Source organism: Nelumbo lutea, chromosome 4, assembly GCF_056320005.1.
Source record: "Nelumbo lutea isolate HS-2025 chromosome 4, American lotus-T2T, whole genome shotgun sequence".
Classification (NCBI taxonomy): Eukaryota; Viridiplantae; Streptophyta; class Magnoliopsida; order Proteales; family Nelumbonaceae; genus Nelumbo; species Nelumbo lutea.
Window position 1 is genome coordinate 62,855,291 of NC_142687.1, and position 144,179 is coordinate 62,999,469.

At 38.5% G+C, this 144,179-nt stretch overlaps 1 protein-coding gene and 1 pseudogene across 2 annotated transcripts; one reads left to right on the top strand and one right to left on the bottom strand.

The window, feature by feature from the left end:
• Positions 1–14,432: 14,432 nt before the first annotated feature.
• On the bottom strand, positions 14,433–54,864 carry LOC148860850 (uncharacterized; annotated as a pseudogene).
• Positions 54,865–56,397: 1,533 nt separating this feature from the next.
• Positions 56,398–86,850, top strand: PGSIP6 (plant glycogenin-like starch initiation protein 6). 2 transcript variants are annotated; one of them, XM_088985734.1, is made up of 10 exons: positions 56,398–57,244; positions 57,519–57,639; positions 57,765–57,950; positions 81,049–81,212; positions 82,910–83,017; positions 83,261–83,398; positions 83,500–83,634; positions 84,591–84,876; positions 84,998–85,118; positions 86,503–86,850. In XM_088985734.1, exons 1-10 carry the CDS (start codon positions 57,005–57,007, stop codon positions 86,642–86,644), a joined length of 1,641 nt encoding a protein of 546 aa, XP_088841860.1. In that variant the 5' UTR covers positions 56,398–57,004; the 3' UTR covers positions 86,645–86,850. The 2 variants fall into 2 exon arrangements, with proteins under 2 accessions (XP_088841860.1, XP_088841861.1); XM_088985735.1 differs by having other exon boundaries at positions 56,651–57,244; positions 85,049–85,118.
• Positions 86,851–144,179: the final 57,329 nt, after the last annotated feature.

Consider the following 144,179-nt stretch of genomic DNA (forward strand, 5'->3'; position numbering starts at 1 on the left):
TATACGAAATGAAATGTACCATCAATTTCTTTTCAATCGGGGATACATATAAATCTTCTAATCGATAATTGGGCCAAAGAAAGAACTTTAAGTTAATATTAATGAAATTATTTGTATCTATATCAAGATGTTTGTCCTCAGTCAAAATTTGACCACAGTTCCTTACGTTGTTTCCATTAAAAAATACTGGATTTTTATCTACAACATTCCCATTCTCCAATTTGAAACAAATTCGAATTCTCAATTTTCTACGACGTCTAGGCGATAAAATATTTTTAGGAGCAAGAAAATCATACTGATTTTTTCTTCCATTCCCAACCATCTGTCATGTTTTGAAATGGATTCATCAAAATCATTCTTATCTACATACCTTTTTTCTCAATATCTTTGATTAGTTTGGTGCTTATTCTTATGGACCAAAGAAATACCTATGGTTTGATACATAATAAATTGCCCATCCCATTTTATAGATAGACGAATAGGGTCGATAATAAAAATCCCCTTTTTTATCAATTCTGTAAGAGTTATATCTTTCTGAATCACCATTACATCTAGACTCATTTCTCTTCTTTGAATAGAAGATATAGCAATTTCCTTTAGATTTTTTGGTCTAAGCAGGAAACAATATACTTTGATATTATTGATCATTTTTTATTCAAAGGATAATTCGGTCTCAATTGAAAAAGCAAAAGTTTTTTCAAGAAGAAATCGAGTTCCAATTCTATGTTGTTCTTGAATTGTTTTTTCTTTCTATGGTTTTTAATGTCTGATTCTGCATAATATTCTTTAAGATCGTTTTGTTGGTTTATAGAATTGATCCAAGATTCTCTTAGTTTTGCGCATCTGGTCTAAGATCCCCTTGGCCTAGTGGTCATTTTTCTTCTTGATTTCGATTTTCTAATTCAAGATTTTTTTTCATTAGATGATATACGTGATATACGAAAATCCTTTTTTTTTTGTTTTTCGTTGATGTTTTTATTTTCACTAACGTTTTCATTTCTATTCCAATTTAAAAGAAGTAATTTGATTGGTATGCCCCATGGTTTAATCTTATATGTATCATAAAGTAATAGTAATTCTGGGAAGAACCAAAGTTCCAGATTTGATATGGAACGATTTAGTATTTCTTCATTCATTCCCATCCAATCAAAAAGGTTTTTCTTTTTATTGGATGGGTTGATTTCTTGATGAATCGTGAGATAAAAAAGGTCTTTTTTATAAAATTTTTCAATTTTTTGATAATCATTAGTTCCAGTCTTAGTTTTTTTATTAATGTTGGCGCCGATATCCACATTGGCCCAGACCTCAATATCTTTTTTTTTTCTATTTTTAAGACAAAAATAGAGAATTTTCCAATCCAAATATTTTCTATCCAAATTTTTTTTCATATCAATAATATAATCTTCTCCTAGATAATCATTAATAGGTAGATCCCTTAGCACATCAAATGGTTCGGGTTTATGTGTATTTTAATTATAGGGAAGCCCTGGGCCCTCATTTACTTGTAACGGCAATTCATAAATATATGAGTCCTTCTTATCTTCATAATTAATATATTTATGTGATAGAAGATCATATCTGTAGTGTTTTTTAAATTTGTCTTTTTGATTCGATAATGAATTTAGTGTATAATAATTTTGTTTTTTGTAAAAAATGAATTGGTCTTTTTCGTATGAACCCAATTTTTGTGAGTCTTTATTTTGAATCGTACGACGTTGATTGACTCTATTTCGCCATTTTTGTGGTACTAATCTAAACCATCTAGTTTGAGATAAATCATATTGATAATGACCCTTTAACCAATTTTTCCATTCATATTCATTCATTCCCGAATTCCAAAGTTTTTTATGCTTTGATTCGGAATGAAATATTCCTTGTGTTCAAAAATAATCCTTTAGTCTATCCTTAATAAAAAGATGTGTTCCATTATATTGAAGTATAAATCTCAAGTAATATTTATTAATATTAATAACTTGGTTTTGTGATAATTTGTAAAATACATATGCTTGTGATAAGGAGGATAGGTCACACGAAATCTGTGAATTCTTACTACTACTACTAATATTAAAAGGCGGCTTCTTTATAGTCGAAATAAAATGAATTGTATTTTCATTTTCATTTGTTTCATCAATTCCTTCTTGATTTGTTTCATCATTGTAAATGTATTTATCAATTTTTTTTTTGTTGATTCAAGGAAAAGTTATGCATTGACTCTGGGAATATTAATAATACATAAAAGGGTATCTATGTATAGCCTTTCAATAAAAAAATTTATAAAAAAAGTGCCATTTACGTATTAATCGGGCACTTCTTCTTTTGAATATTTGCCAAATATTTTTTTGTGATTCTGATCTTTTATTATCACAACTAGTTTCCTTAGCATTAATATTTTTTTCTGGGGCTAGAAATGTAATTTTTTTTTTCTTTTGTGATTCTTTCTATTTGATTTCTGATTGTACTTGTGGACTTAATTTGAATGGATAAGTCAGGAATAATCTGATTCCTGATTGTAGTTATAGAATTTTTTCCATTTTTTTCATTTAATTCATATACTTTAAAAAATCCAAATAATGGAATTATAGTTACTTTTGTAAATTCTTTCATTATTCTTTTTATAAATAGAACTTTTTTTATAATCCATTCTTTTTGTTCTTTTGAGACCTTGAGAAACCGTTTTTTTCTTTCTTTTAAAAATCTTAGAGCTAAAAAACTTTTCTTTTTCACGTTTCAAATTTTTTTTGTCGAGTTCTATCCAAATGGGTTCAAAAAAAGACTCGTTTGCGAGGAGAACCAAAAGGGAGTTCCGCTTCCATTCCAAAAACTGTAAGAAAACAAAAAATTTCTTTTTTTCCTTTATTTTTTATTGTTATTGTATTTTTATGATGGGATCGTAGTTTAGATCTATGCCAAGGTTTCAGACGAAAAGGAAATAGGATCTTTTCTGAATACCGTCTGTTAACCAGTTTTTTGAAAATTCTTTTTCTGATAATTGAATACCATTATAGGTGCATTTAATATGCATTTCTCTATTCAATTCCTTCAAATCCTCGTTCCACTTGAGGAATTGAAATAGTAACATATAGCATAGATTTTTAGCTATTATCAATGAAGGCAATACAATATATTTTCTAAGAGTTAATTGGGTTATTAACATAAAACCTCTTATTGCTTGCTTAAATATAAAAATATCCCAGGCTTCTACTATTCTTATCCGTTCATTCTCCTCTTTTTTCTCTTTCCTTTTTTTTTTTTCTTTTGCCTTGACGAGGTGAGGGGCCTCGCCTACATCAGGATCGCAGCATACCAGCAAAGGGTAGCTCGGTACTATAATGCCAGAATCAAGAAGCGAAACTTCTGCGTCGGTGACCTGGTTCTCCACAAGGTCATGGTACCTAAGCCCGACGTTGGCAAGCTTGGACCAAACTGGGTAGGACCCTACCGAGTAAAGAGAGTACTCGGAGGAGCGTACAAGCTCGAAACCCTGGAGGGTAGACAAATACCCCAGGCATGAAACATCATCAACTTAAGGTGATATTACCTGTAAATTACCAAACTAAGTGGACTATGAGCCACCCCCAGAGCCTAAGGGCCAGAATGCCAAGCTAACAAGGACCTCGGCACCATAAGACCCAGTCGCCTCTTCAGCATGGGCAAAGCCTAGGAAAGTATCCTAGCCAAAGGGTTAAAGCATCGAGCTGATAATGACCTTGGCACCTCTTCAACGAAGAACCAAGTGATTGCGCCTAAAGAGTAAGCAACACGGGTATGAAACCCGAGGTGCATAGCCCGCTCCAAGCCAGGCCTATTGAAGACAAACCAATAAACCCACCCAGGCGAAGAACAGATCGGGCGTATAGCCTTACTATGTTAACTCGCCTCGAGAAACCCCCTCACCTTGGGGACCTAATTCTAATAGTTCGACAATATAGTCACTTCAGCAAAAGGAAAGAATGCACAACACTTGAACAAAAAAGGTATTTCATTACCAATGTTTCATTTATAATCTATTCAAAAAAAAAAGAGGTCGCAGGCTCGACACATATCACTTCAGAAGCATACCTCCCTTGCCCAAAATATTAGTAGGAACCTCGGCGGCACTCAGGGAGTCTGCTTCATCTTCAGAGTTCGGGTCATTGTTAGCTGCGAGAGTCATCTCCGGAGTGATAGGCGAAGTGGTTATGGCACAGGTGTCGAGTTTGGGGTACGCATGCCTTATCATCCACTGGCTCAGTTTGAAACCCTTCCGATACGAGCCCACCATCAGGTCGTCGAAGCACTCCAACATGATGTAATCATCGACGACCTTCACTATTTGGATTAATATCAGCCACGGTTTTTTTTCATGGCATCATTCTAGCAAGCTATCGATAGCTTTGGTTGGATTTTTAAATAAAGTGGATTATTTCTTCTTATGCTTCTGTTATATCGGATATGGAATGATAGTTTCAGCCGACATTGCATGGTTGTGGTGGTTCCAATTTGGGTTGGCCATGTTGGCTTTGGCTAGTGCTCTGTTATAACAAACTCTATTGGGTGGATTGTTTTACGATGCTGAGAGTGATCGCAGATTATAATTTAGCACTAGTAGTTTATTGTTTTATTTGTTAGTGTTTTCGAAGACTTTTTATATTATGAAATTGTTAGTGCTATGAATATCTGGGTATGAAATATGAAAACTTCTTTTTTGATCCTTAAAATTATAGGTTAGTTGGTTTGGCACAAGGGCGTTTACATGGCCAAAGTGGATTGGCTTGAATCGGTTCCTATAGGTTCTGTTTGTCACTTGAGTTTGAGTGAAAGGATTTAGCTTATCAAAAGATTTATAAAGGGTTCGTCTATGTAAAAATATTGACTTTAGGGGGGTAATACACTCGGTACTTGTTGGTTGATGTGATTTTTGTCAAGTTTTCTCTGTGTTTTCTTACATTGTTTAAATGGGTTTGCTTGGATTGGTCAATGTTTATTTGCTTTGTTTTGATTTTAGTAGGATTTTCACTTTTTGATGGAGTTGAGTTGATTTTCCCATTTCTCTAAATATGTTGGTTTTGTTTAACTTAGAATTGCGAGACTATCCGACCTATGGTATATGTTATAGTGGGTTTTTTTAATTGAGAATAGTGATTAGAGTTGTAATAATCTCTATTCTTTTGGGTTAAATTGATTAAGTCAAGTTTCTCCTTTGTATTGTTTTGTATTGCTATGAGTTGGTTTGGTTTTATTTTATGAAGGAGTTGAGTTTATTTTCTACTTTATTTAGGAAAGTCGGGTTTGGTTCTGTTACTAAGGAGATTTTGTTGTGCTAATAAACTTTGTTAGTCGGTATAGATTTGATTGATGTTTGATTGGTTTTCCATGGATTGGTTTGTTTTGCATAATGTGTAGTTGCATCTACCTAGGTTAGGCTTGAGTTAGTTTCATAGGATTTGGAAGAATTGGTTTGATTAAGCTTAGCTATATTTGATCTCTACTAGATGGTTTTCTCTATGTTGAGTTGGATTCATTTGCATCAGGGTTGGTTGGTTAGAAAGTGAATAATCTAAAATTATTCGCATCTTGTTTCGGGTGGTTAACTTTAGTTTAGCTTTGACTTGATAGATTAGCTCAGTTTGGATAGTCTTGGATTGTTTGGATTTATTTTAGATACAATTTTCTTTGATGGCATCTTTCTAGCAAGCTATCGACAAACATTGGTTGAACTTCTTAAATAAAGTGGATTATTTCTTCCTATGTTCTATTATATCGATTATGGAATGATAGTTTTGGTCGACATCGCATGGTTGCGTTGGTTCCAATTTGGGTTGGCCATGTAGGCTTTGTCACATAATCTATTGGGTGGATTGTTTTATGATGCTAAGAATGATGGTACTTTATAGTTTGGCACTAATAGTTTAATGTGTTATTCGTTAGGGTTTTCGAAGACTTTTTTTATTATGAAATTTTTAATACTATGAATATTTGGCTATGAAATACGAAAACTATTTTTTGATCCTTAAAAGTATAAGTTAGTTGGTTTGGCACAAGGACGTTTACATGGCCATAGTGGATTAGCTTGAATCAGTTCTATAGGTTCTATTAGGCACTCAAAAGTCTGAGTGAGTGGATTTAGCTTTTCTAGATAGATATAAAGGGTTTGCCTAAGTGAAAATAGTGACTTTAGGGGGGTAATACTTTCTATACTTGTTGGTTGATGTGATTTATCTCAAGTTTTCTCTCTATGTTTTTTTACGTTGTTTAAATGGGTTTAGTGGGATTGGCCATTGTTTATCTGCTTTGTTTTGATTTATGTTGGTCAGGTTTCACTTTTTGATGGAGTTGAGTTGATTTCCCCGTTTCTCTAAATATGTTGGTTTTGTTTAACATAGAATTGTGAAATTATCTGACATGTGGTATAAGCTATAATGGGTTTGTTTATTTGAGAATAGTGTGATTAGAGTTGTAATAAGCTCTATTCTTGTCAGTTAAATTGATTATGTCAAGTTTCTTATTTGTATTGTTTTAGATTGTTTAAACATGACCGTTTGGATTGATTTACGTTAAATGGTTTTACTTTACTATGAGTAGTTCTGGTTTTATTTTACCAAGGAGTTGTGTTGATTTCCTAGCTTATTTAAGTATGCCGCATTTGTTTCTGTTAGTAAGGGGATTTTATTGTGCCAATAAGCTTTGTTAGTGGGTATAGATTTGATTGATGATTGTTGGTTCACCATGGCTTGGTTAGTTTTGTATAATGTGTTGTTGTTTCTACCTAGGTTTGGCTAGAGTTAGTTTCACAGGATTTGAAAGAATTGGTTTGATTAAGCTTAGCTATATTCAATCTCTACCAGATGGTTTTCTCTATGTTGAGTTGGATTAATTTGCATAAGGGTTGGTTGGTTAGAAAGTGAGGAGGATCCCATGACTTATACGGAAGCGATGTTGGACATAGATTCCTTGAAGTGGGTAGATGCCATGAGAGCTGAGATGGACTCAATGGAGACTAATGTAGTATGGACTCTGGTAAATCCGCCCCTGGAGTAAAAACAATTGGTTCCAAATGGATCTATAAGAGGAAGAAGAGCCTGATGGTAAGATTGAGACCTACGAGGTTCGTCTTGTAACGAAAGGGTACAATCAAAAAGAGGGAATCAATTATGAGGATTTTCGCCGATGGCCATACTTAAATCCATTTAGATCTTGCCACCTGTAGCAGCATACCAAGATTACGAGATTTGGCAAATGGATGTCAAAACTGCATTCCTAAATGCAGATCTTAGTAAAGATATATATATGCAGCAACCGCAAGGTTTTATAGTTGCAGATCAGGAACACATGGTATGTAAATTAAACCGATCCATATATGGATTTAAGCAAGTTTCTAGGAGTTGGAACATTCGGATTGACTCCACCATTAAAAAGTTTGACTTTGAAGAAAATCTGGATGAGCCCTGTGTTTACAAGAAATCCAATGGGGGTATGCTTACGTTCCAAGTTCTGTATGTAGATGACATTCTACTCATTAGGAATGATGTAGGAATGTTGACTATGGTGAAAGTATGGCTTTCACAACAATTTTCCACGAAAGATCTTGGAGAAGCCTTCTACATTCTGGGTCTTCGGCTCTATAAAGATAAATGGAAGAGGATAATAAGATTATCCCAATCTGCTTATATTGACAAGATAGTCAAAAGTTACAGTATGAAGAACTCTGAGAAAGGAAATGTTCATTTCAAGCATAGAGTCACTCTCTCCAAGAGCATGTCTCCCAAGACTCCCGAAGAGATTGAGGACATGAAAGGACATTCCCTATGCCTCATCCATAGGGAGCATCATGTATGCCATGTTGTGCATTCGTCTTGACATCGCTCAGGCAGTGAGTGTGGTAAGCAGATTCTAGTCAAACCCAGGGCAAGAGCATTGGACTGCTGTGAAAAACATACTTAATTACCTTCAAAGGACAAAAGAAATTTGTCTGGTATATGATGGTAGTTCACTACAGATCCAGGGGTATACTAATGTCGACTTCCAGTCAGATCCAGATGATAGAAAGTTACATATATATATATATATATATATATATATATGTTTTCACGATAGGATCGTGTGTTGTTTGCCGAAAAAGCAACAAACAAGTGTCCATGGCCAATTCCACAATTGAAGCCGAATACATTGCTGCAATTGAAGCTGCCAAAGAAGCCATATTGATGAAGAAGGTAGTACCATGTACTGCGGCAGATAGTACATGATAGTTGGAAGAGGAAGTACCATGTACTGCGGAAGATAGTTGGAAGAGGTGGCATCCTAATTCAGAAGGTAGCATCAGCGAAAAATATAGTAGACCCATTGACTAAGCCACTGACACAAAAAGTGTTTGAGAAACACGTGGAAAGCATGGGACTCCGGCTTATACCAGATTGGGTCTAAGTGCAAGTGGGAGCTGTTAGCAGTGTATGCCCTTAGCTCCAATCACAATGATGTACATTATGACATTTAATGTAAATAAAAAAAGTACATATTTGATTCATGTTATTATGGTGTGTTTCTGTGTAATACCCTTAAACTGGACACATATCAAACTCGTGTTAGTTTAGAATATTAACAGTCATTGGATAGATCTAGGGAGATTTATCCTACCTTGGCTGACACTGATGTCCAACCTAGTTGGTTGGGGTGGCTTGTCTCAGCTGAATGGGTGAGACCTGAGGTACATGCAATGTGGGTCTTCTTGAAACCCTGAACCAGACCAGAATTCCAGTATTGCCTTGGACCTTGGAGATAAATGGGCAAAACTGGAATGTTACACCTAACCCCTAGACTCGATTATGAAACCGCACTAAGTGTTGGATTGGGCTGTCATTGATATGTCAATCACTGAGATCCTTAGAGGGGGTCAAAACCTGGGTATGTTGGGACAGTCCGAGAATTCATCTTAGTGACAGGATCAACCCCTTTGTCGGACAAAGTGAATGATCGGGGATGCACTCTCTCTAATGGAAACCAAAAATGCCGGTAGTCGATTTCAACCGTTGAAATTGTTTTGCAAAATATATTTATATAGAGATATACATATATTGTATTATGGTTTTAAAATGTTTGCAAAATGTTTTAATTCTTGGGTCCATGTGATAGAGAGTGCAGCACTGCACCTTGGAGCCGAGGGAGAAGTCCTCTCTTGTTGGGTAGTGTTTGATCATTATGGGCTAAGAGGTTAAGTGTAAGACCATTGAGGGTAATGCCTGATGGGTTAATCTTGCATCTGCTCACAGTTCTTGGGTTTTTATAAGGTGGCTTGACCTAGGGACCATTTAGTGTAAATGTTGGGCCCATTAAAAGACCATGGTGATGAACTCAAGGGTTCACTGTCTTCTACAATGAATTCGGCCAGGCCTTGTAACAGAGGTTGGGATGAACCCATGCGGCTAATGTGTAGATCAATGTTTGGGTTCCACATAATCCAAGGATATCCAACTGGGCAGCAGTTTGGAGGATAAATGAGCACATAGACTTAATGGGCCTAAAGCCCAATTCAAATTGGCTTAATGAGATTAATTAAAGAGGGGTGGCTCTGGTTTTAAATCAGCTGATAGGACCCTATCCACTCAGAGAGTACAGATCCAAATAAAGATTTGGATCAGGAAACTCCTAATTAGATTAGGAGGGCTGATCTTTATCTATATATAAGATAAGGGATTATCATTATCTCTTAAAGAGAGTCCATATCCAAATACAAGATTTGTCTTAGGCATCTCCTAATGGGATTAGGAGATGCTCTCTTCTTCTATTGCCGACTATAAGAGAGAAGATAGCATACAGTTGGACTGCCTCTATCTTTTGCTCTTGCCCTCTCCTGCTATTGCCGCCATAACTAGTTTGATCTCCACTATGGAAGCGATCAAGAAAGGGTTCTTGATATCACCTTTCGGTAGAAAAGGTGATCTAAAGTCGTGTTCAATCGCCTTCCATTAGATTCTTGGTAAAGAATCAGGTTCTTGTTGAAGAACCATCCTGGTGATTCTGTTTCATCCTGCACCGTGTCATCTTCGGTGGAAGCAATCTTTGGATTCATCTTTGGGCGTAAGCAACTTCATTGGAGGTTACTATTACTTTGTATTAGGTATAACCCTCCACTTCCTTTTTGGTTTCTGATTTGGTTCAGTCTAGGTTCAAGATTGATCCTTGAAAATGCAGTTTTCTAAAATAGGGAATGTGATTCCCACATGGGAGATAAATTTTTGCAATTTCGCCCAACCTACCTGCAGGTTTGGCCATCCATATGATGGATCTCTCATCCCTTCAGTGGTATTAGAGCCTAGGTTCAAATCTTGAACTGAAATCAACCAGATCTGGAACTGCACAAATGGGCAGAAGGCGTTCTGCCCGATTTGCGCAGATTAGTGATTTTCTGGGAAATCGGTTCCCAGATTTTTGGGCGATTGATCTAAAATTAAATTTTTATATATCTGAATTATATTTAGAATAGTTCTGTATATTTTTCTTGATTTATGGGTTGTTCGTACGGTGGAGATTGAAATCTTTTTTTGGCGTAAGAAACCTACATTTTGTTGTTCTTTTACATTCTTTGTCTATAAATATTTTTTTTTTTTATTTTTAGACTGAATGTATAGGAATTTGATTTTATGTAATATTAATAGAAATTAGGTTTTCTATGTTTGTTTCATTCAAAATTGAAGCAGAAGGCGCAAGGAGGAGATTTTCAAAGATTAGGGTTCACCTATCTGCGATTTGCAGTTTTGGAAACTACAAGCTGCGTACTAACCTCTGTTTTGTAGGGTAGCAGATCTATGAATAGTCCCTCTTTTCTGATTCTTGAATGTCTTGCATCAGTAATTTGATTTCATATCAAAATCTTGAATTAAAGATCAAACGCTAGACCCATTTGAACCAGATTGGACCAAACAGGTTGGATCAAATCTGTGGTTCGATGGAGGCTGTTCTCAACCCTATTTTTTCCATTCTTGGGTCCAGAAGTTGATGGTTAATTGCAAGATGTAAATCAGCACACACCTTTAAAACCCAGTTTTAATGTGTTAAAACTGCTTTAGCCCATTTACTGCATGAAAGCTATATGGGTCGAACTGCTCTTTGCTATTCAACCCATATACCTAGATAATATTAACAAGTAATATTATGGATTATTATGGGCTTTAATTATGGGTTTTACAGTTATTAATTGATTGGATCAATTTTTGTTCCTACATGTGATGTATGGATGTGTGATGTGCAACGTTCATGGGCTATAAGTACTTATCCCATGCAGAAATGATAGTGGTTCTTGAGCACACCATGGTTGAATGCACATCATTGCCATGGTATCCCTAAAGATCATTGGATGATCTCATTTCATGGTGGGCCCCACACCTCCCCAAGAGGAACCATGCGAAAACCTAGTCTTTTAGGGCCCACCTAAATTTGGCTTTATGAAAGTCAGTGGGAGCCACTTTGGTTTGACATAAATTAACAAGGCCGTATTATTTCATTCTCTCCTGAAATATGAGTGCAGTTTATAGGGAGATTCATATGATGAACTCTCTAAAGGCCTTTCATCATTAGCATGAACATGGGTCCTTTAGTAAAGAGGAAACGCACCATAAAATTGGGCTATCCATTTGCTGCTGGATCTGTTGGAATGTTCCATAAGATGATAGGGGCGTCATAGACCGATGTGGGAGGGGCCTATCCTAAAATGGAAGACTCTCTCACGGTACCTTGGCATTTACAAATATAATGGGTGAGCACTCACTGAACAGAAAGGTTTAACCTAAAATGGCAATGAACTTTGTCTGACAGAGGCCAAAGAGAAAGCTCATAAGATGAGTGGATATGATCTTTCACAGAAAGGTGGGGGGCTTATGCAGCTGAAACAGTTGGCTCCATGCACCCTATGTGATTTTCCACATTTCCAGAGACATAATTCGTAGTCTCCGTCATTGAGATAGGAGGGACATCTCAGAGATGAATAAATGGAAATGGAACTTAGATTAAAAGCATATCTATGTAGATAACATGAATCAAATAAGGTTGTGGACTAAAATTTTCTTTTTATGAAAAATGGCAAACAGACAATTCGCTAAATTATTAGACAACAACAAACTTAAAATTTGCTTTTTATGCTAGTCCTTACATCAGAAAATTTGGACAATGTAGCTAAAGACCCTGCCCTAGAACGTTTGGGTGATAGGGCTTCTGAGGCCCGTAGGAGGGACTACCAGGAATGGGAAGAGAAAAATTTCCTTGCCCGCTACTACATTATTTCATCCTTAGACAATTCAATATAGCGACAATTCGATCAGATCAAATTGTCCAAGGATATAGGACAATTTGAGGATGATGTATGACGAGTAGAATCGTTCTGCTCAATAGAAGGTCTTAAAACAGTTAATGACCGTGCAGATGCCCAAAAACCAGCAAGTTCATGACCATTGTCTTAAGATGATGGGATGCATCAATGAACTTGAGGCTCTTGGATCCGGGCTTGACCATGTCACTAAGGTGGATGTCATCCTAAATTCTTTGCCTCCTTTCTTCAATCAGATCATCATGAACTACAACATGTACAAACCAAATGTTAGCATCTACGAACTCAACAATATGTTGTAGAGGGCCGAGGAACTGATCAAGAATGATGAGCCCATTGCCATACTTGTTGAAGCTGGTAAATTGACCAAGAAGAAGACGAAAGCTAAGAAAAAGCCTCAAAAGAAAGCTACTAAGTTCAACAGGCAAAGGAAGGACAAAGCATCAGATGCTTGTCACTTCTGCAAACAAATGACCACTGGAAGAGGAACTGTCTTTAATACCATGAGTATTGACTTTAGGGCTTCCTAGTGTATTGACTTCGGGGCTTCGATTCATGCATGTAACTCACTGTAGGGATTCAGGATAAGTAGAAAGACTGAGTGACGGAGAACTGACTTTTTACTTAGAGACTTCTATAAGTATTGCAGTTACATCCATAGGAACTGTAGAGTTAATTTTCAGAGAATGAATCATTGTACTAAAAGATTGTCTTTATGTACAGAATTTGAGAAGAAATTTGGTTTCTATTTCAAAACTGTGTGTGCATGGATATTCTATTCTCTTTAGTAATATGATTACTATCAAAAGAAATAACAAATTTCTCGCATGCAGAGAACTTGAGAATGGTCTCTATGTTCTCCATCCTTCTCTCGAAACTAACATAACTAAAACTATGTTAGGTGATATCCCCAAGAAAAGAACCCGTGATATAGTTAATCCCACGTGCCTGTGGCATTACCAACTTAGTCACATCAACATAAATCGTATCACAAGGTTAGTAAAGGATGGTCCTTTGGATTCTCTAACTGTAGAAGATCTTCTAACCTGTGAACCTTGCCTTCAGGGTAAGATGATGAAATGACCATTTAACGGTAAATCTGAAAGATGTATAGGTATGCTTGACCTTATACATATTGATGTATGTGGTCTCATGAGTGCTAGGACACATAACCAGCACATTTATTTCATACGTTTACCGATGATTACTCACGGTATGGTTACGTGTACCTAATGAGACAAATCTGAATCCTTTGAAAAGTTCAAAGAGTTCAGACAAGAAGTTGAGAAGCAGTTAAGGAGAGAAATTAAAACCCTTCGATCAGATCGAGATGGCGAGTATCTCTCTAACAAATTCAATGACTACTTAAAGGACAATGGGATAGTATCACAACTAGCTCTTCCTACTACACCACAGCTAAACGGTGTGTCAAAGAGGAGGAACCAGACTTTATTGGAAGCCATGACCACTGAGGAGGATTCCGTGACTTATATGGAAGCTATGTTGGACATAAATTCCTTAAAGTGGGTAGATGCCATGAGAGCTGAGATTGACTCAATGGAGACCAATGTTGATAAGAACACACTAGACGACCTGCTCTAAGAAATCTTGAATCAAGTTGTTATGCACACCCAAAATCTAGAGAACAAACTATTTTTTATCAGATTAGAGCCTTAAGGAAACTAAGTCCTTAAAGAATCCAATCTTGAAGATGCCACAAAAGTTGATCACTCCCTTGATAAGTCAAGATATTGTATTCTACCAAAAACACAAGAAGGCAAAGCTAAGTTTGCTGAAAATACCTCTATATTATTGATTGCTTTTCATGTTACATAGTTCTGGCATTTATATAGGCATGTAAACATCATTATCTTATAAAGAAACTCTTAATCTTATAAGGAAACTCCTAACTAATGATGATCCCTTTAATTTAGGAAAGAAAATCTGCTTTGAAATAGAAATCCTTCTAAAATACTACAACTAGTGACAACTAAGCATACAAAAGTCAAAGTAAACCAAAACAAGACAAAACAAGCCCAACAAGCCCAACAAGCCCATCAAGCCCATCAATACATCTTCGTATGCAAATTGGACTTTTTCTTATCATGTCTATGCGCCAATCCCATCAATACATCTTATGTCATGGATTCCAAGCTTGTTCTTCAAGATCCAAGCTTTGCTCATTGTCTTGCACATAAAGATAGGTAATTATCTTTGGTGAAGCTTTGGACACTTCTAGAACAATCTTAAAATCTTCTAGAGCAACCTCTTTGCCATGCACTTTCATGATTAAGCCTTGTAAAGCCTCTTTCATCATCTTTGTTCTCGCGCTAGTCATTGGTCCACCGATTTCTTGCAAAGGATCTTGAGAATATTTGGGAACATTAGCTTGAGCCATTTGGTCAGTACCTCGATCTCCATTATTTCCTCTTTTCTCGAAAAGATTCATCCTCGAATCACCTATATCAAACAAAGATAAATTAGCAACATTAAAAGTCGCACTAACATTACCATAGTTGCTTGACAAATCTAGCTTGTAGGCATTACCATTGGTTCTTTCCAATACTTGAAAATGTCCATCTCCTCTAGGCTGCAATTTTGATTTCCTTTGTGTAAGAAACCTCTCCTTACGCATATGCACCCAAACCCAATCTCTAGGTTCAAAAACAACCTTCAAACGTCCCTTATTAGCTTGCTTAGCATATTGTTCATTCTTCCTTTCAATGTTAGCCCAAACCTTGGCATGTAAATCCTTCACAAAAACTGCATTTTTTTTACCATCAAGATTAACATGGGTAAAATATCAATAGGAGTTAAAGGATTAAAGCCATAAACAACTTCAAAAGGTGAAAAAGAAATAGTAGAATGAATAGACCTGCTATATGCAAACTCAATATGTGGCAAACACTTCTCCCACTGCCTTAAGTTCTTTTGAATGATAAAATGCAACAAAGTAAAGTAGTGAGTGCCCAATTAACTACTTTAGTTTGGTCATCCATTTTAGGATGTGCAATAGTAGAAAACAAGAGTTTAGTTCCTAATTTATTCCATAAAGTGCGCCAAAAATGAGAACTTAACATCTCTATCACTAACAATTGTCTTAGGCAAACCATGCAAACGAACAACTTCTTTAAAGAACAAGTCGGCAATATGCGTTGCATCATTGATTTTAGAATAGGTAATGAAATGAGCCATTTTGCTAAACCGATCAACAACAACAAACATGTTGTCCTTACTACTTTGAGACATTGGTAACCCTAAAACAAAATCCATAGAAATATCAATCCAGGGTTGGTTAGGCACTGGTAAAGGGTATACAAACCATGCGGTTTAACTTTAGATTTTGCTTGCTTACACGTAATGCACTTATCACAAATAGATTGTACAGTATGCTTCATAGTAGGCCAATAAAAATGCTCACGCAATATATCTAAAGTCTTTTGTACACCAAAATGCCCCATCAAACCTCCACCATGAGTTTCTCTAACAAATTACTCACCAATAGAACAATTAGGCACATACAATTTATCTTTCTTAAACAGAAATCTTTCATGCCTATAGAAATCATTAAACGCACACTTATAACATGCATCCCATACTTGGCCGGAATCAGAATCATTAGCATACAAGTCCTTAAGCAATTCAAAACCAAGTAACTTAGTTTGCAAAAATGTAAGTAATGCGTACCTCCTAGATAATGCATCAATAACAACATTTTCTTTTCCATGCTTGTATATGATCACATAAGGAAACATTTCTATGAACTCTAGCCACTTAGCATGCATTTTATTAAGCTTACCTTGGGATTTCAAGAACTTTAAGCTCTCATGATCAGAATGAATGATGAATTCCCTTGGTCACAAAAATGCTGCCATGTTTGAAGAGTCCTCACTAATGCATAAAGTTCCTTGTCATAAGTAGGATAATTCAAAGCTGCCCACTTAGCTTTTCACTAAAATAAGCAATTGGTTTGGAATCTTGCATCAAAACAGCCCCTATTCCAATTCTAGATGTATCACATTCTACCTCAAAAGCTTTATCAAATTTAGGCAAACACAACAAAGGTGCATTAGTTAGCTTATCCTTCAAAGTTTCAAAAGCTCGATCATGCACTTCATCTCACTTAAAAACAACATTCTTTTTAACAAGTTCATTCAAAGGTACAGCAATAGAACTAAAATCCTTAACAAACCTTCAATAAAAACTTACTAAACCATGAAAACTTCTTACCTCGTTCGCATTCTTAGGTGTAGGCCAGTCCCTTATTGCCTTTACCTTCTCTACATCAATGCTAATACCTTGCGAACTAACAACAAATCCAAGAAACACAACCGACTTCATGCAAAATGTGCACTTTTTAAGATTAGCATACAATCGGTGCTCTCTTAACGCACTAAAAATAGCATGCAAGTGTTTCACATGTTCATCCAAATTTTTGCTATAAACTAAAATATCATCAAAGTAAACTACCACAAATTTCCCTATGAAAGCACGCAAGGCATGATTCTTTAACCTCATGAATGTACTAGGTGCATTAGTTAAACCAAAAGGCATTACTAACCACTCATACAATCCATATTTAGTTTTAAATGTTGTCTTTCATTCATCCCCCTTCATGCGAATTTGATAATAGCCATTCTTTAAATCAATTTTAGAAAACAAACAAGAGCCATGCAATTCATCAAGCATATCATCTAATCTAGGGATAGGATGTCTATACTTAACTGTTATTTTGTTAATGGCTCGGCAGTCCACACACATACGCCATGTTCCATCTTTCTTTGGTACTAAGATGACAGGAACCGAACATGGGCTAAGACTCTCCCTTACAAAACCCTTTTGCACCAACTCATCCACTTACCTTTGTATCTCCTTTGTTTCCTCGGGATTAGCTCTATAAGCAGGTCGATTTGGTATGGTGGAACCGGTATGAAGTCTATTTGATGCTCAATACCTCTTAAGGGAGGTAATTCATGGAGAATCTCCTCGGGAAATAGGTCTTCAAATTCCTGCAATAAAGATACAACAACACTAGGCAAAGAGGGGTTTGGGTCATTAGTAGAAAAATAAACATCCTTGTACATAAGTACAAGTAGTTGTTGCCTTGCAATCATGACACTGTTAACCTCATTTTTTTCGCTCATTCCCTTGCTTTCCTCTCCTTTTTGTACACTTTTCTCCCCAATTTTCCTCTCAGCCTCACTCTTTCCACTTGCCCCTTTCCTCTCGGTCTCACTTGCTCTCTTTGCTTTTGCTTATTCACTTTCTTTCTTTTTCTTTTCCTCTCGCTCACACTTTTGTTCTTCTCTCATTTTGGACACTCTTGTTATCCTAATTTGATCTTCATAATCTTGCAAAACGTTTGAGTGGGGTTAGTACAATAATCCGATTATTCATTACAAAAGAATGACGGTTTTTATACCCATCATGTGTAACATTCCTATCAAACTGCCATGGTCGGCCAAGCAATATATGACCTGCATGCATTGGTGCCACATCACATAGAACATCATCCTTATACTTGCCAATTGAAAAGGAAACCAGAACTTGCTTATTTACCTTCTCTTCTCCACATTCATTCAGCCATTGCAATTTGTACGGTTTAGGATGTTTTATGGTATGCAAATTCAGTTTATCTACCAACAACGTACTAGCAACATTGGTACAACTTCTACTATCCATAATCATAGTGCATACCTTATCCTTCACATGGCATCTTGTGTGAAAAATATGCTCACATTGCTCCTCATCACCATCATCCTTAGGTTGTATACTTCGGGCTCTCCTTGTAACCAGCAAATCACCATGAATGGGTTCTTCAACTTCAACATCAGGAACAATCCTCCAATGGTGGCATCTCATCCTCACTTGAGCTAGCACTTTCTATTTCCCCATTCTCCAACACAATCATAACTCTTTTGTTTGGGCATTGAGAAACAATATGCCTAAATCCTTGGCACCCAAAACACTTAACATCCTATGACTTAGAAAAAGTTTTAGTTTCGATTTTACCTTTATGAACAACAACCGAATCCTTTTGCTTTGCTTCCTCTTTTATTTTTGATGTAGCTTTATTGTCCTTCCAATTAGGCTTTCATGAAGAACCAGATCTAAACCTTTTTAATTTGATTTGCTTCTCCACTTTAATGGCTTTGTGCAATAGCTCCTCTATCTCCACATAGTGTTGTAAATCAACCACATCAGCAATCTCCTTGTTCAGGCCGCCAATAAATCTAGCCATTGTTGCTTCTCAGTCCTCCTCTATGTTTGCTCTAATCATGGCTATCTCCATCTCTTTGTAATAGTCATCTACACATGAAACCTTGAACCAGCCCCCGCAATTTTCTATAAAATCTCTATAGTAATGGCCAGGTATAAATCTCTTGCGCATTACCAATTTCATCTCTTCCCATGACCGAATTGGCCTCTCTCCATTTCTACGCCTATTGATCGTCAATTGATCCCACCATATGCTTGCATAATCTGTGAACTCCACGGCTACTAGTTTTACTTTCTTCTCCTCGGAGTAATCATGGCAATCAAATACGTGCTCAACCTTTCTTTCCCACTCCAAATATAGTTCGGGATCATTCTTTCCTTTAAAGGTCGGAATCTTCATCTTTATGCTGCCCAAATTGCTATCTCTTTTGGAAGCTACCTTCTTGCCTCATCTAGAACTTGATTCCTCCAAATCTGAATCATCTTTCTTTTCTTCCTCAAACACATGTCTTCTAGTGAACTTAGAAATAGATGGGGATTGCAAATCATCTAGCCTCACAATCAGCTTTCTAAATTGTTCATTAACAGCCCTTATGAATAATTTCATGTCAATCTCTTGTGGTTCTCCTTCAATAGTCATGGTTATAACCTGCAAAAACTCACTGGAAATAAAAGGATTTTGTTCCTCACCTCTCTTTGCTTCTCATTTTTGTTTTGTTCCTCAGACACTCCCTCACGTGTTTGCACTCAAATCAGATGGTTATCATGATCTCACCTCTCTTTGCATTTTTTTCCACTCAGGCTAGCACTCTTTATGTTCTTAGCAGAATTAGATCAACAAATATCAAGGAGCAATCGGTTAGATGGTGGCAAATCTCAAAATCAGAACTTTAAAAGCTTAGTTGAGGCAAATGGTAGAAATAAGGAAGGAAAAAATCAATTATAGGAGCCAAAAAAAATAAGAAAATTTCAAAAAGAAGCAAAAGACATGCAAAAAAAATCACCAAGATATGGAGCACGAAATTAAATTAATTTAGATACAAGAATCCTTATTTCATAAGGATTAGAACTAATGAATATAGTAAGATAGTTGTTTATGGAAAAGAAATCCCAACTCAAAAAAAGGATTGTTAGTCAACTAGTCAAACCCAAAAAAAAAGGAAATATGATCTTGCAATTCAAGAAATCCCATTCATGCTGGGAAAATGAAAAGAAACTCAGATCAGCAATCTAACTCCTCCTCCTCCTGTTTTTTTTTTTTTTTTGAATTGGATGTTCTTTTCCCTCTCTCTCTCTCTCTTTTCTCTATTTTTTTTTTCGAATTGGATGTTCTTTTCTGTCTCTCTCTCTTTTTCGAATTGAATGTTCTTTTCTATCTTTCATTTTTTTTTTTTTTTTGCCAAACTAAACTCACAAAACAAAATTGACTCTACTCAAAAACAAAAAGAAGTCGAATGGAAGAATTCAAATAAACTATGCAAGGACAACACAAGAAACACGCAAAGATCAAAGAAAACACAAAACAAAGATAAGCAAAGGATAAATAACATGTTTCTAGAACCAAGGCTCTAATACCAAATGATAAGAACCCACTACACGACCTGCTCTAGAAACTCTTGAATCAAGTTGTTATGCGCACCCAGAATCTAGAAAACAAATTGTTTTTTATCAGATTAGAACCTTAAGGAAAGTAAGTCTTTAAAGAATCCAATCTTGAAGATGCCACAAAGGTTGATCACTCCCTTGATAAGTCAAAATATTGTATTCTACCAAAAACACAAGAAGGCAAAGCTAAGCTTGCTGAAAATACCTCTATATTATTGATTGATTTTCGTGTTACATAGTTGTGGCCTTTATATAGGCATGTAAACATCATTATCTTATAAAGAAACTCTTAATCTTATAAGGAAACTCCTAACTAATGATGATCCCTTCAATTTAGGAAAGCAAATCTACTTTGAAATAGAGATCCTTCTAAAAGACTACAATTAATGACAACTAAGCATACAAAAGTCAAATTAAACCAAAACAAGACAAAACAAGCCCAACAAGCCCATCAAGCCCATTAATACATCTTAGCATGCGAATTGGGCTTTTTCTTAACATGTCCATGCGACAAACCCATCAATACATCTTATGTCATGGATTCCAAGCTTTTTCTTCAAGATCCAAGCCTTGTTCATCATCTTGCACATAAAGATAGGTGATTATCTTTGGTGAAGCTTTGGACACTTCTAGAACAGTCTTAGAATCTTCTAGATTGTTTTAAGATGCTGAGAGTGATCGCAGTTTATAGTTTGGCACTAATAGTTTATTGTGTTATTCGTTAGGGCTTTCAAAGACTTTTCTGATTATGAAATTGTTAATGCTATGAATATTTGACAATGAAATACGAAAACTTATTTTGTCATCCTTAAAAGTATAGGTTAGTTGGTTTGGCAGAAGGATGTTTAAATGGGCAGAGTGGATTAGCTTGAATTGCTTCCTATAGGTTCTATATGGCACTTATAATTCTAAGTGAGTGGACTTAGCTTATCTGCAGAGATATAAGGGTTTGTCTATGTGAAAATAGTGACTTTATGGGCTAATACGCTCAGCACTTGTTGGTTAATGTGATTTATGTCAAGTTTCTCTCTGAGTTTTTTTAAGTTGTTTAAATGGGTTTGTTTGGATCGGTCATTGTTTATTTGCTTTGTTTTGTTTTGAGTAAGTCAGGTTTCACTTTTTGTTGGAGTTGAATTGATTTCCTAGCTTCTTTAAATATGTTGGTTTTGTTTAACTTAGAATTGTGAGATTATCTGGCCTGTGATAGAAGTTATACTGGGTTTGTTTAATTGAGAATTGTGTGATTAGAGTTGTAATAAGCCATGTTCATGAGGGTTGAATTGATTAAGTCAAGTTTCTTCTTTGTATTGTTTTTTATTGTTTAGATGGGACTGTTTGGATAGATCTACATTTACTGGTTTTATTTTCCTGCGAGTAGCTCTGGTTTTATTTTATAAAAGAGTTGTGTTGACTTTCTACTTTATTTAGGTATGTCGGGTTAGTTTCTAATAGTAAGCGGATTTTATTGTGCTAATAAGCTTTGTTAGTGGGTATAGATTTGACTGATGTTTTGATTGGTTCACCCTGGCTTGGTTAGTTTTGGGCAAAATCTAGTTGCTTCTGGACTCAGTTTCTTAGGATTTGGAAGAATGGGTTTGATTAAGCTTAACTATGTTCGATCTCTACCAGATGGTTTTCTCTATGTTGAGTTTGATTCATTTGCATCAAGGTTGGTTCATTATAAAGTGAATAATCTAAAATTGTCCACATCTTGTATTGGGTGGGTTGACATTAGTTTAGCTTTAACATGATAGATTAGGTCGGCTTGGATAGTCTTGGATTGTTTGGATTGATTTTAGCTACAATTTTCTCGGATAGCATTCATTCTGGCAAGCTGTCGTTAGCTTTGGTTGGATTTTCTAAATAAAATTGATTAATTTCTTCCTATGCTTTTGTTATATCAGTTACGAAATGATTGTTTCGGTGACATCTCATGGTTGTGTTGGTTCCAATTTGGGTTGGCCATGTTGGCTTTGGTTGTTGTTCTATTGTAACAGACTCTATTGGGTGCATTGTTTTAAGATGCTGAGAGTGATCGCAGTTTATAGTTTGGCACTAATAGTTTAATGTGTTATTCGTTAAGTTTTCAAAGACTTTTCTAATTATGAAATTATAAGTGCTATGAATATTTGGCTATGAAATATGAAAACTTCTTTTTTGATCTTTAAAAGCATAGGTGAGTTGGTTTCGCACAAGGACATTTACACAGCCCGAATGAACTAGCTTGAATCGGTTCCTATAGGTTCTATTTGGCACTTATAAGTCTGAATGAGTGGATTTAGCTTATCTAGAGAGATATAAAGGGTTCGTCTAAGTGAAAATAGTGACTTTAGGGGGGTAATATGCCCGGTACTTGTTAGTTGATGTGATTTTTGTCAAGTTTTCTCTCTTTGTTTTTTTTCGTTTTTTAAATGGGTTTGTTTGGATTGGTCGTTGTTTATTTGCTTTGTTTTTATTTGAGTAGGTCCGGTTTCACTTTTTGATGGAGTTGGTTTAATTTCACAGCTTCTCTAAATATGTTGGTTTAGTTTAACTTAGAATTGCAAGATTATCCAGCATGTGGTATAAGTTATAGTGGGTTTGTTTAATTGAGAATAGTGTGATTAGAGTTGTAATAAACTTTGTTCTTTTGGACTAAATTGATTAAGTCAAGTTTCTTCTTTGTATTGCTTTGGATTGTTTAGACCAGACTATTTGGATTGATCTATGTCTATTGGTTTTATTTTCTTGTGAGTAGGTCTAGTTTTATTTTATAAAGGAGTTGAGATGATTTCCTACTTTATTTAGCTATGTCAGGTTCAATTATGTTTGTAAGTGGATCTTATTTTTAGTGGGTATAGATTTGATTGATGTTTGATTGGTTCACCATGGCTTTGTTAGTTTTGGATAATGTGTAGTTGCTTCTACGTAGATTTGATTAGACTCAGTTTCACAAGATTTGGAACAATGGGTTTGATTAAGCTTAACTATATTCGATCTCGATCAGATGGTTTTCTCTATGTTGAGTTTGATTCATTTGCATCAAGGTTGATTGGTTAGAAAGTGAACAATCTAAAATTGTCTGCATCTTGTTTCAGGTGGTTTACTTTAGTTTAGCTTTGACATGATAGATATGGTCGGTTTGGAAAGTCTTGGATTGTTTGGATAGATTTCAGCTACGTTTTTCTTTGATGTTATCATTCTGGCAAGCTATCGACAGTGTTGGTTGATTTTTAAATAAAGTCGATTATTTCTTCCTATGCTTCTATTATATCGGTTTCGGAATGATAGTTTCGGCTGACATCGCATGGTTATGTTGGTTCCAATTTGGGCTGGCCACGTTGGCTTTGATATTGCTCTATTGTTGAAGAGTCTATTGGGTGGATTATTTTTAGATGCTGATAGTGATCGCAGTTTATAGTTTGGCACTAAAAGTTTAATGTGTTATTCGTTAGGGTTTTCAAAGATTTTTCTGATTATGAAATTATAAGTGCTATGAATATTTGGCTATGAAATACGAAAACTTCTTTTTTTATATTAAAAAGCATAGGTGAGTTGGTTTTACACAATGACGTTTACACAGCCCGAGTGAACTAGTTTGAACCGGTTCCTATAAGTTCTGTTTGGCACTTATCTAGAGAGATATATAGGGTTCATCTAGGATAAAATAGTGACTTTAGGGGGGTAATACACTCAATACTTGTTGGTTGATGTGATTTATGACAAGTTTTCCCATTGTGCTTTTTTTTCATTGTTTAAATGGGTTTGTTTGCATTGGTCATTGTTTATTTGCTTTGTTTTGATTTAAGTAGGTCAAGTTTCAATTTTTTATGGAGTTGAGTTGATTTCTCAGCTTCTCTAAATATGTTGGTTTTGTTTAACTTAGAATTACAAGATTATTCGGCCTATGGTATAAGTTATAGTGGGTTTGTTTAATTGTGAATAGTGTAATTAGAGTTGAAATAAGCTCTGTTCTTGTGGGTTTAATTGATTAAGTCAAGTTTCTTTTGTGTTGTTTTAGATTGTTTAGACGGAACTGTTTCGATTGTTCTATGTTTATTGGTTTTATTTTCTTATGAGTGGGTCTTGTTTTATTTTATAAAGTAGTTGAGTTGATTTCCTAATTTATTTTGGCATGCCGGGTTCGTTTCTATTAGTAAGGGGATTTTATTGTACTAATAAGCTTTGTTAGTGGGTGTACATTTGAATGATGTTTGATTGGTTCGCCATGGCTAGGTTAGTTTTGGATAATGTGTAGTTGCTTCTACCTATGTTCGGCGAGACTCGGTTTCATAGGATTTGGAAGAATGGGTTTGATTAAGCTTAGCTATTCTATTTCTACCAAATGGTTTTCTCTATGTTGAGTTGGATTCATTTGCATCAGGATTGGTTGGTTAGAAAGTGAATAATATAAAATTGTTCGCATCTTGTTTTGGATAGTCTTGGATTGTTTGGATTGATTTCAGCTAGAGTTTTCTTTGATGGCATTATTTTGGCAACTTACCGATAGCTTTGGTTTTTTAAATGAAGTAGATTATTTCTTCCTATGCTTCTGCTATACTGGTTACGGAATGATAGTTTCAGCCAACATCGCATGGTTGTGTTGATTACAATTTGGGTTGGCCATGTTGGCTTTGGCTAGTGCCTTGTTGTAACAGACTCTATTGTGTGGAATGTTTTAAGATCCTGAGAGTGATCGCAGTTTATAGTTTGGCACTAATAGATTAATGTGTTATTTGTTAGGATTTTTGAAGACATTTCTAATTATAAAATTGTTAGTGCTATGAATATTTGGCAATGAAATACGAAAACTTCTTTGTTTATCCTTAAAAGTATAGATTAGTTTGTTTGGCACAAGGACATTAAATGGCTAGAGTGGATTAGCTTGAATCGGTTCCTATAGGTTCTGTTTGGCACTTATAAAATGTCGCCTATAACTTTTTTAGAAAGATACAAAATGTTCGCCAAAGTGAAAATAGTGACTTTGGTGGGGTAATACTTTTTGTACTTGTTGGTTGATGTGATTTATCTCAATTTTTCCCTCTGTGTTTTTTTACGTTGTTTAAATGGGTTTGCTGGGACTGGTCATTGTTTATTTGCTTTGTTTTGATTTGTGTTGGTCAGGTTTTGTTTAACTTAGAATTGCAAGATTATCAAGTCTATGGTATAAGTTATAGTGGGTTTGTTTATTTTAGAATTGTGTGATTAGAGTTGTAATAACCTTTATTCTTGTTGGTTAAATTGATTAAGTCAAGTTTCTTATTTGTATTGTTTTAGATTGTTTAGACAAGACTCTTTGGATTAATTCACGTTAAATTGTTTTATTTTGCTATGAGTAGTTCTAGTTTTATTTTACAAAGGAGTTGTGTTGATTTCCTAGTTTATTTAGGTATGCTACATTCATTTCAGTTAGTAAGGGGATTTTATTGTGCCAATAAGCTTTGTTAGTGGGTATAGATTTGATTGATAATTGGTTGGTTCACCACCACTTGGTTAGTTTTATATAAAGTGTTGTTGTCTCTACCTAGGTTTGGCTAGAGTCAGTTTCACTGGATTTGGAAGAATTGGTTTGATTAAGCTTAGTTGCATAAGGGTTGGTTGGTTAGAAAGTGAATAATATAAAATTGTCCACATCATGTTTTGGCTGGGTTGACTTTGGTTTAGCTTCAACTTGATAGTTTATGTTGGTTTGGATAGTCTTTGGATTGTTTGGATTGATTTCAACTACGGTTTTCTTTGATGGCATCATTCTGGCCAGCTATCGAGAGTTTTGTTTGTATTTTTTAAATATAGTGGATTATTTCTTTCTATACTTCTGTTATAGCGGATATGGAATGATAGTTTCGACCGACATCGCATGGTTGTGTTGGTTCCAATTTGGGTTGGCCATGTTGGCTTTGGTTAGTGCTCTGCTATAACAGACTCTATTGGGTGGATTGTTTTAAGATGCTGAGAGTGATGGCAAATTATAGTTTGGCACTAGTAGTTTAATGTTTTATTCATTAGGGTTTTCAAAGACTTTTTTTATTATGAAATTGTTAGTGCTATGAATATTTGGCTATGAAATACGAGAACTTCTTTTTTATCCATAAATATATAGGTCATTTGGTTTGGCACAAGGACGTTTACAAAGCCAGAGTGGATTAGCTTGAATCGGTTCCTATTGGTTCTATTTCTCACTTATGAGTCTGAATGAATGGATTTAGCTTATCTACCGACATATAAAGGGTTTGTCTACTTGAAAATAGTGACTTAAGGGGGGTAATACGCTCGGCACTTGTTGGTTAATGTGATTTTTGTCAATCTTTCTCTCTGTGTTTTTTTACGTTGTTTAAATGGCTTTGTTGGGGTAGGTCGTGCTTATTTGCTCTGTTTTGATTTTTGTATATCAGTTTCACTTTTTGATGTAGTTGAGTTGATTTCCCAGTTTCTCAAAATATGTTGGTTTCATTTAACTTAGAATTGTGAGATTATCCGGCCTATGGTATAAGTTATAGTGGGTTTGTTTATTCGAGAATAGTGTGATTAGAGTTGTAATAAGCTATATTCTTGTCATGTAAATTGATTAAGTCATGTTTCTTGTTTGTATTGTTTTAGATTGTTTAGACGGAACTTTTTGTATTGATCATTAAATAATTTTATTTTCCTGAGTAGGTCTAGTTTTTTTTATAAAGGAGTTGTGTTGATTTCCTGGTTTTTTTAGGTATGTCGGGTTCGTTTGCATAAGGGGATTTTATTGTGCTAATAAGCTTTGTTAGTGGGTATAGGTTTGATCAATGTTTGATTGGTTCACCATGGCTTGATTAGTTTTCGATAATGTGTAATTGCTTCTACCTAGGTTTGGCAAGACTCCTTTTCATAGGATTTGGAAGAATGGATTTGATTAAGCATAGCTATATTCGATCTCTTCAAGATGGTTTTCTATATGTTGAGTTGGATTCATTTGCATCTGGATTGGTTGGTTAGAAAGTGTATAGTCTAAATTTGTTTGCATCTTGTCTCTTCTGGCTCGACTTTATTCTAGCTTCAACTTGATAGATTGGGTCGGTTTGGATAGTCTTGGATTGTTTGGATTGATTTCAACTATGGTTTTCTTTCATAGCAACATTCTGGCAAGCTATCAATAGCCTTGGTTAGATTTTTTAAATAAAGTGGATTATTTCTTTATAAACTTCTATTATATCTGATATGGAATGATAGTTTCGGCCGACATTGCATTTTTGTGTTGGTTCAAATTTGGGTTGGCCATTTTGGCTTTGGTTAGTGCTCTGTTGTAACAAACTCTGTTGGGTGCATTGTTTTAAGATGCTGAGAGTGATCACATATTACAGTTTGGCACCAATAGTTTAATGTTTTATTCATTAGAGTTTTCGAAGACTTTTTCGATTATGAAATTGTTAGTGCTATGAATATTTGGCTATTAAATACAAAAACTTTGTTTTTTATCGTCAAAAGTAAAGTTCATTTGGTTTGGCACAAGGACGTTTACATGGGTAGAGTGTATTAGCTTTAACCGGTTCCTATAGGTTATGTTTGTCACTTATGAGTCTGAGTGATTGGAATTAGCTTATCAACAGAGATATTAAGGTTCGTCTACATGAAAATAGTGACTTTAGTGGGGTAATACGCTCGGTACTTGTTGGTTGATGTGATTTTTGTCAAGTTTTCTCTCTGTGTTTTTTTACGTTGTTTAAGTGGGTTTGTTTGGATTGGTCATTGTTTATTTGCTTTGTTTTGATTTTAGTAGGATTTTCACTTTTTGATGGATTTGAGTGGATTTCCCAGCTTCTCTAAATTTGTTGGTTTTGTTTAACTTAGAATTTCGGGATTGTCCAGCCTATGGTATATGTTATAGTGGGTTTGTTTAACTGAGAATAGTGTGATTAGAGTTGTAATAAGATCTGTTCTTTTGTGTTAAATTGATTAAGTCAAGTTTCTGGTTTGTATTGTTTTAGATTGCTTAGACCGGACTATTTGGATTGATCTACGTTTATTGGTTTTATTTTCCCGTAAGCTGGTCTGGATTTATTTTATAAAGTAGTTGAGTTGATTTCCTACTTTATTTAGGAATGTCGACTTTGTTTCTATTAGTAAGGAGATCTTGTTGTGCTAATAAGCTTTGTTATTGGGTATAGATTTGATTGGTGTTTGATTGGTTCACCCTGCCTTTGTTAGTTTTGGATAATGTGTAGTTGCTTCTACCTATTTTTGGGTCAAGTCAGTTTCATCAGATTTGGAAGAATGGGTTTGGTTAAGCTTAGCCATATTCGATCTCTACCAAATGGTTTTTCCCTATGTTGAGTTTGATTCATTTGCATCAGGGTTGGTTGGTTAGAAAGTGAATAATCTAAAATTGTTCGCATCTTATTTCAGGTGGGCTGACTGTAGTTTAGCTCTGACATGAAATGTTAGGTCGGTTTGGATAGTCTTGGATTGTTTGGATTGATTTCAGCTACGATTTTCTTTGATAGCATTGTTCTGGCAAGATATCAATAGCTTTGGTTGGATTTTTCAAATAAAGTGGATTATTTCTTCCAATGCTTCGGTTATATCAGTTATGGAAAGGTAGTTTCAGACAACATCGCATGGTTGTATTGGTTCCAATTTGGCATGGCCATTTTGGCTTTGGTTATTGCTCTATTGTAATAGACTCTACTTGGTGGATTGTTTTAAGATGCTGAGATAGATCGCAATTTATAGTTTGGCACTAATAGTTTAATGTTTTACTCATTAGGGTTTTTGAAGACTTTTTTTATTATGAAAATGTTAGTGCAATGAGTATTTCGCTATGAAATATGAAAACGTCTTTTTTATCCTTAAAAGTATAAGTCTGTTGGTTTGGCACAAGGACATTTACATGGCCAGAGTGGATTAGCTTGAATCGATTCCTATTGGTTTTGTTTCTCACTTATGAGTCTGAGTGAATGGATATAGCTTATCTACAGAGATATAAAGGGTTCGTCTACATGAAAATAGTGACTTTAGGGAGGTAATACACTCGGTACTTGTTGCTTGATGTGATTTTTGTCAAGTTTTTTGTCTGTGTTTTTTACGTTGTTTAAATGGCTTTATTGGCATTGATCGTGTTTATTTGCATTGTTTCAACTTTAGTATGATTTTCAATTTTTGATGGAGTTTGAGTGGATTTCTCAACTTCTCTAAATATGTTGGTTTTGTTTAACTTAGAATTGTGAGGTTATCCTGCCTGTGGTATACATTATCGGGGGTATGTTTATGTTAGAATGGTGTTATTAGAATATTTGGATTGATCTACATTTATTGGTTTTATTTTCCAGTGAGTAGGTCTGGTTTTATTTTATAAAGCAGTTCAATTGATTTCCTTCTTTAATTTTGTTTCTGTTATTAAGGGGAGTTTATTGTGCTAATAAGCTTTATTAGAGGCTATAGATTTTATAGATAGTTGATTGGTTCACCACAGCTTGGTTTGTTTTGGATAATGTGTAGTTGCTTCTACCTAGGTTTACCAAGGCATAGTTTCATGGGATTTCAAAGAATGGGTTGGATTAACCTTAGCTATCTTCGATCTCCTCCAAATGGTTTTATCTATGTTGATTTGGATTCATTTGGACCATAATTGGATGGTTAGAAAGTGAATAATCTGAAATTGTCCGCATCTTATTTCGGCTGGGTTGACTTTAGTTTAGCTTTGACTTGATAGATTAGGTCAGTTTGATTTATCTTGGATTGTTTGGATTGATTTCAGCTATGGTTTTCTTTGTTGGCATCATTCAAGCAAGGTAGCGATAGATCTGGTTGGATTTTTTAAATAAAGTGGATTATTTTCTCCTAGGTTTCTAATATATCGATTACGGAATGATAGATTCGGCCAACATTTCATGGTTGTGTTGGCTCCATTTTGGGTTGTTCACATTGGGTTTGGCTAGTGCTATGTTGTAATGGATTCTATTGGGTGGATTGAAATAGGAAGATATGAAGGGTTCGTCTAAGTGAAAATATTGGCTTTAGGGGTGTTATACGCTTGGTTCTTGTTGAAGTGATTTATGTCAAGTTTTCTCCCTGACATTTTTTATGTTGTTTAAATGGGTTTGCTTGGATTGGTTGTTGTCTATTGGCTTTGTTTTGATTTGAGTTTGTTAGGTTTCAATTTTTGATGGAGTTGAGTTGATTTCCCAGCTTCTCTAAATGTGTTGGTTTTGTTTAATTTAAAATTGTGAGATTATCCAACTTGTGGTATAAGTTATAATGGGTTTGTTTAGGTGAGAATAGTGTGATTAGATATGTAATAAGCTATGTTCTTGTGGGTTAAATTGATTAAGTCAAGTTTCTGTTAGTAAGGGGAGTTGAGTTGATTTAAAATTGTGAGATTATCCATCTTGTGGTATAATTTATAACAGCTTGCGAGTATGTCTGGTTTTATTTTATAAATGAGTTGAGTTGATTTCCCTCTTTATCTAAGTATGCCAGGCTCATTTATGTTAGTAAGGGGAGCTTATTTAGCTAATAAGCTTTGCTAGTGGGTATAGATTTGGCTAGAGTTAGTTTCATGGGATTTGGAAGAATGGGTATGATTAACCTTAGCTATATTCGATCTCTACCAGATGGTTTTATCTATGTCGAGTTAGATTCATTTGCATCTAAAGGGATGGGAGATCCATCACATGGATGGCTGAACCATGCAAGAAGGTTGGGCAAAATTTAAAAATTTTCTTTACTCCCATTTGTGAATCCTATTCCCAGTTTAGAAAACTGCATTTTCAATATTCATTCTTGTAACCAAACTAGAACAAATCTGAAACCAAGTTAGGGAGGGATATACCTGATACAGAATCCACGCAAAAAGCTCTTCCCAACGTAGGTTAATCATACCCATTTGGAAGAATGGGTATGATTAACCTTATCTATATTCAATCTCTACCAGATGGTTTTATCTATGTTGAGTTAGATTCATTTGCATCTAAAGGGATGGGAGATCCATCACATGGATGGCCGAACCATGCCAGAAGGTTGGGCAAAATTTTAAAATTTTCTTTACTCCCATCTGTGAATCATATTCCCAATTTAGAAAACTGCATTTTCAATATTCATTCTTGTAACCAAACCAGAACAAATCTGAAACCAAGATTAGGGAGGGATATACCTGATACAGAATCCATGCAAAAAGCTCTTCCCAAAGTAGGTGTTCATGGCCAAAGAGTGTACCAAATCCTCCCTCCACTAAAGATGACATAGCTTAGGGTGAGGCAAGATCAGTAGGTAGTTCTTCACCAAGAACTTGTGATTCTTCAACAAGAACCGAATGGGGTAGTGAGCACAGTTTCAAATTTGTTTTTTCTAGCAAGAAACAATATCAAGATCAAATCTTGATCAGATCCAACAACTAGAGATCGAACAACGTAAGGCAACAAGAACAAGAAGAAAAAGAACTGAAGGCAAAATCAGTCTTACTGAGTTGACTTCTCTATGGGTTGTGTTTGGTGTCTTTTTTAAATCCACCCAGCTATCTATTTATAACCTTAAAGAGACAACCTCTTAATCTGATTAGGAGTTTCCTTATCTAAATCTTTATTTTAATCTGGACTCTCAACCCTTAATGATCAAACACTGGCCGACAATAAAGGACATCTCCCTCAACTGCAAAGTACAGTGCTGCACTCTCTACTCGCATGGATCCCGGGAATTAAAACCTTTTGCAAACCATTTGAAACCATAATATATATAAGTATATGTCTATATATAAATATATTTTGCAAAACCAAATTTCAAACAAATTTGAAATCCACTACCAATAGTTCAGGTTTCCATCAGAGAGTAGAGAGTGCAGTATCATAATCAAGTCTAGGGGTCAGGTGTAACATTCCAATTTTGCCTATTTATCTCCAAGGTCCAAGGCACTACTGGAATTTTGGTCTGGTTCAGGGTTTCAAGAAAACCCACACTGCATGCACCTTAGGTCTCACCTTGGCAGTTGAGACAAGCCAACCCAACCAACTTTGCAACACATCAATGTGAGCCTTGGCAGGATAAATCTTCCTAGATCTATCCAACGGCTGTAAAGATTCTAAACTAACACGAATCTCATATGCATAAGTTTAAGAGTATTACATAAAACACACCACAATAACATGAATCAAATATGTACTTTATTGATTTACAAAAAATGTCATAATGTACATCATGCTAATTGGAGCTAAGGGCATACACTATCTAATAGCATCATCATTGGATTGTTAGAATTGTGAGATAAGAGTTGTAATAAGCTCTCTTCTTGTGGGTCAAATTGATTTAGTCAAGTTTCTCCTTTGAATTGTTTAGACGGGACTGTGAGGATTGATCTATGTTTATTGGTTTTATTTTTTTTGTGAGTAGTTCTAGTTTTATTTTATAAAGGAGTTGAGCTGATTTTCTAATTTATCTAGGTATGCCATGTTCATTTCTGTTAGCAAGGGGAGTTTATTTAGCTAATAAGCTTTGTTGGTGGGTATAGATTTGATTGATGGTTGATTGGTTCACCATGGCTTGGTTAGATTTGGATAATGTGTACTTGCTTCTACCTAGGTTTCTCTAAACTTAGTTTCATGGGATTTGGAAGAATGGGTTTGATTAACCTTAGCTATATTCGATCTCTACCAAATGGTTTTATCTATGTTGAGTTGGATTCACTTGCATCATGATTGGATTGTTAGAAAGTGATTAATCTAAAATTGTCTGCTTCTTATTTCGGCTTGGTTGACTTTAGTTTAGGTTTGACTTGATAGATTAGGTCGGTTTGGATAGTCTTAGATTGTTTTGATTGATTTCAACTATGGTTTTCTATGATGGCATCCTCCTAGCAAGGTATCGATTGCACTAGTTGGATTTCTTAAATAAAGTGAATTATTTCTTCCTAAGCTTCTTATATATCAGTTACAGAGTGATAGATTCGGCCGACGTTGCATGGTTGTGCTGGTTGCAATTTGGGTTGGCCACATTGGGTTTGGTTGGTGCTCTGTTGTAACAGATTTTATTGGGTGGATTGTCTTAAGATGCCAAGATTGATCGCAGTTTATAGTTTGGCACTAATAGTGTAATGTGCTATCTGTTAAGATTTTCGAAGACTTTCATGCATATGAAATTGTAAGTGCTATGAATATTTGTGGCTATGAAATATGAAAACTTATGTTTTGATCTTTAGAAGTGTAGGAGAGTTCATTTGGCACAAGGACGTTTGCGCAGCCAGAGTGGATTATCTTGAATATGTTCCTATAGATTTTGTTTGACACTTATAAGTCTGAGTGAGTGGATTTAGCTTATCTATGGAGATATGAATGGTTCGTCTATGTTAAAATATTGACTTCAGGGGTAATACGCTTGGTCCTTGTTGGTTGAAGTGATTTATGTCAAGTATTCTCTTTGAGTTTTTTTACGTAGTTTAAATGGGTTTGTTTGGATTGGTCGTTGTTTATTGGCTTTGTTTTGATTTGAGTAGGTCAAGTTTCACTTTTTTATTCTGTTGATTGATTTCCTAGCTTCTCTAAATATGTTGGTTTTGTTTAACTTAGAATTGTGAGATTATTTGGCCTATGCTATAAGTTATAATGGGTTTGTTTAAGTGAGAATAGTGTTATTATAGTTGTAACAAGCTCTGTTCTTGTGGGTTAAATTGAATAAGTCAAGTTTCTCCTTTGATTTGTTTTAGATTGTTTAGATTGATCTACGTTTATTGGTTTTATTTTCTTGTGAGTAGGTTTGGTTTTATTTTATAAAGGAGTTAAGTTGATTACCTACTTTAATATAGGTATGTCGGGTTCGTTTCTATTTGTAAGGGGTGTTTATTGTGCTAATAATCTTTATTAGAGGGTATAGATTTGATTGATAGTTGATTGGTTCACCATGTCTTGGTTAGTTTTGGATAATGAGTAGTTGCTTCAACCTAGGTTTGCCTAGACTTAGTTTCATGGGATTTGGAAGAATGGGTTTGACTAACCCTAGTTACATTCGATCTCCACTTGATGGTTTTTGTTGAGTGGGATTCATTTGCACAAGGATTGGATGGTTAGAAAGTGAATAATCTAAAATTGTTTGTATCTTCTTTTGGCTAGGTTGACTTTACTTTAGCTTTGACTTGAGAGATTAGGTTAGTTTGGATAGTCTTGGATTGATTTCAGCTATGGTTTTATTTGTTAGTATCCTTCTACCAAGGTATCGATGGCTTTGGTTGGATTCTTTCTATAAAGTGGATTATTTCTTCCTAGGCATCTGATATATTGGTCGTGGAATGATAGATTTGACTGACATTGCTTGATTGTGTTGTCTCCAATTTGGGTTGGCCACATTGGGTTTGGTTAGTGCTCTGTTGTAAGGATTCTATAGGGTGGATTGTTTTAAGATGCTAAGAGTGATCGCAGTTTATAGTTTGGCACTAATAGTGTAATGTGTTATTCGTTAGGGTTTTCAAAGACTTTTCTGAATATGAATTTGTAGGTACTATGAATATTTGTGGCTATGAAATATGAAAACTTCTTTTTTTATCTTTAGAAGTATAAGTGAATTCGTTTGGCACAAGGACATTTACGTAGCCAGAGTTGGTTAGCTTGAATCCATTCCTATATGTTTTGTTTGGCACTTATAAACTGAGTGAGTGGATTTAGCTTATTTAGGGAGATATGAAGTGTTCGTCTATGTTAATATATTGATTTTAGTGGTGCTATATGCTTGGTTCTTGTTGGTTGAAGTGATTTATGTCAAGTTTTCTCCCCGAGTTTTCTTACGTTGTTTAAATGGGTTTGTTTGGATTGTTTGTTGTTTATTGGCTTTGTTTTGATTTGAGTTTGTTAGCTTTCAATTTTTTATGGAGTTGAGTTGATTTCACAGGTTCTCTAAAAATGTTGGTTTTGTTTAACTTGAAACTATGAGAATATTCAACTTGTGGTATAAGTTATAATGGGTTTGTTTAAGTGAGAATAGTGTGATTAGAGTTGCCATAAGCTCTGTTCTTTTATTGGTTTTATTGTTGTCATAAGCATTGTATCAATAGCTTTGGTTGGAATTTTTAAGTAAAGTATATTATTCCTTCCTATTCATATGTCATATTGATTATGGAATGATAGATTTGGTTGGCATTGCATGGTTGTGTTGGTTCCAATATGGGTTGGCCACGTTGGGTTTGCTTAGTGCTCTATTGTAACGGTTTCTATTTGGTAGATTGTTTTTAGATGCTGAGAGTGGTCGTAGTTTATTATTTGGCACTATAGGTGAGTTCGTTTTACAAATGGACATTTATGCAGCCAGAGTTTATTAGATTCAATATGTTCCTATAGGTTTTGTTTGGCACTTATAAGTCTGAGTGAGTGGATTTAGCTTATCTTGAGAGATATGAAGAGTCTATTTCAGTTAAAATATTGACTTTAGTGGTGTACTACACTTGGTTCATCTCAGTTAAATGGGTTTATTTGGATTGGTCATTGTTTATTGGCTACATTTTGATTTGATTAGGTTAGGTTTCCCTTTCAAATGGACTTGAGGTGGTTTCCTAGCTTATCTAAATTATTTGGTTTTGTTTAATTTAGAATTGTGAGATTATCCGGCCTATGGTATAAGTTATTATGGGTTTGTTTATTTAAGAAATGTGTGGTTAGATTTGTAATATGCTCTGTTCTTGTGGGTTAAATTGGTTAAGCGATGTTTCTCCATTGAGTTGTTTTAGATTGTTTAAGACAGGACTATTTGGATTGATCTACGTTTATTGGTGTTATTTTCCTATGAGTAGGTTTGCTTTTATTTTTGAAAGGAGTTGAATTGATTTCCTACCATATCAAGGTATGTTGGGTTTGTTTCTATTAGTAAGGGGAGTTTATTGTTCTAGTAAGTTTTGTTAGTGGGTATAGATTTGATTGATGGTCAAATGGTTTGCCACTATTTGGTTAGTTTTGGATAATGTGTAGTTGCTTCTACCTAGGTTTGGCAATGCTTAGTTTCATGGGATTTGGAAGAATGGGTTTCATTAACCTTAGCTATATTCAATCTCTATCAGATGGTTTTATCTATGTTTAGTAAGATTCATTTGCATTAGGATTGGATGGTTAGAAAGTAAATAATCAAAAATTGTCCGCATCTTGTTTCGGCTGCATTGACTTTAGTTTAGATTTGACTTGATAGATTAGGTTGGTTTAGATAGTCTTGGATTATTTGAATTTATTTCAGCTACAATTTTATTGGATGGCATCCTTCTAGGAATGTATCAATTGCTTTGGATGGAATTTTTAAATAAAGTATATTATTTCTTCCTAGTCGTTTGTTATATCAATTATGGAATGATAGATTCGGCCGACATTGCATGGTTGTGTTGGTTCCAATTTGAATTGGCCACATTGGGTTTGGTTAGTGCTCTGTTGTATTGGATTCTATTTGGTGGATTGTTTTGAGATGCTGAGAGTGGTCGTAGTTTATTATTTGGCACTAATAGTGTAATGAGTTACCCATTGAGGTTTTTGAAGACTTTTCTGCATATGAAATTGTAAGTGTAATAATTATTTTTGGCTATGAAATACAAAAACTTCTTTTTTGAACTTTTGAAGTATAGGTTAGTTCGTTTTGCAAATGGACGTTTACGTAGCCAGAGTTGATTAGCTTGAATTTGTTTCTATAAATTGTGTTTGGCACTTATAAGTCTGAATGAGTGGTTTTAGCTTATCTAGGGAGATATGAAGTGTTCGTCTAAGTTAAAATATTGACCTTAGGGTGTAACACACTTGGTTTTTTTTTTTTTGGTTGAAGTAATTTATGTCAAGTTTTTTCTCCGAGATTTTTCACGTTGTCTAAATGGGTTTCTTTGGATTGGTCATTGTTTATTGGCTTTGTTTTGATTTAATTAGGTCAGGTTTCAATTTTTGAGGGAGTTGTGTTGATTTCCAAGCTTCTCTAAATATGTTGGTTTTGTTTAACTTAGAATTATGAGATTATTCGGTCCGTGGTATAAGCTATAATGGGTTTGTTTAAGTGAGAATTGTGTGGTTAGAGTTGTAATAAGCTCTGTTCTTGTGGGTTAAATTGATTAATTCAGGTTTCTATAAGGGACTGTTTGGATGGATCTACATTTATTGGTTTTATTTTCCTGTGAGTAGGTCTGGTTTTATTTTATAAAGGAGTTGAGTTGATTTCAAAATTTATCTAGGTATGTCGGGTTCATTTTTGTAAGTAAGGAGTTTATTGTGCTAAGAATCTCTATTAGTGGGTATAGATTTTATTGATGGTTGATTGGTTCGCTACCGCTTGATTAGTTTTGGATAATATGTAGTTGCTTCCACCTAGGTTTGGCTAGACTTAGTTTCACAGGATTTGGAAGAATGGGTTTCATTAATCTTACCTATATTCGATCATTACCAGATGGTTTTATCTATGTATAGTAAGATTCATTTGCATTAGGATTGAATGGTTAGAAAGTGAGTAATCGAAAATTGTTCGCATCTTGTTTTGACTGCATTGACTTTAGTTTAGCTTTGACTTGATAGATTAGGTTGGTTTGGATAGTCTTGGATTGTTTGAATTGATTTCAGCTACAGTTTTCTTTGATGGCATCATTCTAGCAATGTATCAATAGCTTTGGATAGAACTTTTAAATAAAGTATATTATTTCTTCCTAGTCGTCTGTTATATTGGCTATGGAATGATAGGTTCGGCCAACATTGCGTGATTGTGTTAGTTCCAATTTGGGTTGGCTACATTAGGTTTGGTTGGTTCTCTGTTGTAACGGATTCTATTTGATGGATTGTTTCGAGATGCTAAGAGTGGTCATAATTTATTGTTTGGCACTAATAGTGTAATGTGTTACTCGTTGGGGTTTTCAAAAACTTCTCTACATATGAAATTGTAAGTGCTACGAATATTTGTGGCTATGAAATACAAAAACTTCTTTTTTGAACTTTTGAAGTATAGGTGAGTTCGTTTTGCAAATGGACGTTTACGCAGCCAGAGTTGATTAGCTTGAGTCTGTTCCTATAGGTTTTATTTGGCACTTATATGTCTGAGTGAGTGGATTTAGCTTATCTTGAGAGATATGAAAAGTTCAAATCAGTTAAAATATTGACTTTAAGGGTGTAATACACTTGGTTTGTCTTAGTTAAATGGTTTTTTTTTGGATTGGTTAATGTTTATTGGCTACGTTTTGATTTGAGTAGGTCAGGTTTCCTTCTCAGATGGAGTTGAGTTGATTTCCTAGCTTCTCCAAATAATTTGGTTTTGTTTAACATAGCATTGTGAGATTATCTAGCCTATGGTATAAGTTATTATGGGTTTGTTTAAGTGAGAATTGTGTGGTTAGATTTGTAATAAGCTCTATTCTTGTGGGTTAAATTACTTAAGCGAAGTTTTTCCATTGAATTGTTTTAGATTGTTTAGACGGTCGTTTATTGGTGTTATTTTCCTATGAGTAGGTTTGCTTTTATTTTTGAAAGGAGTTGAGTTGATTTTCAACTATATCAAGGTATGTTGGGTTCGTTTCTATTAGTCAGGGGAGTTTATTGTTCTAATATGTTTTGTTAGTGGGCATAGATTTAATTGATGGTTAACCGGTTCGCCACTATTTGGTTAGTTTTGGATAATGTGTAGTTGCTTCTACCTAGGTTTGGCAAGGCTCAGTTTCATGAGATTTTGAAGAATGAGTTTCAGTAACTTTAGTTATATTTGATCTCTACCAGATGGTTTTATGTATGTTTAGTAAAATTCATTTGCATCAGGATTGGATGGTTAAAAAGTGAATAATCAAAAATTGTCTGTTTCTTGTTCCGGCTGCATTGACTTTAGTTTAGATTTGACTTGATAGATTAGGTTGGTTTGGATAGTATTGGATTGTTTGAATTGATTTAAGCTACAGTTTTCTTTCATGGCTTCCTTCTTGTGGGTTAAATTGAATAGTGTGGTTAGAGTTGTAATAAGCTCTGTTCTTGTGGGTTACATTGGTTAAGTCAAGTTTCTCCTTTGAATTGTTTTAGATTGTATAATCGGGACTGTTTGGATTGATCTACATTTATTGGTTTTATTTTCTTGTGAGTAGGTTTGATTTTATTTTATAACGGAGTTGAGTTGATTTCAAAATTTATCTAGGTATGCCGAGTTCATTTCTATTAATAATGGGAGTTTATTGTGGTAAGAAGCTATATTAGTACGTATAGATTTTATTGATGGTTGATTGGTTCGTTACAGCTTGGTTAGTTTTGGATAATATGTAATTGCTTCTACCTAGGTTTGGCTAGACTCAGTTTCACGGGATTTGGAAGAATAGGTTTCATTAACCTTAGCTATATTCGATCTCTACCAGATGGTATTATCTATGTTTAGTTGGACTCATTTGCATCTGGATTTGATCATTAGAAAGTGAGTAATCTAAAATTGTCTGCATCTTGTTTCAGCTGGGTTGACTTTAGTTAAGCTTTGACTTGATAGATTAGGTCAGTTTGGATAGTATTGGATTATTTGGATTGATTTTAACTACGGTTTTCTTTGTTGGCATCCTTTAGCAAATATCGATAGCTTTGGTTATATTTTTTTACAAAAAGTGGATTATTTCATCCTAAGCATCTCTTATATCGTTATACAGTGATAGATTCGGCCGACATTCCAATGTTGTTTTGGTTCCAATTTGGGTTGGCCATGTTGGGTTTGGTTAGTGCTCTGTTGTAATGGATTCTATTGGGTGAATTATTTTAAGATGTTGATAAAAACCCACTAGACGACCCGCTCAAGGAACTCTTGAATCAAGTTGTTATGTGCACCCAGAAACTAGAAAACAAATTGTAGTTGATCATATTAGAACCTTAAGGAAACTAAGACCTTAAATAATCAAATTTTGAAGATGCCACAAAGGTTGATCACTCCCTTGATAAGTCAAGATATTGTATTATGCCAAAACACAAAAATGCAAAGCTAAGCTTGCTGAAAATATCTCTATATCATTGATTGATTTTTGTTGTACATAGTTGTAGCATTTATATAGGCATGTAAACATCATTATCTTATAAGGAAACTCCTAACTAATGAGGATCCCTTTAGTTTAGGAAACAAATCTGCCTTCAAATAAGAATCCTTTAAAAGACTATAACTAATGACAATTAAGCATAGAAAAGTCAAAGTAAAACAAAACATGCCCATCAATACATCTTAGCATGCGGATTGGGCCTTTTCTTATTATGTCCATGCATCAAGTCTATCAATACATCTTAACATGCAAATTGGGCATTTTCTTATCATGTCCATGCGCCTTAGTCTTATGTCATTGATTCCAAACTTTGATTTTCAAGATCTAAGCCTTGTACATCGTTTTGCACATAAAGATAGGTGATTATCCTTAGTGGAGTTTTGGGAACTTTTAGAACAGTTTTAGAATCTTCTAAAATAGTCTCTTTGTCATGCACTTCCATGATTAAGCCTTGTAAAGCCTCTTTCATCCTCTTTGTCATTGCCCTAGTCATTGGACTACTGATTCCTTGCAAAGGATCTTGAGAATATTTGAGAATATTAGCTTGAGCCATTTGGCTAGCACCTCGATCTCCATTATTCCCTCCCTCCTCGAAAGAATTCGTCCTCGAATCACCTACATCAAACAAAAATAAACCAGCAACATTAAAAAGGCCAATTATTCCTTCCCTCATCGAAAGTCGCACTAACATTACCATAGTTGCTTGGCAAATCTAGCTTGTAGGCATTATCATTGATTCTTTCTAAGACTTGAAAAGGTCCATCTCCTTTATGTAGCAATTTTGATTTCCTTTGTGTGGGAAACCTCTCCTTACACATGTACACCCAAACCTAATCTCCAGGTTCAAAAACAACCTTCAAATGCCCCTTATTAGCTTGCTTAGCATATTGCTCACTCTTCCTTTCAATGTTAGCCCAAACCTTGGCATGTAAATCCTTCACAAAAGCTGCCTTTTTCTTACCATCAAAATTAGCATGTTCATTAGTAGAATGAACAGACCTTTTATATGCAAACTCAATATGTGGCAAACACTTCTCCCATTGGTTTAAGTTCTTTTGAATGATAGCACGCAATAAAGTAGTGTGTCCTATTAACTACATCAGTTTGACCATCCGTTTGAGGATGTGCAACAGTAAAAACAAGAGTTTAGCATACAATTGATGCTCTCTTATCACACTACAAGTGTTTCACATGTTCATCCAAATTTTTGCTATAAACTAAAATATCATCAAAATAAATTATCACAAATTTCCCTATGAAAGTATACAAGACATGATTCATTAACCTCATTAATATACTAGGTACATTAGTTAAACCAAAAGGCATTACTAACCACTCATACAATCCATATTTAGTTTTAAATATTGTCTTCCATTCATCTCCCTTTTACATGCAAATTTGATAATAGTCATTCTTTAAATCAATTTTAGAAAACAAACAAGAGCCATGCAATTCATCAAGCATATCATCTAATCTAGGGATAGGATGTCAATACTTAGCTGTTATTTTGTTAATGGCTCGGCAGTCCACACACATACGCTAGGTTCCATTTTTCTTTGGGACTAAGACGACAGGAACCAAACATGGGCTAAGACTCTCCCTTACAAAACTCTTTTGCACCAATTCATCCACTTTCCTTTGTATCTCCTTTGTTTCCTCGAGATTAGTTCTATAAGCAAGTCGATTTGGTATGGAAAAACCAGGTATGAAGTATATTTGATGCACAATACCTCTTAAGGGAGGTAATCCATGGGGAATCTCCTTGGGAAATAGGTCGTCAAACTCCTGCAATAAAGACACAACAACACTAGGCAAAGAGGGGTTTGAGTCATTAGTAGAAAAGTAAACATTCTTGTACATAAGTACATGTAGTTGTTGCCTTGCAATCATGACACTCTTAACCTAATTTTTTTCACTCATTCCCTTGCTTTTCTCTCCTTTTTGTACACTTTTCTCCCCAACTTTCATCTCGGCCTCACTCTTTCCACTTGCACTTTTCCTCTCGGTCTCACTTGCTCTCTTTGCTTTTGCTTATTCACTTTCTTTCTTTTTCTTTTCCTCTTGCTCACATTTTTGTTCTTCTCTCATTTTGCACTCTCTTGCTATCCTAATCTGATCTTCATAATCTTGCAAAAGGTTTGACAGGGGTTAGTACAATAATTTAGTTATTCATTACAAAATAATAACGGTTTTTATACCCATCATGTGTAACCTTCCTATCAAACTGCCATGGTTGGCCAAGCAAATATATGACTAACATGCATTGGTGCCACATCACATAGAACCTCATCATCATACTTTCCAATTGAAAAGGAAACCAGAACTTGCTTCGTTACCCTCACTTTTCCATATTCATTTAGCCATTGCAATTTGTATGGTTTAGGATGCTTTATGGTATGCAAATTCAGTTTATCTACCAACAATGTACTAGCAACATTAGTACAACTTCCACTATCAATAATCATAATACATACCTTATCCTTCACATGGCATCTTGTGTGAAAAATATGCTCACATTGCTCTTCATTACCATCATCCTTAGGTTGTATACTTAGGGCTCTCCTTGTATCAAGTTGTTATGCGCACCCAGAAATTAGAAAACAAGTTGTAGTTGATCAGATTAAAAATTTAAGGAAACTAAGACCTTAAATAATCCAATTTTGAAGATGCCACAAATGTTGATCACTCCCTTGATAAGTCAAGATATTGTATTATGCCAAGAACACAAAAATGCAAAGCAAAGTTTGCTGAAAATACCTCTATATCATTGATTGATTTTCATTTTACATAGTTGTGGCCTTTATATAGGATGTAAACATCATTATCTTATAAGGAAACTCCTAACTAATGAGGATCCCTTTAGTTTATGAAACAAAAATGCCTTGAAATAGGAATCCTGTAAAAGACTACAACTAATGACAACTAAGCATAGAAAAGTCAAAGTAAAACAAAAAAAGACAAAACATGCCCATCAATACATCTTAGCATGTGGATTATGCCTTTTCTTATCATGTCCATGCACCAAGTCCATCAATACATCTTAGCATGTAGATTGGGCATTTTCTTATCATGTCCATGCGCCTTGGTCTTATGTCATGGATTCCAAGCTTTGTTCTTTAAGATCTAAGCCTTGTACATCCTTTTGCACATAAAGATAGGTGATTATCATTGGTGAATCTTTGGGAACTTTTAGAACAGTTTTAGAATTTTCTAAAACAGCCTCTTTGTCATGCACTTCCATGGTTAAGCCTTGTAAAGCCTCTTTCATCCTCTTTGGCCTTGCCCTAATCATTGGACCACCGATTCCTTGCAAAGGATCTTGAGAATATTTGGGAATCTTAGCTTAAGCCATTTGGCCAGCACCTCAATCTCCATTAGATGCTGGGAGTGATTGCAATTTATAATTTGGCACTAATATTGTAATGTGTTATCGGTAAGTGTTTTCAAAGACTTTTTTGAATATGTAATTGTAAGTGCTATGAATATTTGTGGCTATGAAATATGAAAACATCTTTTTTGATCTTTAGAAGTATAGGTGAGTTCGTTTGGCACAAGGATGTTTACGTAGCCAAAGTGGATTAGCATGAATCTATTCCTATAGGTTCTGTTTGAAGGGATGAGAGATCCATCGTATGGATGGCCGAATCCTGAAGGAAGATTTGGCGAAATTTCAAAAATTTCTCTCCCATTTGGAAATCGCATTCTCTATTTTACAAAACTACATTTTTGATGACCAATCTCAAACCAAAGTAGACCTGATCTGAAACTAAAAGGGATGAATGGGATATACCTAATACAAAGTAGTAGTAACTCCCAATGTAGGTGTTCACACACAAGGAAAAAACCAAAACCCACTTCCACTAAAGATGACACAATGTGTGGTGAAGCAAGAAACATTTAGACGAGACTATTAGGATTGATTTATGTTTATTGGTTTTATTTTCCTGTGAGTAGGTCTGGTTTATTTTATAAAGGAGTTAAGTTGATTTCCTAATTTATCTAGGTATGTCGTGTTCGTTTCTATTAGTAAGGGGAGTTTATTTAGCTAATAATCTTTGTTGGCGGGTATAGATTTGATTGGTGGTTGATTGGTTCACCACAGCTTGGTTAGATTTGGATAATGTGTAGTTGCATCTACCTGGGTTTGTTTGGTCATAGTTTCATGGGATTTTGGAAGAATGAGTTTGATTAACCTTAGCTATATTCGATCTCCACCATATGGTTTTATCTATGTTGAGTTGGATTCATTTGCATCAGGATTGGATGGTTAGAAAGTGAAAAATCTACAATTGTCCGCATCTTGTTTCGTCTTGGTTGACTTTAGTTTAGCTTTGACTTGATAGATTAGGTTGGTTTGGATAGTTTTAGATTGTTTGGATTGATTTCAGCTATGGTTTTTTTTCATGGAATCCTTCTTTTCTGATCTAAGTATAGGTGAGTTCATTTGGCACAAAGACATTTTCGCAGCCAAAGGGGATTTTCTTGAATTTGTTCTTATAGGTTATGTTTATCACGTATAAGTCTGAGTGAGTGGATTTAGCTTATGTAGAGAGATATGAATGGTTCGTCTAAGTTAAAATTGTGACTTTAGGGGTGTAATATGCTTGGTTATTATTGGTTGATCTTATTTATGTCAAGTTTTCTCTCTGACTTTTGTTACGTTGTTTGGATTGGTCATTGTTTATTCGCTTTGTTTTGATTTGAGTAGGTCAGGTTTCACTTTTTGATAGAGTTGAGTTGATTTCCCATCTTCTCTAAATACGTTGGTTTTGTTGAACTTAGAATTGAGAGATTATCCAGCCTGCAGTATGTGTTATAATGGGTTTGTTTAAGTAAGACTAGTGTGATTAGAGTTATAATAAGCTCTATTTTTGTTGGTTAAAGTGATTAAGTCAATTTTCTTTTTTGAATTGTTTTAGATTGTTTAGACGATACTATTTGGATTGATCTACGTTTATTGGTTTTATTTTCCTATGAGTAGGTATGGTTTTATTTTATAAAGGGTTGAGTTGATTTCCAACTATATCTAGGTATGTCGGGTTCATTTCTAATAATAAGGGGAGTTTATTGTGCTAGAAGCTTTGTTAGTACGTATAGATTTGATTGATGGTTGATTGGTTTGCCATGGCTTCAATAGTTTTGGATAATGTGTAGTTGCTTCTACCTAGGTTTGGCTAGACTCAGTTTCACGCGATTTGGAAGAATGAGTTTGATTTGAAGGGATGGGAGATCTATCATATGGATGGACGAACCCTGCGGAAATGTTGGGCAAATTTTCAAAAATTTCTTTACTCTCATCTAGGAATCTTATTCCCAATTTAGAAAACTGCATTTTCAAGGTTCCTTCTTGTAATCAAACTGGACCAAATCTGAAATCAAGATTAAGGAGGGATATACATGATACGGAATCGATGCAAAAAGCTCCTCCCAATATAGACATTCATGCCCAAGGAGTTTACCAAATCCTCCCTCCACTGAAGATAACATAGCTTAGGATGAGACAAGATCAGCAAGTAGTTCTTCACCAAGAACTTGTGATTTTTCAACAAGAATCGAATGGGGCACAGCTTCAAAGTTGTTTCTTCTAGCAAGAAACAATATCAAGATCAAATCTTGATCAGATCCAAGAATTAGAGATCGAATAGTGTAGGGTGGCAAAAGGTAGGAGAAAAAGAATTGAAAGCAGAAACTATCAAGCTGAGTTGTCTTCTCTATGTTGTGTCTTTTTCAGGTCCGCCCTGTTCTCTATTTATATCCTTAAAGAGACAACCTCCTAATCTAATTAGGATTTTCTTGATCCAAATCTTTATTTAGATCTGAACTCTTTAATTGATAAAGATAATCCCTTATCTTATCTACAGTTCAGGATCAGTTTATTCTTAATCAAATTACGAGTCCCTTGATCCAAATCTTTATTTGGATCTGAACTCTTTAAGTGGATAGAAGTTATCCTCTTATCATTCTATGCTAATCGAAACCCAGATCCACCCTATTTAATTAATCCAATTAACCGAGTTTGTAATGGGCTTTTAGGCCCATTAAGCTTTTATGCTCACTTCCTTTTAATGGTTAGCTTGGCTCTTTTTGTATGGCATGGGACCCTAACATTGATGTACACATCAGCCACATGGGTTCTGCCTAACCTCTGTTACAAGGCCTGGCCGAATTAACTATTGAATACAGTAAACCCCTAAGTCCATCACTATGGGTTTTTAATGGGCCCAACATTTAGACTAAATGGTCTTTGGGTCCAACCATCTTATGAAGACCCAAGGACTATGGGCAGAGAAACAAGATTAGCCCATTAGGTATAACCCTCAATGGTTTTACACTTAACCCCTTGGCCCTTAATGATCAAACACTGCCCGAGAAGAGAGGACCTCTACCTCGACTGCAAGGTACAGTGTTGCACTCTCTACTCACATGGATCCCGGGAATTAAAACATTTTGCAAACAAATTGTGAAACCATAATATATAAGTATATGTCTATATAATTATATTTTGCAAAACCAAATTTCAAATACATATGAAATTCACTGCCGGCAGTTTAGGTTTCCATCAACGAGAGTGCATTTTCCCAATCATTCACTTTGTCCGACAAAGGGGCTAATCCTGTCACTATGATCACCCACTCAAATGAATTCTTGGACTGTTCCAACATACCCAGGTTTTGACCCCCTCTAAGGATCTCACTGATTAGCATATCAAAGACAGCCCAATCCAACACCTTGTGCGGTATCATAATCGAGTCTAAGGGTCAGTTGTAACATTCGAGTTTTGTTCATCTATTTCCAAGGTCCATGGCAATACCAGAATTTTGGTCCGGTTCAGGGTTTCAAGAAAAACTACACTACATGTACCTCGGGTCTCACCTTGGCAGCTGAGACAAGCCACCCCAACCAACTTGGCAGTACATCAATGTTAGCTTTGGTAAGATAAATCTCCCCAGATTTATCTAACGGTTGTGAATATTCTAAACTAACATGAGTCTCATATGTGTCCAATTTAAGGGTATTACACAGAAATACACCACAATAACATGAATAATATGTACTTTATTCATTTACAATAAATGTTATAATGTACATCATGTTGATTGAAGGTAATGGCATACACTGTCTAACAGCTCCCAGTTGCACTTAGGTCCAATTGGGTACTAGCTGAAGTCCCATACTTTCCACGTGTTTCTCAAACACTTTTTGTGTTAGTGGCTTAGTTAATGGGTCAACTACATTTTCCATTGATTCTACCTTATGAATCAGGACGTCCCCTCTTCCATTATTTGGACTACATTATCATTTTTTATCTATCCCTATAGTCTCCTCTTCTAAATCAGACCTACTCTTCTGAATCTAGATTGGATGGTTAGAAAGTGAATAATAAAAAATTGTCCACATCATGTTTCCGCTGGATTGACTTTAGTTTGAATTTCACTTGATAGATTAGGTCAATTTTGATAGTCTTAGATTATTTGGATTGATTTCAACTACAGTTTTCATTGATGGCATCTTTCTAGCTAGGTATGGATAGCTTTGGATGGACTTTTTAAACAATGTTGCTTATTTCTTCCAAGAATTTTGATATATTGGTTATGGAATGATAGATTCAACCAACATTGCATGGTTGTGTTGGTTCAATTACAGAATGATAGATTTTGATATATCATGTACAAGTTTCTTCTTTGAATTGTTTTAGATTGTTTAGACGAGGCTGTTTGGATTGATATACATTTATTTGTTTTATTTTCCTATGAGTATGCTTGGTTTTATTTTATAAAAGAGTTGAGTTAATTTCCTACTCTATCTAGGTATGACAGGTTCATTTCTGTTAATAAGGGGAGTTTATTGTGCTAGAAGTTTTGTTAGTGGGTATAGATTTGATTGATGGTTGATTGGTTTGCCATGGCTTCAATAGTTTTGGATAATATGTAGTTGCTTCTATCTAGGTTTGGCTAGATTAAGTTTCACAGAATTTGGAAGAATGGGTTTGATTAACCTTAGCTATATTTCATCTCTACCAGATGGTTTATTTTTGTTGAGTTAGATTCAATTGCATTAGGATTGGATGGTTAGAAATTGAATAATCTAAAATTGTCAGCATCATGTTTTGTTTGGGTTGACTTTAGTTTAGCTTTGACTTGATAGATTAGATCGGTTTGGATAGTCTTGGATTGTTTGGACTGATTTCAGCTATGGAATGATACCTTCTAGCAAGGTATCGATAGCTTTGGTTGTATTTTTTTAATAAAGTGGATTATTTCTTCCTAAGCTTTTGTTGTATAAGTTATCGAATGATAGATTCAACCGACATCGCAGGGTTTTGTTGGTTCCTATTTGGGTTGGCAATGTTGGGTTTGGTTAATGCTCTCTTGTAACGGATTCTATTGGGTGGATTGTTTTAAGACGCTAAGAGTTGAGTTTATAAGTCATGGTTTCCATCAAATAACTTATAAGTCACGGGATCATCCTCACTGTTTATGTCTTCCATCAAATAACTTTCTTAACCATAGTCGTAACTAACTGGAGGCTTAGAAACCCGGGTAGATCTTCTATGTTGGTTATTTTTTAGAGCTTGTGGGACATCTCCCACTACCCCTAAACTCTCCTCGTCAAAAATAATTTCCTAATGATGATTGTCCAGAATATAGTCTTCTTACAAGAAATGGGCATTCTGTTAGACAGTTTTATATGCCCTTAGTTTCAATCAAAATGATGTATTTTATGAGTTTATTGTAAATGAATAAAAGTGCATATTTGATTCATGTTCCCTTAGATGTTTCTGTGTAATACCCTTAAACTCGACACTTAATGATACTCGTGTTAGTTTAGAATGTTCACAGCCAGTGGGTCGGTCTGGGGAGACCTATCCTGACAAGGCTGACACTGTGGTGCCACCAATTCGGTTGGGGTGGCTTGTCTCAGCTGCCGGGGTGAGACCCTAGGCACTTACAGTGTAGGATTAATTGAATCTTTGAACTGAACCAGATTTCTAGTATTGCCCTAGACCTTGGAGATTGATGGGCAAAACTGGAAAATTACACCCGACCCCTAAACTCGATTATGATACTACACTAGGTGTCGGATTGGGCTGTCTTTGATGTACCAATCAGTGAAATCCTTAGCGGGGGTCAAAACCTGGGTATGTTGGGATAGTCTAAGAATTCATCTGAGTAGGTGATCATAGTGACAGGATCAACCCCTTTGTTGGACAAAGGTAATGATCGGGGATGCACTCTCACTTATGGAAACCAAGACTGTCGGCAGTCGATTTCAATCATTGAGATTTGTTTTGCAAAACATATTTTATAAGAGATATAAAAATATATAAATTATGGTTTCGAAATGAATTACAAAATATTTTAATTCCCAGGATCCATATAAGCAGAGAGTGCAACACTGTTCCTTGTAGCCGAGGGAGAGGTCCTCTCTTGTCGGGCAGTGTATGATCATTATGGGCTGAGAGGTTAAGTGTAAGATCATTGAGGATAATACCTGATGGGCTAATCTTGCATCTGCCCACAGTCCTTGGGTGTTACAAGGTGGCTTGGCCCAAGGACCACTTAGGGTAAGTGTTGGGCCCATAGAGCCCATCTAATGGGTTTCAGGGGGTGCACTGTCCATAACAGTGTATTCGGCCAGGCCTTGTAACAAAGGTTAGGCTGAACCCATGTAGCTGATGTATAGATCAATGTTTGGGTCTCACGCTATACAAGGAAGCCCAACTGGGCAGCAATTTGGAAGGCTAAATGAATACATAACCTTAAATGGGCCTTAAGCCCATTTTGAACTCGGCTAATTTGATTAGTCACTTAAGGGGTGAATTCTGAGATGGATCAGCTGATAAGATTGGGCCCACACCCTATCCACTTAGAGAGTCCAAGATCTAAATAAGATTTAGATATGGAAACTTCCTAATTAGATTATGAATTGGCTGATCTAATCTGCAGATAAGATAAGGGACTGATTTAGATTAGCAACTCCTAATGGGATTAGGAGTTGATCCCTTTAAGTCTATAAAAGGAAGAGGGGGCAACAACCTTTAGACATCATCACAAACAAGCAATAGATAATCATGTTTTTAGAGCTGAAATCACAGAAAAGAGAATTCTGTACCCTGCAAATACTCTCTTGCCGCCTCCTTCCTGCAGTCGCCGCCTACAGCAGTTCGATCTCCAGTTCTTGGGAGAAATCAAGATTGGATCTTGATTCCAATCTTTTGGAGAAAAGATTGGTGGGAGTTGTAATCACAAGCCGTCCGGGTGATTCTTGAGAATAATCAAGTTTTTTTGGAAGAACACTGTTGATTCTGCTCCACCCTACACTGCGCCATCTTCAATAGGAGCAGATTTTGGATCCTTCCTTGGGCGTGAACACCTCCATTGGGAGATACTACTTCTCTGTATCAGGTATTATCTCTCCCTACTCCTTTTGGTTCAGATCTGATTCAGTTTATGGTTCAAGAATGATCATTGAAAATATGATTTTCTAAATAGGGAATTCAATTCCCAGTTAAAGGGAGAGAAAAATTTTTTAAATTCGCCCCCTTATTCCGCAATCTTTGGGCGTCCATGTGATAGATTTCCTATCCCTTCACATTCAACTGCAAAACACATTTTGCTCCATTGGGTCATAGAATAAATAACCTGTGGAGATTTTGGGGTGGCCTATAAATAGGCAACGGTTGGTATTGGATTCCAATTTGTCAGCATTTGTTCTTTTAGCATGGGTCAGACAACCCCAAATCTTGAATTATCTTACACTTAGTTTCTTACCGGTTCATAGCTCATATGTACTCTTAGGAACGGATTTGGTTGGAACCCGGTTCAGCATGTTCGCAGTCTATGATGCATAACCTCAAAAGGATATAGGTAATTAATTATAAGCGGATGAGAAGTGAATGGACCATATCCAATAGAGTCTGATTTCTCCTCTTTGATACACCATTTAATTGTGGTGTAGTAAGAGAAGATAGTTGTGATACAATCCTGCTTTCCTTTAAGTAGTATTTGAATTCGTCGGAGAGATATTCGTCTCATCGATCTGATCCAAGGGCCTTAATCTGTCTCCCTAACTATTTCTCGACCTTTTGTCTAAACTCCTTGAAGTTTTCAAATGATTAAGACTTGTGTCTCATTAGATACACATAGTCATATCGAAAAAAATCATCGGTAAATGTTATAAAGTAAACGTGCTAGTTACGTGTCCTAACATTCATGGGACCACATACATCAGTATCTATCGAGTCTAGTGTGCATGTAGATCTTTCAAACTTACCTATAAATGGTCGTTTCGTCATCTTACCCTGAAGGCAAGGTTCACAGGTTGGAAGATCTTCTATAGTTAGAAAATTCAACGGATCATCCTTTACCAACCTTATGATACGATCTATATTAATGTGGCTAAGTCAGTAACGCCACATGCATACAGAATTAACTATATCATGAGTGCTTTTCTTGGGGATTACATCCGACGTAGTTTCAATTAAGTTTGTTTCCAGAGAAAGATGGAGAACATAGAGAACATTCTCAAGTTCTCCGTAAGTAAGGAATTTGTTATTTCGTTTAATAGTGATCACATTACTGAATAAAATAACCATCCATACACAATTTTGAAACAAAAATCAAATTTCTTCTCAAATTCGGTACATAAAGACAATATTTAAATAAAATAACTCCTTCTTTAAAATACAATTCTACAGTTCCTATGGTTGTAGCTGCAACAGTTGTAAAAGCCCCCAAGTAAAGAGTCACTTCTCCATCAATCATTCTTCTGCTTTTCTTCAAGCCCTACAATGTGTTATATGAGTAGAAGCCCTTGAGTCAATATATCAGGATCTCCAACAAATTGGTTTCTATGATAAAGGATTTGAAATTACTTTGCTTCTTGATCTCTAGATATTGAGGACAATTCCTCTTCTAGTGGCCAGTCTACTTGTAGAAGTGACAAACATTTGATGTCTTATCCTTTTGCTTTTTGGTCTTGCCAACTTTCTTCTGAGGCTTCTTCTTTGCCTTCCTCTTAATGTTGCTCGATTTACCATTTCCAACAAGCATGAAAATCATCATATCCTTCTTAATTAGTTCTTCAGCCCTCTGCAACATATTGTTGAATTTCTGAAAGCTAACTTTTAGCTTATTCATATTGTAATTCATGATAAACTAATTAAAAGAGGGTGGCAAAGAGTTAAGAACAACATCAATTTTAATGTCATTATCAAGCCCTAAATCGAGAGCCTCCAGTTCATTGATATAGCCCATCATCTTTAGACAATGGTCAAGAACCTGTTGGTTCTCAGTCATTTGAGCGGTCATAAACAATTTTATTACCTTTAATCGAGTAGAATGATTATGCTCTTCATACATTATCCTCAAATTTTCCATGATATCCTTGGACAGTTTGATCATATCAAACTGTCACTATATTGGGTTGTCTAAGGAGGCTATGAAATAATAATGAGCAAGATAATTTTTTTCCTTCCATTCTTGATACTCTTTATTCCGTGCCTTAGAAGCCCTGTCACCCGGACGTTCCGACGTAGGGTTTTTGGCTACCTTGTCCAATTTCTCGGGCGCTCCAGTGCATGGTTTTTAGTCATATTGGAGTCGCGAACTCATAGATAATACCTCCTCAAGTTGTCAATGCTCCAAGCTTGAGGTACTTGTTTCCCTTCCATAGTCTCGAGTTCATATGTGCCTTCTCCGAAGACTCGTCTCACCCAGTACAAATCCTCCTAATTTGGTTCGAGCTTACCTACACCAGGCTCAGGTACCATTACCTTACAGAGCACCAAGTCACCAACTCGAAATTGTCATCTTTTGACCTGGGCCTTATAGTACCGAGCTACCCGTTGTTGGTAGGCCGCAATCCGGATATAGGTCAGGTCGCATACTTCTTCGATCAGGTCCAAATTGGTCTGTAGCTCGTTGTCATTCACCTCTTCGTCATATGCTTTGAGCCACAACGTTGGTACTTCGATCTTTGCTAGAATCATGGCCTCCGCTCCATACATCAGGTTGAAGGGCATTTCACCGGTTGTAGTCTTGATGGTAGTCCTATAGGCCCAAAGGACACTGGGCAGCTCATCCACCCACAACCCTTTAGCTTGCACTAAGTGAGCTTTCAGTCTGCGGAGGATGGTCCTGTTCGTTACTTTGGCCTATTCGCTCACCTGCGGGTGTGCCACCGAAGTGAAGTTTTGCTGAATCCCCATCTCGCACACTAGTTATGGAACTTTATGTCTTCGAACTGGTTCTCATTGTCTGAAATCAACACCTTGGATAGTTTGAAACGACACACAATATTCTTCCATAAGAAGTTATGCATGTTTCATGCTGTAATATTCACCAATGGCTTAACTTCCACCCACTTTGTGAAGTAGTCCACCACTACGACCAAGAATTTCCTCTGCTCGATTGCCGGTGGAAATGGTCCGAGGATGTCAATCCCCCACTACACGAAAGACCACGGGCTAGTCAGGTACTTTAGATGTAGTAGGTTGATGGAGGATGTTGGCGTACCTCTAACCCTTTGTCGCATTTCTTGACGAGTTCGAGTGCGTCTACCTTCATGGTGGGCCAGTCGTAGCCCTGTCTAAGTGCTTTTTGGGCAAGTGCTCTGCCCCCCACGTGTCCTCCGCATAGTCTTTCATGGATGTCAGCTTTAAAGGTCGCAAGCAATGTAGGTAGGGGAGTGTAAAGGACCTCCTATATAGCCATCCGTCGATAAGGATGTGCCGAGCTGATTGACGCTCCACCATTTGAGTTGCATTATGTTCTATTGGTAGGGTCCCGTGGAGTAGATGATCAATGAGTAGGTCAATCCAACTCGGCTTTGCTTGCAACACGGGAGCAACCTCTTTTACCTCCTCGAGAATGCTGGGCCGTTGCTTGCCAAGATTGCTGGTAGGGTCCCATTGCATCACGTTCTGCTTGACAAACTTACTTCTTGAGCGAGGTGACTTGCTTCTTCTCAATGATTTGCTCTTCTTTCTTTTGTGCTTGCCATTGCTTGTTCCTTCTTTTTCTCTTTTCCTCTTCTTGCCCTGCTAGCTTTCTGATTTTTGGCCAAGCTCTAGGGCTGTTCACGGGTCGGGTTGGGTTGGTTCATTGCGGTTTTTCCAACTGACCCAACTTGGTCAGGTTACCTCACATGGAAACCGAAACCGACCCAATGTTAAGTAAAACCGACCTGGTCGGTTTGAGTCAGGTTGGGTCGGTTTGGATCGGTTTCGATTCTAAGTTCATCCCTGTGAAAAAATCTTGCTAATTTTAAAAATAGTCATAAATTGAACATCATTCCAACCATCTCCTATGATAAAATTTAAATGAAAAGTTAATCACAAAAGTTGTTCATTAATCACTATTCACTAATCCAAAGTTTCTTGCAACCATTCAAAAACTAGGTGCCCTAATGGGCTTTGGAACTTCATGTTTGAACTAGGAACTAAGTCGTTCGGTTTGGACCGGTTTCGGTTTTCACACAAGAAAACTAAAACTGACCTGAATCATCGGTTTAGGAATTTGCACAACCCAAAACCGACCCGTGCTGATGAAAACCTGACCGACTCAGGTTGGGTCGGTCCGAGTTGGTCAGTTTGGTCGGGTTGGACCTTCTTATGAACAACCCTACCAAGCTCTTCTTCTGTGCTCATGAACCTCTTTGGCAATGCTAAGAACTCCATGATGTTCTTCGGGCGATTTACTTTGATGTACCATCTGAACTCCTTGTGTGTAACTTCTTTTCGCATTGTGGTCAGGCACACTACTGCGTCAAGATCGGGTATCTGCAAGCACATTTCATTGAAATGCTTGATGTAGCTCTGAATTGACTCATTTTCCATTTACACCATGTTAAGAAGGCTCTCTTGTGACTTTGAGCACTTTTTACTAGTGATGAAATGGGTTGTGAACATATCCATGAATTGTACCCAACTTTTGGTCGAGCATAGTGCGATGCTCTTGTACCAAGTTCAAGCTAGTCCATTGAAAGTGGTGGAGAAAGCTACGCACATGCACGCTTCGTCTGTTCTGGCGAGATGCATTTGAGATTGGAACGCGTCTACATGGTCGTTGGGGTTGAAACTTCTGTTGTACTTTTCCAATGGGGGTACCTTAAAGTCCTTTGGCATCGGGGTTGCTAGTAGCTCGGGTGATAGGGGAGGGCCGACTCAACAAGGCAATAGCGGTTACGCAGTTACTGAGCTCACTTCCTCCCTTTCCCTACTTCGTTCTAGCAGGCGACTGCTCCTTGCTGGCAAGTTGTTCTTGGCGGAAGACCAGCGAATCTTACGATGTCCCCACTGCTGCTTCTTTGCTGGCTCCACGTTGGTGCTATTAACTTCTGTGTTATCGGGTACTTTGATTTTGGTCCGCTCTTGCTCCCGAACACTATTGTGAGGTGGACTAGGGTTCTTTCTTCCTGGTCGCGAGACTGGTGTTGGTTGTTGTTGGGTGCCAAGGGGTCTCGTCTTGAGCCCGCACCTCGGGCCCAAGCTGGCGATCATCGAGTCGTGACTCATGATTCTCAAGCCGTGAATGTTGCTGCTGACATTTCCTTTCATGCTGGCTAACCTCGGGCCTATCTTTCAAGTTCCCCCTTTGAGAAACTAGAGGGGTGTGTTGGTCATCGGTCCTACCCCGAGGTGGGGTCCGACCCCTAGGAGGGACTGGTACCTGTAAGTTTCTCTCACCTCGATGGAGAGATCGACGAATACTATGATGAGGCTGCTAGTTTTGGATATGATTCTGGTATTGACCTAGTTGCTGGTTCGACTGTAGTGGTGGATACTATTGCTGGTACTACTGATAGAAATAGTACTGTTGGAACTGATGCATATGTTGCATCTGAATTTGAATGGATTTGACACTCTAAACTAGATCATTAAACTGGTGACGCTTGGCAGCGGGACGTTTATCTACTGACCCGTTTGCTACATTGACATGGTGGGGACCCTCGAGGCAGTGAGGGGGATGGTGAATTGTCTAATAGCCATAGTAGGGGCTTGAGGGAGTGATGTTGAGTGGTCCTACCCCCTAATGAGGCTCACATCGATGGTGCCAATTGATGGTGCGTGATCTGGAAGCTCCTAGCTAGAAGATTACTTGGATACTAGTCACATAGCGAGCTGGACTAAACTGCAAGACAAAGGATCATAGAACCCAAGGTGGCCTGAGTCTTGGGGGTTGACGCCCTTATATAGCTAGGCTACTGTGGGTCTAGCGAAATGCTTCCGAAATTCTTAGCCCGTGACGTAGGAATCCCTTCCGCTTTGGAAGGAGGGTAATGTATCAGCTGGCAAGTCTTACCGTTTCTCCTCGATTCGGGCAGGGTAAGGATAAGGCCTATAATTTTGTGGTGTGATCTTGAGAAGTTTAGAGACAACTGGCAAGTTTCTAGGTTCGGTTATATGCCACTTCGACGCACGTGGGTACCGAAGTGCTCCAGCTCCGAAGTGACCGAGCACCCGAGGTCCCTTGATCTGCTGATGTGGCACCACACATTGATTTACCATGTGGCTGGCAGGCCGCATCCACATGTCCTTTACTTATTTGGTTAGGCCAAATCACCCCTTATCATCACCCATTATGATTGCCTTTGTCAAGACCCCCCCGTAGGTCATTTACCCTAAGAAAATACATAAACATTAAGGCTACAGTAAGTCAATTTCGCAAACCCTAAGACTTTTATCCTCTTTTATATCTTTAATTTCTTAACAATAACCAGCAAAAAAACAACAAAATTCTTAACAAAGAAACGCCAGAGCAAGATTTTAGTCTTTGACGAGGGAGACTGGATTGCAGGCTTGACGCGGACTAGGGTTTACGATAAAAGCTTTGAGTTCTGAGTCTCTCTTTTGTTTTTGTTTTCATGGATTGCTTGCAGCAAAAAGGTTCATTTTATTAATTTCCGATTCAAAAAGTTGATTTGCCGGGGTGGATCTTCTGTTTATTGTCCAATTTGAATTTCAATACTCCGCAAGGATGAGATCGAGATTCCATAATCCTCGTTATCTGGTGGTTCTGTTTGTGTTGTTTCTATTCGGACTCACAGATCGAGTTTTGGGGTCTCAGAAGGAGGCTTACGCTACTCTTCTTTACGGAGATGAGTTTCTCCTTGGCGTTCGGGTTCTCGGGAAATCGATTCGCGACACTAGAACTACCAAAGATATGGTTGTTCTTGTTTCCGATGGTGTGTCGGATTATGCTAAGAAGCTCCTTAAGGTATGATGAATTCCCCTTTACGAAACGGAAAAAAAGATATAGGTCAAGGAATTGCAGTTTTTGTGATAAGTTTATTTCTTCAACTGCATGTGTAAATGATCTTTTCCTTTGCACTATTTTGTGGGTTTACATATACTTGAAGCAGGTTTTGATTCTCTAGTTGTATATTTGTATTTATATAACTTTCTAAGTGGAATGAATTCCGGTAAGCTTTCATCTCAGGATTTTGTCTTTTCGACGTGTTTCTTATCATTTAATCGGGATTTTCGTTTAGGCGGATGGTTGGATTGTGGAGCCTATAAGTTTGTTAGCTAACCCCAATCAAGTGCGGCCAAAGAGGTTTTGGGGGGTGTATACGAAACTGAAGATATTTAACATGACAGACTATAAGAAAGGTAATTGATTTTGCTTGGTTAGTTTTGAACAGTTTGACGATATGCGAGTTTCTTTCAGTGAATTTTCTCTCTTTTTATGTTACTTGCTCAAGTTTTTTATATTCTGAGTAGATTGTCCTACGCAGTTGTTTATCTTGATGCTGATACCATTGTGCTCAAGAGTATTGAAGATCTCTTTAAATGTGGAAAGTTCTGCGCTAACCTGAAGCATTCTGAAAGGATGAATTCAGGAGTCATGGTGGTAGAGCCATCTGTAGAGCGTTTCAATGATATGATGAGCCAAGTGACCACTTTGCCTTCTTACACAGGAGGTTCATGTCTTTCTTAACATAGCGTTTTTCCTTGCCATTGATGTTATATTTCTCTCCATATGGTATTTTTTTCTAGTACTTTCTGCACTTGATTAAAGGATGCATTCAACTAAAGCACCAGGAGACCGTTTTTAATAGCATGCATGTTCAGTATTCATTACCAAAGGGTTCTTATTCACTTTAATTTTAGATAGCATTAATAAAGTTTATTATGTTTTGTCTTGATAATAGACAGCCTTGACAATCCTACTCACGTAAAAACACATGCTATACGAATCACTATAATGGAGTTCTAGGCATCATATATAGGGGAAGAAAAACATAACATAGCTTACTAATAACTCTAGTAGGCTTCAAGACTGTTCTCATTACATGATTCACACCCAAGTCAAAGTGTCAACAACTTACAAATAAGAAATATGTCAACAATGTTGAAAATTTCGAGTAGAATTATCGTAAGAATATTATAACATTGTAAACACCAGTTCATAAAAATATTTGTTGATATGTTTTGAAATGATAAAGGACATAATCTTTTTAAGAATTATATGATTATAAAATGATAATGCAGGTACTTGCCTTGGCTTCTTGTCCAAGCCATAAAAGTTAAATCCGAATGTCAACACTTGCAAACAGTAGTTATTCAAAACCAAGGCATTTCTTATTCAAAAAGAAAAATCAATGCATTTAAAAAAATTCAGTAAACAACTTTCATAATCAAAGGGGCTGTTTGGCAAGTCTTTTTGGGAAGATCTTTTGGTAGCTTTGACAGTCAAAAGACGCATTAAGCTTTTGCATTAAGATTTGAGCAGCCCGAAGCCTGTTTGGTTAAGGCGTGTCTTTTCACAAGAAGACCAATAGGAAAAAACACAAAAGCTCCATTTGGAGCTTCCTGAAAATTGCCCGTTTTGGGCTTCTCGCATCTTTTCAGTGTGTCGGCTTTTGGCAGCTAGATTTGTCGCAAGCCAAACGGGAAAATACCAAATCATGGTTTGCCAGCCTTGTAAATAGCCGACAGACCCAATGATTTAAAAGGTGCGCCTAAGGTAGGCGCCTTTGGGGTAGGTGTCGTGCCAGGTCCTAGGTGCAACCCTTTCAAAAGGTGCACACCTGGTGCACCTTACGCCTCAGCCTAGGCGTGCATCTTTTGAAACATTGATGCTTGCTTTTTTTTGTGTCTAATGGTAGGGTCGGGGGCTTTGCCCACAGATCCCTGTGCCACGTCCCTCGAGGCAAGCCCACGTTAGGGTAATGTTGTTCATTCATTCATCCTAATAAAATATCTTCTTGAAAAGCAATTAAAACTATAAAATCATTATTCTTTTTTGTGAAAACTAAGAATTTAAGACCCTAATGTGGACTTGTTTGGGCTTGCCTCAAGGGACGTGGTACAAAGGTGGCTCATAGAATCAGTAATGTAATATGTTTTACATCACATTAGCTACTTGAAGTAACACAATTGAGAAAAAAAAAAGAGTGTGGGTTTTATATGCTTGAAAATGTTTTATATATTTGATTTGATTTTTAAATTCTCATTTGAATATTCTTCACATGTTATATTTATGTATTTTAATATTAGATAATATGTTCTTTTAAAACATTTATTTCAAAATTAAAATTTATATTTTTATTAATATTATGTTTAATAATATGTTTTTTGTTATTTTTTTATAAAATTTTTGGCTTTTTTTTTAAATTTTTTAGCTTTTCTTATTTTATTTTTGTGCCTTGCTTAAAAAGGCGTTTGCCTCGCCTTGCGCCTTGTACCTCAGGTGCAAAATGACCCTTATTCCTTTTTTGCGCCTTGCACTTTTAAAACATTGGACAGACTGTGTGAAAAAGACGTGCCAAACGGGGCCTAAGTGTCCTTTCAAAAAAGAGTCCTTTCACAAGAGTGAAATGAAGGAACTGGATGGGGGTATTCCTCTAAGCAGCTAAATCCTTGTAAACAAAATTCCTAGAGGTTCCATTGTAGCCAAGAGAGGCTTGCACCAACGGGATCCCCTATCTTTATTTTTATTCGTTATTGTAGTAGAAGCTGTCAGTAGAACGATCAGTAGAGCTGTTTAAGGAGGTCACTTGGAAGGTTACAAAGTTTTGACCGATGGTAATGCAGTGACATTGCTTCAATTTGCCGACGATTCTCCTATTTGCTTTAGACATGCTACGCAGGACTTAGTTTTTCTTATATGCATATTAACTTGTTTCGAGGCTGCTTCAAGTCTGAAGATCCATTGGTGATCTTGCATCTGTCTTAAGGAGTAGGGTTGGATCATTGCCAGCTAAAATTTTGGGCCTTCATTTGGGAGCTAATTACAAATCTAGAGACATTTGGGATCTGGTAATTATTAATCGGGTTAGCTACAAGTTGGTAGTTTGGAAAAAGGATTGCCTTTCAAAAGGAGGAATGGCCACCCTCATTCGAAGTGTCTATCAAAGCTGCATACTTATTATGTATCTATGTTCAACGCTCTAGCATCTGTTCTTATTGGATGTAGGTCCCCGAAACAATTAAACAAGTTAACGCACTGTTATCCAAATGGTTATGGTGGTTTGGCCTTGAAAAGGCAGTTTGGAGGAAACTGATAAAGTAATAAATATGGGGAGGTTGGTTTGGGTTGGGAAACAAATCACATTCATGAGCTGTAATGGCACCAATATATGGAAAGGAGTTATGCAGAGTATGGAGTTTTTCTTCAATTTTATTACACTCAAAGTTAGAATAGTGAGAAAATCCATTTCTGGAAGGACTGGTGGTGTGGAACTAAGCAACTATGTCAGGAATTTCCAAACATCTATGCATTAGCACTGGATAAATCTGCTAAAGATCATGAGTTCTATGAATCTATCGGTGGTCAGCTAATATGGATTCCATGGCTTCAGAGGGATGTTGAATCCCTATCAGCTATGTTGCAACTACTGGGGAAGGTTAAACCTCAACCTCTAAGGGAGGATAGCCTCAGTTGGTCAAATGACCAGTCTGAATGCTTCACTGTTAAACAAAGGTTCTGAAACTTATCTCAATCATCTGAAGATAAGCTGATAAGGTTCCTTGACAATGGATCTGGAAGCAAAAGGTTCCGTTGAAAGTTTTTATTTTCCTCTCCCCTTGTGGGTGGCTATTAAGGGAAGACTGAAGAGTAAAAACCATCAACATGCTGAGATCCAAAGGAATAAAACTTGTTCATTTTTGTTGTCTTTGTGGCAAGGCAGGAGAGAATGCCCGGGATGTATTACCCCATTGCAGGTTTTCATATGTTATTTGTTGGTGCTACCTGGCTTGAACATCTGAAAGTTGAAACTTTTATTTTTGATAGGCAAGGAAATATTAATTTTATTAATAATTGAGAGGAAAACAGTTACAGGATTACAAAAAAATAGAAAACACAGGCGATCCTTCATAATGTGTTATGATACGGCCCAGAAAAGTTGCTGCCTGTAGACCCCTTGTTTTACTGAAGAGTTAGCCATCCCATTTTCCGGTCCTTCTGATCCATGTGAAAGAAGCATTGAGATCCCTTACTAGGATTTCAATCTCTCCCATCCCATTTGCCAGTCCTTCTGATCCATGTGAAAGAAGCATTCCCTTGCTAGGATTTCAATCTCTCTTAGTGAGTGTTTTGTTGATGCCTCTCCGAATCAGTTGGAAATGGTACTTGGAATTCTTAGCTGGTTTGAAGTGGTCTGGGATGAAAGTTAATCTGAGTAAAGTCAGATAATCCCAATGGGCCAAGTCTCAAATTTAGAGGAATGTGGAGAGGTGATGACTTGCCAGGTCAAATTCCTCCCGGTGAAGTATTTGGGGTTGCCTGGTCTTCTCTTCAGCTTGAGTACCAGTTATTGAAAGAATGGAGAAAAAACTGGCTTCTTGGAAGGAAAAATATCTGTCCTTTGGAAGTAGAGTGACTTTGATCAAGAGCACCCTCTCTCACCTACCCACTTTCTCTCCCTCTTCCCTATCCCAAACAAAATAGCAAAAAGATTGGAGCAATTACAGAGGTATTTTTTTGTAAAGGGGTTGGGAAGATGAAAAGAAAATTCACCTTGTCAAGTGGGATCAATTGTGTCTCCCCAAGGAAGAAGGGGGGGGGGGCTGGGAGTAAGAAATCTGAGGAAATTTAGCTCAGCCCTTCTTAGTAACTGGTTATGGAGATTTGCTTCTGAAAGGAATGAATGGCGGGGAAATCTAGTAGCTGCTAAGTATGGGGTGGAGTGGGGAAATTGGAGATCGAGGGGTCCTCCTCCAAGCAGGGGCGGCTCTCTTTAGACAGAGGCATAATGAAGAACCTTCCTACCCTCTTGGAAGGGATTAGTCTTAGGTGGGTAAAGGAGATAGAATGAAGTTCTGGAAGGACCCCCCCTGGTGCTTGGAGGGTCCTTTGGCGGATGCTTTTCCTCTTCTTTTTCAATGTTCTGTTAATCAAGACTCATCGGTGGCTGAGAATTATAATTTTTTTGGAGGAACCATTATTTGGACCCACCTTTGCAGGAGAAGTCTGTTTGATTGGGAGTTGGAAGAATCTGTGGAGTTGTTGGGGCTACTTCAAAATCAGAAGATGGATTTGAATCTGGAGGATTAATGGAGCTGGAAATGGAATTCAGATGGTTGTTTCTCTGTCAAGTCATTGGCCCTCAAGCTGCACAGTTCAGGTCATTCGGATTTTCCTGCCAATCGGACTTGGAATCCAATTAGCCCCTCCAAGGCTAACTTTCTTGTTTGGACAATGGCTCTTGATAAATGTTTGACTAGAGCTAATATGGAGAGATGTGGCTTTCAGATCCTGGACCCTCTTGTGGTCTGTGTGGTTCTCTTTTAGAAACTACTGATCACCCATGCATTCACTGCCCGACTTTCACCATGGTGTGGGGACATTTCTTGAAGGCTCTGGGTACTAGTTGGGTTATGCCAAGATCAGTCAAGGATCTGCTGTACTGTTGGAGAGTGGAAGATCTCAACAAGAAAGGAAAATTAGTATGGAAGACCATTCTTGCAGCTGTTTTGTGGTCTATTTGGGCTGAGAGAAATAATAGAATTTTTTTTGTAGAAGAGCTAAAAGTCCTGAAGAGTCAGTGAAGAGAGCTGTGGGCAAGTGATCTCTTCGGTGTCGGTTACTGAGGAGTTTGGTTGGTTGAGTCTGTAATCTGATTCACACACAGGCAGTCTTTTTGGCCTGGGTTTTGTTGTAATGTTCTCCTTTTCTGTTTGAATAAATTTACCTTACCTTTTCCAAAAAAAACTCATTCAGTGAATGTCTATATATCCAAGGAGTATTACCCCTGTTGTTAGACTAAGAGATCACCAGTTTTGAGTCCCCTTCAATCTCCAAATTTTTAAAATCTGCTTTCTGGCAAGTTTTAGTTCCTAAATATGTGCTAATAGCTCAGCCCTCCTTAAAATTCTAAAGGTGGACAAAAAGTAAACTGGCAGGTTAGCTAAAGTTGCTCTAATCAAGGTTATTCTCCCTCTATGGATAAGTAATTCCTCTTCCACATGACCAACTTCTTTGTAAATCTCTCCATCACTGGTTTCCAAAAACTTCTGATCTTGGGTTCCCTCAGAATGGTAGTCCTAAGTATTCCAAAGGCTATTGCTTGACTGCACGACCTAGAATCTTAGCTATCCCTCTCGTGTTTTCCTCTTCCAAATTTATTCCTGCTACACAACTCTTTCCCCAATTTATCTTCAATTTGGAGACCGCTTCAAAGGAATCAATGATTTCTTGCAGGTTTTTTATATGCTCAGGGTTTCTTGCAATATTATGATGCCATTTGCAAACTGAAGATGGAGGTTTCTTGGAGGAAATTCAAAGATTGATGGGTTTCGGGGAAAAGTGGAGGAGCTGGATTTATTTATTTTTGATCAATGAGGAGCTGGATTTATGCTTGTGTGTCTTTGGTTTCTTTCTCAATCTTATTGAATGGAGTTTCTTCAGATTTTTTTCAGGCATCCTGGCCTGCAGTAGGGAGATCCCCTGTCCCCTCTCTTTGTATTGGTGATGGAGGTTCTTAGCTTGTTGCTTGCTAAAGGTGTTCAGCATGGATTTATTGAGGGATTCAAAGCTTGGTCTGATGGCCCATGTATATCGCACCTGCAATATGCTGATGACATGCAGATTTTCCCGGATGCTTCTATTGACCAAGTCCTTAGCCTGAGAGTAGTTCTGGCTAACTTTGAGATGCTGACAGGTTTAAAAGTGAATCTAGCAAAGAGCACCATCATTGGGGTTGGGGAAGTGGAGAGGGAAGTGTTGTTGAACTGTGCTGCAGTGCCTGAATGTCAAGTTGGGGAGCTTCTATTTCAGTATCTGGGGATGCCGGTTGGTGCCAAATCCTTTGCTTTATTTATTTGGAGGCCAATCATTGAGAGAGTGCAGAGGATGCTGGATCAGCGTTTTAAAAGCGCAAGGTGCAAAAAGGGCGCAGGGGCCAATTTGTGCCCGAGGTGCAAGGCACAAGATGAGGCGTGTGCCTTTTTGAAGCAATGTGCAAAATAAAAAAAATAATGCTAAAAAATAAAAAGAAGTCAGAAAATTAAAAAAATTCCAAAAAATAAAAAATATTTTACATAATATTAATAAAAAATATAAACTTAAAATTTAAAATAAATGTTTTAAAAATCCTATTATCTAAAGTTAAAATACATAAACATAACATGTAAAACTTATTCAAATGAAAATTTAAAAATAAAACCAAACATATAAAACATTTTCAAGCATGTAAATCTCTTTTGTTCCTCAATTGCATTACTTCAAGCAGTTAATGTGGTGTAAAACATATTACATTCCTGATTCTATGAGCTGCCTTTGTACCATGCCCCTTGAGGCAAACCCAAACCAGTCCATGTTAGGGTCTTAACTTCTTTGTTCCCACACAAAAAATAATGATTGTATAACTTTAATTGCTTTTTAAGAGGATATTTTATTAGGATGAGTGAATCAACAACATTAGCAAATAAGGGGTTCTCAGATGGCACTAATGCTATGTGACCTGTTATTAGTTTTGTTCCGGCATAGCACCTCCTCAAATTCGAGACACCTGTTGTAAGTCTTCACATAGCACTGATGCTATATGACCTGTTATTAGATTTGTTCCGGCATTAGCACTGATGCGTCAGAAGAGGAATGAAAGAAGCAGGCTTTTAAGAAGGTCCAATGGAAAAAGTTAATATTCCTCTCCCAGTCAGCCACTATAAATAGTTTTCTCTGTTGATTATAAAGTCTGGTTGGCCCCTTTTTAAGTTGAGACAGATGTCTACTAAGTCAAACATAATAGGCAATTACTATTCTTCCCTTATATACATGTATGTTGGAGCATAACTTAATATTTGCAGAATCTCAAATAACACAAATATCCTTACCTTCTCAACAAGTTTCAATAATATTTCATCTAGGGTTAGTGGTTTACAAGTCATAGCTTATACTAAATTAAAAGAGTACCCTTCTATATACAGGGGTACAGTATCTGAAAGGATTGGGGCTAGCAAAACCTAAACCCAACCTGAACCTGATAAGGGTTAGGGTCATTTAACTTCTTTTTCTTTTGGGGGTACAAAAGTTAAAAAAGAAGGCTACAGAAGATGGGGAATAGCTGGATCCCATAGATGACAGATCATAAAAGAAGAGTCATTTAACCTGCCCTGAACCCAATCCAATGTGGTCAGACCAAGGAAGGTTTACCATTTAACCCAACTGATTGACATCTCTAAAGATAACCAAAAAATAGAAAATTTCATCATAAGACTTGTAGACTATTTCAATCCAAAAAAGTGGAGCGGGGAAAGGAGATGAGAGAGAGCAAAGAGATGAAGGTTTCTTCTTCCCCACCACAAGATTGAAAGAACTGGTGATTGAAGCAAAAAATTTGCTGTTGGAAGAAGGAAAAGCTACAACCTTCTTGATCGATGAAATGACATAATAGCTGAAGGAATTCATCAATGGAGCTTTGTTTTCTATCAATATGGAGGGTTGGAAAAGTTCCTTGGTACTTCAAAGAAGGAAATATGATGCTGAATTAAGGAAAAATCACAAGAGGAGGTTCATGGCGGTTTCAGAGTTCTTTGGCTGTAACAAGAAACAACAGGTTTGTCTTCAAGAAGGGAAAAAACATATCGGATGGAAGCTGATGTGGGAGATGTTGCAGGTGTTTCTACCAAAGAAGAGGAAGCTGTCAAGCTACATGGTCTGGACTATAAAGACCCCATGGTCAATCATAACAAACCAGCTGTTAATTCCTGTCAACTAGGGGTGGATTCGAGCCGAGCCGAGCCGAATACTATCAAGCTCGAGCTCAACTTTGAGCTTAGTTCGAGGTAGAACCTTGAGCTTGAGCTCGGCTCGAGTAAAAAATTCATGAGCTCGGCTCGGCTTGAGCTCGATTTTTGAGAAAAAAGCATTTTATAAAAATAAAAAACTATATATAAAATACTTTTTATTTGATATTTAAAAGATTAAGAGTTATAAAAAATAATAATTATAATGTTTTTATTATATATTATTTTCTATAAATTGATTATATATATATATATATATTCAAGTTGGCTCGCGAGCCTCACGAGCCAAGCTCTAGTAGGCTCAAGCTCGGCTTGTTTAATAATCGAGTCAATGAATTGGGCTCAAGCTCAAGCTCGAGCTCGAACTCAGTTTCAACCAAGTTCGAGCTCGAGCTCTAGTAGCTCGTGAAAAGCTTGGCTCGTTGCCACCCCTACTGTCAACCATAAATTAGCAAAGATTTCACAATGATAAAAGTGCAAGAAGGAAAAAGAACAGGGTGTGGTTTTACTGTTTTAGGTAGTTCTGACAAAGTACAAAAGCTGGTTTTGAAGAATAGAGAAAAGATTGTGAGAGGGTTTTGGTTTTGAAAGCAGGTAGGGAAGTGATGGATTGGGGAATCATCTTGAATGCAGTAAAGAAGAAACTTCATTCTGGTTCAGGAGTAATTGTTTTCCCCTTTTTTTTGTCGAAGACTATGGTGGAGCCCTGTAGCGTTGAAATAGAGTTGGGGGCTATACGTGTCCAAGGCTGGATGGTCTCCTGTAACAATAAGAAGATTCATAACAAGGCCTTTGACATTAGATTGATTGGACTCCCATTCAATCTTTGAAAGAAATCCTTCTTGGAGAAGATTGTGATGGCAATTGGAGGTGTCCTCATCTCTTGTAACATCTCTAGCCTCAGAGCTGCAATGATTGAAATCCCTAGAGTGAAATTGGAGGATGTTCCTTGATCTCTTGATGTCTTCTCTAATGGTGTTTGGACGAAGGTCGAGAGGTAGAAGACACTAAGTTGGCAAAAGGCATAACACGTAGTGGGAGGAGAAAACTCAACTTTAGAACTTTCTGTGAGTGGTGTGGTATTGCTACGTATGGGTGTCTCCTTAAAGGACGAAGGAAGGTTGAGGGCAAAGCTATAGGCTCTGAGTGATAGAAATGTAGAATGATAGAATGGTGCAGTTTGTGGAGGAAAACTTTTAATATGGGGATACCAAGCACTTTGTGTGTGTAACACTTGAAAAAGCATAAAAGAAACATAAGCTATAGCAAAGGAAGATAGTTATAAAGCTCTCGTTCAGAAGGAGAGAAGAGAATGGAGAATGAAGGCTTCTCACTGGCTAGAAAGTGGAGAAGAGTGTTTAAAGCAGAGAGAAAAATTCTTGATGGAAGAGATTGTCTATCAGAAGGAGTTTATGATAAAGATAAGGGAAGGAAGGAAAGGAATGATATTGTTAGTGGGTGAAGCTGTATCCTTGTTTCAGAGCTTCTTGGACGGATCAATGCATGTAAGTTGGTGTAGGGCATGGAATAACACCTTTAGGTAGTTAAGGAGGGAATAAATTGTTGAGAGAAGGAGAAACTCCAATGGATGGTTCATTTCGTTGGAAGAAATATTTGAAAAAGGAAAAAAAACAAAGGATCATAGTACTTGAAGGCAACAAGTTGCAAGGCTGGACCACGACTGCAAACGAGCTACACCAAAGAATGGTTGAGAGAAAGACTGAGGTAGTAAAGGTACGAGAAAAAATGGTAAGAGTACTGGGAGAGGAGGAAATGATAGAAGGAAAAAATTGGAAAGGTTGGGCTTAGAAGAAAATGATGAAAATCAAGACTAAGTGGCAGTGTCTCTTACAACACCGGAACCAAGGATTTCACCGGAGGGGGAGAAAGGAATTTGGCAGCGGAGATTAATCCTTTTGGCAAAGAAAAAGGTAAATGACTGGAAAGGATTACTAGAGGAGGTGACGTTCAAACTTGGGATTCATCGAATCGTTATATTAATCCCTTTTAACAACAGAAAAGTTGTAATGGATGTGGGGGGAGGGAAATGATGGACTTCACCACTGTAGACACAAAAGAGGGTACCATAACAATAGAACACTGGTGCCCATCGGCTAATACAGTAACAACTGGTGAGGGGAGTTTCAAGTTGAAGCTATTGGGTTTGCCTTTTCACTTATGGCAAAAAGCCATTCTTCAAAAAATAGCGATAGCCATGGGCGGTGCTATCTTATTGTTCAAGACAGTAGATTGAGAGCAGTGAACATGAAGATTGCCGGTGTGAAACCCGAAGCAGTACCAAGAACTCTCAACCTTTGTGCCGATGGCTACTGGTACAAGATCTGGATCGCCTCAGAAGTGGAAGTGTTGTTCTGGTGCAAAAGGTCGAAGCTTGAAGGTGATGATGATGTTGAGGGTGATGATGATGTGGCTAGGTGGGTAACACTTGACGAAGAATAGGACCAGAAATGTGGACACGTGAGCAGTCATGCGAAGGAAGACTTACCCTCTTTGAAAGTTGAACGGCCAAATCCCATCAGTTTGTGTATTTAAAGAAAAAATATTCTATTTTTTGAATTGAAAATTACAGGCGATCCATCTTTTGCTAAAGTAGTTAAAAGGGCAACCTGGTCGGGTCAAGGTTTGGGTCCACCTAGAGTGTTGAAAATTAACCACATTTCTCTCTCCAACTCAACCGGTCTTTTAGTGGATTGAACAGGCTTGAACCTAAAGGAAGGCCCATATGCTTTAGTCGACTCATGTGACACTATAAAGGGTCATGTGAATCGGGCCCCTTTGGTTGCGACAGGAGACTTTAGTGGCGATTTGTCTTCTTCACAAGACCTGCAACAACATGAAGCTCGAAATAGCCCAAGTAACATGAGCTCTCTGAAACTTAATATGCAATGGGTTCTAGTCACTAAATCCAAAGTAGGGGGTCAGGGTAAATTGGGAGAAGATCGCCCAAATCCCAGATATTCTAGAGTTTGGAGAGAGGAGCTCGAAGAGGAAGACATTGGTTGGGTTAACTGTGACTCTTCAGATGATGATTACGAACCAGGTTTGGAGACAGAGAGCGACAATTTTGGGGTAAATATGTAGGAGAAAGAGGAAATGGAGGATTTGTTTAGTGCAACAGCCGTTCTATTTTCTGGGGAACATGATGATCTCACCTCTGTTCTAAGACCTTCTGACGATGGTGGAATGCTAAGAGAAGTAGAGTACATTTTGGAGGGTAAAGGGGAAAATCGAGTGTTGAAAAGAGGATCACCGAGTCAGAAATTAAGTAGTGGGTAGGGAACATGTAATATGATAGCAACCACTCACCAAACTTTAGATAAAGGTACCACAGGAGGGGATAAACGACAGGGCGTTGGAAGTAATTGTGAGTGTGAATCAGGCTCAGGAAGCTCCTTGCAAAATCCCTGCTCTGGAAGTGAATTGTGAAGCCCAATCTTTTGTTGAACCTACCTCAAATTCAGTTCTAGGTATGCTTGTGCTTTTGGGTTTTGGTACTAATCCTAGCTCTGGCCTTTCTGTTTGTATTCCAGATTCCAGATTTGCTTCCATGTTGCCCATGATGTAGCTGAGGCACAAGAGGAAGAGAAGAGAAGGGAGAGAGTGTGGAGCCTTATAGTGGAAGAGCTCAATGAGTTGACAAAGGAAGATTTAGAGGAGAAGGAAAATGAGAGTAAGGATAGTGGGAATAAAGTAGTCGAAGATGAGATGGAGTCTAGAAAGAATGAGGGGATCGGAGAGGAGGATTGAGAGAAGATTGAAAAAGAAGAAACAAAAAATGATTTGTTGGATGAATATGTGAGAAAACTGGGTTATAAAATAAAAAAAACCCAAATGAGCTGAAAGCATACCTGAAGAATAGAAAAGAAGGGAAGGTGAGAAAAAGAAAGTTGAGTGAAGTTTAGAGCAAGGTTTAAAATATCAATGTCAATGGAAATGTCGCTTACTAAAATATAGGACAAATGTTGGAAATGTCGGAAATGTCGAGGGGAAATATTGTAAAAATTAGAGACATTGTGGAAATATGCAATGATATTTTGTAAATTGATAAAAAAAAGCATTAATACATTATTTCTAGACTATTATCTTATTCCCAACCATTATATAAAGCTAAGAAACTAAGATCAATAACAAATTATTAAATGACGATTTACTCATTTATTATGCATTTTGATGTTTTTACAAGGTTATCCGATATTTTCTTTTCTTATTTTTAATTCTGATTTATTAAAGATTCTAATATATTTATTTTACACTAGTAAATAGAAATTCATTTTTTTTCTGATTTTTTAAATATTAAAGCTATAGTACATTATGTTTTGTTATAAATTTAATAAACTGATTCTCCTTTATGTAGCATTAAGATTATGATAAATTCTGATTTCTTGTAAAACTTAATGAATTTGTTATGATTTTTAATACTAAATTTATAATAAATTATGATTTAGGATAAAATTTAATAAATTTATTCTGATCTTTTATATTAAATGTAGAATATAATTTATTATAAAATTTAATAAACATTTTCTGATTTTAATAAATATTTTAAAAATACTAACTAGTTAATATTTTATTACTTGAAAAATATTTTATGTTTTATATTATAAAGTAATTAATTTATTCTTTTGTTTTTATTTTTTGTTAATTCTTTTTTATAAATATTTTATAAAAATACTAATTAGTCAACATTTTCTGATTTTTATTTTTGTTTTCTAATGAATATTGTAATTTTATCTCAAATATTAATTTTCTTATTATTTATTCATTTTAGTGGCTTTTGTAGTGAGGGTCTATATTATTGTTGTAGACCTTCATGTACTGTAATAAGAGTGAAATAAAGATTCTATTTATAAGTTCTCATTTATGAGTCTATAATATTACAGTAGACCCTCTTGCATTGTAACATGTTTATATAAAGGTGTTTTAAAGATTCCATTTTAGGGCTTGCTATTGTGATAGTCTATAGGCTTCCATAGACCATCATGGATTATAACAAGAATTTAAAGTTTAAATAAACTTAAGGCTGAGGTTTCAATTTCATTTGAATGAACTTCAGCTTCCTCAAATGTCGAGAGACAGTGTGTGTCTACAACCAATGAGCAACAAACCAGCACTCAATGATGCCCTTCAAGAAAAATAGAAGATGACGAAGAGCATCCTCCTTCTTGACCTTGAGTTCACACCTTCCGTTGCCTTCTCTCTCTCTCTCTCTCTCCTTTTTTCCTAGGTTTTTCATGGATATTCACCATGAGAGAGAAATAGGGTTATTCCATATCTAAATCAAGATGAGAGAAATTTCTTCAAAGTTTCATAAGCTGAACGGCCTGCTTCCAAGAAAAAGATATTTCAGTGCGTGACCACTCTTGTGCTTGGTTAGATCCTGAAGTTGTACTCCACTTCCAGGTACACAAGCAAAAATGTAAAACCCTCTTCTTTTTTTTTTTTTTATAAAAAAACCCTCTTCTTTTTCCCCTTTAACATCTCCTTTTGTTTGATATGAGATGTTTGTAGTTCAAATATATGCTGAGTTGTTGACATATACTTGGAAATATTTTGATATATTATATATATTTTTTTGTTTTATGGAATGATATTGTTAGCATTTACCGAGATGTTTGAAATATCGGCTGACATTGTATTTTTTTTTTAATTCGGGTAAAATTTTGCCGCTGGGTCTTGACACCAACATATGTCGGGCGACATTTCTGACATTTCATGACATTTTAAACCAAGGTTGAGAGGATGAAGTTGGATTTGGAAGGGGATAAAAAATTCAGTGAAAGAAAGGGAAGGGGAAGGAAAGGAGGTAGATAAGAAGATAATGAAGAGATTTAATCATATGTACAGCCGAACCCTATAAGAAGGTTGGGCGAAATTTCAAAATTTTCTTTACTCCCACCTGGGAATCTTATTCCCAATTTAGAAAACTGCATTTTCAAGGTTCGTTCTTGTAACCAATCCAAACCAAATTAAGGGAGGGATATACCTGATACGGAATGCATACAAGAATGCTCCTCCCAACATAGGTGTTCACTCCCAAAGAGAGTACCAAATCCTCCCTCCGTTGAAGATGACACAACTTAGGGTGAGGCAGGATCAACGGGTAATTCTTCACCAAGAACTAGAGATTCTTCAGCAAGAATCGAATGGGACAGTGAGCACAACTTCTAGATTGTTTCTTCTCGCAAGAAACAATATCAAGATCCAATATTGATCGAATCCAAGAACTGGAGATCCAACAGGGTGGGCGGCAAGAGCAGGAAGAAAAGGAGCAGAAGGCAAGAGCAGTCTAGTTGTGTTGTCTTCTCTCTGTATTCAGCAAATGTCTCTCTTGATGTTCGCCCAGCTCTCTTGTTTATAGCCTTAAAGAGACAACTTCCTAATCCCATTAGTAGTTTTCTAATCCAAATCTTTTATTTGGATCTTGACTCTTTAAGTGATAAGGATAATCCCTTATCTGCAGATTAATATTAGCTTTCCTAATCAAATTAGGAGTTCCTTTGATCCAAATCTTTATTCGGATTTGGACTCTTTAAGTGGATAAGGATAATCCCCTATTTTATCTGTTGATCCAAATCCCAGATCCGCCCCTATTTAATTAATCTAATTAACCCAGTTCAAAATGAGCTTTTAGGCCCATTAATCTTTCAGGCTCACTTCCGCTTTAATGCTGGCCAGCTTGGCTCTCTTTGTATGGCGTTGGACCCTATCATTGATCTACACATCAGCCACATGGGTTCAACCTAGCCTCTCTTTGTATGGCGTTTATCAAATATCTCTTCATTGTTGATTGGGAAGAACATTGGGGAGACTAGTGATTTAAAGGTGCGCCTCAGGCTCGCTTAGGCACACATGCGAGGTGCATTTTGGGGTATGCGCCTTGCCTAGGTCCTAGGCGCACCTCTTTCAAAAGGTGTGCACCTGGTGCACCTAGGCGTGTGCCTAATGTGCCTTGCGCCTTAGCCAAGGCATGTGCCTTTTTAAAATTTTGCGGTTTTTGCTTTTTTTTTTTGAGTCCAACGGCTAGGCTGGGGGCTTCGCCCCCGAACCCCCGAACACACCACTCAAGGCAAGCCCGAACAAGTCTATGTTAGGGTTTGAAATTCTTATTTCTCACAAAAATTAATGATTTTACAACTTTAATTGCCTTTTAAGAAGATATTTTATTGCAATAAATGAATGAACAACATAAGCAAATAGGGGGTTATTATTTTTGATGTGAGAAATAAGAATTTCAGACCCTAACATAGATTTGTTCCGGCTTGCCTCGAGGGGCGTGCTACAAAGGCGACTAATAGAATGAAGAATGCAATATGTTTTACATCACATTAACTACTTGAAGCAATGCAATTAAGGAAAAAAGAGATTGTGGGTTTTACATGCTTGAAAATGCTTTATATGTTTGCTTTTATTTTTAAATTTTCATTTGAGTACACTTTACATGTTATGTTTACGTATTTTAATTTTAGATAATAGGTTTTTAAAATCATTTATTTTGAAGTTTTAAGTTTATATTTTTATTAACATTATGTTTAATATTTTTTAAATTTTTTGCATTTTCTAATTTTTTTTTGGAATTTTCTGCCTTTTTTTTTGTAATTTTGCGCCTTTCTTAAAATGGCACACGCCTCACCTTGCGCCTTGCGCTTTTTTTGCACCTTGCGCTTTTAAAACACTAGGGGAGACTTGGTGTCAAGGACATTGCCTAGAGTTACCTTTGATCATTGGCCAGTATTGATAAGTAAGCTTGAGCCTAGGAATAGAGGACCTACCACCTTCAGATTTGAGAATATGTGGTTGTCCCAACCAAGTTTTGAGGAAAAAGTAAAGGAGTGGTGGTTAGGAAGCAACCCAAGGGTTAATTGGGAAGGTATGGAATTTCATTGGACGCTACACAAGTGGGTAAAGGAAGGTGATAGGAACACAAAAGTTTTTCATGCTATAGCTAATGGTAGGAGAAAGAAGAACCTCATTTCTAAGCTAGTGATTAATGGTATAACCTTAACCCACTAGCAGATTACAGATTGAAGGGGATTTTGTGGACCACTTCAAGTCCATCAATAGAAGGCCTCTGTCTAGCAGATTATAGATCGAAGGTTTGGAGTGGTCTAGACTCTTGGAAGAGTCAATGGTGTGGTTGGAGAGAAGTTTTGAATTAGTAGAAATAAGGATAGCCATATTTTCTATGGATAGATCCAAGGCACTTGGTCTTGATGGCTTTACGATGGCTTTTTATCAAGACAGCTGGGAGATACTTAAGGATAATATTCAAAGAGTTTTCTGAATTTTTTGAAAGAGGGCTATCAATCCAGGTCTAAATTCTACATTCCTTGCTTTGATTTTGAAAAAGGGAGGGGCTTGTCATCCCAAAGAGTTGAAGCTCATCAGTTTGGTAAATAATCTATAAAATCATTGCCAAGGTGTTATCTCGGAGGATTAGAGAGGTGCTACCCTTAATAATTTCCCTGAATCAAGGTGCCTTTGTGAAGAACAGACAAATTGTGGATCAAATCGTGATTGCAAATGAGAGTGTGGAAGACTTCAAAAGAAGTGGGAAGAAAGGGTTGGTGTGCAAATTGGACCGTTGGTGTGCAAATTGGATCTCGAAAAGGCATACGATTTGGTGGACTGGTCGTTCTTATTGGAAGCCCTAGAGTCCTTTGGATTTGGGCAGAAGTGGTGTAGTTGGGTTAAAGGATGTATTAGGACATGCCACTATTCTATTTTGGTGAATGGTAAGGTGGTAAATCACTTCCTGACTACTAGGGGCATTAGGCAAGGAGACCCCCTTTCTCCTTTCCTTTTTACCCTATTGCTGAAGCCTTAGGGAAGCTCATTGAGAGGGCATATTCTAGAAACTTGGTGAAAGGTTGTAGGGATAGGGTCCCAATAATCCATCTACAATTTGCTGACGACACAATTCTTTTCTGTGGTGGGGATGAGGTAAGTTGGGTTGGTAATTTAAAGCTAGTGATCAATGTGTTCGAACAAGTGACTAATTTCAAAGTGAATTTAGATAAGAGCTAAGTGATTGGCATTAATTTGAGTGAAAGTGAAGCAGAGGAAAGGGCTCGAATTTTGGGTTACGAGATTGCCCATTGGCCATTGATCTATTTGCGGCTGCCACTAGGGGATAACCCAAGTAAAAAGAGCTTTTGGAATCCAGTGATTGATAGGTTCACTAAAAGGTTAGCCTCTTGGAAGAAAAATTACCTTTCCATGGGAGGCAGGATAACTTTGATTAAGTCAACAGTGGCTAACCTGCCTATTTACTTTTTGCCTATGTTTAAAATGCTTGAGGGAGTATATGGGACTTTGGAAAAGTTAATGAGAGATTTCTTATGGGAATTAGGAGAGGAGAAAAGGGATTATAGAGCCGGGTGGGATATAGTTACAAAAACCAAAAGTGATGGTGGACTTGGTTTAGGTAATTTGTAGAAAAAGAATGAAGCTCTATCGGGCAAATGGATTTGGAGATTGACGTTGGAGAGGGATAAATTGTGGGCTCAAGTTGTCTTACGTATTCATGGGCAAGCGGCGGATGGTTGGGACACGGGAGTATCATCTAGGGCTACAAGAGCTTCTCCTTGGAAATTCATTCATGCCATACTTCCTTTTTTCCTTCCTCTAATCAGTTATGACCTTTGCTCTGTTAACCTTGTGAAATTTTGGGATCATGTTTGGGTGGGAAACACACCGTTGAAAGAGCTATTCCCTTCTTTGTATTCTCTTTCACGTTTTAAAAATGAGCCAATCTCCACTTTTCTCACCACTTCTAATTCAACTATTGATTGGAACTTGGGTTTTAGAAGGGTTCTTAGAGACTTTGAACTGAACCTTATTTCTGACCTGCTCAAAATCCTACTTGAGGTGGGTATTGACCCCTATAGGAGGGATAATAGGATTTGGGTCCCTTCTTCTTCAGGTGTCTTCTTGTGCTCTTCTTTTTTCAAAGAATTGGCTCATTCCCCACCTGTTTTTGGACAACCCTTCCTAGTTTTGGAAGTTTGGGATAGACTAATCCCTCCTAGAATTAGTGCTTTTTGTTGGGAAGCCTTCTTAGAAAAGTGTAACACTTGCAACCTACTTCAAAGAAAAAGGCCTAATTGGTGTTTATCCCCGCATTGGTGCATCCTTTGTAAGAAGAATGGTGAGACTTGCCATTGCTTATTGGTATTTTGCCCATTTATTTAAGAGATATGGTGTTGGCTTTTCTCTCTTTTTGGTTGCAAGTGGACCCCCCCCCCCTCTAAATGTACAAAGCTTGTTCCATTCTACTTCAGTTAGGGGGTTGAAGAAGAGGGAAAATTCTGTGGAGATGCATAAGAGCAGCTATATGTTCGATAGTTTGGGAGGAAAGGAATCAAAGGACCTTTCATGAGAAAGAAAGAAATAAGGGTGCCATCATTGAACTAATTTCTTTAAGGGTGGCTCATTGGGCTAAGACAATGAAGCTCTTTGAAAACTACTTAGAAGGAGACATCATCAGGAAGTGGAAAGAAGTGGCTTGGTCTGCTCCAATGAAGATTTCATCTAACCCAATTTGGTCTCCTCTAGCTTTGGGGTTCACTAAACTGAACTTTGATGGTAGTAGCGAGGGAGAAGGTCGAATTATTGCCATGTATTCTGGTTCTATTGGATGGGGGGGGTTCTCTTAGTGCTGAAATATTGGCTGTTTTGGAAGGGGTAAAAAGAGCCCAAGAGTTGAATATCAGAAAACTAATGGTGGAAGGTGATTCTAAGATGGCTACCAATTGGTTGCAAAAGGACGATTTTAGTTTGTGGAAATTTCTAAATGAGAAAAAGAAAGTTAGACAGTTCATTTAAAACATGGAAGTCAAGTTTTAATGGACTAAGAGGAGTGCCAATTCCCTGGCAGATTCATTGGCCAAACAAGCGGTGGGAAGAGTCAACCTTTTCTAGGCAATATTGTAAATTGAAATGCACTTATTGGGAGGTTTAAGAGTTTTTACCCCTCCTATTGTATCTTTTTCTATTAATATCTATTAATAAAAGTTTCTGTTATTTATCAAAAAAAAGGTAGAATGATAGAATGATCTCTTCGTTATGAGTTAGACCTCTATTTATAGGGAGAGATCCCGAGGTCCTGAAAGGAAAGAGCCAAAGGTGTTTAACTCGCAATAGGAAAGGGAATCTTCGATTCGGTGTCAGTTTTCAGGGAACACTGCCAGGGTTTCGTCACGTGTCTTATGAGATATATCTGAGGTGAGGTTTCCTTTTGTCTAAGGATTCTCATAGTACACGTATGCTACTTCCTTTTGTGAGCCTCCTAGACTGACATGGCACGAATGACTTCTATACTAATCTACGTGTCTTTTAATCTCATTAGGTGCTCCGTCACACGCGACGTTAGTGGATTACGTGCTTCTTCATTTGTCTCCGACTTGCGATGGCCTTGAGCTCATTGCAGACTCGCGGTAGTGCTGAGCTCATCATAGGTGCGTGATGACTTCGTGCTCATCGTAGCCTCGCAATGGCTTTATGCTCAACGTAGGCTCACGATGGCTCTGAGTTTGTTTTTGTCATTGTTGCTTTGGATTTATTGCAGGCTTGTGGTGGTCTTGAGTTCATCGCAAGATCATTTTAGGCTTTGAGAACATTGCAAGTCTGTGCAGGCTTTGAGCTCGTCACGGATGTTTGTTGAGTTATGAGCTCGTCATGGGTGTTCCTATGGTATTGGTTTAGCACCTTCTGTGCCACCACACTCGTGGTGATCAACATATACCTACACCTTCCTTTGATGAGGATCTTCCAAGGCCTAGAAGAGAGATCAGGTGGGGATACACGATAAATTCATGAGGGTGAACAAAGGGTATTATCAGAAACGGGAAGATGTTCTCAACTTAACTCAATTGTAGAACCTTCCTTTCAGTCCTCTTCTCAAGATGTTCCCAACAAATGATAGATTATTGTGTTCAAGATTCCTTTGCATGCATGGAGTCTTCAAACCTTCAAGGCAGTGGGAGATCTGTGTGGAAATTTAGATTTGTTGACCCTAAACAATCTCACGGAGAAACTTGGTTGCTACTTATATTTTAGTCTAAATTGATGAGATCCACTGTGTCTCGATGTCCTTGCCCCTTCGATTTGTTGGCAAAAGGTTTGACTTAAGGTTGGTAGTAGAAGGTTTGTATCCAAGAAGTTGAATCGAAAATATGAAGAGATGAAAGGAGGAGGCCAAGAAGGTCTATAATGTAGGGGATGGGTGCAAGGTTGAAGACAAGGGTATTTTTGGAATTAAAAATTTTAATGGTTCAATTGGGGATTTTTTGTTGGGGTACATTGAGTTTAATGTTCGAAGAGTCCCAAAAAGAGCTGAAAGTGGTGGGGCCCATGCGATATCAAATGAAGTTATTATGGAGATAAATAGGGTTATTAAGGGTGTTTCTATAGTAGAAGGCGATAACGATATGGGGGGCTCCTCCTATGGGAAATGTGGAAGATGAAAAAAAGGAGACTTGGGGTGGTTAAACTGTTAAAGAAAACGTGGCTTCTAGAACTTTAGAAGACGAGGAGGTATTTCGATCTGGAAGAGGCGTTGATGAGTTGGATAAGGTTCGTGTCTCGAGAGCTAGGCTTCCTAATAGAGACAAAGTGATTTCTAAGAAGCATTGCTGCAGTTTAAGGGTTTGAAACAAGAGAAATTTCGAAGAGTCAAATAATCTGGCTTTCATTTCAATATGAAAATATTGGTAAGTGGCTCTCAAGTCCAATTGACGAGTTTGCTCATGTGTATTTCAAGAAAGGAGCTCAATGCGACAGGTTTGAGAATATCTCTGATTTAAAGGAACCTTGTGATTGAAGAAAGGAGGTAAAAAGGCTTGGTCTGCAAATAGGTAAAGTTATTTCTTTTGATGATTTCTTCATCAATCTACCTCCTAACTTGTCTCAGCCATGGAATTTGGTTGTGAAGGATCTATACGATGTTTGTTTAGGAGGCCAGGAGGGAAGGGAGGAGGGTTTGAAGGAAGCAATAAAGGAATCAGCAAGTTAGGAAGGAGAGCGCAAGGAAGGGTGGAAGAGGTTGGTAGGAAGGAGGTGCCGATAAGAGATCGAAATCTAGTTGCTGTGCTGAGATTTTGGAAGAGGCTTGGGACAATGATGGGGATTCTGGTTAGTCAACAGAGTATGAGGAGTTTCAAAAGCTTGAAGTTTTAGTTGGGAGGATTGGAGTTGATTTAGGTCGGTTAAGAAGCGTGAACAAGGAAGGAGACGTTAAACATTCAGAAGGATTGAAGAAAGCCAAAGAGACAAATAAGTTCCATTTTGTTCATGTGTTGAAGGTTTTTTCAAGGCTAAAATTCGGGTTGATTGGGGTGGGTCCTTCCAGTAAATATAAGAGAGTCTAAAAGAGGATAGATTAAAAGTTTTAGATCCTAAGAAGAAAGGTGATGAAGGAGGGGGGTGTGGGGAAGAGTTTCAAGCTGAAGCGGGTGAGAAAACGTTGACTTTGGCAAAGGAAGGTTTGGAGGTTAGGGTAGGGTCAAGGAATACGGAGGAGGGAGGTCGAGTCGGTGATAGTTGTCTTGCTTTGGCTCAACAAGCTGGAGAGGAGGGGGGAGGAAGCAGAGATTAAGAGACTGGTTGATAGGGAGGTTAAAATTGGCAAGAGCTTAGGTTTATTTTTCTGGGGAGGTGAGGTGTTCGCTAGAAGAGCTTTTGACATATTTGAAAAGAGCAAAAAGGAAGAGAGAATGAAGAAGTTGGTAAGTGAAGGAGGCAAGATCTGGGATGAGGACGATGATGGTTACAATGAGACGTTTGAAGCTGAAGATTAGGTGCTTTTGCACTGTTGGGGAGGGGGGGATTGTTTCCATCATGTTTGATCGTGTTTTTGTTGTACTTCTGTATCTGTTTTGGGTGTTATCTTAGCACTGTCTGGTTGTAATCAGTTTTTCTTTTTATCAACAAACTTTTTATTCTTACTCTTGAAAAAAAACTGGGCCCCTCTGGTATTAGAGGGTTGTTTAGAAATAGTAAAGGCAGAACTATTGGTCTATTTTCAGGCCTCATTGGAGTAGGTGACTCCTTAAGGGGGCTGTGATTATGGCTGTCATGGAGGGGACTGCACAGGGCAAAGGATATGAACACAAGGAAGCTGATTCAAGTCTGGTAGTGGAGTGACTGCAAAAGGAAGAGAAGGGACTCTGGGTTTTTAGTAATGAAAAGAAGAGATTCAGGTGGCTGACACAAAATATGGACATGAAATTCAGTTGGGTTAAAAGAATCGCAAATGGGTTTGCTGATGTATTAGCAAAACAAGGGGTGGGAAGGAATCAACTATTCTGGGCTCAATTGTAATAGCAAATTTCTTTCTGGAGAGTTAAGAAAGTGTACCTCTCCTAATCTTGTAATTATCTTTTCATATTTCTAATGAAATTCTGTTATTGATCCAAGAAAAAACAAAAAAGGACTTGTGGACTATATCCTAAATTAACCATGTTTTTCTGGATGCATGTCCATATTGTGGACCATTGGGATTGTTAGATAAGCAAATGATACTGAAGTCAGGCTTAAAATTATGTTTTGACACTTAAAAGTTTAAATACAAGTCACAATTAGAATGATGGACTCAAAATACTTATTCCTTTCTGTATCTGGGTTACATAGATTATTTCACAAATAACTTCTAATACTAATTCTTTTGTGCCCCTCATCTTATATCTTTAATTACATCTTTCCTATGGCATGTAAGAAAGGACATAGCGTACAAGTATATAGGGATTCATTATGTCAAGTTCTTACTTGTCTGTGAAAGTAATATGTGCTCACATTCCCTTACCATAGCAGGAGATCAGGGGTTTCTGAACGCATACTTCCCTGAATTTGCAAATGCGCATGTTTTTGAGCCAAGCTTGTCTCCTGATGTGATAAATTCTAGACCGGTACCTGAAATGGAGAGACTCTCTACTTTGTATAATGCAGATGTTGGCCTGTATATGCTGGCCAATAAGGTAATTGCCATCCTAATTTTTGAATAGATATGTTGTGTGAAATGTGAATATTTTTGCATCCCTAGAAATTATCTTTTATATCAACAATATAAATCTTCATACGGTTACTGATCAAAAAAAAAAATATAAATCTTCATACGGTTATAGCATGACTTGAGTAATAGAAAAACAATGCATTCAAAAACTGGAAATGTTGGGTTTCAATTTTTATGAATACCTAATTATTTCAATTACTTGTAGCATAGTTTGCAGGTGGTGTATTTTTCACTCTAAAGAACAAGAAAACAAGAACCAAGTTGACTACACTTTAGAAGAGTGGCAGGGTGAATTTTGAAGAAGAAACACCTTTTCCCCTAATAATCATATTTTAATTTAGAATGGATACCTAAAAGAATTATGATTGTTAATCATATATGCTCACGCAAATTTCATTTGTTTTGGGATGGAAAGCATATCCTCTGGGCAAGTTTTTAATTTTGCATAGGCTTTCTACCTAGGAGGGGTTAAGCTAGATGAATCTAAGTCATGGCACTCCTCTCTGGACCTGATCATAGAAGGAAATCATCTTGGTAACGGAGTGCTTAAGATGGGCCAAGGGAAAAGCTATTTGGCTATGGAGATTAAGATGTGAGCTCAAATTTTTAGACTGTTTGATATCTTTTACAGGAATATACTGTTGTGGGTGTCTTTAGTTCGAACAGTTTAGGATGAAGAATCAGGAATGTTGTATGCTGACAATTCCATGCCATATGTAAAGCTGTTTTTAGGATCATACCATCCTTTTTCTGTTGTAAAGAGACCTTTTTCTCAATTCTACTACCTGCTAACAGAAGTAGTAAAACTAATAATTCATAGGAAAGAATGTGGTTTTCTTTTTGGGGTTGGTTTCCCTATTCTTATGGATTGGACCTGTATATCTTGTATAAATTTTTCCAGTGTTAATGAAAACTTACGTTTCCTATCAAAAAAAGGGGAAGATGTTGTGTTGATAACTTCAGAAAACATGTACAACTATTGCTCACTGGACACGTGGCAAAACCCCAGCGGAGTTTACCAATTAAAGACTAGAGAATTGTGATCCTCTTTCCTAACGGGAAAGTCCCTATTTTTCTGCATCTCATATGAGACTTGTCTCAAGATTCCCGGGTTCCAGACTTCCCGAGTTCACTTGCCTCCTACTCCTCTTGCAGTCCCCTCTTTTACAAAACTTCTTCTTGACCTTGCCTCTTCCAATCCTGGTCATCTTTGTCTTTCTAAGAGACCATCTCTTACTGCCTCACCATCCCATTTACACAGGGCATCCATGTATGGGCAATTGATTATCATGGTTTTGGTAACTGCCATTTACTCAAGCAAGAATGTACTAATGTTCTTTGATGTTTGTAGTGTTTCTAACTTCACTATTTTTTATTGATCGTGGGCATGTTAAATTTGAACGACCCTGCTGGAGATGCCCTGATACCCTATTTTCCGAAGACAATAGATGACCATGGTGTTCAACTTTTTTTCTTCCAAACTTAAGTTATTAACAATAGATGCCCATGGTTATGGTAGTTTTGCATTAAATTCTTTCATATATGATATTGGCTTCTCTAGTATTAGCTAATAGAACTCTATTTGCTTTTGACCATTGCTTTGCATTACTTTTTCCTTGAACTATCTCGCTAATGTTCTCTCTATCCATATCATTTATGCAGTGGATGGTAGATGAGAAAGAACTCCGGGTTATTCACTACACGCTTGGTCCCCTTAAACCATGGGACTGGTGGACAGCATGGCTCCTAAAACCTGTTGACATTTGGCAGGTATAGACATGTTTGGATGAGTAGCATTCATGTGTAGACATGTTTGTGTGTTGCAGTTCCTATGCTTTTGTATGACATGTATACTTGTTTTGCATGTGAGGATGAGGTAATCATGTTTTTTATTTGTTTATGCTGGCATTTGTGTGGAGCATGTTATTGAAATTAAGCATTGAAAAGATTTTACCAGACAAATGAGACACCATTGTACCTTCAACTTTCTGATTTATCTTGGTGACCCTGCAGAATGTCCGGGAACATCTTGAAGAATCTCTTCCAGGAACAGCAGGGGGAAAAAATCCAAATGATTCTCTTCTAGTCAAAATTCTTTTCTTCCTTCCCTTAATTGCTCTGCTTCTTTGTTACCATCGTTCCCTTTTTCAGGTTAGCACATTTTGAATCGACTTAACTTTGTTGGAGTCTAATAAAATAAACTTTGGTTGCTTGTAATCACCAAAATAATTTTGGTCTTGATCCAAATGCAGAGGGATTCATGTGGCACATTTTGTAGAAACTCATTCTATGATCATGTCAGACATCTTTATTATAAATTTAAAGCTGGTGGAGTTTTTTATTCTGCTGTTGGTGTTTCTTCATCGTCCATTAATTCCAATCAACAGGTCAGTATGCAAATTTTTATTCTATCATTATGATTTTATTAGTTACTTTAATCTTTAGGAGCCTTCAATTTGACAATGGTAAAGGCCATTACCCAATGTTCATTCTACCAATGGGGTTATCTTTAAGTCATTTTGTGATAAAGGTTCTAAGATTTTAATTAGGGAAAATCTATGATGCAGGAAGGATAATGGTATGGAAAGAGTTTTGACCAATCAAAACCCACCCATGCATTTTGATAATTAACGGCTGATTCGCTACCAAGTTTATGATTCCAGTTGATTGGTCAGATGTTTTTCGGATATCATATCTTTTTCCATATCATAGTTAAACCCTTTTAATTATCAAAAAAAGTTCCAAGATTTTAAGTCAGAATGTATGATTGAGGGTCCGTTTAGTTCACAGTCAGAAGTGGAATTGGAATTGGATTCAGAATCTGAATGGTCTATTCCCAGTCTGTTTGGTTCATACAAGAATTGGCATGGGAATTGGAATCAGCTGGAATGGGTTTTCATTCCCAAGGGAGGGAATGACCATTCCCTAAAATGGGGGAATGACATTCCCCCAGAAATGGGAATGGGATTTCGATTTCACCCAACTAAACAGTTGGAATCGGGATGGCCCATTTCGATTCCGATTCTAGATCCCTATTCCTGCAAACCAAATGGAATCTGATAAGTTATTGTATTTGTCCATTTGCCATTTGCAATCATGATCTTTACTGGCATAATGGAACCGTCAATTTGTCCATGGTGATATTATAAAAGTATGGTTTAGTTGGTCACCTTGATCTTTAGGAACCATCAATTTGACAATGATAAAGGCCTTTAGTTTTCTGTGGTGGTCATTGTTTGAAAAATGAGGTGCATAGTCAATTTTTTGTTTTATCTTTTACTTTTTAGAAAGTTGGAGACATTTTTATTTCTGTGCTGTTAAGGTTTGTTTTTATGTTGAACAGTTCTCAAATGGACTGCATTCCAAGGTACCCGCTTATTTGGGTGGAATCTCTGTTTTCGTTTGTTTCCTGGCTGCTGTGGTGTCCATTGCACTTGCACTTGTAATTGTCCCTCGGCAAGTAATGCCATGGACAGGTTTACTGCTGATGTACGAGTGGATATTTACAATTTTCTTCATATTATTTGGAGGTTATATCCATTTAATATATCAGTGGGGTAGGATGACAGCAACTCAAGCAGGATCCGTTTCCAATCATCCTGAATCTTCTGACTATGATTCCAGAAAAGGTTTGTAAAATGTAGTCATGTCCAGTATATATATATATATATCATTCATTAGAGGTATAAATAGTTTCTCTTTAATCTAGTTTAGTAGTTTATTAGCTTATGATTCTTGTGTACAATGTAGGTCATCGTCTTGTGTCTAATTGTGATTTTGCCACATGGTATTACGGATTAGGGATGGCATTTCTTTCTGTAGCTGCCCCTTCATTGCCGTGCCTTTTGGGGATCACAGCAATGTTTACAAGGTAATTTTCTCAATGGATTTCAGTGATTTCCGCAAGTTTTCTCAACATATTTCATGATTTCTACATTACGTTGTAATTTGGCTGAGGATAATCTCTCCATTTGATCTCGAATGTTACCAATGATGACAATTTTGGTATTATTTCATTACTCCTACATGTTAATCATGAATTCACCATCAGTTAAAGGCAGTGAAATTTATGAATTTCATGCATCCTTGTTCATTATCTCCTTAAAATGTTCAAAATTTGGAAGTCTATGTCAGTCTTGGCCTGAAGACCTTTTGGTGTTAATTGCTGTTGCTTTTTCCGACTCCCTATGTTACTCTCCTACCCTATATTCATAGAACAGATTTTGGCCCAAAAGTCCTAGCCTTGTTTTTAAGATGATCCCTAGGTTAGATTTATATTAAAATTTATCACTTTCAAGTGATAATATTAATTTTGAAAACCAGCAATAATACAGTGTGGGGTATAGGGTTGATATAGATTGTGGAAGTTTACATGTGCCAATACTTGCCCCCTATGTGGACAATCTTGGTTGGCAACACAATCTCTCCACATGCAGAAATATGTATGGTCAAAGCTTCCTACTTGATTAGTAAATGTTTCCTTGTTATATTTGTTTATTGATTATGAAGAATTTCCAATATAGGGGTTTTTCTTCTCTATCATAATATCTTAATACTAGAAGTAATGCAATATTTCTAGGAGGAATATGACACCAGACAATATCTATTGATACTTTTGGTTAAATTCAATCGTATGATAAATTGACTGCAGACTAGCAAGTAACTCTGTGCACAGTTTATTTATCAAAAAAAAAAAATCTCTGAACAGTTAATCAGATTTTCATGCAATGTTGAAGGCTGCAGCATAATTATCTTTTCATTTGCCAAAGTGAACAATATGTTAATTGATCAATTCTATGGCCTTGACGGCCTCTACTGTTCCACCTCTGGATGAGGAAGAGAAACAGTGAGAACTGACTCCGGATCTCCTGCCCACACAAACTCTGCCCACATCTACCCAGAACACACTACCCCCGTGAATTGGGAACATCTCCCACTGCATAATACTATGTAGGACCGATTCCAGATCTCCTGCCCACACAAACTCTGCCCACGCCTACCCAGAACACACTACCCTGTGAATTGGGAGCATCTCCCACTGCATAATACTGTGTAGGAGGATGAGATGTTCTCCATGTGTGGCTGCGATGTTGTGTGGGTAGACGTGGGCAGGAGATCTGGACTCCAGCGAACTTGCTCATTATTTATTTAGTCATTGAGTGGTGATTCAAATGATAACGAGGGGAGTTGTCTGGTTTTCTGAATTCCATTTCATCTTAAGAGAATGTAGTTTGAAATGACCAGTGTCTCCACAGGTTAGGTTTGATGGTTGTGGGTGGTTTGGTTTTGGCATCTTTCATGACATATGCTTCAGAGCACCTTGCAATTAGAGCATTCTTGAAAGGCCTTGAAGATCGGGATGCCCCACAGATAAGAAGCTTGTGTTTATTATGTTGATCAGCGGCATCGGCATCTTTAAATAATTGTACACTATAAGAACAGGGATTCCTCCCAACTTTGTGATTTACTTGGCTATTTTTTCTTATCTGTGTATTTGTAAAATATTTGTCAAATTGGAATTTCTTTACACTACAAAATTTTGATGTAACAGCAATTCAACAACCGCAGTTTTATTTATCACTACTTTGTGAAGTTCTCATAAATTTCCAGTTGTACACCCTTCTATAGTAGCCGTTACTGAAGCTTGGGGGTTTTAGAATTCTAAAATATGTTCTTGTTTTGGTCATCGACTCCAATGGGTCTACTTTTTATGGATGTTGGGTATAAAAGAATTGGGGATTAGAGTTGCCTTGAGCCCTTACTAGGATGCTAATGGCATTGTGGTTTTGACCTATTTCAACCTGGCAGGTACTTGAACTGGATGGTTTCACAATTCACACGCCCAAGGATAATTTTGAAATGGATGATTTCCTCTAATACAATCTGAGCGTTGTGGCAGGAATCCAGCTATTCCCTCATGCTTAGGCCTCCCAAGATTATATCATAATAGTGATCCTGATGCTGATTAATTTGGTTGCAAGTTTCTCCGGTATCATGACGTTCTGCCATTATAATCAAACCCTTGTCCAATGATATCTCTCCTATTCACCATTGTCCACCGTTAAGGGAAAATTGTCGTTCTCTTGTTTTTTAATGCGTGTCAATCAAGGAATGGGACCGTAACATGGATCGATTATTCGATCTTTTCAACCAGTGCACTTTTGAATTGTTCTCTTCTTGTGATTGTGGGTAAAACGATTTAAAGAACAGGTTAAGGTCTGACACAAAGATGACCAAACATAAAGCTGGATGGGCAGTAGGGGTGCCAATTGGATTGGATTTGGTCCAATCCGATTTAGTCCAATTTGAGTCCATTACAAATAGACCTGGTCCAATCCAGTCCAATGAATGTTTTAGACCATTTTGAACCAGTACAATTCAATGTCTGGACCGTCCAATCTGTTCAAATGCATTTTAATTTAGGTTGGTTCCAACTCAAACTTGGTCCGTTGACACTTGTATTCTCATCTTTTAGTAATGGAGCAGATATGCTCAATCTAATCCAATTCAATTCAATAAATACTTTGGACTATTAAGTCTAGACTAGTCTAATTCAATGTCTTATTGGTCTGTCCAATCCATCCAAATTGATTATGCTTTGGATGGAGTCCAACCCAAATCCGGTCCATTAACACTCCTATCGAGTACAACCTAAAGTATATTGAAAAGTCATGAATGGTATCTAGGGTTGCAAACATTATGGTATTGGTCTGAACTCATTCAAATTCAATAGCATCATGGATGATCTGAATTTAATTAGATATAGATCCACTCCTATCTTATCCAATATGATCCGATTTGGTTCAGTTTGAATATGTATGCTTAAAACTTATATTGTATTTGATAGTAAAGTTTGCTTGTGAAGGGATGGGAGATCTATCATATGGATGGTAGAACCCTGTGTTAGATAGTGTATGCTCTTACCTCCAATCAGAATGATGTACCTTATGACATTTATTGTAAATGAATAAAGTACATATTAGATTCATGTTATTATGGTGTGTTTCTGTGTAATAACCTTAAACTGGACATATATGAAACTCGTGTTAGTTTAGAATCTTCACAGCCATTGGATAGATCTGGTGAGATATATCCTGCCAAGGCTGACACTGATGTGCCGCCAAATTGGTTGGGGTGGCTTGTCTCAGCTGCTAGGGTGAGACCTGAGGTACATGTAGTGTGAGTTTTCTTGAACACCTGAACCGGACTAGAATTCTAGTATTGCCCTGGACGTTGGAGATTGATGAGCAAAACTGAAATGTTACACCTGACCCCTAACTTGATTATGATACTGCACTAGGTGTCGGATTGGGTTGTCTTTGATATGCCAATCAGTGAGACCCTTAGAGGGGGTCAAAACCTGGGTATGTTGGGACAGTCCGAGAATTCATTTGAGCGGGTGATCATAGTGATAGGATCAGCCCCTTTGTCGGACAAAGTGAATGATTGGCGATGCACTCTCTCTGATGGAAACCAAAGCTACCGGCAACCGATTTCAACCATTGAAATTTGCTTTGCAAAATATATTTATATATATATATATTATGATTTTAAAATATTTGCGAAAGGTTTTAATTCTTGGGATCCATGTGAGTAGAGAGTGCAACACTGTTCCTTGTAGTCGATGGAGAGGTCCTCTCTTATCAGGTAGTGTTTCATCATTACGGGCTGAGAGGTTAAGTGTAATACCATTGAGGGTAATATCTGACGGGCTAATTATGCATCTGCACACAATCCTTAGGTTTTTATAAGGTGGCTTGACTCAGGAACCATTTAGTGTAAATGTTGGGCCCATTAGGAACCCATGGTGATGGACTTAGGGGTTCACTGTGTTAGATAGTGTATGCCCTTAGTTCTAATTAGAATGATGTACCCTATGACTTTTAATGTAAATGAATAAAGTATATATTTGATTCATGTTATCGTGGTGTATTATTGTGTAATATGAGACTTGTATTAGTTTAGAATCCTCACACCCAAGGTAAATGCCAAAAACTGCTCCCACTGAAGATGACACAGCATAGGGTGGAGCAGAATCAATAGGTGGTTCTTCAACAAGAACCAAACTCTTCAGAAAGAATTCAATGGAGGGTGAGTGATCATGACTTCAGATCAGTTTTTTACCAAAAACTGATATGAAGAACGCTTCTTGATCGCTCCTACAGGTGGAGAATGAACTAGCAATGGCAGCAGTAGGAGGAGAAGGCAAGAACAGAAGATGGCGTCAGTCTCACTAGAGGTGTCTTCTCTCTTGTATCTGTGGTCAGAATAGGTGAACTAGGGTTCGCCTTCCTCCTCCTTTTATAGCCTTAAAGAGAGGTTCTCCTAATCCTATTATGAGTTTCCTAATCCAAATATTTATTTGGATCTAGATTCTCTTTAAGAGATGAGGATAATCCCTTATGTTATATGCATATAAAGATCAGCCCTCCTAATCTTATTAGGAGTTTCCTGATCCAAATCTCTATTTGGATTTGGAATTTCTGAGTGGATAGGGACAATCCCTTATCCCATCTGCTGATCTAAATCCCTGATTCGCCCCCTTTTAATTAATCAAATTAAACCCCTTTAGGCCCATTAAGTCCATGTGCACCCTCTTCTTCCAAACTGCTGCCCAGTTGGGTATCCTTATATGGCATGGGACCTAAACATTGATCTACACATCAGCCACATGGGTTTAGTCCAGCCTTTGTTGCAAGGCCTGGCCGAATTCACTGTAGGAAATAGTAAACCCCTGAATCCATCACCATGAGCTCTTAATGGGACCAACACTTACACTAAGTGGTCCCTGGGCCAAGCCATCTTATAAAAACCCAAGGACTGTGGGCAGGTGCAAGATTAGCCCATCGGGTATCATCCCAAATGGCCTTACACTTAACCTCTCAGCCCATAATGATCAAGCACTGCCCGACAAGAGATGACCTCTCCCTCGGCTGCAAGGAACATTGCTGCACTCTCTACTTACATGGATCTTGGGAATTAAAACCATTTGCAAACAATTTTGAAACCATACTTAAATATATATATCATATATATAAATTTTGCAAAACAAAATTCCAACGATTGAAATCAACTGCCGGCAGTTTGGCTTCCATCAGAGAGAGTGCATCCCCGATCATTACCTTTGTCCGACAAAGGGGCTGATCCCATCACTATGATCACCCACTCAGATGAATTCTCAGACTGTCCCAACATACTCAGGTTTTGACCCCCGCTAAGAGCTCATGGTTGGAATAATCGGGTTAGGTGTAACTTTCTAGGTGTGACTTTCCAGTTTTGTAAATCAATCTCCAAGGTCTAGGGCAATGCTGGAAATCTGGTCCGGTTCAAGGATTCAATTAATCCTACATTGCATGTACCTTGGGTCTCACCCTGGTTGCTGAGACAAGCCACCCCAACAGTTGGCAACACACCAATGTCAACCTTGGCAGGATAAAACCAACACAAGTCTCATTAAGTGTCCAGTTTTAGGGTCTTACACAGAAGTATACAACACAACATGAATCAAACATGTACTTCATTTATTTATATTAACTATCAAAAGTACATCAAAATTGATTGAAGCTAAGGGCATACAAAAACTGTCCAACAACTCCCACTTGCACTTAGGTCTAATCTTGTACAAGCCGGAGTCCCATACTTTTCGCATGTTTCTCAAACATCTTCTGTGTGAGTGGCTTAGTTAATGGGTCTGCCACATTATCTGCTGATGCTACCTTCTGAATTAGGACGTCCCCTCTACCAACGATCTCCCGCAGTACATGGTACTTCCTCTCGATGTGCTTTGACTTCGAGTGGGCCCGAGGCTCCTTAGCCTGGGCGATGGCTCCATTGTTGTCACACAGCAACGGGATGGGTGATGTGCTGGACGGAACCACTCCAAATTCGTGAATGAACTTCTTATCGACACAGCTTCCTTGGCAGCTTCACTTGCTGCAATGTACTCGGCTTTGGTTGTGGAGTCTGCCGTGGACCCCTGTTTGCTACTTTTCCAACAAACAACACATGATCCTATCATGAAAACATATCCAGATGTAGACTTTCTATCTTTTGGATCCGATTGAAAATCGGTATCAGTATACCCCAGAATTTGTAGTGAACTGGACACTTAATACTTTCTATCTTTTGGATCCAACAAACAACACATGCTCTTGCCCTGGGTTGGCCTAGAACCTGCTTACAATACTCACCGCCTGAGCAATGTCAGGGCGAGTGCACAACATGGCATATATGATGCTTCCTACGACTGAGGCATAGGGAACGTCTTTCATGCCCTCAATCTCCTTAGAAGTCTTGGGAGGCATCTTCTTGGAGAGAGTGACTCTGTGCCTGAAATGAACGTTTCCTTGGAATTCTCCATGCTATAACTTATGACAAATTTGTCAATATAAGCAGCCTGGGATAATCCAATTATTTGCTTCGATCTATCTCTATAGAGTCGAAGACCCAGTATATAGGAAGCATTTCCAAGATCTTTCATGGAGAACTGCTGCGAAAGCCATACCTTGACCGAAGTCAACATTCCTACATCATTCCCAATGAGTAGGATATCGTCCACATATAAGACCAAAAAGGTGACCTTATCCCCACTGGACTTCCTATAAACACAGGGCTCATCCGGATTTTGCTCAAAGTCAAACGATTTGACGGTAGAGCCAAAACGGATGTTCCAACTCCTAGAAACCTGCTTAAGTCCATATATGGATCTATTAAGTTTACATACCATGTGTTCCTGACCAGCGGCAATGAAGCCTTGCGGCTGCTGTATGTAGATATCTTCACTAAGATCTCCATTCAGGAACGTGGTTTTGACATCCATTTGTCAAATCTTGTAGTTATGGTATGCTGCTACAGCTATCAGGATCCTAATGGATTTAAGCATGGCCATGGGCGAAAAGGTTTCCTCATAGTCGATACCTTCCTTCTGAGTATACCCTTTCACCACCAAACAAGCTTTGTGAAAGAATGGTAGGATCCATCTAATGGACGCCAAGAAAGGTGCGGAATGGGTGGGCGAATTTCAAAAATTTTCCTACCTTCTCCCAACTGGGAATCATATTCCCTAAATTTAGAATACAATATTCAAGGATTCTACTTGAACCATAATCAAACCAGATCTGAACCAAAAGGGAACAGGAAGGATTATACTTGATCCGGAGAAACAATATCCCCCAAAGTTGGTGTTCACGCCCAAAGAAGATACCAAGAACCGCTCCTGCTGAAGATGACACTGCTGTGGATGGAACGGAACCAACAGGGTGCGTCCTACACACTGGATCCTTCGAAAGAACCCACTGGAAACTCTGAACACTGAATCCTTTTTAGTCTTTTCTGCAAGACTGATGTCAAGAACTGATTTCTTGACTTCTTTCTCCTACAAAGATCGAATCTTGCAAGAGGGGTTGGCGGCGGCTGGAGGAGAACTCTTGGGACGAAGATGGCTGAACAAATTTTCTTCTCTCTAGAGTTTTTGAGATCTAATCTCTGTATGCAGAAGACTTTCTTCTCTCTTGGAAAAACTTGGTTCAAAATCTGGCATATTCGAATTCTTTTTCTCCTCCTTTCTTCTTGATTAAGAAAACCTCCTAATTAGGAGTTATCCCAATCCAAATCAATATTTAGATAGGGGATAATCTTAATCCTATCTATAGATTAAGTTAGTTTGCTCCTGATCTTATCAAGAGGTTACCAGATTCAAATCTAATTTGAATTTGGTCTCCCAGAGTGGATAAGGTCAAAAGCCCAATCCTTTTACTAACATCAATCTCAGGTTCGCCCCTTAGATGGGTGATCATATAAGCCCAGATCGTAATGGGCTTTTGGCCCATTAAGTGTTCAGTGTTTAATTAGTTTCCAATCTGCTGCCCAGTTGGGCTTCTTTGTATGGCGTGGGACCCAAGCATTGATCTACACACCAGCCACATGGGTTCGGCCCAGCCTTTATTACAAGGCCCAACCAAATTCACTGAAAAACTCAGTGACCCCTTGAGCCCATCACATGGACCCTATGGGCCCAACACCTACATTAAGTGGTCCCTGGGCCAAGCCATCTTATAAAAACCTAGGGACTGTGGGCAGGTGCAAGATTAGCCCATCAGGTATTATCCTAAATGGTCTTACACTTAACCTCTCAGCCCTTAATGATCAAGCATTGCCCGACAAGAGAAGACCTCTCCCTCGACTGCAAGGAACAGTGCCACACTCTCTACTCACATGGATCTCGGGAATTAAAACCTTTTGCAAATCTTTTGAAACCGTACATATACATTTATATATATATATTAATTTTTCAAAACAAAATTCCAACAATTGAAATCAACTGCTGGTAGTTTGGTTTCGATAAGAGAGAGTGCATTCCCGATCATTACCATTGTTCGACAAACGGGCTGATCCTGTCACTATGATCACTCACTCAGATGAATTCTCAGACTGCCCCAACATGTCCAGGTTTTGACCCCCGCTAAGGATCTCACTGATTGACATATCAAAGACAGCCCGATCCGACACCTAGTGAAGTGTCATAATCGAGTCCAGGGGTCAGGTGTAATTTTCCAGTTTTGCCCATCTGTCTCCAAGGTCTAGGGCAATACTGGAAATCTGGTCCGATTCAAGGATTCAAGCAATCCCATACTGCATGTGCCTTGGGTCTTACCTTGGTAGCCGAGACAAGCCATCCCAACACTTGGTGGCACATCAGTATCAGCCTTGGCAAGATAAACTCCCCAGACTTATCCAATGGTTGTGAACATTTAAAACTAACACGAGTCTCTATAAGTGTCCAGTTTTAGGGTCTTACACAGAAATATACCAAACAACAAGAATCAAACATGTACTTTATTTATTTACACTAAATGTCAAAAGTACATCAAATTGGATTGAAGCTAAGGGCATACAAAACTGTCTAACACTTTGTAGGTCTCAATCCTACCATCGGGGCCCTTCTTCCTCTTATAAATCCTTTTGCAACCAATTGCTTTTACCCCGGAGGGCGGATCTACTAGAGTCCAAACTCCATTGGCCTCCATTGAGTCCAACTCAGCTCTCATGGCCTCCACCCACTTCTGGGAATCTATGTCCAATATAGCTTCCGCGTAAGTCATGGGATCCTCCTCACTAGTCAAGACTTCCACCAGGTAACTATCCTGGTCATAACCATAACGGATTGGTGGCTTGGATACCCGGGTGGATCTTCTAGGTTGGTCACTACCTGGAACCTATGGGACATCTCCCACTGATCCTGAGCTCTCCTCATCAAGAACTATTTCTTGATGATGAGTGTCCAAGATATAATCCATCTCTAAGAACATGGCATTTCGACAGCAGAACACTTTCTACTCAATTGGGTCATGGAAAAGATAACCCACTAAATCCATTGGGTAGCCTACAAACAGGCAACGACTGGTCTTGGATTTCAACTTGTCTGCACTCGTTCTTTTAACGTGCGTAGGATAACCCCAAATCTTTAAGTGTCTGAAAGTTGGTTTCTTTCCGGTCTATAGATCAAATGGAGTTTTCGGAACCGATTTGGTTGGAACCCTATTCAGCACGTAAATTGCGGTCTCCAATGCATATCCCCAAAAGGATGTGTGGGCAGTTCTGAGCATGTGAGAAGTGATCGGACCATGTCAAGCAATGTCCTATTCCTCCTCTCCGAAACACCATTAAGCTGGGGTGTTGCAGGAGGAGCCAAATGTGAGATAATCTCATTGGCCTTCAAGTAGTCATTGAATTCGTTAGAGAGATACTCGCCACCTTGATCCAATCAAAGGGCCTCTCCCTAACTGTTTCTCGACCTCTTGTCTGAACTCTTTGAACTTTTCAAAGGATTCAGATTTATGTCTCATTAGGTACACGTAACTATATCATGAGAAATCATTGGTAAAGGTGATGAAATACACGTGTTGATTGTGTGTCCTAACACTCAGGGGACCACATACATCACTAAGTATAAGGTCAAGTGTGCCTGTACATCTTTTAGGCTTACTGTTAAATGGTCGTTTTGTCATCTTGCCTCTAAGGCAATGCTCACAAGTGGGAAGGTTTTCTATGGTTAGAAAACCCAAAGGACCATCCTTTACCAACCTTGTGATTCAGTCAATACCGATGTGGCCAAGTCAATAATGCCACAGGCACGTGGGACTGACTATGTATGAGTCCTTTTCTTAGGGATTTCGACCGACGTAGTTTCAGTTAGATTAGTTTCTAGAGAAGGATGTAGAACATGGAGACCGTTCTCCAGTTCCCCTTGTGCGATGAATTTGTTATTCCTTTTGATAGTAATCATATTACTAAAAGAGACAGTATATCCATCCACACACAATTTAGAAACAGAAATCAAATTTCTTCTTAGATTTTGTACATAAAGATAATTTTTCAGTACAAGAACCCCTTCTCTAAAATTCAATTCTACGGTTCTTATCACCGTAGCTGCAACACTTGCAGAAGTCCCAAGTATAGTGTCACTTCTCATTCACTCAGCCTTCTGCTTACTTTGAACCCCTGCAGTGAATTACACGCATGAGTTGAAGCCCCAGAGTCAACATACTAGGATACAAAAGTTACTAACAAATTAGTTTCCATGACACAAGTCTTGAAAGTACCTTTCTTAGATTCCAAGTAGGCAGGACAATTCCTCTTCAAGTGGCCAGCTTGTTTGCAGAAGTGACAGGCATCGGATGCCTTGTCTTTCTTTTGTTTCTTAGATTTGGTGGTTTTCTTCTGAGGCTTTCTCTTTGCCTTCCTCTTCTTGTCAGATTTGGCAGATTCAACTAGCATGGCAATTGGCTCATCCTTCCTTATTAATTCCTCAGCTCTTTGCAACATATTGCTGAGCTCTTGGACGTTGTCATTCAGCTTGTTCATATTATAATTCATAATGAACGGGTTGAAGGATAGAAGCAGAGAGTTGAGAATAGCATCGATCTGTGTGACCAGATCTAGCCCAGAACCAAGGGCCTCCAGCTCGTTTATGTAGCCCATCATCCGAAGACCATGGTCATGCACTTGCTGTCCCTTAGTCATCTGCGCGGTCATGAACTGTTTCAGGATCTTTTGTCGAGTAGAACGATTCTGCACTTCGTATATAGTCTTCAGACTATCCAATATGTCTTTGGCAAGTTCAATATGATCGAACTGCCTCTGTATCGAATTGTCCAAAGAGGCTATGATATAGCAGCGGGCTAGGGAGTTTTTATCCTCCCATTCCTGGTATTCTCTCCTTCAGGTCTCAGAAGCCCTGTCCCTCGGATGATCTAGAGCCGGATTTTTAGCCACCTTATCCAGTTTTTCTGAAGCTAGGACCAGCATAAGGTTTCTGTACTAATCGACATAATTGGGTCCCTTAAGCTTGTTGTCATCAAGAAACTTAGCAAATTGTTCGTATGCCATTTTCTAGTAAAACAACAAAACGTTAGTCCACAACCTTTAGTTTGATTCATGTTACCTACATAGATATGGCTTTTAATCTATGTTCAATTTCCATTTGTTCATCTCTGAGATTTTCCACCTATCTCAGTGACGGAGACGACGAGATGTCTCTAGAAATGTGGGAAATCACATAGGGTGCATGGAGTCAACTGTTTTAGCTGCATAACCTCACCACCTTTCTGCGATGGATCACATCCACTCATCGTATGAATTTCCCTTTGGCCTCTGTCAGACAAGGTTCAGAGCCATTTTCAAGTAAACCTTTCTATCCAGTGAGTGCTCACCCATCATATTCAGGTTATGCCAAGGTACCGTGAGAGAGTTCCCATTTTCTGGTGAAGCCCCTCCCACATCGGTCTATGACGCCCCTATCATCTTATGAAACACTTTGACAGACCCGACAACAAATGGTTAGCCCAATTTTATGGTGCGTTTCCTCATTACTGAAGGACCCATCATCGTACTAATGATGGAAGGCCTTTAGAGAGTCTATCATATGGATCTCCCTATCACATGCACTCATATTACCGAAGGGAACAAAATTACGCCCTAGTTCTAATTTACGTCAAACCAAAGTGGCTCCCATTGACTTTCATAAAGTCAGATTTCTGGTGGGCCTAAATCGGTTAGGGTTTCCGCATGCTTCCCTTTTCAGAGTTGTAGGGCCCACCAAGCAAGTAGGGATCATCCAATGACCTTAAGGGACACAATGGCAATGATGTGCATTCAACCATGTTATGTGCAAGAGCCATTAATGAGTCTTCATGGGCCAAGTGCTTATGGCCCATGGTCGTAGCACATCAAACATCCACACATCACATGAAATGGAAGAATTGATCCAATCAATCACTAGCTGTAAAGCCCATTAATCAGCCCAACAAAAACACAATATTAACATTTAATATCATCTAGGTATATGGGCTGAATAGCAGTTAGCAGTTCGGCCCATATAGCTTTTCTCACAAGATGGGATTTTGCAGTTTTAACCTTTTAAAACTGGGCTTTACAGGTTGGGCCGAATTAATCCTTGCAATTGAACATCAGATTTGGGTTTGGTAGTGTGAGAAAACAGGACTAAAAGCAGTCCCTTTTTGAACCCTAGATTCGGTCCAAACAGATTTGGTCCAATCTGGTTTGAGATGGTCCGAAACTGATTTTCAATTCAAGAATTAATTAAGGAAATATCTGAAATTAATATTTCTGATTTTTTAGACAATAATAAATCAGATATGGATTGTTCGCACCATCTGCAAAACAGAGGTTAGTCACAAGGGCTGCAGTTTCATATACTACAAAACGCAGAATGCGATCCCTCCATCTGCAAATCTCTAGCACCGCCGTCTTCTTCAATCAATAAAATAAAATAAAATAGAAATCCTATTTCTATTAATTAATTACATCCTCGATTGAATCCTATACATTCAGTCTAGAAAAATAAAGACAAAAAAATAATTATTTTACAGACCAAATTGAATAGAAATTACAAAAGGAATGCGTAAACAATCTGCACCAACTCTGCACTTCGATCTCCAGGTACGAACAGTCCATTAAATAAAGAAATAAATCAAGAACCATTCTAAATAAATTTCAGATTTAAATAAAATTAATTTTAGATCAATCGCTCTCAACAAGAAACAGTTTCTTGAAATAAAACAACAAATTGCACAATACCCGGATAGAACAACTTCTACCGAATTGCACAGGTTCAGATCTGAATTCTTGGTTCAAGATTCGAACCTGTGGCTCTGATACCACTAAAAGGGATGGTAGAATCCATCATATGGATGCCAAATCAGTTGCGGAATGGGTGGGCGAATTTGAAAAATTTTCTACCTGCCTTTCAAATAGGAATCACATTCTCTTATTTTAGAATCAATATTCAAGGATCCTACTTGAACCAGAACCGAACCAGATCTGAAACAAAAGTGAAGGGAGTAATTATACTTGATCCAGAAAAAAAAAATTTCTCCCAAAGTTGGTGTTCACGCCCAAAGAAGGAACCAATATCTGCTCCTGCTGAAGATGACACAACAACTGTGGAACAGAACCAACAGGGTGCGTCCTACACACTGAATCCTTCGCAAGAATCCTTTGGATGACAATGAGCACCAAACCGAATCAGCCTTTCAACAAAGACTGATATCAAGAACTTTTCTTGATCTTTCTCTGATAGAGAAAACGGACTGTAACAGGTGGTGGCGGCTGCAACAGGAGGGTGCTAGAGAAATAGATGGCGAATTGCTTTTCTTTTCTCTAGGGTTTCTGATATCCTATCTCACAAAACTGTAGGATGTATGTTCTGTCTCCCTAGGGTTCAAATTCATGTAATTCAATTAGGGTTTCTTCCAGTTAAATAATGATTAAGAAAAGATTTCCTGATCATATAAGGAGTTGACCCTTATCCAAATATGTATTTTGGATTAGGACTCTTCTCAATCCTATCTGCAGATTAGATAAGCTTTTGGGCTCATCCCAACCTCAGATCCACCCCTTAATAATGACTGATCAAATCAGCCCAGTTCGAAAAAGGGATTTAGGCCCAATAAGGTTATGTGCTCAAAAGTCTTCCAAATTGCTGCCCAGTTGGGCTTCTTTGTATAGCGGGGGACCCAAGCATTGATCTACACACCAACAACATGGGTTCGGCCAAACCTTTGTTACAAAGCCTGGCCAAATTCACTAAAGAGCCTAGTGAACCCCTTGAGCCCATCACATGGATCCTATGGGCCCAACACTTACACTAAGTGGTCCCTGGGCCAAACCATCTTATAAAAACCCAGGGACTGTGGGCAGGTGCAAGATTAGCCCATCTGGTATTATCCCAAATGGCTTTACACTTAACCTCTCAGCCCATAATGATCAAGCACTACCCGACAAGAGAGGACCTCTCCCTCGGCTGTAAGGAACAATGTTGCACTCTCTACTTACAATTATCTTGGGAATTAAAACCATTTGCAAACAATTTTGAAACCATACTTAAATATATATCATATATATAAATTTTGCAAAACAAAATTCCAATGATTGAAATCAACTGACGGCAATTTGGCTTCCATCAGAGAGAGTGCATCCCCGATCATTACCTTTGTCCGACAAAGGGGCATATCTTGTCACTATGATCACCCACTCAGATGAATTCTCAGACTGTCCCAACATACCCAAGTTTTGACCCCCGCTAAGGATCTCACAGATTAGCATATCAAAGATAGCCCAATCCGACATTTAGTGCAGTACCATAATTGGGTCTAGGGGTCAGGTGTAACTTTTCAGTTTTGCCCATCAATCTCCAAGGTCCAGGGCAATACTAGAAATCTGGTTCGATTCAAGGGTTCAATTAATCCAACACTGCATGTGCCTTGGGTCTCACCCTGGCAGCTGAGACAAGCCACCCCAACAGTTGGCAGCACACCAGTGTCAGCCTTGGCAGGATTTCTATTTATTATATTTTGGATCAAAGATGGCGGCGCACGGAAGGAGATTTTGCAGATGGGAGAATCGCAATCTGCGATTTGCAGTTTGTGAAACGGCAAACTATGTTCTAACCTCTATTTTGTAGGATGGATTGTGCGAATAACCCTGTTCAACTGATTATTGTTTTTCTTTTATTAGTATTTAATTTCAGATTATTTTCTTAAATTAAAGATTTAATTAAAGATCAAACCCTAGACCCATTTGAACCAAGATTGGTTCAAATTGTTTGGACCAAATCTAGGGTTCAATCAAGGCTGAAAGTCAACCCTAATTTTCCCACTAATGGGCCAGAGGATTGATATTTAATTAAATGGTTAAATCAGCGTAATTTGTAAAGGCCCAGTTTTAAATGGTTAAAATTGCTAAAAGCCCACTCTGCGGATAAAGCTATATGGGCCGAACCCATCAACCCTAATTCGGCCCATATACCTAGATTATATTAATGGTTAATATTATGGATTTAAAATGGGCTTCAAATGGGCCTTACAGATAATAAATTGATTGGATCAATTTATCCTTGCATATGATGTATGGATGTGTAATGTGCTACGCACATGGGCGATAAGTACTTGGCCCATGCTTAATTGATAGTGGCTCTTGCGCACACCATGGCTGAATGCACATCATTTCCATGGTGTCCTTTTTAGTCATTGGATGACCTCCCTTAGTGGTGGGCCCCACACCTCATGGAGAGGTTGCATGCGAAACCCTAGCCGATTTAGGCACACCGAAATCTGGCTTTATGAAAGTTAGTGGGAGATACTTGGGTTTGACCTAGATCAAACTAGGGCGTAATTTACTGTTCCCTCCAGCTAATATGAGTGAATATGATAGGGAGATTCATATGATGAACTCTCTAAAGGCCTTCCATCATTAGCATGAGGATGAGTCATTCAGTAATGAGGAAACACACCAGAAAATGGGCTATCCATTTGCTGTTGGGTTTGTCTGAGTGTTTTATAATATGATAGGGGTGTCATAGACCGATGTGGGAGGGGCTTCACTAGAAAATGGGAACTCTCTCACGGTACCTTGGCGTTCACGAATATGATGAGCAGAATCGTTTTACTCGGCATAAGGTCTTAAAACAGTTCATGACAACGCAGATGCCCAAGGGCCAACAAGTTCACGACCATTGTCTCCGGATGATGGGTTATATCAATGAACTGGAGGCTCTTGGATCTGGGCTGGATCTGGTAACACAGGTCGATGCTATTCTCAACTCTCTGCCTCCATCCTTTAATCCATTCATCATGAATTACAACATGAACAAGCTGAACGTAAGCTTGCAGGAACTCAGCAATATGTTGGAGAGGGCCGAAGAATTGATTAAAAAGAATGAGCCCCTTGCCATGCTTGTTGAAACTGGCAAATCGGGCAAGAAAAGGAAGGCAAAGAGAAAGCCCCAGAAGAAGGCTGCCAAACCCAAGAAACAGAGGAAGGACAAGGCATCGGATGCTTGTCACTTCTACAAGAAGACCAACCACTGGAAAAGAAACTGTCCTACCTACTTGGAATCCAAGAAAGGTAATCTCGAAACTTATGTTATAGAAAACCAACTTATTGGTAGCTTCTGCGTCCTGGTGTATTGACTCCGGGGCTTCAACTCATGCGTGTAACTCACTGCAGGGGTTCAAGGTAATACCCTTAAACTAGACACCTAATGAGACTAGACACCTAATGAGACTCATGTTAGTTTAGAATGTTCACAGCCAGTGGGTCGGTCTGGGGAGGCCTATCCTGATAAGGCTGACACTGTTATGCCACAAAGTCGGTTGGGGTGGCCAGTCTCAGCTACTAGGGTGAGACTCTAGGCACATACAGTGTAGGATTAATTGAATCTTTGAACTGGACCAGATTACCAGTATTGCCCTGGACCTTGGAGATTAATGGGCAAAAAACTAGAAAGTTACACCCGACCCCTAGACTCGATTATGACACTACACTAGGTGTCAGATTGGGCTGTCTTTGATATACCAATCAGTGAGATCCTTAGCGGGGCTCAAAACCTGGGTATGTTGGGACAGTCTGGGAATTCATCTGAGTGGGTGATCACAGTGATAGGATCAGCCCCTTTGTCGGACAAAGGTAATGATCAGGGATGCACTCTCACTGATGGAAACCAAGACTGTCGGTAGTCGATTTCAATCGTTGAGATTTTTTTTGCAAAATATATTTGATATATGAGATATAAAAGTATATATATTATTGTTTCTAAAATGTTTGCAAAAGGTTTCAATTCCCGGGGTCCATATATGTAAAGAGTGCAACACTGTTCCTTGCAGCCGAGGGAGAGGTCCTCTCTTGTCTGGCAGTGTTTGATCATTATGGGTAGAGTGGTTAAGTGTAAGACCATTGGGGATAATGTCTGATGGGCTAATCTTGCATCTGCCCACAGTCCCTGGGTGTTACACGGTGGTTTGGCCTAGGGACCACTTAGGGTAAGTGTTGGGCCCATAGAGCCCATTTGATGGGCTAATCTTCCAGAACAGTGTATTCGACTAGGCCTTGTAAGAAAGGCTGGGCCGAACCCATGTGGCTGATGTGTAGATCAATGCTTGGATCCCACGCCATATAAGAAAATCCAATTGGGCAGTAGTTAAGAAGGCTAAGTGAGCACATAAGCTTAATGGGCTTAAAGCGCATTTCAAACTGGACTAATTTAATAAGTTAAATATGGGCGAATTCTGAGATCTGAATGTGATTCAGATATGGAAACCTTCTAATAAAATTAGGGGAAAGCTGATCTAAGTAGCAGATAAGATAAGGGTTTATCCTTATCACCTAAAGGGATGTCTGATCCAAATACGATTTGGATCAGCAACTCCTAATTGGATTGGGAGCTGATCCTTTAGGGTTACAAAAGAAGGAGGGGGTGGCAGCCTTTACTAAATACACATACTTACATCCTCTTCAGAGCTGAAATCACTTACATCCTCTTCAGAGCTGAAATCACAGAAGGAAGAATTAAGCAACCTTGCAGAATTCTTTCTTGCCGCCTCCTTGTTCTTATCGCCCAAGTTTGCTAGTTTGATCTCCAGTTGTGGGAGAAGTCAAGATTTGATCTTGACATCAGTTTTTTTGTGAAATGATTGATAGGAAGCTGTGCTCACGTGCCATCCTGCTGTTTCTTGTGAAGGACAGAGTTCTTGAAGAAGAACACTGCTGATTCTGCTCCATCCTACACTGTGCCATATTCAGTGGGAGCAGTTTTTGGATCCTTCCTTGGGCGTGAACACCTTCATTGAGAGATACTATTTCTCTGTATCAGGTATACATCTCTCCTACTCCTTTTGGTTCAGATCTGGTTCAGTCTATGGTTCAAGATTGATCATTGAAAATATGATTTTCTAAATAGGGAATGCGATTCCCAGTTGAAGGGAGAGAAAAATTTTTGAAATTCGCCCCCTTTATTCTGCAAGATTTGGGCGTCTATACGATGGATCTCTCATCCCTTCAAATTTTCTCTTTCCATTCTTGATAGTCCCTCCTACGGGCCTCAAAAGCCCTATCACTCGGACGTTCGGAGAAGGGTTTTTAGCTACCTTATCCAATTTCTCGGTTGTCAGGACCAGTATAAGGTTACGATATCGGTCAACATAATTTGGGGCCTTAAGCTTGTTGTCATCAAACAATTTAGCGAATTGACTGTTTTCCATTTCTGATAAAGGGAAAAGCAAATATTAGTCCACAACCTTATTAGATTCATGTTATGTACATAAATATGGCTTCCAGTCTATGTTCCATTTCCATTTATTCGTTCTGTGAGATTTCCCTCCTATCTCAATGATGAAGACTGCGAATTATGTCTCTAGAAATGTGGAAAATCCCATAGGGTGCATGGATCCAACTATTTCAGCTATATAACCCCACCACTTTTCTGTGAAGGATCATATCCACTTATCTTATGAGCTTTCCATTTGGCCTCTGTCAGACAAGGTCCATTGCCATTTTAGGTTAAACCTTTCTGTCCAATGAGTGCTCACCCATCATGTTCGTGAACGCCAAGGTACCGTGGGAGAGTCTTCCATTTTAGGATAGGCTCCTCCCACATCAGTCTATGATGCCCCTATCATCTCATGAAACATTCCAAGAGATCCAGCAGCAAATGGATAGCCCAATTTTATGGTGCATTTCCTCATTACTAAAGGATCCATCTTCATGTTAATGATGGAAGGCCTTTACAGAGTTCATCACATGAATCTCCCTTTCACATGCACTCATATTTTAGTGGAGGGAACGAAATATTATGCCCTAGTTTAATTTAGGTCAAACTAAAGTGGCTCACACTGACTTTCATAAAGCCAGATTTAGGTGGGCCCTAAATGGCTATGGTTCTGCACGGAGGGTGATCATCCAATGATCTTTAGGGACACCATGGCAATGATGTGCATTCAGCCATGGTGTGCGCAAGAGTCACTATCGTATCAGCATGGGCCAAGTGCTTATGGCCCATGAACGTTGCACATCACACAGGATAATCATAATTGGTCCAATCAATTAAATAACTATAAAACCTATGATTAAAGCCCATAAAAAATTCATAATATTACTGGTTAATATTACCTAGGTATATGGGCTGAATTGCAAAGAGCAGTTCGACCCATATAGCTTTTATGCTGAAATGGGCTAAAGCAGTTTTAATATATTAAAACTGGGTTTTACAAGTTTGGGCTGAATTGCATCTTGCAATTATTCTTCAACTCCTGGACCCATGAGTGAAAAATTAGTGCTGAGAACAGCCCCCGTTGGACCATAGATTCAGTCCAACCAGTTTGGTCTAATCTAGTTTGAATGGGTCTTGGGTTTGATTTTTAATTCAAGAACATGATCTAAAATTAAATTACTAAAAAAAGGCATTCAAGAATCAGTTGGGGGGCTGTTTGTAGGACTGCTACCCTGCCAAACAAAAGTTAAATTGCAGCATGTACTTTCCAAAACTACAAATCGCAGATGGCCGAACCCTGATCTGCAAAATTCTCCTCCTTGCACTTTCTGCTTCAACTTTGAATGGAATAAAATAGAAAACCTATCTTCTATTAATATTATATCAAAATTGAATTCCTATACATTGTCTAAAAATTAAAAATATTTAATTACAGACCAAGAATGAAAAACAACCACAGGTGCGTAGATTTCTTGCGCCATTCAAGATTTCGATCTCCACCGTACGAACAACCCAAAAATCAAGAAAAAAAATATACAACAATTCTAAATATAAATCAGATGTATAAATAATTAATTTCATTTCAGTCACCCAAAATATGGGAACAAATTTCCCAAAATTCGCTAATCTGTGCAAATTGGGTAGAACGCCTTTTGCGCATTTGCATAGTATCAGATTTGGTTAATTTTGGTTCAAGATTTGAACCTGGCTCTGATACCACTGAAAGGGATGAGAGATACATCATATGGATGGCTGAACCCTATAGGAAGGTTAGGCAAAATTTCAAAAAATTCTCTCTCTCCCATGTGGGAATCACATTCCATATTTTATAAAACTACATTTTCAAGGATCAATCTTGAACCAAAACCAGACCAGATCTGAAACCAAAAGGCATTAAAGGGATATACCTGATACAAATTAACAATAACCTCCAACGAAGCTGTTCATGCCTAAGAAAAAATCCAAAGACTGCTTCCTTCGGAGATGACACGGTGTAGGATGAAACAGAAACAGCAGGATGGCTCTTCAGCAAGAACCGAATTCTTCAGCAAGAATCTGATGGAGGGCTTGTGAGAATGACATTAGATTATCTTTTCTGCCAAAGATAATATCAAGAACCCTTCTTGATTGCTGCCACAGGTGGAGATCGATCTGGTATGGCGGCAAGAGCAGGAGAGGGAGATAGTGCAGTCAAACTATGTTGTCTGTCTATGGAATTCAGCAGTCAGTTAGATGATTTCTGATGTTTTGTGTATAGAGGGTTCACCCTGCTCTCCTGTTTATAGCCTTAAAGAGAGGTTGTCCTAATCCCATTAGGAGTTTCCCAATCCAAATATTGTATTTGGATCTGGACTCTCTTTAAGAGATAAGGATAATCCCTTATCTTATCTGCAGATAAAGATCAACCCTCCTAACCTAATTAGGAGTTTCCTGATCCAAATATTTATTTGGATCTGGACTCCCTAAGTGGATAGGGATAATCCCTTATCCTATCTTCTGATCTAAATCCCAGAACCATCCCCTTTTAATTAATATCATTAAGCTAGTTTGAATTGGGCTTTAGGCCCATTAATTCTATCTGCTCACTTACCCTCCAAACTGCTACCCAATTGGATATCATTTTATGACATGCAACCCAAACATTGATCTACATATCAACCACATGGGTTCAGCCTAGCCTTTGTGACAAGGCTTGGACGAATTCATTGTAGGAGACAGTGAACCCTTGAGAACATCACCATGGACTCTTAATGGGCCCAACATTTACACTAAATGGTCCTTGGGTCAAGCCACCTTATAAAAACCCAAGGACTATGGGCAGATGCAAGATTAGCCCATCAGGTATTACCCTTAATGGTCTTACACTTAACCTCTCAGCCCATAATGATTAAACATTGCCTGACAAGAGAGGACCTCTCCCTCGGCTACAAGGTACAGTGCTGCACTCTCTACTCACATGGATCCCAGAAATTAAAACCTTTTGCAAACATTTTGAAACCATAATATATATATATATATATATTTGGCAAAACAAATTTCAACAGTTGAAAACAACTACCGACAGTTTAGGTTTCCATCGAAGAGAGTGCATCCGCAATCATTCACTTTGTCCGACAAAGGGGTTGATCCTGCCAATATGATCACCCACTCAGATGAATTCACAGACTGTCCCAACATACCCAGGTTTTGACCCCCTCTAAGGATCTCATTGATTGAAATATCAAAGATATCCCAACCCGACACCTAGTGCAGTATCATAATCAAGTCTAGGGGTCTGGTGTAACATTTCAGTTTTGCCCATCTATCTCCAAGGTCTGGGTTCAATGCTGAAATTCTGGTCCGGTTCAGGGTTTCATGAAAATCCACACTGCATGTACCTCATGTCTTACCCTAGTAGCTGAGATTACATATCAGTGTAGCCTTGGTAGGATAAATCTCCCTAGATCTATCCAACGGCTGTGAAGATTCTAAACTAACACGAGTCTCATATGTGTCTAGTTTAAGGGTATTATACAGAAACATACCATAATAACATGAATAAAAAATGTACTTTATTCATTTACATTAAATGTCATAATGTACATCATTATGATTGGAACTAAGGGCAAAAAATGTTTAACAATTAAACACTTTTGCAAATCCGAAATCTTCTCTCTATTCTTTCCAACCGACCGAGTTTGATCTCCATTGTATTAGAGTGATCAAGAGTAGTTTCTTGATTCTGATTCTTTCTAGAAGAAACAAATTTGAAGTTGTGCTCATATCCTTTGCATGATCCTTGCTTAAGGATTACATTCTTGTTGAAGAATGGCTCTGTTGATCTTGCTGCACCTTAAGCTGTGTCATCTTCAATGGAGGTGGGATTTGGTGACCTCTTTGGGCGTGAACACCTACGTTGGGAGCTACTTGCATGTTTGCAAAAGGTTTTAATTCCCGGGATCCATTTGAGTAGAGAGTGCAACACTGTGCCTTGCAGCCGAGGGAGAAGTCCTCTCTTGTTGGGCCGTGTTTGATCATTATGGGTTGAGAGGTTAAGTGTAAGACCATTGAGGGTAATATCTGATGGGTTAATCTTGCATCTGCCCATAGTCTTTGGGTTTTTATAAGGTGGCTTGAGCCAATGACCATTTAGTGTAAATGTTGTGCCTATTAAGAGCCCATGGTGATGGAGTCAAGGGTTCATTGTATTCAGCAGTAAATGCGGGCAGGCCCTTCTAACAGAGGCTAGGCTAAACCTATGTGGCTGATGTGTAGATCAATGATAGGTTTCCACACCATACAAAGAGAGGCAAGCTAGCCAACATTAAAGTGGAAGTGAGCCTGAAAGCTTAATGGGCATAAAAGCCCATTTTGAATTGCATCAGCAGATAAGATAAGGGATTACCCTTATCCACTTAAAGAGTACATATCTAGATAAAGTTTTGGATCAAAGGAAGTCATAAATTGATTAGGAAGGCTGATCTTTATTTGCAGGTAAGATAAGGGGTTATTCTTATCACTTAAAGAGTCTAGATCCAAATAAAATATTTGGATTAGGAAAATCCTAATGGGATTAGGAGATTTTCTCTTTAAGGCTATAAATAAGAGAGTAGGGTGAACCTCCAAAGACACATTCATTGAATACAGAGAGAAGACAACACAGCTAGACTCCTTTTGCCTTTCTGCTCTATTTCTTCCTACTCTTGCCGCCCCACCCTGTTCAATCTCCAGTTCTTGGATTGGATCAAGATTGGATCTTGATATTGTTTCTTGCTAGAAGAAACAATCTAGAAGCTGTGCTCACTGTCGTATTCGATTCTTGTTGATGAGGGATGAGAGATCCATCATATGGATGGCCGAACCCAGTAGGTAGGTTGGGCAAAATTTGAAAATTTCTCACTCTCTCTCTCCCATATGGGAATTACATTCCCTGTTTTAGAAAACTACATTTTCAAGGATCAATCTTGAACCCTAAGCTAGACCAGATCTGAAACCAAAAGGTAGGAGAGGGATATGCCTAATATAAAGTAGCAGTAAATCCCAACGAAGTTGTTCACGCCCAAGGAAATTTCCAAATACTGCTCCTAATGAAGATGACACAGCGTAGGGTGGAGCAGAATCAGCAGGGTGGTCCTCCACCAAGAATCTGATGGAGGGTGAGTGAGCACGACTTCAGATCAGCTTTTCTACCAATAGCTGATATCAAGAACCTTTCTTGATCACTCCTATAGGTGGAGATCAAACTGGCAATGGCGGCAATAGCAGGATAAGGCAAGAGCGACAGATGGCGTCAGTCCAACTGTGTGGTGTCTTCTCTCTTGTATCAATATGATTGAGAGATGAACAGGGGTTTGCCCTTCTCCTCTATTTATAGCCTTAAAGAGAGGTTTTCCAAATCCCATTAGTAGTTTCCTAATCCAAATCTTGTATTTGGATATGGACTTTCTTTAAGATAGAAGGATAATCCCTTATGTTATCTGTAGATAAAGATCAACCCTCCTAATCTGATTAGAAGTTTTCTGATCCAAATCTCTATTTGGATCAGGACTCTCTGTGGGGATAGGGACAATCCCTTACCCTATCTGCGGATCTAAATCCTAGAATCGCCCCTCTTGAATTAATCTTATTAAACCAGTTCGAATTGGGCTTTAGGCCCATTAAGTCCATGTGCTCACTTATCTTCCAAACTACTGCCCAGTTGGATATCCTTGTTTGGCATGGGACCCAAACATTGATCTACACATCACCCACATGGGTTCAGCCCAACCTTTGTTACAAGGCCTGACTGAATTCACTGTAGGAGACAGTGAACCCCTAAATCCATCACCTTGGGCTTCTAATGGGCCCAACATTTACACTAAAAGGTCCTTGTGTCAAGCCACCTTATAAAAACCCAAGGACTGTGGGCGGATGCAAGATTATCCCAACAAGTATTACCCTCAATGGTCTTACACTTAACCTCTTAGCCCATAAGGATCAAACATTGCCAGACAAGAGAGGACATCTTCCTCGACTGCAAGAAATATTTACGTTCTTGGTTCTGTATGTAGACGACATTCTACTCAATGGGAATGATGTAGGAATGTTGACTACGGTGAAACTATGGCTTTCACAATAATTCTCCATGAAAGATCTTGGAGAAGCCTCTTACATGTTGGGACTTTGACTCTATAGAGATAGATCTAAGAGGATAATACGGTTATCCTACTATACATATATTGACAAAAGAGTCAAGAGATGCAATATAAAGAATTCCAAGAAAGGAAATGTTCCTTTCAGGCATTGAGTCACTCTCTCTAAGAGTACGTCTCTTAAGACACCTGAGGAGATTGAGGGCATGAAGGAGGTTCCCTATGCCTCTGCCGTAGGGAGCATCATGTATGTCATGATGTGCACTAGGCCAGACATTGCTTAGGCGGTGAGTGTGGTAAGTAGATACCAATCTAACCCAGGATAGGAGCATTGGACCACTATGAAAAACATGCAGATGATAGAATGTCTACATCTGGATACATCTTTATGGTGGGGTCCTATGCATTTAGTTGACAGAAAGGTTTACCTGAAAATGGCTCTGAACCTTGTTTGACAGAGGCCAAAGGAAAAACTCATATGATGAGTGGATATGATCATTCATAGAAAGGTGGTGATGTTATACAACTGAAACAGTTGGCTCCATGCACCCTATGTGATTTCCCACATTTCCAGAGACAACTCGTAGTCTCCGTCATGAAGATAGGAGGGAAACCTCAGAGATAAATTAATAGGAATGAAATGTAGATTAAAAGCCATATCTATGTAATGAACATGAATCAAATTAGGTTGTGGACTAATGTTTGCTCTTTTATCAGAAAATGGCAAATGGGCAATTTGCAAAGCTTCTTGATGACAACAAGCTGAAGGACCCAAACTATGCCGACTGGTACAGGAGCCTTATGCTGGTCCTAACTTCAGAAAAGTTGGACAAAGTGGTTTCAAATCCTGCCCCAGAGCATTCGGGTGATAGGGCTTCTGAGGCCCAAGGAGAGACTATTAGGATTGGGAGGAGAAAAACGCCCTTGCCCGTTGCTATATCATTGCCTCCTTGGACAACTCAATATAGAGGCTATTCGATCATATCAAAATTGCTAAGGACATATTGGATAGTCTCAGGACAATGTACGAAGAACATAATTGTTCTACTCGGCAGAAGGTCTTGAAACAGTTCATGACCGCACAGATGTCCAAGGGCCAACAAGTTCACGACCATTGTCTTCGGATGATGGGTTACATTAACAAAATGGAGGCTCTTGGATCCGGGCTGGGCCTTGCGGCCCAGATAGATGTTATCCTTAATTCTTTGCCTCCTTCCTTTAATCCATTCATCATGAACTATAACATGAACAAGCTGAATCTCAGCTTACAAGAGTTCAACAATATGTTGCATCGAGCAGAAGAACTGATTAAAAAGGATGAGCCTGTAGCTATGCTTGTTGAAGCTAGAAAAATAGGCAAGAGAAAGAGGAAGGCAAGGAAGCCTTAGAAGAAAGCCACTAATGGTGAGAAGCAGAAGAAAGACAAAGCATCGGATGCCTGCCACATCTGCAAGAAGACCGGCCACTGGAAAAGTAACTGTCCTGCCTACCTGGAATCCAAGAAAGATAATTTCGAATCTTGTGTTATAGAAACCAATTTATTGGTAGCTTCAGCATCCTAGTGTATTGACTTCGGGGCTTCAACTCATGCGTGTAACTCACTGCAGGGGTTCAAGGTAAGCAGAAGGCTGAGTGAAGGAGAAGTTGCACTCTACGTGGGGACTTTTGCAAGTGATGCAGCCGCGGCCATAGGAACCATGGAGTTAATTTTTAGAGAAGGAACTATTGTACTGAAAGATTGTCTTTATGTACAAAATTTAAGAAGAAATTTGATTTCTGTCTCAAAACTGTGTGGATGGTTATTCTGTCTTTTTCAGTAATATGAATACTATTAAAAGAAACAATAGATTCATCGCATATGGGGAACTAGAGAACGGTCTCTATGTTCTACATCCTTCTCTAGAAACTAACATAACTGAAATTACGTCAGCTGAAATCCCCAAGAAAAGAGTCCGTGATAAAGTTAACCCCACATGCCTGTGACATTACCGACTTGGCCATATCGGTGTTGACTGAATCACAAGGTTGGTAAAGGATGGTCCTTTGGATTTTCTAACTGTAGAAGATCTTCCCACTTGTGAGCCTTGCCTACAAGGTAAGATGACGAAACGACCATTTAACGGTAAGCCTGAAAGATGTACAGGCACACTTGACCTTATACATAGTGATGTATGTGGTCTCCTGAGTGTTAAGGCACGGAATCAACACGTGTATTTCATCACCTTTACAGATGATTTCTCACGATATGGTTATGTGTACCTAATGAGACACAAGTCTGAATCCTTTGAAAAGTTCCAAGAGTTCAAACAAGAGATCGAGAAATAGTTAGGGAGAGAAATTAAGGCCCTTCGATCTGATCGAGGTGGATAGTATCTCTCTGATGAATTCAGGGACTACTTAAAGGACAACGGGATAGTATCACAATTGGCTCCTCCTACTACACCACAACTTAATGGTGTTTCAGAGAGGAGAAATAGGACCATATTGGATATGGTCCGGTCAATCCTCATACACTTAGAGCTGCCCACATCCTTTTGGGATTACACATTAGAGACTGTGATTTACATGCTGAATCGGGTTCCAACCATATCTGTTCCGAACACTCCATATGAACTTTGGACCGGAAAGAAACCAAGTGTTAGACACGTGAAGATTTGGGGTTGTCCAGCACACGTTAAAAGAATGAGTGCAGACAAGTTGGAATCCAAGACCAGCCATTGCCTATTTGTAGGCTACCCAAAAGGCTCTATGGGTTACCTATTCTATGACACAAGTGAGCAGAAGGTGTTCTGCAGCCGAAATGCACAATTCTTGGAAACTGATTACATCCTGGACACCCATCGTCAGGAAGTAGTTCTTGATAAAGAGAGGTCAGGAGCAGTGGGAGATGTCCCACAAGTTCTAGGTAGTGACAAACCTAGAAGATCAACTCGGGTATCTAGGCCACCAGTCCATTATGGTTATTATCAGGATAGTTACCTGGTGGAAACCTTGACTAGTGAGGAGGATCCCGTGACTTATGTGGAAGCTATATTGGACATAGATTCCTAGAAGTGGGTGGAGGCCATGAGAGATGAGATGGTCTCAATGGAGACCAATGGAGACCAATGGAGTCTGGACTCTAGTAGATCCGCCCTCCGGGGTAAAAGCAATTGGTTGCAAATGGATTTACAAGAGGAAGAAGGGCCCCGATGGTAGGGTTGAGACCTTCAAAGCTCATTTGGTGGCGAAAGGGTACACTTAGAAAAAGGGAATCGATTATGAGGAAACCTTTTCGCCTGTGGCCATGCTTAAATCCATTAGGATCCTGCTAGCTGTAGCAGCATACCATGATTATGAGATTTGGAAAATGGATGTCAAAATTGCATTCCTGAATGGAGATCCTACTGAAGATGTCTATATGCAGCAGCCGCAAGGCTTCATTGCTGCTGGTCAGGAACACCTGGTATGTAAACTTAATAAACCCATTTATGGACTGAAGCACGCTTCTAGGAGTTGGAACATCCGTTTTGACTCTGCTGTCAAATCGTTTGACTTCAAGCAGAATCCGGATGAGCCCTGTGTTTACAGGAAATCTAGTGGGGATAAGGTTACCTTCTTGGTTCTGTATGTAGATGACATTCTACTCATTGGGAATGATGTAGGAATGTTAACTACGGTGAAAGTATTGCTTTCACAACAATTCTCCATGAAAGATCTTGGAGAAGCCTCCTATATACTAGGTCTTCGACTCTATAGAGATAGATCGAAGCGGATAATAGGATTATCCCAATCTGCTTACATTGACAAAATAGTCAAAAGATACAGCACAAAGAACTCTAAGAAAGGAAATGTTCCTTTCAGGAATGGAGTCACTCTCTCTAAGAAGATGTCTCCCAAGAACTCTGAGGAGATTGAGGGCATGAAGGACATTCCCTATGCCTCTGTCATAGGGAGCATCATGTATGCCATGCCGTGCACTAGGCCCGACATTGCTCAGGCAGTGAGTGTGGTAAGTAGATTCCAAGCCAACCTCGGGCAGGAGCACTGGACTGCTGTGAAAAACATATTTAAGTACCTTCGATGGACAAAAGAGTTTTGTTTGATATTCGATGGTAGATCACTATAGATCCAGGGGTATACTGATGCCGATTTCCAGTTGGATCCAGATGATAGAAAGTCTACATCTAGATATGTGTTCATGATAGGATTGTGTGTTGTTTGCTGGAAAAGCAGCAAATAGGGGTCCACTGTAGACTCCACGACCGAAGCTGAATACATTGTCGCAAGTGAGACTGTCAAAGAAGCCTTGTGGATGAAGAAGTTCGTTCACGAGTTGGGAGCAGTTCCGTCCAGCACATCACCCATCCCGTTGTTGTGTGACAACAATGGAGCTATTGCTCAGGCTAAGGAGCCACGAGCCCACTCGAAGTCAAAGCACATCGAGAGGAAGTACCACATACTATGGGAGATTGTTGGTAGAGGGGATGTCCTGATTCAGAAGGTAGCGTCCGCGGAAAATGTAGCAGACCCATTGACGTAGCCACTATAACAGAAAGTGTTTGAGAAACACATGGAAAGCATGGGACTCCGGTTTGTACCAGATTGGACCTAATTGCAAGTGGGAGATATTAGACAATTTTTGTATGCCCTTAGCTTCAATCAGTTTGATGTACATTATGAGTTTATTGTAAATGAATAAAGTACACATTTGATCCATGTTCATTTGGTGTGTTTCTGTGTAATCCCCTTAAACTGGACACATAATGAGACTCATGTTAGTTTAGAATGTTCACAGCCAGTGGGTCAGTCTGGGGTGACCTATCCTGATAAGGCTGACATTGATGTGCCACCAAGTCGATTGGGGTGGCCTATCTCGGCCGCTAGGGTGAGACCCAAGGCTCATGTAGTGTAGGATTAATTGAATCTTTGAACCGGACCAGATTTCCAGTATTGCCCTGGACCTTGGACAAAAATGGAAAGTTACACCCAACCCCTAGAATCGATTGTGATACTACACTAGGTGTCGGATTGGGCTGTCACTATGAGTGGGTGATCATAGTGACAGGATCAGCCACTTTGTCGGACAAAGGTAATGATCGGGGATGCACTCTCACTGATGGAAACCAAGACTGTTGGCAGCCAATTTGAATCGTTGAGATTTGTTTTTTGCAAAATATATTTTATATGAGATATAAAAGTATATATATGTTATGGTTGGGAAGGCTAAGTGAGCACATAACCTTAATGGGCCTAAAGCCCATTTTGAACTGGGATAATTTAATTAGTTAAATATGGGGCGAATTCTGGGATGGATTAATAGATAGGATAGGGTCTCAATCCTATCCATTCAGAGAGTCCAGATCTGAATGTAATTCAGATATGGAAGCCTCCTAATGAGATTAGGAGAGGGTTGATCTAATCTGCAGATAAGATAAGGGTTTATCCTTATCACATAAAGGGATGCTTGATCCAAATATGATTTGAATCAGAAAATCCTAATGGGATTAGGAGATGATCCCTTTATGGTTACAAAAGAAAGAGGGGGCGGTAGCCTTTAGAAGACACATATTCACATCCTCTTTAGAGCTGAAATTACAAAAGGAAGAATTAAGCAACCCTGTGAAGTTTAGTGGGAGAAATCAAGATTTGATCTTGACATCAGTTCCTTGTGAAGGAACTGATAGGAAGCTATGCTCACATGCCATCCTGCTACTTCTTACGAAGGATTAGGTTCTTGGAGAGAACACTACTGATTCTGCTCCATCCTACACTGTGCCATCTTCAGTGGGAGTAGTCTTTGGATCCTTCCTTCTGCGTGAACACCTCCATTGAGAGATAATATTTCTCTGTATCAGGTATAATCCTCTCCTACTGCTTTTCTTCAGATATGGTTCAGTTTATGGTTCAAGATTGATCCATGAAAATATGATTTTCTAAATAGGGAATGCGATTCCCAGTTGAAGGGAGAATTTTTTTTTGAAATTCGCCCACCTTATTCCGCAAGATTTGGGTGTCCATATGATGGATCTCTCATCCCTTCATCCACAACCGAGGTCGAATACTTTGCCACAAGCAAAGCTTCCAAAGAAGCCATATGGATGAAGAAGTTCATTTAGGAGTTAGGTGTAGTTCCATCTAGCTCATCACCCATTTCATTGTTGTGTGACAACACTAGAGCCATTGCTCAGGTTAAGGAGCCATTAAATCACTTGAATTCTAAGCACATCCAGAGGAAGTACCATGTACTTTGGAAGATAGTTAGAAGAGGGGGCGTCTTGATTCAGAAGTTAGCATCAACGAAAAATGTAGCAGACCCATTGACTAAGCCACTAACATAGAAAGTGTTTGAAAAACACATGGAAAGTGTGGGACTCCGACTTATACCCGATTGGACCTAAGTACAAGTGGGATCTATTAGATAATGTATGCCCTTAGCTCCAATTAGCATGATGTACATTATGAAATTTATTGTAAATGAATAAGTACATATTTGATTCATGTTATTATGATATTTTTCTATATAATACTCTTAAACTGGACACATATGAGACTTGTGTTAGTTTAGAATCTTCATAGCCATTGGATAGATATAGGGAAACTTATCCTTCCAAGGCTAACACTTATGTAGCGCCATGTTGGTTGGGGAGGCTTGTCTCAGCGACCAGGTTGAGACCTAAGGTACATGTAGTGTTGGTTTACTTGAAACCTTGAATCGGACCAAAATTCCAGTATTGCCCTAGATGTTGGAGATAAATGGGCAAAACTGGAATGTTACACCTGACCCCTAGACTCGATTATGAAACTGCACTAGGTGTTGGATTGGGCTGTCTTTGATATGCCAATTAGTGAGATCTTTAGAGGGGGTCAAAACCTGGGTATGTTGGGACAGTCTGAGAATTCATCTGAGTGGGTGATCATAGTGACAGGATCAGCCCCTTTGTTAGACAAAGTGAATGATCGGGAATGCACTCTCTCTAAAGGAAACCTAAAATTTTGGAAGTTTATTTCAACCGTTGAAATATGTTTGAATTCCCATAGTATAAATGTTCACGACCACGGAAAATGCCAACGACTACTCCCATGGATGATGACACAGCGTAGGGTGGAGCAGAATCAGCAGGTGGCTCTTCAACAAGAACCAAACTCTTTAGCAAGAATTCGATGGAGGGTGAGTGAGCACAAATTCCGGTAAGTTTTTCACCAAAAATTGATATCAAGAACACTTCTTGATCTCTCCTACAGGTGGAGAATGAACTAGTAATGGCGGAAGCAGGAGGAGAAGGCAAGAGTAGAAAATGGCATCAGTCTCACTGGACCTGTCTTTTCTCTTGTATCTATAATCAGAATAGGTGAAATGGGGTTCGCCCTCCTCCTCTATTTATTGCCTTAAAGAGAGGTTCTCCTAATCCACTAGGAGTTTCCTAATCCAAATGTTTATTTGGATTTGGACTCTCTTCAAGAGATAAGGAAAATCCCTTATCTTATCTATAGATAAAGATCGGCCCTCCTAATCTAATTAGGAGTTTCCTGATCCAAATCTCTATTTGGATTTGGACTCTCTGAGTGGATAGGGACAATCCCTTATCCTATCTACTGATCTAAATCCAATAAAGTCCATGCGCTCTCTTATCCTCCAAGCTACTGCACAGTTGGGTATCCTTGTATGGCATGGGACCCAAACATTGATCTACACATCAGCCACATGGGTTCAACCCAATCTTTGTTACAAGGCCTGGCTGAATTCACTGTAGGAAACAATGAACCCCTAAGTCCATCACTATGGGATCTTAATGGGCCCAACATTTACACTAAATGGTCTCTAGAACAAGCCACCTTATAAAAACCCAAGGACTGTGGGCAGATACAAGATTAGCCCATCTGGTATTACCCTCAATGGTCTTATACTTAACCTCTCAACCCATAATGATCAAATACTTGCCGACTCAGACCTTTCCCTCGGCTGCAAAGAATAGTGTTACACTCTTTACTCACATGGATTCTAGGAATTAAAACCTTTTGCAAACCTTTTGAAACCAATATATATATATATGTATGCATATCCGATAGTTTTCGTTTCCATCTAAGAGAGTGCATCCCCGATCATTAACTTTCTCCAACAAAGAGGCTGATCCTATCACTATGTGATGAACATACAATTTAACTATAATTTATGAGATCTTTGTTTGGATTATTATGCCGATTTTATTTAATTTTGCCCTAATTTAACTTAATGCTAAGAAAAGATTTCAGGGGTAATTAATCCAAGAAAAAGAAGGCAAAAGATAAGAAAAGAAGGTACAAAAGACCAAATTCAGCCCAACCTGGTTATGGAAGCAAGAGAGCACACTTCGGCCCAAGAAGTACAAGTTGATTCCTTGAGAAAACCCAAGAAAAGAAAGCCTAGCAAAGAGTAAGATTCGGCCCAACAGAGAAGGCCCATTCTCAGCCCAAAAGAGCAACCTAGAGTGTAGCTATCATGTGCTAAGAGGGAGCCTAAGTAAAGATCAAATAGCAGCCCAAAGAGATAGGGGCGTCAACCCTTAGAAGGCTTTCAAGAGAGGACTCTAGAAAGTTCAAGAAGGGGGTGTAATACACCCCATTCTAGAGGCTTCAAGAAGGGGCAAGAGACCCCTTGAAAATCTATATAAGGAGGCCTCTAGAGGGGGGAGAGGTGTTCAATTGCTTGAGATAAATGTTCTCCCACTCCTAGAATTTCCAACACCTTGAAGAAAAGAGAAGAAAAGAAGGGCTAGGCACAAGGAGGAGAAGAAGAAGAAGGGCTGAAGGAGTTCAAGTCAAGCTAGCAAGAAAAGAAGGTGAGTTTGAAATTGGGGGTTTTTTATTCAGATATCTATTGTAATAATTTTATTCTAGTTTCATTTTTCTTTGATTCGAATTCAGCTTCCTTATTGTAATTTTTTTTCTTTCTCCCTCTTCCATTCTTTCTTGATGTAATTAAGTTTGTAAAATTTTAGATCAACAATCAATTTCTTTTTTATTCATTCAAATGGGTGTGTATTGTTCTTGAAGTTTCTTGAATAGGGGTTAATTGTAGATCAATTCAGCCAATTAAACTTTCTAAACTTAGATCTGAATTCTCAGATCTGAGATTGCAAGATCTAAATTGCTTGAAAGAGAATTCAGATCTGCAAATTTTCAGATTGGCCGAATTTATCTAAGCTTGGAATTCTTAGAGTACTTGAGAAAGATTCTAGTTATTCAGATCTACTATTCAAGAACTGAATTGGATGCAAGGTTAGAGATAACTTGCACAATTTAGTTGGTGAATAATTCAGATCTGAATTGATGCCTTAGATGTGTTTGAGGAAATGCATGCATGACTGATTAGATTCTTGCTAGAGATAGAAGAATCATCACTCATGCATAGGATGAACATGCACTTGAGAGAGATTGTTCATGACCTTGGGGTATACCAAACCAAGGCTCAATCACAATCTATTCGAATGATTCAATTTGATTGATTGCTGAATTTTGAGATTAACATTAACTTCTTACTCTTCTAACCTGAATTGAAGGCAATTGAGCCAATAATTTAGATAGATTTTAGTTCGGATTTTTAGCTCTTGAATAAAGTTTTAATTTGTTGTTGGTCAGATAAGAAGTGACCAATTTAGTATTAGTAATTGTTTCCTAAATCCTCGTGGGAATGATACTTTATTCACTACTTTACTACTTGAACGGCTAGTGCACTTGCTAGTGTCACAATGAGCCATGTCAAGTTTTTGGTACCATTGCCGGGGACACTTGAAGATGACACAGCGTAGGGTGGAACAGATTCAGCAGGTGGTTCTTCTCGAGAACCAAACTTTTCAGCAAGAATTCAATGGAGGGTGTGAGAGCACAACTCCAGATCAGCTTTTCACCAAAAACTGATATCAAGAATGCTTCTTGATCGCTCCTATAGGTGGAGAACGAACTGGCAATGGCGGCAGAAGGCAAGAGTAGAAGATGGCGTAAGTCCCACTGCAGCTCTCTCCTCTCTTGTCTCTGTAATATGAATTGGTGATGAAGGGTTCACCCTCCTCCTCTATTTATAGCCTTAAAGAGAGCTTCTCCTAATCCCATTAGGAGTTTTCCTAATCCAAATCTGTATTTGTATCTGGACTCTCTTTAAGAGATAAGGATAAATCATTATCATATCTGCAGATAAAGATAAGCCCTTTTAATCTTATTAGGAGTTTCCTAATCCAAATCTTTATTTGGATCTGGACTCTGTGTTAGACAGTTTTGTATGCCCTTAGCTTCAATCAAAATGATGTACTTTTTGAGTTTATTGTAAATGAATAAAAGTGCATATTTGATTCATGTTCCCTTGGTATGTTTCTGTGTAATACCCTTAAACTTGACACTTAATGAGACTCGTGTTAGTTTAGAATGTTCACAGCCAGTGGGTCGGTTTGGGGAGACCTATATAGACAAGACTGACACTGTGGTGCCACCAAGTCGGTTGGGGTGGCTTGTCTCAGCTATCGGGGTGAGACCCTAGGCACATACAGTGTAGGATTAATTGAATCTTTGAACTAGACCAGATTTCCAGTATTGCCCTGGACCTTAGAGATTGAGGGGCAAAGCTGAAAAGTTACACCTGACCCCTAGACTCGATTATGATACTGCACTAGGTATCGGATTGGGCTGTCTTTGATGTACCAATCAGTGAGATCCTTAGCGGGGGTCAAAACCTGGGTATGTTGGGACAGTCTGAAGAATTCATCTGAGTGGGTGATCATAGTGACAGGATCAGCCCCTTTGTCAAAAAAAGGTAATGATCGGGGATGCACTCTCACTGATGGAAACCAAGACTACCGGCAGCCGATTTCAATTGTTGAGATTTGTTTTGTAAAATATATTTTATATGAGATACAAAAGTATATAAATTGTCGTTTCAAAATGATTTGCAAAAGATTTTAATTTCCGGGATCCATACAAGAGAGAGTGCAACACTGTTCCTTGCAGCCAAGGGAGAGGTCCTCTCTTGTCGGGCAGTGTATGATCATTATGGACTGAGAGGTTAAGTGTAAGACCATTGAGGATAATACCTGATGGGATAATCTTGCATCTGCCCACAGTCCCTGGGTGTTGCAAGGTGGCTTGGCCCAGGGACCACTTAGGGTAAGTGTTGGGCCCATAGAGCCCATCTGATGGATTTTAGGCAGTGCACTGTCCATGACAGTGTATTCGGCCAGGCCTTGTAACAAAGGCTGGGCTGAACCCATGTGGCTGATGTGTAGATCAATGTTTGGGTCCCACGCCATACAAGGAAGCCCAACTGGGCAACAGTTTGGAAGAGTATATGAATACATATCTTAAAGGGATCAGCTCCTAATCCCATTAGGAGTTGCTAACTCAAATCATATATGGATTAGGAGTCCATTTAAGATAAGGGATAGCCCTTATCTTATCTACAGATTTTGGATCTTTCCTTGGGCGTGAACACCTCCATTGAGAGATATTATTTCTCTGTATCAGGTATTATCTCTCCCTATTCCTTTTGGTTTAGATCTGGTTCAGTTTATGGTTCAAGAATGATCATTAAAAATATGATTTTCTAAATAGGGAATTCGATTCCTAGTTGAAGGGAGAGAAAAAATTTTGAAATTTGCCCCCTTATTCCGCAATCTTTGGGCGTCCATATGATGGATTTCCTATCCTTTCACTCTCTAACTGGATGGGGATAAGTCCCTATCCTATATGTTGATCTAAATTCCAGATCTGCCCCTCTTTAATTAATCAAATTAAACCAATTCGAAGTGGGATTTAGGCCCATTAAGTCCATGTGCTCATTCAGCCTCCAAACCATTGCCCAGTTGGGTATCCTTGTATGGTGTGGGACCCAAACATTGATCTACACATCGGCCACATGGGTTCAGCCTAGCCTCTATTACAAGGCCTGGCCGAATTCATTGTAGGAGACAGTGAACCTCTAAGCCCATCACAAGGGCTCTTAAAAGGCCAAACACTTATACTAAGTGGTCCCTAGGCCAAGCCACCTTATAATAACCCAAGGACTATGGGCAGATGCAAGATTAGCCCATCAGGTATTACCCTCAATGGTCTTACACTTAACCTCTCAGCCCATAATGATCTAACACTGCCCAATAAGAGAAAACCTCTCCCTTGGCTGCAAGGAACAGTGTTGCACTCTCTACTCACCTGGATTCCAGGAATTAAAACCTTTTGCAAACCTTTTGAAACCACACACACACACACACACACACACACACACACACACACATATATATATATATATATATATATATATATATATATGTATATAAATATATTTTGCAAAACAAATTTCAATGATTGAAATCAACTGTTGACAATTTTCATTTTCATCAGAGAGAGTGCATCCCCGATTGATCACTTTGTCCATCAAAGGGGTTGATCCTATCACTATGATCATTCACTCGGATGAATTCTTGGACAATCCCAACATACCCAGGTTTTGACCCCCTCTAAGGATCTCATTGATTGGCATATCAAAGACAGCCCAATATGACACCTAGTGCAGTATCATAATCGAGTCTAGGGATCTGATGTGTGCACAATTTATGTATAAATTCTGGTGTTTATGCAAGGCTTTGATGCAGATTTGTGTGAATTCTTACCCCAATTTAGCTTGATTTCAGGAAATTGTCAAAGGGGACAAGTCTAGGGAAAAAGAGCATAAAATCATGCTAAAGGAGGCCAAATATAAGGTGATACAGCCTAGCTGGGAGCTAGGCCTAACCGAGAGGTCAAAGGAGGGCCATTCGGCCCATGTAGCCCATGCTGCACTCTTTGGGAAAACCCAAAGAGAGAGCACAACCAAAGCTCTCCAACGGAGCCTATTCGGCCCAGCAATGTGGAGGCCCATTTGCAGATCAAGAGCCGCTCAAGAGCAGCCCAAAGTGCAGCCCAAGGAGCTTAAAGGAGAGAAACTTTCTAGAAGAGAGAAAGGAGGCGTTAAGTGAAAAACAAGGTTAATTGGGTAATTCTGGACAATTTCGGCACCGAATTGTAATTTGGGCATAACTCTCTCATCCGGACTCCGATTGAGATGATTCAAGATGAGTTGGAAAGACAAAGAAAAGTTATAGAACTTTCATGTTTTGAGTTTTGATAGACACAAACTGAATCAGGGTCAAAATCAAGCCCGAATTATCTAGAACCGCGCTATAGAACTTTCTAGATGAGAGAACTTTCTTGAGGAGAGAATTTTCTAGATGGGAGAACTTTCTAGAGGAGGAAAGGGGCTGAGGAGAAGACTATAAAAGGATAAGAGAGCCAAGGGAAAAGGGGTCCAACATCTGATTTCAAACTCTCCTTGAGCTCTTGTTCTAAGGGAGAAAAAGAGAGAGAGAGATGGGCGCAAGAGAGGAGAAGAGAGGAGAAGAGAGGAGGAACAAACAACTTCAAGAGAAGAAGAAACTGACTTTGAAGGGGGAGAAAGCAATTGGAGATCAAGATTTCATCCTCACTTGATTTCTGCACCATTTGGTAATCGAATTCAGCTAAGATTTATGTAATTTCTCCATCAAATTTTCCTTTCTTGCTGTAATAAAAGCTTGTTTTATGTGAATTCAATTCTGTAATTTATTTTCTAAGTTCATTCGAGTAAAGTAGATTCAACTTTGAAGTTTATTGTTTGGAATTTCAATTGTGGATTGTTGGCCGAACTGCTAGTCTGAAATCTCAGATCTGAAATTTCAGATCATGAATTTACAAGGTCTGAATTGCTATTTTCCAATCTCAGACCTGTAAATTCAGATAATGAAATTGTGAGATCCGAACTGCTATTCTATAAAATCAAATCTGTGATTTCAGATCTTGAACTTGTAATACCTGAATTATTTGAGAAAGAATTCAGGTAGCTTTAATTCAGTTAGGCCGAATTGCTCCTCTTTCTTGGAATTCCTAGAGTACTTGAGAAAGACTCTAAGTATTCAGATCTGCCAATCAAGAGCTGAATTGAGTGCAAGGTTAGAGATAACTTGCACGATTCGGTTGGTGTTCATTCAACTGAGTTGATGATCATCTAGCTGAAATGAAGTCCTAGAATTGCTAGATCTAAATGCATGCATGGGGATTAGATTCTTGTTAGAGATAGAAGAATCGTCACTCATGCATAGATTGAACATGTGCTCGAGAGAGGCTGTTCATTGTTTTGGGATTTCACCAAACCAAGGCTGAATCCTATTCTACTTGAATTGCTTAGAAAACTAGTTGCTGAATTTATTTTTTTATGCATCTTTAGCTTATCTCCTCACTTGCATACAAGGTGTTTGGTCTAATGTGTTAGAAATAACTTTGTAGTTTTAATTTTAGTTTTTCATTAGTTTTACATTTTGACTGATCAAATAACAGTAGACTGATTTATTACTAGTAGTTGCTACACAAGTCCTCGTGGGAACGATACTCTACTCACTACTCTATTACTTGAGCGGCTAGTGCATTTGCTAGTGTCACAATGAGCCACACATCAAGTTTTTGGCGCCATTGCCGGGGACTTATTGTAGAATTATTAGAAACCATTGGGCACTGTTAATCTGATTTGTTGCTTTGTATTCATTGCTGGTTTCCAATTGTGCATCTTAAATTTCAGTTTTGAATGCAGTAGCTTCATTGATGAAGCCGGTTTCCTCTCTTAGTACTTGAATGCTCCATCTTTAATTTCAGTTTTAGTTGAGTTTATGTAGATTTAATCACTTTCTTTTTTTAGCTTCATTATCTCAAAAGAGTACAGATTTGATTGCATTATTTGTTGTTTCTTGAATTCAACAATCAGATCTGCACTCACATAAAAAGATTTTGGTTAGTTTACTTTCTTTTCTTTTAGTTTTCGTCCATCTTAAAAGAAAGAAAAGGAAAAAAAATGATGTCTGCTTACAAATCTGAGCTTCAGATTTGAGATCAGATCTGAAATTCAGATCTGAAATGGTGTATGATTTCAGATCTGTAACTCACCCCCATTCGAAGCTACACTAGGACTGATGAGGAGCAAGCTAGAACAACTATTGTACAGACCTAAGATCAGTGGTATTGCTTGATTTCAGACCTGATATACTGATCTCAGATCTGTATACACCAATACACCCTGCTGAATTCTCATATTAGCCCTGATAGCTGTGGTTCTAGCTACTGAACTTAGCATTAGTAGCTACTGAATTGCAAATTACAGATCTGAAGGTGTAAATGATTCTTGCATATACCCTCATAAACTTCAGATCCCAATGTGTAGAAACCATGTACAACATCTGTACCCTATTAGGATGGAGGTGTGAACTCAGATTGCAGATCTGAAATCATCTGAGTTGAATGAATTGAGATTAGAGTTCATCCAAACTCAGACCTGAACTCATTTAACTCGGATCTGAATTCGGTTGCTATCAGTAGCACAGGTTGCAGACCTGATTTCAGGTCTCTGCAACTAATTGATGTATACAAGTTATACAAATAATAAGAAGCTTAAAGCTCTTGATTCCAGCCTTAATTCAGATCTGGATGGGAAGCAAAATCAGTGGATATGCATGGATTTAGACCTGATACACTGATCTGATCTTAGGTTATGCATGATTTCAGACCTGATCCATTGATTTCAGATCTGAATACACTGGCACCCATTGCTGAATTTCTATATCAGTTTCAGCTTAGTTAATGTAATAAATTTTTGGTTCTTTTATCTCAAAAGAAAAAAAAAGTATAAACATAAAAAGAGTGCATATCTTATTACTTATACTTGTCAATTTTGAATTCAGCAATCAGATCTGAACTCACAAAAGGTTTTGTTATAGTTCAGTAGTATAGTTGCATTAATTCTTTGTGTTCTAGTTCTTTTTCATCTCAAAAAAAAAAAAAAAAAAATCAGATCTGAGCTCCTTGAAAAAAAAGAAAAAAAAAATTTCTTTTGATCTTCAATGCTGATTTCTTTAACTATTAGCTGATTTCAGTTCTGTACAAATCTGCATATAGTATTCTTCATTACTGATATTAGTACTCTATTTTTTTCTATTGCTGATTTGTTTAGTTTTGATTACTGTTTTAGTGATGTTAGTTTAGCTGGTTTTTGGGTCTATATAGCTCATAAAAACACAGGAGTTCAGATCTGTACACAGTAGATTTCAGTGCTGAATTCAAAATTCAGATCTGAGCACACGAAAAAAAAAGAAGAAATTATAGCAGTTCTAGTTTCAGTAGTTAACTGATTTGAGTTCTGTATATTGACTTTAGTGTAGTAGTTCAGACCTGTATACATTGTTTTATGCCTTTCTGACTTTAGGCCTGAGTTGATAGATTGCTAATTTGATAGAACTTTATAGGCTGCTTTTTTTTTTAGACTTTGATTGCTGTTTTGGCCTTGGTAGTATAGCTGATTTGTAATTCAGTGTAGTTTATAAAATTCTTATAGTTCAGATCTGTGTAAATTACTCTTCATTGCTGAAATCAGAAATCTTAGGCTGCTATTCTTGTTTCAATCTTGTATATCAGTTTGGTAGTGTGCAATATTCTTGATTTTAGTCTTGTATATCAGATTTCAGATCTGCCTATATTAGTTTTCAGCCGGCTGATTGTTTTTTTTTTCTTGAAGCTTTTCTTGTTAGGTAGCATTCAACTTTCTTTGCTTTGTTGGTTTCTACTCTCTTAGTGTTTAACAATTCCTCTTTTTTAGGATTGCTGCTTGTTTGATAGCTTACATTCCTTGAATAGTGTACAATAGTTTCTTTACTATTTTGATAGAGGGGATGGAAGCAACCAACCATCAATGGCATTCCGAAAGAGCACAAGTTAGAAGGCAGCAAGGACTTCACAATGTGGACACATACATAGCTTTATCTGCACAAATAGGTGCAATCAGCAGAAAAATAGATGAAATGCAGATGGAAGCCATGCATGTGTAGTCCATGACTTGTGATTGGTGTGAGGGAGGCCATATCAGCACTACATGCCAAGTTGGCAATCAATTTATGCAGCCTCCAGAATAGGTAAACTTTGGTGGCTACTTTCCAAGGCAGCAATACAGTCAATACCCTTGTGCCTTTAACCCCGGATGGGGAGGATATCAGTCATGGCCAAATCAGCATGTGCCGAAGCCCTTCCCCCAAAACATCCATAAGCCAGAACAGAAATCTAACCTAGAGGAGCTGATGACCAAGTTCATAGCTAGTGCTAAAACCGGATTTCAGAATAACGAAGCAGCAATAAAGAACTTGGAGAAGCAAGTCAGGCAGTTGGCATAATTGATTTCAGCAAGCATACCGGGCACTCTACCAGGGAGTACTGAAGTGAAGGAGAAGACAAAGGCTGAAAACAAGGTTAGCAGGTTGGCCAACACCCTTGAGCTTTGCATACAAGAGGAAGGAGCTGCAAGGGAAGAGAATGAAAAGATGCAAGGCATGGCAGCATACCTGAATGCCAATCCACATTTTCAAGGGAAAGAGTGTCTCAAGTTGGATGGCTTGGATACCCCACCAATACCCATAAGCAAACCTTCAACCCAAGAGCCACCCTCCCTTGAGCTGAAGCAACCCCCTCCACCTCTAGAGTATGCTTTCTTAGAGGCTCCATCAGCACTATCAGTAATCATATTAGCAGATTTGAGCCCTTTGCAAAGAGAAAAGCTGTGGTGGGTGTCTCGGGAACACATGACAGCTTTAACTCGAAAGCTGTCATTGATGATGAGGTTGGTGGATGTTTTTAGGCCAGCGGTCAGCACCTCACTAGAAGGTCGAGCTTTAGACCAAAAACAAGTGCTTGTTGGGAGGCAACCCAATTCAGATTTTTAGTCATAAACTCTCTTGTTTTTGTTTTTGCTTTTCTTGTTCATATCAGTTGAGTTTAGTTAGTGTTTATGTTGGATGTTAATTAAATAAGTTGCTGATCTCTCTCTATAGTTTTATGTGATTCTTAGTAGCTAGAGGATTCCCATCACAAGAGCTATTGCAGTATTCAGAAGAAACTTCAGGAAAGTCCTCTAACCCCTCTCATTGATTGATAATGCTCTTCATGCAATTACCTTCATTGTTGGATTTTTCTGTTACTCTCTAACACTAGGAACATTGAGGACAATGTTCATCTTAAGTGTGGGGGAGTGAGGCTGTAGCCATGCACCTGAATCATCCAACACACACATGCTTGCAATGACATAACCAAATAAACTGGAAAGCCCCTTAAGATCATTGCTGTTTATTAGGTGAATTCAAAGAGGGAATACAATGATTTGAGGGAGACCACTGTATGTGTTTTCATTTATTCTTGTGAATGATCCAACTTAGCACAATGCATGAGGTTAAGGGAGCTGAATATGACTTTCAGCATGACCGACCCTAGCTACCCTCATGTGTAGAATGCACTTAATTGATAATCATTCGAGCTAGTTCACATCTGAACTGTTAATACATGAGGTTCAATAACTAAAAAAAGAAAGAGAAAACAAAGTGTGAGATGGAGCATAAAATGCACTCACACCAAAAGAAGAAAGAAGAAAATACCCCATGTGAGATGGAGCATAAAATGCACTCACATCGAAAGAATAAAAGAAGAAAATACCTCGTGTGAGGTGGAGCATCAAATGCACTCACACCGAAAGAAAAAAGAGAAAATGCCCCATGTGAGATGGAGCATAAAATGCACTCACGCCTAAAATGTGGTTGAACACTCAGATAGATGCAATGACAGATTTGAAACCAAGCTCATAGTAATGGTTAATTTTAGTGGTCAATGTGCTGATTTGCATGAGGAATGAAAGTAAATGTTGGAGCATGAAGAACCTCATATTCTACATTTCCTTAGATCTTATGTATGTGATAAGAATGGTAGTTCATAGGAATGGAGTAGAGTACTTACACAAGTTTCCCGACCACTCAATGCATCTTCCTAAAAATTCATCCAGTAAATGGTGAGAATGTGGGGGGGTGATCAGTTAATGGGTTATGTCTTTGCTTGAGGACAAGCAAAAGCTTAAGTGTGGGGGTGTTTGATGTGTGCACAATTTACATATAAATTTTGGTATTTATGCATGGTTTTGATGCTGATTTGTGTGCATTCATACCCCAATTTAGCTTGATTTCAGGAAATTGTCAAAGGGGACAAGTCTAGGGAAAAAGAGCATAAAATCATGCTAAAGGATGCCAAATATAAAGTGATACAACCCAGTTGGGAGCAAGGTCCAACCGAGAGGTCAAAGGAGGGCCATTCGGCCCATGCAGCCCATGCTGCTCTCTTTGGGAAAGTCCAAAGAGAGAGCACAACCGAAGCTCTCCAATGGAGCCTATTCGGCCCAGCAATGAGGAGGCCCATTTGCAGATCAAGAGTAGCTCAAGAACAGCCCAAAGTGCAGCCCAAGGAGCCTAAAGGTGGGAAACTTTCTAGAAGAGAGAAAAGAGGCGTTAAGTGAAAAACAAGGTTAATGGGTAATTTTGGATAATTTCGGCACTGAATAGAGCTAAGGGCATACACTGTCTAACAACTCCCTCTTGCACTTAGGTCCAATCTGGTATAATCCGGAGTCCCAGACTTTCCACGTGTTTCTCAAAAACTTTTTGTGTGAGTGGCTTAGTCAATGGGTCTGCCACATTCTCCGCTGAAGCTACCATTTAACATCAATCTCCCATAGATCTAGTATTGTCCCACAAGAGTGGACTAGGTGATGTGCTGAATTCCAAATTCAAGAATAAACACCTTCATTCATTAGGCAGCCTCGCTTACGGCAATGTTTTCGGCTTGGGTTGTGGACTGTTATTTTCCCTACTTAGGACCCCTGTTTGCTGACATTTAGAAAACAACACATGATCCTGTCGAGAAGATATAACCAGATGTAGACATTCTACCATCTAGATCTAACTGGAAGCTGGCATCAGTATACCCCTGGATCTGTAGTGAGCTACCATCGAATACTAGACAAAACTCTTTTGTCCTTCGAAGGTACTTAAGTATATTTTTCACAGCAGTCCAGTGCTCCTGCCTTGGGTTGGCCTGGAATTTGCTTACCACACTCACTGCCTGAGCAATGTCAGGATGAGTGCACAACATGGCATACATGATGCTCCCTATGACTGAGGTATAGGGAACGTCCTTCATGCCCTCAATCTCCTCGGGAGTCTTGAGAGACATGCCCTTAGAGAGAGTGACTCCATGCCTGAAAGGAACATTTCCTTTCTTGGTGTTCTCAATGCTGTATCTTTTGACTATCTTGTCAATATAAGCAAATTGGGATAATCCTATTATCCTCTTCGATCTATCTCTATAGAGTCGAAGACTTAGTATATAGGAGGCTTCTCCAAGATCTTTCATGGGGAATTGCTGTGAAAGCCATACTTTCAGCATAGTCAACATTCCTACATCATTCATAATGAGTAGAATGTCGTTTACATACAGAACCAGAAACGTAATCTTATCACCACTGGATTTCTTGTAAACACAGGGCTCAGCTGGGTTCTGCTCAAAGTCAAACTTTTTGACAGTAGAGTCAAACTGAATGTTCCAACTCCTAGAAACTTGTTTAAGTCCATATACGGATCTATTTACTTTACATGCCACGTGTTGCTGACCCACAACTATGAAACCTTGCGGTTGCTGCATATAGATATCTTCAGTAAGATCTCCATTCAGGAACACACTTTTGACATCCATTTTCCAAATCTTGTAGTCATGGTATGCTTCTACAGCTAGCAGGATCCTAATGGATTTAAGCATGGCCACCGGCGAAAAGGTTTCCTCATAATCGATGCCCTCTTTCTGAGTATATCCTTTCACCACCAGATGATCCTTGTAGGTCTCAACTTTAACATCGGGGCCCTTCTTCCTCTTCTAGATCCATTTACAATCGATTGCTTTTACCCCAATGGGAGGATCTACTAGAGTCCAGACTCCATTGGTCTCCATTGAGTCCATCTCAGCTCTCATGGCATCTACCCTGTTCAAGGAATCTATGTTCAACAGAGCTTCTGTATAAATCACGGGATCCTCCTCACTGATCGTACCACCAGATAACTATCCTAGTCATTGCCAAAATGAACTAGAGGCCTGGAAACCCGGGTAGATCTTCTAGGTTGGTCATTACCTAGAATTTATGGGACACCTCCCACTACCCCTGAGCTCTCCACATCATGAACAACTTCCTGATAATGATTGTTTAGGATGTAATCATCCTCCATGAAATGAGCATTTTGGCTATAGAATACCTTCTGTTCTCTTAGGGTATAGAATAGGTAACCCATAAAGACTTTGTGGTAGCCTACGAATAGGCAACGACTGGTCTTGGATTCCAATTTGTCCGTATTCATTCTTTTAACATGCGTTGGACAACCCCAAATCTTCAAGTGTCTCACACTTGGTTTTTTTACTGTCCAAAGCTCATAGGGAGTCTTCGGAACTGATTTGGTTGGAACCCGATTCCGCACGTACATCGTAGTCTCCAATGCGTAACCCCAAAAGGATGTGGGTAACTCTGAGTGCATGAGAAGTGATGGAAGGGTCTTAAGTAGTCCCTGAATTTGTCAGAGAGATACTCGCCACCTTGATCCGATCAAAGGGTCTTAATTTCTCTCCCTAACTATTTCTCGACCTCTTGTCTGAACTCCTTGAACTTTTCAAAGGATTCTGGCTTATGTCTCATTAGGTACACGTAATCATACCGAGAGAAATCATTGGTGAATGTTATAAAATAAATGTGTTGGTTACGTGTCCTAACACTCAGGGGACCACATACATCTGTATGTATAAGGTCAAGTGTGCTTATATATCTTTCAGGCTTACCGTTAAATGATCATTTCGTCATCGTAACTTGAAGGCAAGGTTCACAGGTGGGAAGATCTTCTACAGTTAGAAAATCCAAAGGACCATCCTTTACCAACCTTATGATACAATCTATGTTAATATGGCCAAGTTGGTAATGCCACAGGCACATTGGATTAATGGATTCTTTTCTTGGAGATATCATCCGACGTAGTTTTGACTATGTTAGTTTCTAGAGAAGGATGGAGAACATAGAGACCATTCTCAAGTTCTTCGTATGTGATGAATTTGTTATTTCTTTTAATAGTAATCGTATTACCAAAAAGAATAGAATATCCATCCGCACACAATTTTGAAATAGAAATCAAATTTCTTCTCAAATTCTGTACATAAAGACAATCTTTTAGTACAATAGATCATTCTCTGAAAAATAACTTTATGGTTCCTATAGCTGTAGCTGCAACACTTGCAGAAGTCCCCAAGCCAAGTGTTATTTCTCCGTCACTCAGTCTTCTATTTATCCTAAGCCCCTGCTGTGAGTTACACGCATGAGTTGAAGCCCCGGAGTCAATACACCAGGAAGCAGAAGTTACCATCAAATTGGTTTCTACGACACATGATTTGAAATTACCTTGTTTCTTGGATTCTAGGTATTGAGGACAGTTCCTCTTCTAGTGGCCGGTCTGGTTGCAGAAGTGACAAGTATCTAATGTGATCCTTCTTCTGCCTCTTAGACTTGGTAGCCTTCTTCTGGGGCTTTCTCTTGGCCTTCCTCTTATTCTTGCCCGATTTGTCAGCTTCATCAAGCATAGCTATGGGCTCATCCTTCTTGATCAGTTTCTCGGCCCTCTACAACATATTGTTGAGTTCCTGGATGCTGACATTCAGCTTGTTCATGTTATAGTTCATGATGAACTGATTGAAGGAAAGAGGCAGGGAATTCAGGATGGCGTCTACCTTCGTGACATGGTCAAGCCCGGATCCAAGAGCCTCAAGTTCATTGATGTAACCTATCATCTGAACACAATGGCCATGAACCTGCTGGTTCTTGGACATCTGCGCAGTCATGAACTATTTTTGGACCTTCTGATGAGTAGAACGATTCTGCTCCTCATACATCATTCTTAGACCATCCAATATGTCCTTGGACAATTCGATCTGATCGATCTGTCTCTGTATTAGATTATCCAAGGAGGTAATGATGTAGCAATGGGCTAGGGAATTCTTTTCTTCCCATTGCTGGTAGTTCCTCCTTCGGGCCTTAGAAGCCCTATCACCCGGACGCTCTAGGGAAGGATTCTTGGCTACCTTATCTAATTTCTCAGAGGTCAAGACCAGTCAGCATAGTTAGGTCCCTTAAGTTTGTTGTCATCCAACAGCTTAGCGAATTGTCCATTTGTCATTTCTGATAAAAAGCAAACATTAGTCCACAACTTAATTTGGTTCATGTTATTTACATATATATGGCTTTTAATTTAGGTTCCATTTCCATTTATTCATCTCCGAGATTTCCCTCCCATCTTAATCTATGTTCCATTTCTATTTATTCATCTCCGATATTTCCCTCCCATCTCAGTGACGGAGATTGCAAATTGTCTCTGGAAATGTGGGAAATCACATAGGGTGCATGGAGCCAACTGTTTCAGCTGCATAACCCCACCACCTTTCTGTGAAGGATCATATCCACTCATCGTATGAGCTTTCCCTTTGGCCTTTGTCAGATAAGGTTCATTGCCATTTTAGGTTAAACCTTTCTGTTGAGTGAGTGCTCACTCATCATATTCATGAACACCAAGGTATCGTGAGAGAGTCTTCCATTTTAGGATAGGCCCCTCCCACATCGGTCTATGATGCCCCTATCATCTTATGAAACATTTCAACAGATCCAGTAGCAAATGAATAGCCCAATTTTATGGTGTGTTTCCTAATTACTTGAAGGACCCATCTTCATGCTAATGATGGAAGGCCTTTAGAGAGTTCATCATATAAATCTCCCTATCACATGCACTCATATCTCAAGAGGGAACAAAAGTTATGCCCTAGTTTAATTTAGGTCAAACCAAAGTGGCTCCCATTAACTTTCATAAAGCTAGATTTCGGTGGGCCCTAAACGGCTAAGGTTCCGCACGGTTCCTCTTCAAGAGGTGTGGGGCCCACCATGAAGGGAGATCATCCAATGATCTTTAGGACACCATGGCAATGATGTGCATTCAGCCATGGTGTGCGCAGGAGCCACTATCGTATCTGTATGGCCCACGAACGTTGCACATCATACATCCATACATCACATGCAGGGATAAAATTGATCCAATCAATTAATATCTGTAAAGCCCATCATTAAAGCCCAATTTAATCCATAATATTACTGATTAATATTATCTTGGTATGTGGGCTGAATAGCTTAAGCAGTTTGGCCCATATAGCTTTTCTGCAGTTAGTGGGCTTTAGTAGTTTTAACTCCTTAAAACTGGGCCTTACAGGTGTCGGCCAAATTAGGTCTTGCAATTAAACATCAATCCCCTGACCCAAGAGTGGGAAATTAGGGCTGAGAACAGCCCCCATTGAACCATAAATTTGGTCCAATCTGGTTTGAATGGGTCTAGGTATTGAGGACAGTTCCTCTTCCAGTGGCAGGTCTGTTTGCAGAAGTGACAAGCATCTGATGCTGTGTCATTCTTCTTCTTTTTGGGTTTGGCGACTTTCTTCTAGCCTTTTCTTAGCCTTCATCTTTTTCTTGCCCGACTTGCTAGCTTCAACAAGCATTGCAAGAGGCTCATCCGTCTTAATCAGTTCTTTGGCCTTCTGCAACATATTGTTGAGTTCCTGAATGCTGACATTCAGCTTATTCTTGTTATAGTTCATGATGAACAGATTGAAGGAAGGAGGTAGAGAATTCAAGATGTCATCTACCTTCGTGACATGGTCAAGCCCGGATCCAAGATCCTCAAGTTCATTGATGTAACCCATCATCCGAAGATAATGGTCATGAACCTGCTGGCCCTTGGACATTTATGCAGTCATGAACTATTTCAAGACCTTCTGGCGAGTAGAACGGTTATGCTCTTCATACATCACACATCCATGGGCCAAGTGTTTATGGCCCATGAACGCTGTACATCACACATCCATACATCACATGCAGTTTTTCCCATCATTAATATCTGTAGAGCCCATCATTAAAGCCCAATTTAATCCATAATATTACTGATTAATATTATCTAGGTATATGGGCTGAATAGCATTAAGCAGTTTGGCCCATATAGCTTTTCTACAGTTAGTGGACTTTAGCAGTTTTAACTCCTTAAAATTGGGTTGCCCATTTGCGTAGGATCAGATATGAAACAAATTGGTTCAAGATTTGAACCATGGCTCTGATACCACAGAAGGGATGAGAGATCCATCATATGGAGTAGGAGAGCATTATACCTAATATGGAGAAACAGTATCCCCCAACGATGGTGTTCATGCCCAAGGAAGGATCCAAAGACTTTTCCCACTGAAGATGGCGCAGTGCAGGATAGAGCAGAATCAGTAGTGTTCTTCTCCAAGAACTCTGTCCTTCTTAAGAAATAGTAGGATGGCATGTGAGCACAGCTTCCTATCAATTCTTTCTTAAAGAACTGATGTCAAGATTGAATCTTGACTTTTCCCACAACTAGAGATCGAACTGGCGAACTGGGCGGTTGCAGGAAGGAGGCGGCAAGAAAGATTTTTGCAGGGATTGCAGAAATATTTCTTCTGTAATTTCAGCACTAAAGAGAATCTGAATATATCATTCATCTAAAGGTTGCCGCCCCCTCCTTTTGTTAACCTAAAAGATCAGCTCCCAATCCTATTAGGAGTTGCTTATCCAAATCATATTTGGATCCGCCCTCTCTTTAGGTGATAAGGATAATCCCTTATCTTATATGCAGATTAGATTAGCTTTCTCCTAATCTCATTAGGAGGTTTGTAGATCTGAATCACATTCAGATTTGGACTCTCTGAGTGGATAGGATCTTGACCCTATCCTATCTGCTAATCCATCTCAGAATTCGCCCCATTCTTAACTAATTAAATAGCCCAGTTCAAAATGGGCTTTAGGCCCATTAAACTTATGTGCTCACTTAACCTTCCTAACTACTGCCTAGTTGGGCTTCCTTGTATGGCATGGGACCCAAGCATTGATCTACACATCAGCCACATGGGTTCGGCCCAGCCTTTGTTACAAGGCCTGGCCGAATACACTGCTATGGACAGTGCACCCCCTGAAACCTATCAAAAGGGCTCTTTGGTCCCAACACTTACCCTAAGTGGTCCCTGGGCCAAGCCACCTTGTAACACCTAGGGACTGTGGGCAGATGCAAGATTAGCCCATCAGGTATTATCCTCAATGGTCTTACACTTAACCTCTCAGCCCATAATGATCATACATTGCCCGACAAGAGAGGACCTCTCCCTCGGCTGCAAGGAACAGTGTTGCACTCTCTGCTTATATGGATCCTAGGAATTAAAACCTTTCGCAAACATTTTAGAAACCATAATATATATACTTTTATATCTCATATAAAATATACTTTGCAAAACAAAAATCTCAACGATTGAAATCGCCTGTCGACAGTCTTGGTTTCCATCAGTGAGAGTGCATCCCCGATCATTACCTTTGTCCGACAAAGAGGCTAATCCTATCACTATGATCACCCACTCAAATGAATTCTCAGATTGTCCCAACGTACCCAGGTTTTGACCCCCGCTAAGGATCTCACTGATTGGTACATCAAAGATAGCCCAATCCGACACCTAGTGCAGTAACATAATCGAGTCTAGGAGTCGGGTGTAACTTTCCAGTTTTTCCCATTAATCTCCAAGGTCCTAGGCAATTATGGAAATCTGGTCCAGTTCATAGATTCAATTAGTCCTACACTGTATGTGCCTTGGGTCTCACCCTAGCAGCTGAGACAGCCACCCCAACCGTTAGGTTGTGGTGTAGCAGGAGGAGCTAACTATGATACTATCCAATTATCCTTTAAGTAGTTCCTAAATTCGTCAGAGAGATACTCACCACCTCGATCTGATCGAAGTGCTTTAATTTCTCTCCCTAACTGTTTCTCAACCTCTTGTTTGAACTCTTTGAACTTTTCAAAGGATTGAAACTTGTGTCTCATTAGGTACACGTAACCATATCGTGAAAAATCATCGGCGAAGGTGATGAAATACACGTGTTGATTCTGTGTCCTAACACTCAGGGGACCACATACATCAGTATGTATAAGGTCAAGTGTGCCTGTACATCTTTCAGGCTTACTGTTAAATGGTCGTTTCGTCATCTTGCCTTGTGGGCAAGGCTCATAGGTGGGAAGATCTTCTACAGTTAGAAAATCCAAAAGACCATCCTTTACCAACCTTGTGATTCGGTCAACACCGATGTGGCCAAGTCGGTAATGCCACAAACATGTGGCATTAACTGTATCACGGGCTCTCTTCTTGGGGATTTCAACCGACGTAGTTTTGGTTATGTTAGTTTCTAGAGAAGGATGTAGAACATAGAGACTGTTCTCCAGTTCCCCATATGCGATGAATCTATTATTTCTTTTAATAGTAATCGTATTACTAAAGAAGACAGAATAACCATCTACACACAGTTTTGAGACAAAAATCAAGTTTCTTCTTAAATTTTGTACATAAAGACAATCTTTCAATATAATAGTATTTCTCTAAAAAGTAATTCAACGATTCCTATGGCCATGGCTGCAATAGTTGCAGCAGTCCCCAAGTAGAGTGTGACTTCTCCTTCACTCAGCCTTCTGCTTACCTTGAACCCCTGTAGTGAGTTACACGCATGAGTTGAAGCCACGGAGTCAATACACCAGGACGGAGAAGCTACCAATAAGTTGGTTTCTATAACACAAGTTTCGAAATTACCTTTCTTGGATTCCAGGTAGGCAGGACAGTTCCTTTTCTAGTGGTCAGTTTTCTTGCAAAAATGACAGGCATCTGATGCCTTGTCCTTTCTCTATTTCTTGGGTTTGGCAGCTTTCTTCTGGGGCTTTTTCTTTGCCTTTCTTTTATTGCCCAATTTGCCAATTTCAACAGCATGGCAATGGGCTCATCCTTTTTAATCAATTCTTCGGCCCTCTGCAACATATTGTTAAGTTCCTGCAAGCTGACGTTTAGCTTGTTCATGTTGTAGTTCATGATGAATGGATTAAAGGATGGAGGCAAAGAGTTCAGAATAGCATCAACCTATGTTACCAAATCCAGCCTGGATCCAAGAGCCTCTAGTTCGTTGATATAACGCATTATTCAAAGACAATGGTAATGAACTTGTTGGCCCTTGGACATCTGCGCTGTCATTAACTGTTTCAAGACCTTCTGCCAAGTAGAACGATTCTGCTCTTCGTACATTGTCATGAGACTATCCAATATGTCCTTGGCAAGTTCGATCTGATCAAACTACCTCTGAATCGGGTTGTCCAAGGAGGCAATGATATAGCAATGGGCAAGGGAGTTTTTCTCCTCTCATTCTTGGTATTCTCTTCTCCGGGCCTCAGAAGCCCTATCTCCCGGATGATCCGGGGTAGGATTCTTGGCTACCTTATCCAACTTTCTAGAGGTTAAGACCAACATAAGGTTCCTGTACCAATCGCCATAGTTTGGGCCCTTCTGATTAAATAGCTTTACAAATTATCAACATAAGGTTCCTGCACCAGTCAACATAAGGATTCTTGGCTACCTCATCAAGCATCTTTGCAAATTGTCCGTTTGCCATTTTCCGATTAAATAGCAAACATCAGTCCACAATCTAATTTGATTCATGTTCATTACATAGCTATGGATTTTAATATGCGTTCTATTTCCATTTATTCATCTCTGAGATTTTCCTCCTTTCTTAGTGACGGAGACTGCGAGTTGTCTCTAGAAATGTGAGAAATCACATAGGGTGCATGGAGCCAACTGTTTCATCAGCATAACCCCACCACCTTTCTGTGAAGGATCATATCCACTCATCACATGAGCTTTCCCTTTGGCCTCTGTCAGACAAGGTTTAGAGCCATTTTCAGGTAAACCTTTCTGTCCAGTGAGTGCTTACCCATTATGTTCGTGAACACCAAGGTATCGTGAGAGAGTTCCCATTTTCTGGTGAAGCCCCTCCCACATCGGTCTATGACGCCCCTATCATCTCATGAAACATTTAGACAAGTCCAACAACAAATGGATAGCCCATTTTCTGGTGCGTTTCCTCATTACTGAAAGACCCATCCTCATGCTAATGATGGAAGACCTTTAGAGAGTTCATCATATGAATCTCCCTATCACATGCACTCATATTAGCTGTAGGGAACAATCAATTGCGCCATAGTTTGATCTAGGTCAAACCCAAGTGGCTCCCACTAACTTTCATAAAGTTAGATTTTGGTGGGCCTAAATCGGCTTGGGTCCCACACAAAACCTCTCCATGAGGTGTGGGGCCCACCACTGAGGGAGGTCATCCAATGACCAAAAGGGACACCATGGCAATGATGTGCATTCAGCCATGGTGTACGCAAGATCCACTGTCGATTGAGCATGGGCCATGTACTTATGGCCCATGTACATAGCACATCACACATCCAAACATCACATGCAAGGACAAATTGATCCAATCAATTAATTATCTATAAATCCCATTTGAAGCCCATTTTAAATCCATAATATTAACCATTAATATTATCTAGGTATATTGGCCGAATTAGGGTTGATGGGTTCAGCCCATATAGCTTCATCCTTAGAGTGGACTTTAGCAGTTTTAACCATTTAAAATTGAGCCATTACAGATTGGGCCGAATTAACCATTTAATTAAATATCAATCCTCAGGCCCATTAGTGGGAAAAATAGGGCTGACATTCAGCCTTGATCGAACCCTAGATTCGATCTAAACAATTTGAACCAATCTTGGTTCGAATGGGTCTAGGGTTTGATCTTGAATTAAATCTTTAATTCAAGAAAATAATATGAAATTAAATACTGATAAAAGAAAAATAATAATCAATCAACCAGGGCTGTTCGCACAAACCATCCTACAAAATAGAGGTTAGATCACAATTTGCAGTTTCATAAACTGTAAATCACAGATTGCAATTCTCTCATCTACAAAATCACCTTCTCTGCTCCACCTTCTTCAATCCAAAATAAAATAAATAGAAATCCTAATTTCTATTAATAATTATATCAGACCGAATACCTATACATTCAGTCTAAAAATAAAAGAAAAATTATTTTACAGACCAAATGTAATAAAGTAATTCAAAAACTGCAAAAACGCTGGTTCCCTACGCAAATCAAGAATTCGATCTCCTCTTGTACGAACAACCCATAAATCAAGAAAATTATAAAGAACAATTCTAAATAATAATCAGATTTATATAAAAATTAATTTCTGATTATTCGCCTATAATTTTGGGAACAAATTTCCACAAACCCATATCTGCCCAAATTGGGTAGAATGCCTTCTGCCCATTTGCGCAGGTTCAGATCTGAAACAAATTGATTCAAGATTTGAACCATGGCTCTGATACCACTAAAGGGATGAGAGATCCATCGTATGGACACCCAAATCTTGTGGAATAAAGGGGCAAATTAAAAAAAAAAATTCTCCCTTTCAATTGAGAATCACATTCCCTATTTAGAAAATCATATTTTTAAGGATCAATCTTGAAACATAAACTGAACAGATTTGAACCAAAAGGAGTAGGAGAGGATTGTACCTGATACAGAGAAATAATATCTCCCAACAAAGGTGTTCACGCCCAAGGAAGGATCCAAAGACTGCTCCCACAGAAGATGGCGCATTGTAGGATGGAGCAGAATCAGTAGCGTTCTTCTCCAAGAACTCTGTCCTTCGCAAAAAACAGTAGGATGGAACGTAAGCACAACTTCCTATCAATTCTTTCTCAAAGAACTGATGTCAAGATTGAATCTTGACTTCTCCCAATATTGGAGATCGAACTGGATGTTTGGCGGCTGCAGGAAGGAGGCGACAAGAAAGATCTTTGCAGGGATTGCATAAATCTTTCTTCTGTAATTTCAGCATTGAAGAGGATCTGATTATTTGATTCTTTTATTCTACTAAATGCTGCCGCCCCCTCCTTCTTTTGTAAACCCAAAGGATCAGCTCCTAATCCCATTAGGAGCTACTGATCCAAATTATATTTGGATCAGACCTCTCTTTAGGTGATAAGGATAGACCCTTATCTTTTCTGCAGATTAGATCAGCCCTCTTCTAATCTCATTAAGAGGCTTCTAGATCTGGATTCTTTGAGTGGATAGGGTTAAGGCCCTATCCTATCTGCTGATCCATCTCAGAATTCACCCATATTTAACTTATTAAAAAAGTCCAGTTCGAAATGGGCTTTAGGTCCATCAAGCTTACGTGCTCACTTAACCTTCCTAACTGCTACCCAGTTGGGCTTCCTTGTATGGCGTGGGACCCAAGCATTGATCTACACATCAACCACATGGGTTCGGCCCAACCTTTGTTACAAGGCCTGGCCGAATACACTGTAATGGACAGTGCACCCCCTGAAACCCATCAAATGGGCTCTATGGGCCCAACACTTACCCTAAGTGGTCATTGGGCCAAGCCACATTGTAACACCCAGGGACTGTGGGCAGATGCAAGATTAGCCCATTAGGTATTATCCTCAATGGTCTTACACTTAACCTCTCAGCCCATGATGATCATACACAGCTCGAAAAGAGAGGTCCTCTCCCTCGGCTGCAAGAAATAGTGTTGCACTCTCTACTTATATGGATATCGAGAATTAAAACCCTTTTGCAAACCTTTTAGAAGCCATAATATATATACTTTTATATCTCATATAAAATATACTTTGCAAAACAAATCTCAACGATTGAAATTGGCTACCGGCAATCTTGGTTTCCATCAGTGAGAGTGGATCCCCGATCATTACCTTTGTCCAACAAAGGGGCTGATCCTGTCACTATTATCACCCACTCAAATGAATTCTCAGACTATCCCAACATACCCAGGTTTTGACCCCCGCTAAGGATCTCACTGATTGGTACATCAAAGACAGCCCAATCCGACACGTAGTGCAGTATCATAATTCAGTTTAGGGGTCGGGTGTAACTTTCCAGTTTTGCCCATCAATCTCCAAGGTCTAAGGCAATACTGAAAATCTTGTCCAGTTCAAAGATTAAATTAATCCTACACTATATGTGCCTAAGGTCTCACCCTGGCAATTGAGACAGACCACCCCAACCGACTTGATGGCAAAATAGTGTCAGCCTTATCAGGATAGGTCTCCCCAGATCGACCCACTGGCTGTGAACATTCTAAACTAACACGAGTCTCATTAGGTGTCTAGTTTAAGGGTATTACACAGAAACATACCAAGGGAACATGAATCAAATATGCACTTTTATTCATTTATAATAAACTCATAAAGTACATCATTCTGATTGAAGCTAAGGGCATACAAAACTGTCCAACACATGACTTCAGATCAGTTTTTCTCCAAAAACTGATATCAAGAACCCTTCTTCATCGCTCCTACAGTGGAGAATGAACTGGCAATGGCGGCAACAGGAGGGGGGCGCAAGAGCAGAAGATGGCGCAGTCTCACTGTTGTTGTCTTCTCTATTGTATCTGTGATCAGATTGTATCTATTGAGATGTCTTGAATGGTTCACCACCTCCTCCTTATATAGCCTAAAAGAGAGCTCCTATTCTCATTAGGAGTTTCATAATCCAAATCCTTATTTGGATCTGGACTCTCTTTAAGAGATAAGGAAAGCCCTTATCTTATCTGTAGATTAGATCAGCCCTCCTAATCTTATTAGGAGCTTTCCAGATCCAAATAGATATGGATCTAGACACTTTGAGTGGATAGGGATAACTCCCTATCCTATCTGTTGATCCAAATCCCATATGCGCCCCTCTTTAAATAATCTAATTATACCAGTTCAAATTGGGCTTTAGGCCCAATAAGTCCATGCGCTCATTCGACCTCCAAATTGCTGCCCAGTTGGGTTTCTTTGTATGGCATGAGACCCAAATATTGATACACATCAGCCACATGGGTTTAGCCTCGACTTTGTTACAAGGCCTGGCTAAATTCACTGTTATAGACAGTGAACCCCCTGAACCCATCACCATGGGCTCTTAGTGGGCCCAACACTTACACTAAGTGGTCCTTGGGCCAAGCCACCTTATAAAAACCCAGGGACAATGGGTATATGCAAGATTTTCCCATCAGGTATTACCCTGAATGGTCTTACACTTAACCTCTTAGCCCAAAATGATCAAACACTGCCCGACAAGTGAGGATCTCTCCCTCAGCTACAAGGAACAGTGTTGCACTCTCTACTCACATGGATCCCGGGAATTAAAACCTTTGCAAACATTTTGAAACCGTAAGATATATATATGTATATCTCTATATAAATATATTTTGCAAAACAAAATTCAACGATTGAAATCAGATGCGGCAGCTTTGGTTTCCATCAGAGAGAGTGCATCCCCGATCATTACCTTTGTCTGACAAAGGGGCCGATCCTGTCACTATGATCACCCACTTAAATGAATTCTCGGAATGTCCCAACATACTCAGGTTTGGACACCCTCTAAGGATCTCACTGATTGGCATATCAAAGACAACCCAATCTGACACCTAGTGCAGTATCATAATCGAGTCTAGGGATCAGGTGTAAGATTTCAGTTTTGCCCACCAATCACCAAGCTCTTGGGCAATACTGAAATTCTGGTCCGATTCAGGGTTTCAAGTAAACTTACACTGCATGTACCTCGGGTCTCACCCTAGCAGTTGAGACAAGCCACCCCTACCAACTTGGTGGCACATCAATGTCAGCCTTGGCAGGATAAATCTCCCTAGACTTATCCAATGGCTGTGAACATTCTAAACTAACACGAGTCTTATATGTGTACAATTTAAGGGTATTACATAGAAACACACCACAATAACATGAATCAAATATGTACATTATTCATTTACAATAAATTTCATAATGTACATCATTCTGATTGGAGCTAAGGGCATACACTGTCTAACAGGATCAAACAATTACAGATTTGATATCTAATCTAGCAATAGATTATAACGAATAATAAACTTGTAGGCCTCCTAGCAATCAAACGAAACAATCATAGACATGAACATAGAAGAACATTTGATATTCAAAGAATGAATCAAACAAAAAATCAAATTAGATCTCACAATTTGGTGGATTCTGAGGCTTCTGCTTCCTTTGACCAAGTATGAGAGTTTAGCCACGCATGGTCATGGTGAAAACTAAAAAATTCACAGAATGGCGAAGAGAGGAGGAGAGAAGAGTAGAGAGGTTTGGCTGTTCCAAATCTGCTTTCTTTTTCTCTAGGTTTTTCTCCTCTTATATACTTCCCCTAAGATATGCCTACAAAATCTCCTAAAATTTCTCTAGATAACAATCTACAAGTTTGAGTTATGAAGAAAATACTCAAAAATAAGATAAAACAAAGTTCTTGTGTGAGTGGGAGAGTGGTGAATTCGCGGATGAAAACTTCAAG

Coding starts and splice junctions, on each gene's coding strand:
- PGSIP6 (XM_088985734.1), top strand. CDS start 57,005: ATGAGATCGAGATTCCATAATCCTCGTTATCTGGTGGTTCTGTTTGTG. Junction 84,877..84,997: donor TGACTATGATTCCAGAAAAG/GTTTGTAAAATG, acceptor TGTACAATGTAG/GTCATCGTCTTGTGTCTAAT. Junction 85,119..86,502: donor ATCACAGCAATGTTTACAAG/GTAATTTTCTCA, acceptor GTGTCTCCACAG/GTTAGGTTTGATGGTTGTGG.